Source organism: Zootoca vivipara, chromosome 8, assembly GCF_963506605.1.
Source record: "Zootoca vivipara chromosome 8, rZooViv1.1, whole genome shotgun sequence".
NCBI classification, from domain to species: Eukaryota; Metazoa; Chordata; class Lepidosauria; order Squamata; family Lacertidae; genus Zootoca; species Zootoca vivipara.
In genome coordinates this window covers 8,503,166-8,647,344 of record NC_083283.1, presented here as the reverse complement: position 1 = coordinate 8,647,344, position 144,179 = coordinate 8,503,166, and the positions used below count along the sequence as shown (strand labels likewise).

Genomic DNA, 144,179 nt, shown 5'->3' with positions numbered 1-144,179 from the left:
ATAGACAAATAACGATTAAAACAAAATGAGAGAAAGAATCATCTCTTACTGTCCAGAAAACAAAACAACAGTTCCTCTGTAATAATAATTGGATACCCCAAGATAGGAAGGTGTATTCAGGAAAGATCAGTGGCATGCCTTGTTAACGTCTCACTTGCTGCCTGCATTATATTTGCGGTCCTTTGCTTCCTTGTCACAGGCTGTCCGTCACGGCGATCTGTTTTGCTTCCCAGATGATGGAGGTTTGGGGGATGCAGCAAAAGATTTGAGCGAGGCCACTGTTAGTTGTCCCTTGCTTGGCTCAGGTGCATATCTTGTATCTACCAAGAGCTGTGGGTTCAGTACATTGGCACCCTGGTTGTCGAACTTAATCCGTTCCGGGAGTCCGTTCGGCTCCCAGAACCATTCGAAAACCAAGTCACGGCTTCTGATTGGCTGCAGGAGCTTCCTGCACTCAATCGGAAGCCACGCCAGACGTTTGCCTTCTGAAAAATGTCCGCAAACCAGAACACTCACTTCCGGTTTTGCAGCGTTTGGGAGCCGATTTGTTTGGGAGCCAAGCCGTTCGAGAGTAGTAGTTTGGATTTGATATCCCGCTTTATCACTACCCGAAGGAGTCTCAAAGCGGCTAACAATCTCCTTTCCCCTCCTCCCCCACAACAGACACCCTGTGAGGTGGGTGGGGCTGAGAGACTTCAGAGAAGTGTGACTAGCCCAAGGTCACCTAGCAGCTGCGTGTGGAGGAGCGGAGACGCGAACCCGGTTCCCCAGATTACGAGTCTACCGCTCTTAACCACTACACCACACTGGCTCTCAAGGTACCAATGTATTGTGAATCCAGTTCTGTGGGGATGCCTCCCAACTGAGATCAGGCAGGGCTCCCCTGCCTCTTCAATGTTCAGCGCCCAGTAAAGACCTTTCTATTTCAGCAGAGGTAAAAAAAAAAAATGTTTTATTTTTTATTGCATCTTTTGTAGCTCTATTGCACACTGCTGAGAGTCTCCACTATCAAGCAGTGTATGAATCATTGAGATGAAATAAGCCGACGTATTGCAGGACCGTATCCTTTTTAGGGATAGGTGCTATGTAGATTATGGGAATACGCACAGAAATTGCTCTGCTCACCAGGTGCCCCTGATCTCCTCTGGGTCTGGGTTCGCAGATTAGGATTGCCATATTTTGAAGAGCAAAAGAGAGGACACTATGACAACTCATAGAAGAGGAAAGCAAGTCTTCAACCACCAGCTATGTTTATGTCTCATCCAGAAAGTATAGCCAGAGACACTTTGGCAAATCTAAAAAATCCACCCAGACAGAAATTCTACCCCTGAAAAAGAGGACGTGTCCTGGAAAAAAGAGGACACATGGCAACCCTATATGCATAAGAATTCAGTCTCAATCCTGGGAGACCAGGGTTCAAATCCCCCACTCAACCGTGTGACCTTGGGCCAGTCTCTCTCAGCCTAATCAACCTCAGGGGGTTGTTGTGGCGATCAAATGAAGAGGGGTTGAGGGAGAAAGGTGGGATATAAAAGAGATTTTTTAAATTTAAAAAGAAAACAAGATGGCCCTATGTTCCAGCCTTTGCAGCGGTATCTCACTCAATCTGTCATCCACAACTCCTTGATGTTCAAATTCATTGTTTACCCGGCATGTTGGTGTAATCCTGTGCAAACACCATTCGTGTTTGTCTAATTTTCTGTTTATCTGCCTGCCTTGGACGCCCGCCGAACCCTTCAGATGAACGGCGATGTATGGCACTTAATTCCATTCCCATAAAGTTAACTTTATACCGTATCCTCATCAATTCAACACAAGGGTCTGCGAAAACAAACAAAGGTCTTAATCCTCTTTACAATTCTGCCATGTTCCTCGGGCCCAGGGGTGGGGTGGGAGAAGCAGCAACATTTCCTAGTATTTCCATTCGTTCTTTTGACAATCTAATGGTGTGGCAAATGACCTGGAGCACAGGAGTCTGGCTCAATACTACCTACACTGACTGGAAGTGTCTCTCCAGGGTTTTAGGCAAGAGTTTTTCCCCAGCCTTACCTTCGAAGAAGCAACTCCCTATGGCTGTGCCCACACATTACCACTTACTCTGATTTCAATGGGCTCCCACTGCTGGTGTTTGAATCTCAGACCCTCCAACACAACAAAGGCAACAAAATGGGATGGGCCTTCCCTCGCTGGCAGCCAGAATTAATTTAGCCCAGGGACGTCCAACTCCCAAGAGACTGCAGTCTACTCCCGGAATAAAAAAACTGGCAGTGATCTACCCATTGGGGGGGATCCAAAGTTTTTTAGGGGGGCGGGCCAAATATGTAAAGCTTTGGGGGGGCAGTACTTACTCTGCCGTAAATCGCTAAAAAATAATAATTCAGAACTCCACCACTCTTGCCTCTGACACGGGTCATACGGCGCTTAGGTGGGCATTTGGCCCTGAGAACACTCCCGCTATGTGCTCCTCTTTGCTCGCACCGTCACGAGAAAGCAGAGAACAAGAACCAGGAACGCCACCCGATCGCATGGGTAGACCAGCACAGCTGGGGCTCCACGAAGCCTCCTGCTAGAGTTAACTTGCCACAGCCTGCCGGCAGGGGCTTCCAAATCGCCCGCGTAACAGGGCGCCGGTGGCCGGGCGCCGGCTGACTCTCGCCAGGTCAGGACGGCATGTGTGCATATACTCTTTTTCCCCCACGGAGGAAAATGAGCACGCGATCTACCACTGTCACTCGGGCATTAACCTGTCAATCACGGTTGACTGGTGGACATCCCTGATCTAGCCTATCTGAGACACTGGCACAGGCTAAATGCCTTCGGAGATCATACTTTTACTAAGCTCTGCTGGTTAGAGCAACTTAGGACAGGGGGCCGGGCACAAAAGTGCCAAGTTAAGTTTAGGGCTTATAACCTTCAAATGGAGAACTACTTAGCCCTTAGCCCACGTGACCTTAGAAAATTGGATTTTTGATCAGGGTGCCAACCAAGACAGAGCCTCCCCTTACTCTACTTGGTATCCCCAAAATTTAAGACCAATCACTCAAGGCCCCTTTACCTTCAGACTCTGACCTTCCCACAAATATGTGGGGCCTTTGTAAAACGAAGATTCCAACAGATGCCCTCAGCATATTTGGAAGGGAGATATCGGGGAATTCCCCATATGGATTCCAAATGTATATATGATGCACACTATCTGCTGATTTGCCCCCTGTATACAACACTCAGAGGAAAATTTGTATCGCCAATTCTTAATTGGCTTCCAGGTTGATCTGCACAGGAAGTGCCAGCTGAACTCCAGCAGATAAACATCCAAACATTACACACCAGGTAGCCAAATTTGCACTGGTAGTCAAGAAGCTCCATTCCAGCTATGTGAATGCACTCCAATCTTAAATTTTAACGTTGCGAATTTCTTTTAGGTTGTAAACCGCTACAGGTTACGTTGTATGATCTTAGATAAAAGTTTCCCTTTTATTCTCTGTCGTCCATTGTAAAGGCATTTGGCTGTATACAATAAAAATTGACTGAATGGATTAATGAGACCCATACTAAAAACATATAAAGCATTTTCATAAATAAAAACAAAATAGTTTGCTACTATTTGAGGTACAGTACTTTTTCAGAAAGAGAATTTCTGTGCTGGCTCTTATTTGGGAGACCAGTTGAGGAAATTTGGTTTCTGGTCATGTCTCCCATAATGCAGTGCACTGAGCTATGACACAACAGGCTCTTAATTAAAAAGAAAGTAGCAATGTTCAGCTAGCCATTCAGCTGATTCTCCTTCCCCCAGAAAGCCTGTAATTCTTGTGTTAACTTTTCCCACAGTGCCTTGGCTGGGCCTTGACATTTATCGGGAATAAAGACTATTATTGTGCAACAATATTGCAAAAGTCGACCTTAAGTAAGAAATTGGACGTCTACCTCCTGCCTCTTTCTGGCTGAAACCAGTTTAATTAGGTGATGCTGGTTGTCATTTGTACTGTGGACTTATTGATGTTTAGTTTTAATGCCATATTATTCTCAGAGGTTTATGAATTCCAACTGGGGGGAGGGAGGAGCTGCTGGCAGAAACCTTTTCATATTACAAGCCAGTGTCTAAAGGAACAGAGTTTTCTTTTTCCTCTCTCAGTAAAGTTACTTTAATCTTATATGAGAGTTTTTAAAACCCCAACTTCTCTCTGTTTTTCCTGCATTCTCCCATGAAGTCCTGCCCCAATGAGAGTTAGTGCTCTTATTTCTTTGCACTGCCTCACGAAACTTTCTCCTTCAATTTCTTGGTTTTACCTATTTCTTTTCTCTACTAAAGGTAAAGGGACCCCTGACCATTAGGTCCAGTCGTGACCGACTCTGGGGTTGCGCGCTCATCTTGCATTATTGGCCGAGGGAGACGGCGTATAGCTTCCAGGTCATGTGGCCAGCATGACAAAGCCACTTCTGGCAAACCAGAGCAGCACATGGAAACACCGTTTACCTTCCCGCTGTAGCGGTTCCTATTTATCTACTTGCATTTTGACGTGCTTTCGAACTGCTAGGTTGGCAGGAGCTGGGACCAAGCAACGGGAGCTCACCCCGTCACAGGGATTCGAACCGCCGACCTTCTGATCAGCAAGCCCTAGGCTCAGTGGTTTAACCACAGCACCACCTGGGTCCCTTCTTTTCTCTACTACTTCTTTTTAATTACTTATAGAATCATAGCACTGTAGAGTTGAAAGGAACCCAGGGGTCATTTCGTTCAACCCCCCTACAATGACTTACAGTCTTACACACTTTAAAGACGGCAGACAGGGTTGTATGACTTTTATCTTTCTTTTATTTATTACATTTTTATTCGGCATTCCCTAAGGAGTTGGACGCAATGTGCAGGAACATAAGAAGCTGTCTTATACCCAGTCAGACTAAGGCTGTGTACACATTACCATTTATTCCACCTCCAGGGTACAAGGTTGGCGGTTTGAATCCCTGCGACGGAGTGAGCTCCTGTTGCTCTGTCCCAGCTTCTGCCAACCTAGCAGTTCGAAAGCTTGCCAGTGCAGGTGGATAAGTAGGTGGCGGGAAGGTAAACAGCATTTCCGTGTGCTCTGGTTTCCGTCATGGTGTTCCATTGTCCAGAAGCAGTTTAGTCCTACTGGCCACATGACCCGGAAAGTTGTCTGTGGACAAACGCCAGGTCCCTCGGCCTGAAAGCGAGATGAGCACCACAACCCCATAGTCGCCTTTGATTGGACTTAACCGTCCAGGAGTCTTTTAACTTTTACCCATGGCATTGGTAATGCAGCAACACCTATGGCAGGGTTTGAATAAGCGTTCACAACTTTATTATAGTAACAGACATTCTAGAGAACGATAAAGGAATTTACTTTGATACAAAGCAGGACACAATAAACAAAACCAAATAACTCAGTAAAGGGGGAGTTGAGAGAAGTCCAAAGGAGGAGAGGGAGAACATTTGTATATATTTTGATGAATGAGATTTGCATCTTCATTTGATATAAACCCAATAAATATTTAAAAATAATAATAATAAAGGTAATGCACCAACCCCTGGAAGTCAGTATGTTAGCTACCCCTTGGATAAACAAGGCCAGTGTTCTGACCTGGTATCATGGACTGGTTGGATGCAGAGGAATGCTGGGAAGAACCAGCTGAGGAATCACCAAAGGAAGAAGCCTCAGAGCCCAGCGAGCGGTGATGGGACATTGATGAGTGGTCAGATGAAGAAGACTGAGAAGAGGAGGTGTAATGGGTAACATGCAGTGCTGTTTTTCTAGAAAAAGAGGTGCCGGAACTCACTATGAACACCTCCCTTGTTCTCTTATAATGAGAAATGCCAGAACTGAATTCTGGCAAGTTCCAGCTAGTAACAGGGCTTAGTGACCTGGGAGAATCAGTGGCAGAAAGAAGTCCAGAATCAGAGGCAGAAACTGAAGCAGGCAAGTGGTCGGGAGGCCAAGAGGCAGAGATGAGCAGGCTGGTGAAGAGTCCCCCTCTTGCTGTGACAAGCTCCTCTCCGCTCTTGTCTCCCAGAACCAAAAGAGGGCTAAAACGGGTGGAGCAGCAGCAGGTGGCACTCAGACACAGTCTCCGGTTGCTTGGAGAAAGCCCTGGAGAGGTGGGAACTTTCAGTGTCAGCAACTGATTCATGGGCCAAGACCTATGGGGATGAACTGCTGACACTCATTAGGCCTGGCACTCAGACAATTCTGTGAAGATTGTGTTTTTGCTAATAGTTAATTCCAACTGGGAAGGGTGTGATTTACTGCCGGCTCACTCTTTGACACCTGGTGTGAAGCCTCTCCCGACGCATTTAATAAAATGTTGCAGCACCATCACAGCCATAATGTAAGCAGTCTGTGTGAACAGGAGCCTTGCTCTGCCTCAGACCCAATCTCACCCTAGATATGATGCTTCCTACACTAACCTGTCTGGCTATAATCCTCCAGATGCCACTCACAAGATCCAATAATCCATCTCTGACATTTTTATCCTGACTTTTCTTTTAAGCAGAGAGGCTATTTTTATCTTGTCTGATCCATAGGAACACTCACCTGCCCACATGAGTGATAAGGATTAGCTAGTGTTTGTAAAGTGCTCTGAATGTGCAAAGCACTGTAAAAGTACTTAAATGTTGGGTGTTTTCATTTTTTGTTATTGTTTTTTTAAACAGAATCTAAGCACATTGTTCAACACATTTGGTTTTTTGGCACTCACCTGCTCTAGTCAAATAATGACACGTTTGTTAACATTACAAGTTGTAAAAGTCATTTATTTATAGTACACCCTGATCCCCAAGCCACTGCAGGTAGAGGAAAGTTAATTCTGCATGACTTGTTTCAAAGAATGTCTGCAAAGAATTCTGTTTGCAAGGTGAAATCCTCACTCCAACGAAGGCAAAATCACATTGGGACAGATGTTTTAATGGATCTGGGCTCAATGCTCACTGAAACGTGTTTGGAAGTGCTGGTGTCTGCAGAAGCAGGGGAGGAAAAATTCCAGCGTCTCCAAGACTAGTCCATTAATGTGCTTCAAAAATGGAATGGAACAACAATTAAAAAAAAAATGTCATCTCTACAGAAAAATATCCACATCTACTCTATTGTTGGATGCTACTCAGACAGATAAGAATGCCAATCCCATTAGGAAAGGAGCTGAGTACCAATATTTGGATAAACTTTCTAGCTGTGTATAAATATTGGAATGCTTTCAGCTCCAAAGAGCTACCATATTGTAAGACCTGAGCTTAATTTATATCAGGTTGCAATACTTGTCCCCCACCAAGCCAAACACAGTCCACCAGGGGATCAATAAAGCTCCTATCATGAATTTGTTGCATGCCAGGAAATGCAAAAAAAGGAGCGGCTGTGTGTGTAGTCCCTTTAACAATCCCCAAATAAATTCAGACAAGACTCCAATTTTGGTTTGGTTTTTGGCAGAATTTAGGCCACAACTTTATTGATTACAATCAAGTGAGTGGTTGCATAGGCTCTGGTTCGACTAGCTCCCTGCACCCTTGCAGGCAGCGCTGACCCAGGGCACACCATAGGTCAGCCTTGGTTAAACACCTGGCATAGTGGAAGGCGGGGTCAAACCAGTCCACCAGCCAGATGCCCCCCTGGACTCTGGCTCTGGGCACAACCCCTCTCAGGGTTGACCAACCAAGAGTCCCAGGATTCCTTTAACGAAATACCCATCGCATAGGGATGGCCAGACCACTCTGCCACCCCTATCCACCTGAACCAGAGCATATCCGCAATCTTACAAGTTGTGACGATTTGCTACGCGGCAGGCTAAACTCAAATGGCACCAGCCAATCAGCCAAGTGGGGAAAATTCCTGCCATGCCCCTGTCCCAACGACAGATGACACACGACGGCATAGCAAGGTCATGTGTGCAAGCCCTAAATATAGGGAGAGGTGGGCGGGTGTTCCAATGCACTGGCCCAAAAGAGGAAGTTCAGGGAAACGTGCATGGGATTAAATAGAGGTCCCTAGATACAAATTTGCTGGCATCCCATTGGTCTGATTTCACCCAGCATCGAGGGACCTCCAATAGGGTGTTGTGGCCATCCAAACATTCCCACCCACAACACAGGGTCTGGTTGCCAGGTCGCACCACAAAATGTGTCCTCTTGTTGGGGAGGACCCAATTTATCAAGCAGCTGGTATGGTAGCTATGGGCCAGCTTTGCCCTGGTGGTCATAAGAAGAGCTATGCTGGATGAGGCCGAAGGCTACTCTAGTCCCGCATCTTGTTCCCACAGGGGTTGACCTATGGGAATACTACAAGGAGCAGCTGAGTGCAACAGCACTCAGGATTCCCATGGTGAAGCACACCTTGTGTGCAGGCCAGAGGTATATTTCGTTTACAGAAGAGGCACTATGGAGGTATTATGCTGGTTCGTTCTCACCCCGCGGAGGACCTTAAGGTCCACAAACAACAATATTCTGGAGATCCCGAGCCATAAGGTGGCTAGATTGGCCTCAACTAGGGCCAGGGCCTTTTCAGTATTGGCCCCAACTTTGTGGAGCGCTCTTTCACAGGAGACCAGGGCCCTGCGGGATTTGTCATTTTTCCGCAGCGCCTGCAAGACAGAGCTGTTCCGCCTGGCTTTGGGTTGGATTCAGTCTGACCCCAGTGTTTTCCTCCCTGTGGATTTATGGACTACTTAAAATGAGGCTGCATTTTAAATTTTAATATTGTATTTTAATCTGCATTTTAATTCATTGTTTTCTTTTCTTTTATGTCTTATTGTAATTTTATTGGTGTTAGCCGCCCTGAGCCTGGTTTTGACTGGGGAGGGCGGGGTATAAATAAATTTATTATTATTATTATTATTATTATTATTATTATTATTAGACTTCCTATTCATTTCTGGGCTCATTTTGAAGTCATGGATTTGATCAGTAAAGCACAGCATGGCTTGGGATCTCAGTACCTAACATAACACCTCCTATTGCATCTCCTTACCCATGCCAAAAAGGTCATCTATGGAAGTCCTTCTCTGTGTGCCCCTTCAATCTGATGGGTGGCCATTAAAAAGAGAGCCTTTTCAGTGGTGGTTCATCTAGCCATGAAATGCTTTCCCTAAGAAAGCTTGCCTTGTGTCTACATTGTTGCCCACCTGCACCCTAGCTAAGAATTGACAGAGAGCTCAGTCGTTACGGCATGAGACTTAACCTCAGGGCCATGGGTTTGAGCCCCACATTGGGCAAAAGATTCTTGCATTGCAGGGGGTTGAACTAGATGACCCTCATGGTCCCTTCCAACTCTACAATTTTGTCCTTCCAAGGGTATGTTCTTTTATCTCTGTAGAATGGCTAGTAGCTTTAGTTCCTATATTTTCGGGTTGTTATTTAACTTCTGTGATTTGTATTTTAATTTATTGGATGGGGGTTTTTTGGGGTTTTTTTTGGCTTGGGGTTTTCAGATGGGGTTTTATGCTTGTCTAGATTTTTAAGATTCATTGACTGGTCTTCAGCTAACTTCTACTCAAAGTAGAACTCGCTGAAATAAATGGACCTAACTTTTTAATACCGTGTTTCCCCCTTTTTAAGACACCGTCTTACAACTTTTTTCTTTCAAAAAAACACACGGTGGCTTATTTTCAGGGGGTGTCTTTTTTTTAATTTTAAAGTGCCAGTACAACTGGGTCCCACTGGCTCAGGACGCTTGGCGCTCTCTTCCGCGTGCATTTTCTGCCTCCTCTATTCTCTCCGTTTCCCCTCCTCCCCATCCTGAGTCAAGGGCTCTCCTTCCTTGGAGGCTTCTAAGCAGAGGCTGGATGTCCACCTGCCTAGGAGACAGACGTGCACAGGGGGGGGGGCTTCACTCTGTGAGGTGGATTTAAACCTCATAGGATGCCAGAGCAGGAGGTATACACGAAGCTGCCCATCTCCCTCAGCAGCTTTAGGTGCTTCTCCTCCTGCTTCGGCTTGGCGCTCGCCGCCATGGCTTCAAAGGCAGCGGCGGCCGGGTGTGTGTGCGCGCGGAGGTATAGAGGCTGCTCCCCGGGCTCTCTCATGCTGGCCGGGGAATGGGAGGGAGGCTGGGACCCGTCCCGCTCCAAGACGCTAGTGAGGGAAGCGCGAGGGGGACCAGGTTAGGGCCTGCGCCTCTGGCGCGCGCAACCCCAACTGACGGACCGACCGACGGAAGGAAGGGAAGGGAGGGGGGAAAGGGAAGGAGGGGGAGAGGAGCGGCGTCAGCTCTCGGCGAGGAGGCCGGAGCAGCTGAATGACGAGCCGAAGAGGAACCTGCGCGGCACAAACAGAGACGCGATCACAAACGGAGAGACACAGGGGGAGAGAGAGAGAAAGACGCACGGGGGGGGGGGAGAGAGAGACGCGCGCGCACACAGAGAGAAAGAGACTGACACCCACAGAGAGAGAGAGAGCGGTGCTGCTTCGCGCTTTGTCAGCGCTGCAGCCGCCGCCGCTTCCGACCACCAACCCGACCTGGCAGGCTTCCTCCTCCTGCCATGGCCGGCATTGCAGGAGCTGGGTCCTGCTGGCTTGTGCCCTCCGTGCTCCGTGCGGTACTGCTGCACGCTTCATTGGCGCTGCAGCAGCCGCCGCCGCTTCCGGGCACCGACCCAACCTGGCAGGCTTCCTCCTCCTGCTGCGGCCGCCGTGCTGGGTCCCGCTAGTTGGCTGGGGCGCTCAGTGGTCTTGCTCTGCACGTCGCGGAAGTATGGCTTATTTTCGGGGTATGACTTACATTTCTCAAACGGTTAAAAACCCTGCCATGCCTTACTTTTTGACTACGTATTAAAAAAGGGGAAACACGGTAGTCACGGTCACTGATTTCAGCAGATCAACTACTGTAATTAGAGTAAAACTTAGTTGAATGCCGCCCGTTGCCCATTTTTATTGTATGATTGCTATTTTGAAAACTGATTTTTGCACTATGGCAGAAGCCTGAGGTCACATTCTTCAGAAGGAGTGGGAGAGCCCTCAAACACCAGTGCAAAACCCCTCCCCTGTAAGACCATTAAATCCCCCAGTCTAAAACTACCTAACTGCACCATAAAAGGTAAAGGTAAAGGGACCCCTGACCATTAGGTCCAGTCGTGTCTGACTCTGGGGTTGCGCACTCATCTCGCATTATTGGCCGAGGGAGCCGGCGTATAGCTTCCAGGTCATGTGGCCAGCATGACAAAGCCGCTTCTGGCAAACTAGAGCAGCACATGGAAACGCCTTTACCTTCCCGCTAAAGTGGTTCCTATTTATCTACTTGCATTTTGATGTGCTTTCAAACTGCTAGGTTGGCAGGAGCTGGGACCAAGCAACAGGAGCTCACCCCGTCACAGGGATTCGAACCGCCGAACTTCTGATCAGCAAGCCCTAGGCTCAGTGGTTTAGCCCACAGCGCCACCTGGGCCCCCTAACTGCACCATATTCTCCCCCTGTTCCAGTACATCTGAGGTGTCCACATGCTGCTCAGCTTTCATTTGTAGCTATAAAATTATGTTTGTGCTATTTGCGTAATACAAAACAGCTAAATAAATAGAGCCAAAATGGTATTTTTCAGCATTTGCTGGCAATTGTTTCATAATCCACAGCGGAAATTGTTCCTTCTAATACAGTGCATTAGAAAAGTGAATTGAATGACTATAAAATTATGATTCCCTCTCCATCTCAAAGGGAGGTTTCTCAAGTAATAGGAGCAGAAAACTAACATTAAAATGGCATAATGGGACGTGTCATTTATAGAGTCCTTATTGGCTTTACAGTATTGTCGGCATCGGAGTGCATTAGTGTGACACATTCAAATTGCAGAGGAAGAAAAGCATCGGAGGGGGAGGGGGGAGGAAGAATGTTAAGTGTTGCATTTTATCATGTGAACAGAACATTTATGGTAAAACCCCAGACACCAGCTCTGGTAATGAATGCAAAAAGGGAGATGCAGAAAAACTTGCAGCCAGGGACCCATTTTTTTCCTTGGGATTGTTATGCTAATTTTGCAGACTTGCAGCAACAGCAAAGTTGAGATTTAGGAGGAATGCATCCATTACTAACTACTGGTGCTATAAAGATATCCTTAGCTCCTTCAGCTAATTTAAAAGGCTCATTTATATCCTATTTTTCAAGCGCTGCACTTCTGCCGACATTACGTGAAAGGTAAACTGTTCAAAAGTCAATACAGTGGATGGCTTTTTTTTTTTTTTTTTTTGCTAGGAAGCCTCAAGCCTGAGAGTGATTTCTTTGGAAAGTTTCATTTTCTAATTTGTTACTAATGCTAAGGAAAGGTGACTAATGGTTTATCAATAGGGCTAAGGATTTAAGGTATTAACTTCTTTCCCTTACAGTTGTTGCAGGAAATGTCCACTTGGCCGGCGTTCATGAGGCAGAGGGCTTGGAGAGTCACAGTCAGTTATGTGATTCTTGGTCTGTATGTTTTATATCCATCTAGCTTTCCAGACTACGGTACCTTGTCCCAGAGATCCAGAGAATAGAACAGAATTAAGGCAACTGCCTTAAAATATAACTGTAGGGATGCAATCCTTCCAACACTTTATTTGGACCAAACTCCAGTAAACTCAGTGGGACTTAAAGAGAAAGCCAGTTTGTAATGGTTAGAGCAGCCTTTCTCGACCTTGGGTCCTCAGGTTGGACTACAACTCCCATCATCCCTAGCTCCTCACTCAGCCATGAAGTTCACTGGGTGAAACCTTGGGCTAGTCACTGCCTCTTTGGCCTAACCTACCTCAAGGGGTTCCCGTGGGGATTAAATTACTGGGAGAACCATGTGTAGCACCTTGGGCTCCTTGTAGGAAAATGTAGGACATAAATGTGAACAAACAAACAAATAAATGTACAAGATGGCGCTGTTAAAGTAGTGAAGGGACACATAACTCATGCTTCACATACAGAAAAGGCCCACTGCAATTTTATTTTTGATTTATTTAATACATTTATGGTGTTGTTTAGTCGTTTAGTCGTGTCCGACTCTTCGTGACCCCATGGACCATAACACGCCAGGCACTCCTGTCTTGCACTGCCTCCCGCAGTTTGGTCAAACTCATGTTCGTAGCTTCGAGAACACTGTCCAACCATCTCGTCCTCTGTCGTCCCCTTCTCCTTGTGCCCTCCATCTTTCCCAACATCAGGCTCTTTTCCAGGGAGTCTTCTCTTCTCATGAGGTGGCCAAAGTATTGGAGCCTCAGCTTCACGATCTGTCCTTCCAGTGAGCACTCAGGGCTGATTTCCTTAAGAATGGATAAATACATTTATATACTGCCTTTATCTTCCATGGAGATCAAGGTGGCATACAGGGTTCTCCTCCTCCCCATTTCATCCTCACAACAGTCCTGCAAGGTAGGTTAGGCTAAGAGATGGTGACTGGCCCAGTGAGCTTTGTGGCTGAGTGGCAATTCCAACCCTGGTCTCCCAGGGCATAGTCCCAACACTCTAACCATTACTCCAGTTCATGTTACCATTAGCCTTGTGGATAGCTCATTCGGTAGAGCATGAGACTCTTAATCTCAGGGTCATGGGTTCGAGCCCCACACTAGGCAAAAGATTCCTGCATTGCAGGAGGTTGGACTAGATGACCCTTGTGGTCCTTTCCAACTCTACAATTCTATGGTTCTTATTCTGCGAGTCTCTACTATACTGCTTTACTGAGCCATCGCTCTCTGTGATCCTGCCATCACTACCTGCCAAATTGGTGGCATCTCCAGTTAAAAGGAAGGACCAGCTATGAGGTGCTGAGAAAGACCACGACCTGAGAGCAGCTGCCAGTCAGGGTACAGAATACTCACCAGATGGGCAAATTGTCCGACTGCCTGTAAAACAGCTGTACAGTTTTGTACCTCCAGATATGTTGGACTACAACAACCACCAGCCATTGCACTTCAATAATACTTAATAATATGAATAATAGCAATAACAATAAAGCCCTTCTTCTTGCAATATAGCAAGCACGTTAAATTGAGCTCATTTCCCTTCAAAGGCTCTCATATTAGGGAGAGCACATGGCCAAGGATTTTAAAACAGGAAGGAAGCTCTCCCTAGGCTTGCCTTCGTCATCTCCCTAGGCTTGGCACCATCATTTCCACTAACATTGGAGGACCTCGGGTGGTTTCTGGGTGGAGATAGATGGTCATTAGCCCAACCATTTCGGCAAGTGCAGGGGTGCATAGTTCTCAGGACAGAATCTGTCTCTCCACTTAAGAAAGGTTAAGGTGTAGGAGAGTGTGCAGAAAGACCTATCTTGCCCCCTTGGTCAGGTAACAGCCCTCAGCTCTGCTGTTCCCACCTGGCCCAGATGCTTGGTTTCCTGCTGCTTATATTCCGTGATCTGACAAGGCTTTTACTCAGCCTGATCCCATGGTGAGATTTCACAGGCAAGAAGTGGTTTTATTTTCGACGGTGCAGGTAAGACCTGGGAAATGAATATTGCAAGCCCTGAATCCCACGACTCTAAATTTAAAACTTAAATCAGGTCAGGGCTACACAAAGAAGTATCTTATCTCCGCTGCTTGCTTTTCATATGAGGACCTGGCTTCTCTTTCTTCTGGCTCCCTTCTGAGCATTAAAGTGCACGTCCCCTTGCTTTGACCTTCCTTGCCTTTTCATCTTCACCTTCACTTTTCGAATTCCAGAACTACTTCTAGGCTTCTTCTTTTTGCAGCACTCCAGCTCTGTGCCCCCTCAGTCTATCTCCCCACTTTGCATGTGGCCAGCCAAGCCGTAAGCAGTAGCTGGAGGCTGCAGCGGCAGCAGGAGGTGGCAGAGGAGGCAGGCAAGTGCAGAGGTGACCATAGCAGCAGGTAGGCATGGAGGCAGAGGTGGGCGTGGATGACATTTTCTGTTTTGCCTCCCGTGAAATGCCCCGTTCCAGCCTTGATTAGGAGACTCCTACTCCCTCCCTAAAATTTCCACGGTTCCCTGTGAAAAGGGATCGATTGTTAAATCCCCCTGGAAATTGTAGCTCTGGGAGGGGAATAGCGGGGACTCCTAACAACTCTTCATAAACTACAGCTCCCAGAATTCTCTGGGGGAATCCATAACTCTTTTAAGTGCTACCATAGTGCTTTAAGTCAAGTGTGATCTAGGGACTTGGGTGGTGCTGTGGTCTAAGCCACCAAGCCTCTTGGGCTTGCCAATCATAAGGTTGGCAGTTCAAATCCTGCTGCTCTTCTGTCCCAGCTTCTGCCAACGTAGCAGTTCAAAAGCATACTGGTGCAAGTAGATAAATAGGTACCACTGTGGCAGGAAGTCATCATTTTTATGCACTCTGGCACTCGTCACAGTGTGCCAGAAGTGGTTTTTTCTTCTTTATGCTGGCCACATGATCCGGGAAAGCTGCAGACAAACGTGGGCTCCCTCGGCCTGAAAGCGGCTGCACCCCATAGTTGAATTTGACTGGCCTTAACTGCTCCAGGGGTCCTTTACTTTTACCTTTAAGTGTGTGTGGCCATTGCCAGCCTCTCTCTGCTCATGGTCTTTCGGCCTTCTTGTCCCCGATACCTAATTGCTTTCCAGCTTGCTTGCATTATGGATTCAGACTCCCTTGGATTTCTTGATTTTTGGAAACTCCCCCCCCCTCCCTTGCAACTCTGCTTCCTAAATTCGGATGAGGGTTCTTCCCGTGCTCTTTGGATTCTTCTGAGAATCATACTTGGATGCTAGCAGCCTTCAAAGGATCCCCTCCCCCCACCGAGTCATAAATAATGTAGAGAAGCCTTTGAGGCTGCCTGTACCCAGTAAAATTGATTGGCAATAAGTACAAAACAGGTAAAAGGAAGCACACAGTGAATACTTAATATGTGGGATTTGTTACAAGGTGCTGTGGTGACAAGCACCAATCTTTTTTAAAAATGGGTTAGACAAATTCACGTTCAGGATAGGTTTGTCAGAAACCGCTAACCATGATAGTTAATTGGAACCTCCAGGTTCCAAGGCTATCAGTGGATCCTAGTCATGGTGACCATGTTCTGCCTTCATGGTAATGCTTCTTTGTGCTAGTTGCTGGAAACTGCAGGTGAGATCCTGCTGGCGGGTTTCCCAGAGGTGTTTGGGCAGCCCACTGTGAGACCAGGATGCTGGACTAGGTGGGCCATTGGCCTGATCCAGCACACTCTTAGAATCATAGAACTGTAGAGTTGGAAGGGACCCTGAGGATCATCCAGCCCAACCCCCTGCGATGCAAGAATACGCAGCTGTCCCATATGGGGATCGAACCTACAACTTTGGCAATATCATCAGCACCACACTCCAACCAACTGAGCTATCTTCTTATGTTCCAGTTCACACATTGGTCCAAGACGTGTGGATCAATCCATTTCATGTTGGAATTCACAGATACCCAATTCCTTAAGCATCTCTTGTTATAACTCGAAACCAGCAGTTTTTAAATTATGCCGAGAAAACGCAATGGGAAGCTTGGTGCTGGGGCACTGGTGGGATGTCTTCTCCAGTAGCCATTCCAGCAAAGGGGCAGGTTGAGAGTGTTAGGAAGCCCAAGAGCCGCCTTTGGTAAAGTGCTTGCCCTGGAGTCCAGGGCAGGAATGTGGGGATCTTAGGCATGGACAAATCTTTCAAATCTCTTTCACAGGCCACACCCCTCTTCAGCTGCACCCTCTCTCCCTAGGTCACACCTATTACCATCTCTGCTTTGTCCTCTCCTTAAATGCCCTTGTCCGGCTGGAATGTGTCCTTTGAAACTGATAGTGTTTCTTGCTTGCCTGGATGCAGAATAGAGAGGGATGAGTGAGTGTTTGTAGAAATAAGCCAACTGTGTTGAGGCAAAATCAGCATTTGCTACTCTATTGCCTCTGGCCCGGCCCACCACTGACATGTGCCCCCTCACCCCCCAAAGTTACCCAGAAGGGGATTTAGCCCTTAGGCCAGTGGTGGCCAAACTTGGCCCTCCAGCTGTTTTTTTTTACTACAATTCCCATCACAATTCCCATCTAGCTAACAGGACCAGTGGTCAGGGTTGATGGGAATTGTAGTCCCAAAACAGCTGGAGGGCCAAGTTTGGCCAGCACTGCCTTAGGCTGAGAAAGGCTCCCCAACGTTGCTAGGACCTAGAATTTATGCCTTCATTTACGGCCACCATCAGTTGGTAGGGCAGGAGACTCTTAATCTCAGGGTTGTAGGTTCAAGCCCCACATTGGGCAAAAGATTCCTGCTTTGCGGGGGGTTGGACTAGATGACCCTCAGGGTCCCTTCCAACTGTACAATTCTATGATTCTATGTGCTGGTGGGCACTGAAGGGAGCTGTAGTCCAGAACATATGGAGGGTAGCAGGTTAGGGAAGGCTAGCTGGTCGTCTCCGTGTTCACTATAACCTACGTCAGTGTTTCTCAACCAGTGTGCCTCCAGATGTTTTGGGACTACAACTCCCATCATTCCTGACCACTGGTCTTGCTAGCTAGGGATGATGGGAGTTGTAGTCCCAAAACATCTGGCGACACACTGGTTGAGAAACACTGACCTACGTCTGCACGGCTTTTCACGAGCTACAAAAAGCTACTGCAAAAGGACGAGAACAGCTGATCCTGCAGCTTCAAATACTTTGCAACAGACGGCATTACTATTCCAAAGATTGCTGCATATAACATATCTGTGCCCATGTATTGCTGATAAACCCTCAGATAAATGTTAAAACACATGCTTTTCATAAGCTTTCTTACCGCTTATAGATTACTTTTGGTGTTTATCCTTTGCAGCAGACCACTTAATCTTACCAGAGTACTTTACAATTTAGGCCCTCAGCCTGACCTATTTAAACAACGCTGGATACTGTCAGGAAAGCTGCATGCTTCACGCAGGCAGACAGGTATTTATAACTGCTCAGCAGCAGACAGTGATAGCTATGGCATCATCTGCGCCATAGAAACACCATCAATGTCTTTTATAGCAAGAAATGATGAAGTCTGAAAGTGGATGAGGAACTAAGATGTGATCAGTTAAATGTTCCAGTGTATTGCTAGATTAATCTAACATCATACTCTGAACACAAATGTGAGCTGCAAATGCAGGATAACAATCTACCTAGGGGTTGCAGCAAATGGAAACTCTGAAGGGGGAGGGGAAGCCAGCAAGCAAGCAAGCCCATTTCTTCAGTGTGTAAGTGGAGGGGGGACCCAGGATATAGGTTAGCGTGTGTAGACACCTGGTTACAACTCAGGAGTAAGCCCAATTGAGTTCTCTGGTCCTTATTCCTAGCATTGGACAGCTAAATGTAAATAAAAGGATAGAAGGCTACTTCATATGACCTATTTATTGAACATTTATTCTGATTTGCTTAGTTAAACCTTACACAGAAGTTAGTTTCATCTGGTCATTACTGAGCATTGGTTCTGAGTTGTTTGCAGGGATGTTATACTGTATGAGCATTCATCCTGTAGTCATCCCAGTTTTCTTGTTGAGTGTTCATACATCTTCCTGTTAGTTATTCCTGCCACACTTTTAAATGCATTTCCCTATCACTTTCCAAACTGCAAACAGGCTGTTTCTTTTTTAAAAATCAATTTATTGCTAGGGTGACAGAGGGCTTTGATCCACATTAATTGTGCAAACCTAAATCTCCTGCCTGATATGAATGACCCGTCACCCGTGTGGAATAAATAAGACACAAGGACACGTGGTTTTAGGTTAATGGGTAAATAAAGGCCACAACTTTATTGGTTAAAGCATGTGAGTGGTATTGGCTTAGGCATTGGACGGGAACACAACACGTGACTCCACCCTACCGGTGTGGAGACACTTAAAGGTTAATGAACAGTGGGAGGAGCTTGTTCATGCAAATACAACTGGAAGCTTCCCCTGATGTCACCGGGGGTCGTGCCATGGCCCTAACCCAAGTAGGGCATCGGATGGGATCCACAACCGCCAGATCCTCTTAACGGGATACCCCTAGGAGGTAGGTGATGGCCTTAACCTGACCTCCAACACACAACACAGATACATCACATATTGAATAATTCAATGCCTAACCGCCACTACCAAAAGTTGTGACAAATTGCTATGAGGTAGGCAAAAAAACCAAGAGGCCGGGGCCAATTTGCCAAATGGATTTTTTTTAAAAAAAAAACTCCTACCAGGCCCCTTGGGCAACCAAGGCAACCAACCGAAGTCCACAGCAAGGTCAAAGAAAAGCCAGGCCTAAAGGGAGGGACTGGAGGGAGGGAGGGTGATCCGATGAGGGAAGGAATACAAAGAGAAAAATCTCCTGCCACCGTGGCCATTTAAACGGAGCTGGACTCCGCCCCCCATGAACCCTATTGGCTGGCAGAGGGGTATGACGCGTCGGCGGGGAGGGGCTGGTGCAGGGGGCCGACCACGCCCCCTGCAGACGCGGGAGGCGGGCTCCGCGCGCAATCCCTCCCTTCTGGAAGGGAGGAGAGTCCTTCTTTAAACATGCTGACAGTCTGGAGATGCCCTGATTCCCTTGCTGAAGGTTTGTTCTGTGTGGGGCCAATGTGGACTTCAAAAGGAAGGTGTTTTAAGATTGGAGTGTAAGACTCATCTAAATTCAGAAATTTTGGCACCATGCTTCTTAGCAGTTCCAAACAGACTTGGCACCGTGGGAGTAGAGCTCTGTCAGTCAGTTCTGAATTCTGCTGCCCTCACTCTCTGAAGCACAGAGAGTTGAGGAACATGCCAGGAACAGCATGCAATGCTCGATCCTCCAGTCCCAGCATGTGCATCAGGAAAGGTGGAGTAACTGAACGATCAAGTATTAACTCCCATCCTCCGCTTCTGTACTTAATGCACAGTAAGGACAGGAATAACCTTTGCATGCAAGTTTTATTTTTACTAGAAAGGTGGATGCATGGATTTAAAGGAAAAGTCACCACCTGCCTTTGTGTTGAAGAGGATATGCACATTCTGAGGATTCCTTCCTGTGTTAATAGCAATGTTCTGATTTTAAACACTCAGAACTTTGATTTTCCATTTCTCAGGGTAGATTAATTGAGTTGCATGCACTGTGCACACTTGAGACTACAGCTCAGTTTGTTCAACAAGGACATTACAGATGGCATTGCTGTTATTATACAAGGCGTGTTTGTTCTTGTGCCCTTGGCTGAAGATTATTTCCGTCTCGTACTACTATTTTTGATTTTTTTATGGTGTGCTGTGGCATCCCAAAAGATGGCTAACTTGCAGAAAGCTGAGTGTGTTAAAGTATATGTGTTAATTATTTTTGTTAGGTATGATTCAAGGATTAAAAATATATGTATTTGCCATCTGTTCCTACCACTGCATGATTTATTTTATTTTAAAATGAATAGATACTCTGTTTTTCTATAGAGAACACTCAAAACAGTTAACTAGTTTGAACAATCAGTCACGTAGCACACAACATTATTTAATTTTTTTTTAAAAAAAATAAATAAACATGGTTCAGTCCTAACACTGAAAACAGATTGTGAGGCTGGGCCTGGCTCATATTGGGTCCAACGGTTTTATAGCAACTTACTTTGGGACAGTCAATGGGAGCGAGAGGAGAAAGGGACCTGTTGCTACCTTTTATAGACCGATATGAAATAAGCAGCACAAAGACGGCACACAAAAAGCTACCACATTTTACAGAGCATACAGGGAAGCCACTTGTGAGCAGGATTTCAGTAGAAGTCTATAGGACATCTCAGCATTTCCACAACCATTTTTGTGCAAAAGCTATGTGCTTCAAGGGTATGTAAATGTGTTTTCACTTTGGTGATGCTGGTTGATTGAACCCAGAGTTCCAGAATTTTGCTTAACACTTGGTTTACACAGTAACCCTTGACCTGATGTTTGCAAAGGTCTTAATGAGAGTTTGTTAGAGTTACCTTTCCAAAACATTTTTCAGTTGTCTATTGATTGTTCTAGTTTTGCTGAAGAGATTATAGGAGGTTGGTTTTTCTATGTGAAAGCATATCGACAGGCCCTTTAAAACTTTTTTTTCTCCTCTAAACAGAAATTCAAATTGGAATGGGGATTTGTAGAAGAATATTTTTTTAAAAATGGTAAAAAACAGAGTTGATGATCTGTTTAAATTAGATAGTCATGAGGAAAATAAAAATTTGGAAAATAATAATAATAAAAAAAATCAAAGACGGATACAACAAAGGAAAGCAACGCAAACTCAAAATGTACTTATAAGGTAAGCGATGTGAAATGACTTGGAAGGTAATTTTCTTTTCTTTTTTCTTATTGGAAATAAGTATATATGGTATAACAAGATCTATACAAAACACTGTGATTTTATGATTTTATATTGTCATGTTTTATGAAATTTAATAAAGGTGATTTAAATTTTTTTTTAAAAAAAATAATAATTAAAGAGGCATGGTAACGATAAAAAAAAACTTTTTTTCTCCTAGAAGCGTACTTACATTTTACCTCATGAACAAGTATTTTCTTTCTGATTATCAAGTACAATAGCTGTGTTTATTTTGCAAACATACTTGAAAGTCAGAATTATCATAAGCGATGCATTTTTTTTTCTTGCTCTGTTGTTAGATCCCCCAGAGCACATATATACAATGCAGTGGCTCCGTTTTTGGTTTATAACCCTTCACCCAAGTATTTTGACATGCATGAGCATGGCAACAATAATTTAGATATATACATGCAGGGATCAATGGAAACATTTGTGAGCAGTGACTTCTGCACACCCAGCACATTGCACTCGTGGAGGTTTCCACTGCCTTTTCCTTGAGTCTTTTTCTCCAGCATTAATGCTGTTCCATAGTGTGTAACATATATGTCACACAAATTGTTAATTTGTGCAAATCAGGTAAAACTTGCAGTGCTTGTATCTGCTCTTACTGACCACTTTATGTAATAATAATAATAATAATAATAATAATAATAATAATAATAATAATAATAATTTATTATTTATACCCCGCCCATCTGGCCGGGTTCCCCCAGCCACTCTGGGCGGCTTCCAACAAAATATTAAAATACAGAAATCCATCAAACATTAAAAGCTTCTCTGAACAGGGCTGCCTTGTCTGGTAATTGTTATTCTCTTTGATCTTTGGTGGGAGGGCATTCCACAGGGTGGGTGCCACTACCAAGAAGGCCCTCTGCCTGGTTCCCTGTAACTTGGCTTCTCGTAGCGAGGGAATTGCCAGAAGGCGCTCGGCGCTGGACCTCAGTGTCCAGGCAGAACGATGGGGGAGGAGACGCTCCTTCAGGTATACTGGACCGAGGCCGTTTAGGGCTTTAAAGGTCAGCACCAACACTTTGAACTGTGCTTGGAAATGTACTGGGAGCCAATGTAGGTCTTTCAGGACCGGTGTTATGTGGTCTCGGCGGCCGCTCCTAGTCACCAGTCTAGCTGCCGCATTCTGGATTAGTTGTAGTTTCCGGGTCACCTTCAAAGGTAGCCCCACGTAGAGCGCATTGCAGTAGTCCAAGCGAGAGAAAACTAGAGCATGCATCACTCTGGTGAGACAGTTTGCGGGCAGGTAGGGTCTCAGCCTGCGTACCAGATGGAGCTGATAAACAGCTGCCCTGGACACAGAATTGACCTGCGCCTCCATGGACAGCTGTGAGTCCAAAATGACTCCCAGGCTGCGCACCTGGTCCTTCAGGGGCACAGTTACCCCATTCAGGACCAGGGAGTCCTCCACACCTGCCCGCTGTTCCAGAAATGTTACTTACAAAGACGTTTGTTTTTAGTTTTCTTTCTCTCTTTGGAGCACAGGAAACAGTGATTCATTGATAGAACTCACAAAGGCCAAGGAGAAAGTTATCCAGGGTCTTAAGTAAAAATAGTGCCAGATGGGTTTGGTGGATGCAATGGGGAGCAGAGTCCATTTTGGCCACCTTAGAGTGTTCAATCTCATTGTAAACTTATGTACTGTACCTGATAATAGCAGCCTCTTGTTTCTTAATTGCAATTGTATCTCTCCTTTCCCCAAATAAACCTGCTTTTGGAGAGTTGATCAAGATGAGAAGTGAGAAACGAGGGAGAGAACAAGAAACCTAGTCTTTTCCTTGGACCCCATTTTCCTAATTCAAGTTGCCTCTGAAGTGGCCACGGACCTGGTTCACACATAACATTAAACCCACTCAGATGGGTGGCATATAAACTATAATTTTTATAGTATTACTATCATCATCATCATCATCATCATCATCATCATCATCATCGGCATCTCTTATGGAGAACGGATGATGCAACTGAGAGACAGAAAAAAATTTGGTGTCTCCGCTTTAGGTTTCCAGGTCAGCTGGCATTTAGAACTAAGTTTCCTTTTTTTCTCTTCCCGTCCCATCCATCTTCCTTTTGTGTCATTTCTTCTTCTTCCAAGCCTGACTGTCTTTTTTGTGTTACTGCTCTAAAGCTTTTTTGAGGCAGGGCAATTATTTGGCTTTACCATGAGGTATAATGCAATTTTAACCCCTTTTCATATGTGTAGCTATTTAAAAACAACAGGTGTCTAGCAAGACTTGGGTTTTGTTACTTAATTTGGCTTGCATTCATTCTTTTGGTTTAGATTTTAATCATTCTTCTCTGGGTTTTACTTTTATATAGCATTGCATGTCACTAACTAGTGTGATTTATACAGTTTCAATTTATTGCACTTATGGCTTCATTATTGTGATATATTTGTGTGTGTGTGTTTGTGTGTGTATGTATGTGTGTGTGTGTATGTATGTTTATGTATGTATATATATATATATATATAATGTATGCATGTGTGTGTGTGTGTGTATTAGGAAGTGTTTATTGTCAGCCTGAGGTGCTTTGAGCTCAGCTTGGATGTTGGAAAAGTGGCATACAAGTATTAAAATAGAATGAAACATATGTCCATATGCATTAATGTAGCAGCATTTTATTATAGTCTTGATGACCTTTGCTTCAGCGATGCTTTTCCATAATAAGGAAGGGAGGCGCTCTGAAAACATTCCTGTTTAGAAAAGCTTAGAAAGCTGAGGTGATTTTAACCTGTTTTCGTGTTTTTTGTTTTAAAACTGGACTGCGGATTTTCCCCTCAGTTTTACTGTTTTATTTTTCTTTAAACTGCTTTGAGGTTGCTTTAAAAAAAGCGGCGTATACATTTTGTGAACTAAACAAATGAGGGAGCGAGCGAGAGAGAAAGGCTCCCTGAGGCTCCACGCACTGTCAATTGGCGCAAGCGCGCCGCTTTTGCCGTTGACTTTGGCGCGCGAGTCTCAAACACCAGCGGGCGGGCGGGCAGGAGGAGACGCCCCGCCGTCCTCAAACCGAACGCAGAGGCTTGGGGGGAGGGGAAAATCAACCAATCGGAGAGCGAGTTACACTTTCTTTCGTAGGCAAGCGCGAATCCTACCCAGTAGGAAACAAAGGTGGGCGGGCTCGAGCAGCTCCTCCTCCTCCTTGTTCCGAGTTGCCTGAGAGGGAGAGCGGGAGGCGTGGCTTCTTGACAGCCGGGGGCGTGGCTTGCGCGGCTATTTAAAGAGGACTGCGCCGGCGTTCCAAGGCTCAGTCGCGGCTCGTAGCCGATGCTGGCGGCTGTGTTTGGGAAAGGAAGCTGCGCTGTTGCGCTGCTGGTTTGGATAAGCAGGATTTTGGTGCGGAAAGCAGAGGCGCGCGTGGCTTTTCCTGGATGCTCCCGGCTTGGAAGGCGTAACAAGTGTCGCTTCCTCCCCGTTTCTCCCCCTTTTTTCGTATTTTTGCTGCTTTCCCCTTACCTTGCTCCTTAATATTTTTTGTTTGCGTTTTTCTCCGTGCCGAGGCTGCATTGCAAGCGAGGATTTATTTGCTGCGCGGCTGCTGCTGCACCGCCGTTCGTGCGCGCGTGTTTTTCCTCTTTTTTTCTCTGCCTCCTTCCTGCTTTTCCTCCCTCTCCTCTTTTTGTTTTCTTCTGCCTGCGTGTTAGGCGAGCCCGGGTCCCCCACCTTCCCTCGGGCAGGCGGGCGGGCCATGGAGGAGAAGTACCTGCCGGAGCTGATGGCTGAGAAGGACTCCCTGGATCCGTCCTTCACCCACGCGCTGAGACTGGTTAACCAAGGTGCGGACATAGAAAGCCTGCAACTTGCATTGAGGAGGGGATGGGCGTTGCAAAACAAAACGGGGTGGGGTGGGGGTGTCTTGATTTTTGGGGTGCGGGAAAAAAAACAAAATACAAGCTTACTTTCTGGACGGAGCAATGTAAATCGGGTGCAACGTCCGCTCGGAAGTAATTACAGTAAATGAGTCGTACGGAAGTAGGATTGCACCACCCTAGACCATTTGTTTTTGTTCTTGTTGTGTTGCATTACTGTGCGTGAATAATGGGAAAGGTAGACAATGGGCACTTGGTAAGAAAAATAGGGGGCGGTGCCAGGGCACTGCTGCCCCCCCCGAAAGGTGCTGGTTTTGTGTTTGGGGTGTCGTTCCTTGCAAGTGCAGGAGATCCTTTTAAACTGGCTGCCCGCAGACTTTGGAAGCAACTCCGAAGCGTGAACTAGGTAGGTAGGGGCTTCTGGGTAAGTCTGCATTAGATGGGTAGTTCATGAGCTGCAAAGGCAATTGCATCTTTCGGAGTGTGTGTGTGTTTGTGTGTGAAAGCTTGCATCTCTCCAGGGTTAATGTGGCATCTCGGGGTGCTCAAAAGTGCTTTTTGTTGGGTGTCCTCTCTGTAATCCTAGTAGCATCTCTGCAAGGTAGCTCTGTGTTGCTACCTTGCTATATTGCAAGGAGAGGGGTGGGAGAGCGAGAGAGAATGGTTGCGACTGTGGCTATGCACCCAATGAGTTCCAACTAGAATTGAGATTTGGAATCAGGGTCTTGCTGCACCTTGGTTGTAGCTTTCAGCTGGGCTCTTGCTGCGTCTAGAGTTAAGCAAAGTAGGATATTGGCTCTTAGTCCTTTGCATCCAGTGGCAGCATGCCTTTAAACACCAGCTGCTGATGGCAACAAGGGGGGTGTAGCCTTCCTTTGTAAGCTTTCTATAGGCACCTGGATCGCCACTGCTGGAGGTGAAAGTGGTGCTGGGCTTCCATCTGAGCCTTCTGGTATGATTTGGCAAGGCTGCCTTTGTTATATTTTGAAATGGACGCAGGAAGCATGCTAGAATGGCTTGGGATTTTGTAAAGAGAAAACCTGCTTTTGAACGACTGGTTCTCCCAGTGTGAAACAAAAGCAGAGATGATGTGTTTGGGTTTGAGTGATAGGCAGCCTCATTCAGGTGCAAGGAGTCCGTATTGTCTGGGATTGGAGGGCTTCTTAAAAAAGTATGGGAAATGAGGTGCCAGTCGTGAGGGTCCTTGCGGGATAGCAGCCCACCCTCCTGTTGACAAGTGCTGCTTAGCAGAAGTAAAGGAGCTGGAGGTTCCTGAATGCGTCTGGGAGTTCTCAGACAAAAGTTCCCTCTGTGGAAACTTCAATTATAGGCTTTGACCAGATGGATCTTAACAGACAACTGCTCATAACAAGCATTTTAGAAATGTGCTGCATGAGGGGTGATCTTTGGGGAAGCAGCCCTTGGTAAATAAATGGATGGTTATTGCTGAAATTTTGTGTTTCTGGCGTCAACATCTATTTACAGGGTGTTGGGAAGGGAATGGATTTTGGAAGTGAGGATGAATGAGCGTTCTATAGGAACAAAAGATTTGTAGGGTCCCTCGGGGGCAAGGCAAGCAAGCTTATGTTCTGGATAGAAAGTCCTTTATGGCGTAGGTAGCAGTGGATAAAAATCTTGTTTCCCCCATCCACACTAGAGGAAATGGGGTTGAGCTCTCTGGGGAGTTGAATGAACATGTGATGCAATAGGATTTTTTGGGGAGCGACATAACCTTTTTCTTCACCCAAAGCTGTTGTGGTTAATTGCTAAAGGAGCGAGTACAGTGCCATGATGTTTGGGAGTGGCCATTAGAGTTGTGTTCTAGAAACTGGTGTGCACGGAAACACAATAAGCATGCAGCAGGTGATGATACCTTGCCCCCCCCCCCAAAAAAAAAAACTTGGGTCTGTGCGAGTTGTTCACTCACTTGAATAGGCTGAGAGATCAGTGATCCACACACCTTCCCTCTTTGCTAGTCTGGGCAGGTGCTTTCATCTTCCCTGCCTTTGATCTCGCATCTGCTTAGGAGAATTTGTCATGGTGGGAATCAAGTAGCATACTCCAGCGCTTGGTCCCCCCCCCCCAAATTGGTACTGGCCAATTCCCTGGGGGGAGGGAAGCCACTGTGTGCCTGTGACCCTCAAGTGTGTCTCACCCTCAGTGGACCTGGTCCCAGAGGGATGTTCCTGCTGCCTCAGGAATTTACCCCTCTGAATTGTCCAATTTCTTTGGAGTGGAACCAAACACCCCAACCCTATTTTTCCATAGCATCTTGGAATATGAGGTGCTTTGGCAAACTATGCAGCTGTGAAGTTGGTATCTTTTTCTACAGTCTGTGTCACCTTTACATTAAAAGGGAATCTGACAACTTGTGGTCAGTAGCTTCCCCCCCCCCCCCATTTTGGTGGAGAGGGCATCTAAATATCACATATTACCGACGTACTTGAACTGCACAACTAAATAGCTCTTTTGACATTTGCTCTTTCGAGGCATCTTGTATATATACCAAGAAAGGGGTGTCTTGAGATTAGAAAGGGTTTTTTTTGGGAGGGGGGTAGACATGGAATTGCTTCTGTTTACGAAGTCTTGGTTCTCTTCCACCCCCACCCCTCTCTTAAAAATTTTCAGTTGGATGATTTCTTCATGACCTTGATGTTTTCATGTTGCTGTTGGGCTGTGTGTGCATGGGAGAAGTATGATGGATGTCTTGATCACCGGCAAAGTGGCCTTCATTAGCTAGGAAGCTGAGAATAGCAGATGGGACTTGCAATAAACAATAGGTTGCCAGCATCTGCCAAAGTTTGAAGTGATGCTTTCCTATTGAAATCGTGCTCATATTAAAACTAATCTAGGAAATCCGGCAAGCGGTGCTTGTTTCTAAGCTTCTAGTTTTAAGACAAGGCTCTAAAAAAATAGGGAAAGGGCTGTAGCCCAGGGGTAGAACATTTGTTGTGCGGGCAGAAGGTCCCAAGTTTCAATTCCATTCATCTATAGATAGACTCTGGTCTGAAATCCTCAAGAGCTGCCGCCAGTGTAGATACTGAGTTAGATGGCCGCATGGATCTGACTTGGTTTAAGGTTTAAGCAGAGGCTTGACAGGCATATGTCAAGAATGCTTTGATGGTGTTTCCTGCTCGGCAGGGGGTTGGACTGCATGGCCCTTGTGGTCTCTTCCAACTCTACTACGATTCTATGATTCTAAGGCAGCTTCTTCCTATGTTCCTAAAAAGGGTGCTTTATAACAGTTGGAAGGGCGGGGTATAAATAGTAAAATTATTATGTAATAAGGCTGAAAAAGGGCTGTTGAGCGTTCCAGACAAACCCCCCATGAGTCCAATGGGGATTGCTTGCTAGCATCTTTAGGATGGTTGCAACCTGTAGGACGGGTTTGCACCTCTGAAAGAAAAATGACGGGACAATGGCAATATGTTCTGATGGCTCACACAACTTGGGATTTGCATATTTTTCTGACGCCTGTCAGTAGGAACTGTCAGAAGAGAGAGGTGCTGCTTCATTGTGTGTGATCTGTCTGGGACATGCTTGTGACAGACAACCAGTTATTTTAAGGTCCATAATGATGTGTGGCTGGACATAGTTTGGAAAAGTGGGAAATAGGTCTAGCAGCTGCTGTGATAGCATCTTCAGAGGTGTCAAACCACCTGAATACTCATTGCTGGGGAGCAACAGTTGCCTATGTCGTTGGCCATTGTGCGCTGCTTGTGGGCTTTCCTGAAGCGTTTAGTTAGCCGGTGTTGTGGAAATGGGATGCTGGATTACATATTCTGGGTTGTATCCTGTGCTTGTCTTACTCCAAGTAGGCCCACTGATGAACTTAATGCCATTAATTTCCAGTGCATCTATTCAAAGTAAAACTTAGTTGGATGCTACGATTCATTTTTAATCGTTTTGACTTTTTTGTGATTGCTACCCTGTGCTCCTTGGGGATGGAGGGAAGGGCTGTAGATCACTGTTAGAGCATCTGCTTCACATGCAGAAGGTCTCGGGTTCAATCCCCAGCGTCTCCAGGTAGGACTGGGATTGGGTAAGACTTCTGGTCTGAGATCCTGGAGTCTGAAGAGACAGTTGTCAGTCAGTGAATATGGAGCTTAGATGGTCCAATGGTCTGACCTGTTATAAGGCAGTTTCCTGTGTCCCTGTGAAGGGCAGGATATACATTTAATAAATAATAAACCTTTTGCATGATCTAGTAGGGCTTGTGTGTTAGACTGATGCCAAAATCTGCTCAGTTATGGGACAGTTCATTCTGATGCAGGCTATTAAAACCGCACAAAGCACAGTGTGTTTGTGTCGCAGAAGATGTCACATCATTCCCTTCTGCACAGTGCTAGAACCCCTACTCTTCATTGATAACATTTGCTATTTAAATTGAACAGTTGGAGAGTTGAATATAGCACCGTAAAAAGGAAGCACCTATGTGTACTCCCCCCCCCCCCCGGACAAACCAATTCAGGTGTAGCTGCTCTGGAAATTAAATCTGCATCTTTTGAAAATTACCTTTGCAAGAGTGAGAACCGTAACTTGCAGCAGGTATCCTGTCACAACAGGTAACTTGAGCTGTAGGTTAGTACTGTACATTTTTACTGCTTTCAGTGTGACTTGGGCACCAATGAATACTGCCGTTTTGGTACTGCTGGAATCTAACCTTATAGCAACATTGGGTGAAAAAAAGGTGTATTTTTAACACTGTTAACCTCTGTCTCTACACCTTAGAATTTGAGCTTACCCAGTAAAGTTCACTGCATGTAGCTTCAGGATGGATAGAAGCAAGGACCCTAGACAACACACACTTTAATTTGTGATACTTAGCAAGTATCACAAATCAAGATAACTTAGCAAATAAAGTTTATCAGGTTGCTTGTGATACTAGGTTAACCTGACTATTTTTGCCAACAGTGAACCAAAATGTAATGAAGAGTGTGGGTTTTTTTGAATGCAGGCTACTGCAACTCAGTTTGCACATTGGCTGTATGACATGACAGTAGAACTTAAAAAGTAGGTTGATTTAGGTGTAGAAGCAATAGGAAATTAAAAATGGAAAAGAAAGATTTAGAGCTGGCAATAACTGGTTGCTTTTATCTTTTGGGGGATTAATACAAATCTGAAAAGGTCTTTAAAAAAAATGTTGGACAGAATTTCCACATCCACGCTGCTGAGCCAGAGCTGCCTGTACTTGCATCTCTATTAATAATATCAGAATGACACTTCTAATGCCCTCATTGAGGCATGCAGAGTGTGGAGAGCTCTGTTTGTGCATCTGTCTAGGATTCTGCAAGAGCAGTTTTGCAGTGATGAATCACTGAAGATTTTCACCTAGTATGTACTGAGCAAAAGCACTGTAGCCACAAATGTACCGTCTCAATTAAAAGGCAGGCTTATGTAACCTTTATAACTGCCTGCCTGCGAGCTGACCCAGAGTACATGTTTCAAATTTAAGAGTGTGAAGCAGCTGCTGGGTGAAAAGAAATGACAACCAAACTCCTTGCGTGGCATGTTTCTCCCCCCCCCTTTTTTTGCACAGAAGAGGATGAGCTCTTCCTAAAGAACAGCATAGCAGTAACATAAAATGCTTGTTTACAGTTACAAGCTGTTGGAATAATTGTTGTATTGTGTTTTGTTGAGGCTTTCACTCCACTGAAGTATCTCAGTCTTGGAGTGGCAATCAGCTTTGCAGCTCCAGGTTTTTGCCAGTATACCCAAGTGGCAGTCACAACTAGCCGTGCATTTTATTTATCCTAGAAATTATATCCAATTTTTACATTCAGTAGAAGTCACTCAAAACTGCTTGCAAAGTAAACAGGCAGGCAGCAACAACAAAAGATAACAATCACATCATTAAAAACAAGTCAACAGGACCAGTGTGGTGTAGTGGTTAAGAGCGGTGGACTCATAATCTGGTGAACCAGGTTCGCTTCCCCGCTCCTCCAAATGCAGCTGCTGGGTGACCTTGGGTTAGTCACAATTCTTTGAAGTCTCTCAGCCTCACTCACCTCGCAGAGTGTTTGTTGTGGGAGAGGAAGGGAAAGGAGAGTGTTAGCTGCTTTGAGACTCCTTAGGGTAGTGATAAAGCAGGATATCAAATCCAAACTCCTCCTCCTCCTCCTCTTCCTCTTCTTCTTCTTTTCAATCCAGGACCAAAAATAGTACCGATAAAACAAAGAGCCAGAACTAACAATAGACTAAATTAGGTCACGCAAACAGGATCAAAGGCTTGTTTAAGACCAAAATGCCTTCAAAACACTGGTGGCACGCGAAGATGGAGATGGCATAGCTTTTTGGTGCAAGGAGTTTCACATTGGGTGCTGCCACAGTTAAAGCCCCAGGATAGATTTAAGGGTGTGGGGAAGTGTAAATCATTGCGCTGGTTACTTAACACTGCATGCGATACATGCCAGAGCCAGGAGCAGGTGCAACTGGCACACCAGCCAAGACTGGGCATAAGTTCTCCTGGCCAGATGTGACACCTGACCATCTGATGACAAGACTGGGCTCAGAATTTCTCTCTAGCTACGACGCTGATCTCTCAAGGGCTGAGCAACCCTTTCTGGAACAGACTGCCATCCTATCCCTGCACCAGTAGGTGAAATGACCCAAGAATACCTTTGCCTTGTTTTGATAGAATTTCAATACGTTAAAAACCCTCATTTAGCCTATCACTGACTCAGCTTCAGAAATTCACTGGAATGAGATGACAAGGAGATGCAGAGCTGTTTTTCCTCAGCATGGGCATAAGATTGAACTGGTTCCTAAGCATCGGTTTCTGAGACACGCCTGCAAGGAAGGACAGCCCAAGCCCCTTCCAATGCGAGGCAGGCTGGAGCAACAGGAACATGCTCTGAAAAAAATAGTCAACTTAGTGCAGCCAAGGCTCCCCACTCCCAAAGCAGGCCTGTAATAACCTGACTGAAGTTTTGTGTAGGAATTCATGGAGATGGGTTGGGCCCAAGTACCCAAGCACACCAGCCAAAAGAAGAAAAGAAAGATGAAAAGAAAGGGAAATCACAAAATCCCCTCTCAAGATTAAGTCTGCACAACTAATTCTACACACAGAAAAGTGAGCCCTCCCAGCTGTCACCTGGAAGCTTACCTGTGTTTCCCCAGCCTCCCACCCTAGGAGATCCTCCCACCTGTTTGTATAGTGAGAGTGCTGCTGTTGTGACCAACCTTAGATCAGGATGCGACCTCGACTCACCAGGGATGTGGATCCTGACTCGCTGGTTGAAGCCGTTTGCTCTACAAAATGGGTGAGCAGAACTCAGGATTATGTTTTTTCTAGAGCTATTGGCCAGAGCTGGGGCAGATATTTGCTCAGGTGCAGTCAGATGCAAAATGGTGGCTGAGAGGGTGAACATTGTATCATGATGGACATAATGAGTAATTGAGTGGAACCTGTGTATTTAAGTACAAATTGCATCTTGAGTTACTACTGATCAAGATCTCCAGGACCTTTATTTGGAGCAGGGGAAAGTAGTTGTCTTGATGCTGGCTTTTAAGTAATCAGGAGTCATCATTTACAGATTCCAGTCTACTTCCTGTCCACCTTTGCACTACATGGGCACCTCTTGAAGTCTGCTGTGGGAAGCTGCTTGACTTTAGCTGCTGTGAGTTGCACACTTGGGCACAACTTTTTAAGGTGCCAAGTCGGAAAACTTAAAATAGCTTGGGCACTGGGTACAGTATTTTAGGAAATGAAATTTCCCTTGCACATTTCCTGTTGTCGTCTAGGGAGGCCTTGTTGTACAGTATTTGCTTTTTCAAGGACTGGCCCCAAGATAAATAGAACCTTAGGTAAAGAATAAATAGAACCCCACAGTGGTCAGTTTTGTAGTGTTGCAAAGTTGTGTGCCTTTTCAAGTTTGCAAAAAACAAAACAGAAAATCCTGTTAAGCTGTTAGGTTTTACAATGTCCATTAAATGTGCCCAGAGCTACTTCTCACCTTCACCATAGCTCACCGCAGACAGTACTCTCAAATACTGAGCTTTACTTTGGTGCCCAGGGCAAGTTGCCAGCCCTGGCCTTCACTCTTGGAGGATAGACAGTAATGACAAAACAGGTTCTTTCTTGGTGTAATGTTTGGAGCAGACTCCATGCAAAGGCCCCCCATAAAAATGACAATTGAAGATATTATTCCAAAGGTCTGGCATAGCAACAACCCTGCTGATCATATTCTAACTTATGCCTCTTCTAGAGTTGGTCTATTTCTGGTTTAAAGTCCATTCCATCTCATTTGTATATTGGCTTGCATTTATTTTATTTTTACAAAAACAGAAACCCACACAAACTTTTCCATTTATTTCTCTCAAGATAAACATTTCTAGATAATTTTGTGAATGGTGGTTTTTTTGTGTGGTAACTTCTGCGAAGTCCAAAAGCCCTTTCCAAAGGGAGGCAAAGGTCACAGACAGGACATGGTAGACTACTGAGAAAGCCAAAGGTGAGAGTGGGGACATGGTGTGCAGACAGTGCGGCTTGCCTGGGGGGGAGGAAGTGTGCCTCACGCCCCCCCCCCCCAAAGATCAGGCTGTGGCCTGCCAGGTGGAAATGTGCCTCACACCTGGTGATCAAACTGCGGCCTATCTGCGGGGTGGAGGTCCGCCTCACGCCCAGTGGTCATCCCTTCAGAAGCTTTTGTAACCCGAGGTACCACAGTATTGCTTGAGTAGTCTCTGGGGCCAGCACAAATGCCTATGCATATGCAGGACTGGCTTTTAAAAGCTTGATCAGCCCAAATAGTATATTAGAAAACCCTGTCTCTTCTGTGGTGCATTTAGAAGGTCACTTCTGATATTCACTGGCTTCTCAACTGCAGTGAGACAAACAGAATTAAAAGATTTAGAGCAGGCATCCCCAAACTGCGGCCCTCCAGATGTTTTGGACTACCATTCCCATCTTCCCCGACCACTGGTCCTGTTAGCTAGGGATCATGGGAGTTGTAGGCCAAAACATCTGGAGGGCCGCAGTTTGGGGATGCCTGATTTAGAGAGTTACATAGTTAAAGTGCATGCACAAGATCTAGGATTCCAGCATCCTGTCTCTTGAGAGAAACTACTTTTTGATGCTTAAAGGATCTGAAACATTCCCTGCTTGGGTATAAAGTGAGCCTATTTCAGCCACAATTGGGCACCTGGGTCCTATTGATCTCTTCTTGAATTAAGCATTTCATTAAACTGCTCCCATTGAAATCAGTGGCACTTAAGAAAACCCAACAACACCTCACTTTGGTGTAGTTGTGTTCCATGTTCACCTCCAGGTCTTTGTCTGGTCCACACATCACATTAGACAATAGTTTGAAACAGTTTTCAGCACTAAGAAAATGCTTGCTTCTCATGGTTTCTTAAGAGCAGGGAATTTGTGCCTTTCCAGGTGGTGTTGGACTGCAGTTTCCATTGGCCCCTGCCAGTATGACTGAAGGTCAAGCATGACAGGAGATCCACAGTTTTTCACCTCTGGTTTTAAGTAAACAAGTCTAGGTTTGGATGATAGAACAAGCCAGATTCTACCTTGTTTCACCTTGTTGGCAGTACGTGGCGAGGAGCAGAGCAGGAACTTTTGAGCCATGTGTACCAGTATGTTATTTGTTCACATAAAGGCGTGATTTGTATTAAACTATAGTTTAACTGGGCCTTTGTTTAAAACCTGGATTGAACAGAAATTCATGCATGCATGCAAAAGATTTTCTGAAGTATTGTTAAACACTTGAAACCTGCTGCTGTTAACTTTTTGTGGAACAGTAGGGGTCCAGCAGGAGATAATGAGAAGAGAATAATACACTTTTAAGTTGGATACCTTGCTTTTCCTTGAAGAGAGGAAAAAAAGAAGCCCTTTCAAAAGAAAAAGAAAAAACACCCTAATTTTATTCAGCTAACTAGCATAGAAATCACAAAAGGTACAAACACTGGAGTCTTCAGATTTGGCATGCAGTTGCTTTTAAGTAGCAGAAATCAGAGGATTAGTTAAAAGCAAGTATTGTCATGGTGCTGAAAAGAATGCCTGCCTAGCATTCTGGAAAGTTAACTGCCAAGAACTTGGAGCAAGTTCAGTTTGAAATGCCTGATTTAATTCAGTTTGAAATACTAAGAATCAGGTTATCACTAAAATTAGTCTCTGCTTCATTGTTCTAATCCTGTGCACCTAATCCTTGATAGTAACTTAGACTTTACATAAATCATGCAACAGCTCTGTGGTACTGGCACACCGTGTCCGGTTACTTTGAATAAGCTGTTTGAACTGCTCTACCTCTATTCCTAATGACAGAAGTCATTCAAGGCAGCTAGAATGGGTTTTTTATGCATGCCTGCTTACTTACAGTTGGTGATTTTGGCAAAGGGGTTTGAAGAATTGCACTGCTTGCTTTCTGCCTACTTGGCTATGGAAGATATGTGAAGAGTGATCGTATCATATGTTCTAAGGAAATTCATGTAGGACATCTGAAGATATTTGCCAAATACTTGGCTGTTTTGTTGGTTTTAGGTCGTGCTTTTGGTTTTTAATTACATGGTTTGTTGTACTCCGCTTTAGAGATCTAAACAAAAATTAAGCAGTTTATAAATTATTTGTGAGTGAAAAGGCTGGGAGAAGAAATGGCATTATCCACTGGGGGTGTGGAAGAAATTCAAGTGGTAGTAAACGTCAGGCAAAGCTGGTTGGGAAACCTGATGAGAAGCAGGCAATGTGTGATTAGAGCTTCTGTCCAGGGAAATAGGGGCAACAAGGACAGAGCGGAAGGAACAAGCATCTTTGAGCACAAATGAAGGTTACTACAGTAGTTTTTCATTGCGTGCAAAAAGTATATGCCTGTGCAAGCAGTCATTTCATGCTATTTGTGTGCTCATTTATGGCTTAAATGCCCTGCTCTTCTGAGGAGCCCAGATATCTCCCATCCATGAGGCTTCTGAGGTTATATAGGAATAGAACTGTGCCTTTTGACCATTACTGTATTCATTAGTGCCCACTGTACCCCTTTTTGTGATGTCCTTATGACATTTTGGGGCTACTTCTGGGTTCAGTGTCATTCGGATGTGCCGAAATTCATCGTTGCCTGTAAATTGAAATATTTTGCAGTCCTGTCCCAAGTTCACTGGGTCTGTTCATTTAAAACATCATTTTGATTTGCTGATAGAAGGTGATTTTTCAAAACACAAGCTTCCTCCTGAGTAAGTCTACTTAGTGTTTTCCTGAGCAAGAGTTGTTGTATCAGTACATATTGACTGGAGCTAAATAAATATTTTATTTCTGAGGAAAAGAATAAAAGGTGTCTGGTCATTCAGCCCATGTACCTTTTATTGTATTAGAGTTACATTTGCTTAGACAAGTGGCTCTTGAAAACTAATCAAAATACAACCACAAATTTGTTATTTAAGTGCCTGAAATTTGTCCAGAACTTTCAAGCAGCAAAGTCAGTGGTTTTTCCTAGAAAGCAAAATGCCCACATTGTCTTGTTGATATGTCAAATATTCATCATGGTCTACAGTAATTGTGTATCATACTTGAATAGTTCAACTTGGTTACTGCCTGTGACTTTTCTTTAAAGGAGCGTAGAATGTAATTCATTGTACTAAATTATTGTGTTGGCAGTCATAAGAAATGAGTATAAAAACTAACTCTTTTGTATTCACTTCATACTTGATTTTAAAACCATTAACACTTACAAGTGGCATCTTCAAAATTATTAACCTTTTAAAAATCCATCATGGCCTTGTCCTTGTTTGTGGAATTGCATAACTGTTTTTTCTGAATTTCTTCCACAATGAACTGGAAGTATATCAGCTGGCATAGGCTGACTCTAGAGCAGCTTGTGCTGAGGAGAAAGTTGCCAGAGAAGTTGTTTTCCTGAAATTCAATCCTCAAATCTGGAATCCACCGGTATGCACATTTCAGAAGGTTAGGAAGGAGGCTTAAGTGGGTAGCCTGTTCATTCAGTAAATAGTTCAGAGTTCAGACTGTGCAACATTTTTGGAAAAGCTGGGGAGGAGGGCAGTTGGAACTGGAGGCTTCACACAGTTGGTTATGATGGGTCATATTTATCTGAAGCAAGCTTTTGGCGCAGAATGTTTCCCAGAGACAACTTGTTTATCCTGCATTGGCTGGAAGGCTTTTCAGATGAGAATTCCACCCCATAAGTACAGTGGAACCCCGGTTTATGAACACCTCGGTTTATGAATTTCCGGTTTACGAACGCTGGACCCATCTGGAACGGATTAATTCACTTTCCATTACTTTCAATGGGAAAGTTCGCTTCAGTTTATGAACGCTTCAGTTTATGAACAGATTTCCGGAACCAATTGTGTTCATAAACCGAGGTACCACTGTACATTTTTTTAAAAAAAGAGTAAAGTCGGAATCTCCACTTCCTGAAGTAATGATCTACTAGCCTGTCAAATCTATCCACTTCAAGATATGAAGACAATTCTGTCTGCTCAGGCAAGCATCTGAGGAAATTAGCCAAGTAAAATCAGTAAGCTTGTTCATTGGAAAAGCACCCTCTCTGGGCAGTGACTTCCAGTGCACCCCTTCAGAAAATGACTGTTTAGGTGGCTTACACATGGCTAGAGAAAAGGGGAGAGGCTGGTGGTGTATTAAATGCTACTTTCTGCTGATGCAATGGAGTCATTGAAGTCTTCTACAGTGCCTAAAGGAGCTTTCACCATCCTAGTGCCCCCGGGTGCTTGGGATTACAATTCCCATGGGCCAAGCCACCACAGTTGTGTTTAGTTCCTCTTTTGTTGTTGTTTAGTCGTTTAGTCGTGTCCGACTCTTCGTGACCCCACGGACCATAGCACGCCAGGCACTTCTGTCTTCCACTGCCTCCCGCAGTTTGGTCAAACTCATGTTCGTAGCTTCGAGAATTAGTTCCTCTAGTTTAAACTAAATCTGAACCCTCAGGCTTGCTATCCTATTTCAAGAGATACTGGTGAAATATTAGGGGAACTCTGTAACTTCAGCATTGGGGCAAGCCACTACAGGAGAACGTAGTACCTGAACAACAATGTTTTTGAACATTGTGGTGTTGGTGGTTGTTAGAATTCATTCAGTGGTGCACTTGGGGGTTGAGTATGGCAGGAATAGAGAGGAAACAGGGCTGCACAGCAACAAGCAACTCTTGAAAAACAGAGCACCAGAAAAAAAAAATCTGCACCTTCTTAGCCCAGCAAGGGAAGGTCTTCGGAAAGGGAATGTGGGCCACTCCACCCTTCGACAGGCTGCTGGATCTTTGATGCCTGGAGCACCCCTCTTGGGGGTTGGGGATAGTCATACCTCGGTTTAAGTACACCTTGGTTTGAGTATTTTCAGTTTAAGTTCGCTTCAGGTTAAGTACAGACTTTCGGAACCAATTGTGTTTGTAAACTGAGGTACCACTGTACACAGCAGCATTTTGTTGGACAACTATATTCACTGGACAACTTCATAGATACATCAGAACCCCTCAACTTTCTATCCATGTACTTCAGAGCATTTCTATAAAGTGGAGTCCTGTCCCTGTCTTATGGATGGAATCATGACTTTGACCAGGTGTCAGGAAACTTTTTCAGCAGGGGGCCGGTCCACTGTCCCTCAGACCTTGTGGGGGACGGACGGATGGACGGACTATATTTTGAAGAAAAGGAAAAAAGAACAAATTCCTGTGCCCCACAAATAACCCAGAGATGCATTTTAAATAAAAACACACATTCTACTCATGTAAAAACACCAGGCAGGCCCCCCAAATAACCCAGAGATGCATTTTAAATAAAAGGGCACATTCGACTCATGTAGAAACATGCTGATTCCCAGACCGTCCGCGGGCCAGATTTAGAAGGCGATTGGGCCGGACGTCCAGCCCCAGGGCCTTAGTTTGCCTACCCATGCCTTTGACCAGGAGTCAGCAAACTTTTTCAGCAGGGGGCCGGTCCACTGTCCCTCAGACCTTGTGGGGGGCCGGACTATATTTTGGAAAAAAAAATTGAACAAATTCCTATGCCCCACAAATAACCCAGAGATGAATTTTAAATAAAAGCACACATTCTACTAATGTGAAAACATGCTGATTCCCGAACCGTCCACGGGTTGGATTGCCGCATCCGGCCCCCGGGCCTTAGTTTGGGGACCCTGCCTTTGACCATGCAGGTATTTTCCAGAAAAGTAACTGGTATGTGCAGATAGCAAACACTTCAGATTCGTTTGGTAAGCTTAACTCTGCGTACTAAAAATCCCAGGTCTTTCTCCCGTGAACAAGCTTTTAATCTTAATCCTGTGAGTCATCTAAGCTTGCCTTCATAGGAGTCCCTGAATACCTGTCCACATTCATTTAATGAATAAATCTAGCTGTCTTGAAATGGAATAACGTTGGCAAGAGACTGTCCCATTAAGAGCTTTATGTAAGGGTAGATTAGTTAGCAGATGTTGCAGGCTAAGGTGTAATGGAGAAGTAATACAAATAGACCTGGTTTCCCGATCTCTCTAGAAGTAAATACAGATACTTGTTTCCTCCCCTGTAGGCTGCAAAAATGTACGACTGGTGATGGCAAGCACCAAAACCACACCTCTAGTAAAGGTGCTCCTTCATGCTGGTGCACCTGTACAACAACAGCTCTGGTTCTCCCCCCCCCCCAATTTCCTTCAGAGAGCTTTTTCTACATGGATTTGTCTGCCTAGATATGCCAGAATGTCTGACATAGCACTGTTTTGCAGTGCTGAAGATTTGGGGTTACTCCCAGACTGGTGACAGTTCCATGCATTCATGTCACATGGGTCTATTGTTCTTTACCTTATTATTTTTATTTTTTACCTATTGTTGCATAGAGAGAGGGTGCCTCCTCAATAGGCCATAGCTAACTAACTGGGACCCAGGCAGGGTGGATTTGATTTAAATCAAACTGATTTAAATCACGATTTAAATCACTAGTCAGTAAGGCTTGATTTAAATCATAGTTTTCAACATAAAGACTAATTCTTGCTGGTATAACTTTAATATGCAAGTAGATTAAGATTTTTAGAATAACAACTTTTCATATTAGTTTTTTATTCCCCCAGTTTAATAGGTTAATCATATTTGGACAACTTTACTGTTGTACTTAGGAAGGAGAAAAATAATCATTACCTTAATAATAACAATTTAAATAGATTTATTCAACTGAAACAATAACATTACAGCATATGTTATTTGCTTAAACAAACATCCATGTTTGTTAACTAATTTGGCTAAACAAAAACAAATATATATATATATATATATATATATATATATATATATATATAAAGAAACTTAGACTGTCAGCCCAGCCTACACATGAAAAACTTAAATACTGTCTATTCCAAACAATCAGAAAAATATTGTTTCTATTCTGTTCAGTGAACTTCTTGAAACTTAGCACTGAAGGGATTGTTTCTGTATTCATAGGTTTGTAGAACAATAGGATTAAGGTCTTTTTCTCAACTCTGTTCATGTTATAACATTTTTGCTGTGAAGAAGAGGCATGTGATCTCTGTTGAGTCAAATTCAGTTTTGAGAACTGCAAAAGTAAACCAAGCACCTGTGATAATATCTTGTAGGCAGAGAAACTGCCCAATAATCTTACAAAAACCTCTGGAAGAGCATGACATTGTGAATGGATTAATGCAGGCATCCCCAGACTTCAGCCCTCCAGATGTTTTGGACTACAATTCCCATCTTCCCCGACCAGTGATCCTGTTAGCTAGGGGTCATAGGAGTTGTAGGCCAAAACATTTGGAGGGCCGCAGTTTGGGGATGCCTGGATTAATGGAATTTATTTACCCCCAAAAATAAACATATACAACCTTATTCTACATAATTTAAAAACTAATCTTTATTTCATGATGGAACAACCTTTGGATGGTAATATATTTTCCTCAAAAAGCATTTTATTTTAAAAAATCCGATTTAAATCAAAAAAATCCGATTTAAATAAAAAAAATCCGATTTTTTTATATTTTTTTTAAAAAAAATCATTGATTTTTATCCACCCTGGACCCAGGTGGCGCTGTGGGTTAAACCACTGAGCCTAGGGCTTGCTGATCAGAAGGTCAGCGGTTCGAATCCCTGTGACAGGGTGAGCTCCCGTTGCTTGGTCCCAGCTCCTGCCAACCTAGCAGTTCGAAAGCACGTCAAAAATGCAAGTAGATAAATAGGAACCGCTACAGCGGGAAGGTAAACGGCGTTTCCGTGTGCTGCTCTGGTTTGCCAGAAGCGGCTTTGTCATGCTGGCCACATGACCTGGAAGCTATACGCCGGCTCCCTCGGCCAATAATGCGAGATGAGCGTGCAACCCCAGAGTCGGTCACGACTGGACCTAATGGTCAGGGGTCCCTTTACCTTTACCTTTAACTAACTGGTGACAAGAGGCTCTATGAGGGGCTACCTTTGAAGGTTACCTGGAAACTGCAGCTAATCCAGAATGTGGCAGCTAGACTGGTTGCTGGGACCATATAACACCAGTCCTAAAACCTACATTGGCGCTCAGTAGGTTTCCGAGCATGGTTCAAAGTGTTGGTTCTGACTGTTAAAAGCCCTAAAGGGCCTTGGCCCTGTATACCTGAAGGAGTCTCCATCTTCATGGTCTAGTACAGAGGACCTTCTGCCGGTTCCCTCTCTGCGAGATGTACGGGAAACCAGGCTGAGGACATTCTCAGCAGTGACACCCTCCCATCATATGTCAAACAGATGAATTACTATATAGCCCAGGCATAGGCAAACTCCAGCCCTCCAGATGTTTGGGACTACAATTCCCATCATCCCTGACCACTGGTCCTGTTAGCAAGGGATGATGGGAATTGTAGTCCCAAGCATCTGGAGGGTTGGAGTTTGCCTATGCCTGATTAGAAGGCATCTGAAGGCAGCCCTGTATGGGGAAGCTTTTTAAGGAGTACTGTTTTATGTTTTTATGTGTGTTGGAAGCCACCCAGAGTAGCTGGGGGCAACCCGGTCAGATGAGCAGGGTAATAAATTATTAGTATTTCACTAAAGATGCAGCAAATAACAGTTTCTGTCCCCAATGTTTAAACCAGTGCTAACTGATTCCGGGAGGTCTTTTAAATATTCAGGTGTCTAATTTATAAAAATGTTTTTGAGATTCTTAATTGTGATAGATTCAAAAATGTTTTAAGTTTATTACATTTTTATTGCTAATGTGTTTGCTGCCTTGTGCTTCTTTGGGTGGAAGGGAAGGCATGAATTTCATAAGCTTAATGCAGAATTATTTATTGAGAGGGAAGGATCACATGGAGCATTTGAACCTATAAGGAGCAGGAGGCTGTTGGCCTGAAGAGAGGGGCTTAATTTCCCTGTTCTGTGTGGTGGTGATGGGGAGGGCAGGAGAAAAGGCTTGCTGGGAAGAGTTGTTGTGTCCAGCCCTATTCCATACCTGTGGCTATTGGTCTTTGCCAGTGACTCAACACTGGAAGCAAAGTCTCCCCTGCAGCTGAGGGGATTACGTCTCAGATTAATGGTGTGTGGCATCGTAGCTTAGATTCTTGTTGCGTTCACATAGACTGTTTGAATGCCTGGAGTACAGAAATGCTGAAGTGTGAAATGCGCTGCTTTAAGGTTTGAGGAGCAGAATGCTGACATAGAAATGTTCGTCGGGATGTTGATGCATATGGCTTAAACTCACAGGATCTACTTCAAGTCTCCTTGCTCTAAAATGCATGAAGCTGCAGCTCATGAACAGCCTAAGCAGGCAGGGTCTCAGTTGAAGCGCATGCCTTCTTGATCATGTAATGAGTGATTCTAAAATTAAAGCATTCCAATACTCTTGATGAAAAGGAAGTGCTTCTAGTCAGTTTTGCAATCAGTGGCGGCGAGGCAAACATCTAAAACCCACACTGGGGCAACAGTGGTCTTGCACTGTTTGCTGCTTCCGTTCAACTCTCATCCCACCTCCCAGTTTGGTTGTTGCTATTGCTGCTAGGAGTAGCCCATCAGTGACCAGTTTGCAGCAGTAGGAATGCATTTTCAGAACATAAAGCACTCCTGCAACCAGACCAGAGCATGGCTGTGACAAAACTGGACTTTAATTCTGTCAGTTTCTCCTGTTACCTGTTTTGAATAGAGGCAGACTGGATCTGTCAGTTTTTGCTTCTTGGCTTTTCATTTTTCCAAACTTCAGTTTGCCTGATTTCTCCACCAATTTGAAAATTTTTATAAAAGTGTACACAACAGTTCACATCTGTATGTGCATTTCACTCAGTGCGTGCACTATTGTGCACAGTTGCGCCTAATTTATTTTTGTACATTTTCAATAATTTTCACAGAGGCTTGAAATACTTTTGAAGTCTTCTAAAAAGCAAGAGCAACCTGCTTAAATTGTAAACCAAATGGAAAGCACAAGATCAGTACAACCCATATTTAACAATTGCCAGATCATTGTTCCTTAAGTAGGTCTGTCCGGCTTGGTCTCCTGCTTAAAAATAATTATTTAATTTTCAATTTTACATCTCAAAACAAACATTTTGCATACTGTTATGTATCCAGTGACTCACCCCCTCCGTTTCTTTACATTTCCAACACATATCTGACTCTGCTTTATACATCTTAGCCAACCTACTCGGAGTTAAATACCATCTATGAATGATTTTCATGTTATTCTCTTTCAAATCATTCTTCCAAAGTTTCTCCCAGAGGGTTAAATCTATATTGTCTCCTATATCTATTGCCCAGTTTGTCATTGAAGCTTTGACTGGCTCATCTTCTGTTTCCCATTCTAATAAGTTATACATTTTAGACAATAGTTTGTCCTTATTCTGTAATAATTCTCTTTCAGATTGTGAGCCTTGGTCCAAAAATCCGTTCTTAAAATCTAATTTACACTTGTCATGTAACTGGTGGTACTTTAACCAATCTGTAACAAGACTCCTTAAGTCTTCCATTGGTTTTAATCTGGATTCACTCCCTGTAAAATCCAACTAGTCCCTATAAGTTTGGTCTCCTGCTTCTGTTCGTCGTCTTCAGTCTCTCCAGTTCAGAATTTCAAGCAAATCCCTCCCCTCTCCCATCTGTTTGGCTCTCTCATTCAGCTAATTAGCTGCATTTTCTGGAGCTAATTCTTGGATTTAAGAATGTAACGCAGCGTTAAAGCAACAGGAGTAATTTGTACAGAAGAACAGTATCCCAGGAAAGCTTTTGTGTATTGCTGTGAAAAAGGCGCTGCAGTGTATCCCAGACAGTCAACTAGTTTTGCCTCAATCTACACTTCTGTTCAAATAAGGAAAATATGTGGGGCAATGCGTTCATGGTGCATGGGAGCTCCTATAGTTGACAAGTTTCCCATATCCAGCTAAAAGTGGGTTTTCATTTAAATCAGGCATAGGCAACCTTGGCTCTCCATATGTTTTGGAACTACAACTCCCACGATCCCTGACCACTGGCCCTGTTAGCTAGGGATCATGGGATTTGTAGTTCCCAAGCATCTGGAGAGCCAAGGTTGCCTATGCCTGATTTAAATAGTTTAAGGCTTTTGTTTCTTGTCTATTGCAGGGGTCCCCAAACTAAGGCCCGGGGGCCTGATGCGGCCCAATCGCCTTCTAAATCTGGCCCGCGGACGGTCCAGGAATCAGCATGTTTTTACATGAGTAGAATGTGTTCTTCTATTTAAAATGCATCTATGGGTTATTTGTGGGGCCTGCCTGGTGTTTTTTACATGAGTAGAAGTGTCCTTTTATTTAAAATGCATCTCTGGGTTATTTGTGGGGCATAGGAATTCATTCATACATTTTTTCAAAATATAGTCTGGCCCCCCACAAGGTCTGGTCTATATTTTTCAAAATATAGTCTGGTCCCCCCACAGTGGACCGGCCCCCTGCTGAAAAGGTTTGCTGGCCCCTGGTCTATAGCTTCACTTTTGATGAGGGGTGAGAGAGAGAAAGAGAGGAACCACTTGTTTTGAACTTATCACTCACATTGTGATAAGTCTTTATGACTGAGTGGGGTCATTGATGACACTAGCAGGGAAGAATGGGATGGTCCCATACTTATCTGGTGTGGCTTGTCAGAACTATATTGTAGTAGTTCTTCAGTGTGAGTATTGCTCCCTCTATTTTCAAGCGCAATGCTGGTAAAATCCTGCTGTTAAATACTAAAGCTATAGCTGACCCAAAGCACGGGATGCTTAACAGCTTTAGTATTTCCAGACTGAATCTTGGGAAAGATGACTTTGGGGATCAATTAGACAATAATGCAAATTCATATGTTCCCTTTTGATATCAGACTAAATGTTGCCTCTACCCCACTTAACCTTAGCCCACAGAAATATGCTAGAGTGGCTTCCAGGCACTGCAGATCTTTACAAATACAAATATCTCAGTGAAATACGTATCTGGACTTACCTCCATCCTTTATCAGTTGAAAGGCTGAAACAAGAAGGTTTCCTTTACAGAGGATGTAACACATTATTTCCCTCTCTTAGACCACTTTTGAAACCGCTGCCTCTTGTGAGCCTGACTTCTAAATGGTTCCTGCCTCTGCTGGCTGGCAGGAGGCCCGAGCTGTTCCTCTGTCAAATTAGTCTGAATTTAAGCCTACACTGAAGCTGCAAGGATGGGCATCAACAGATAATAACACTCAGCAGCCCCTTGTTTTCTTGAATTCTATAGTTGATTTTTGGAATTCTTTCTGGCCTCACTGTGACCTTCCACGAGTGGTAGGCAGAATCATCGAGTTGGAAGGGACTCTGAGGATCATCCAGCCTAGGGGTGGTTGTTGTTTAGTCGTTTAGTCGTGTCCGACTCTTCGTGACCCCATGGACCATAGCACGCCAGGCACTCCTGTCTTCCACTGCCTCCCCCAGTTTGGTCAAACTCATGTTGGTAGCTTCGAGAACACTGTCCAACCATCTCGTCCTAAAATGTCCCCTTCTCCTAGTGCCCTCAATCTTTCCCAACATCAGGGTCTTTTCCAGGGACTCTTCTCTTCTCATGAGGTGCCCAAAGTATTGGAGCCTCAGCTTCATGATCTGTCCTTCCAGTGAGCACTCGGGGCTGATTTCCTTCAGAATGGATAGGTTTGATCTTCTTGCAGTCCATGGGACTCTCAAGAGTTTCCTCCAGCACCATAATTCAAAAGCATCAATTCTTCAGCGATCAGCCTTCTTTATGGTCCAGCTCTCACTTCCATACATCACTGCTGGGAAAACCATAGCTTTAACTATATTTTGCGCCCTCTTTCACCCTCATTAAAAGGTTCTTTAATTCCTCCTCACTTTCTGCCATCAAGGTTGTGTCATCAGCATATCTGAGGTTGTTGATATTTCTTCCAGCAATCTTAATCCCCGGCTTGGGATTCATCTAGTCCAGCCTTTCGCATGATGAATTCTGCATATACCGGTAAGTTAAATAAGCAGGGAGACAATATACAACCTTGTCGACAAGCCAAGCCCAGGGGCAGTCAACCTTTTTATACCTAACGCCCACTAATGCATCTTTTTTGATGGTAAAAATTTCCTTACCGCCCACCAGTGCTCGATGGAAGGAGGATTCAGCTTGTGCCGTAGAACCCCCTACCACCCACCTAGAATCTTGAAAGGGACCAGGTTGACAACCCCTGGTCTAGTCCAACCCCCTGCAGTGCAGGAATATGCAGCTGTCCCATGCGGATATCGAACCTGCAACCTTGGTGTTAGCCCCTGAGCTATCCAGCTAACATTGGTAGTGCCCCTGCCTTCCTCAGTGGGCTGCTTGATACTTGAAGAGCCCATTGGGTTTACATAGGAGTTTCTTCATCTGCCTTCACTAATGCTTGGAAGTAAGAGAGTGGAGATGAAGGCTGACTACATTGAGTTGTACTGGCTGTCGGGCTGCAGAGCATAATAAAGTGTAACTGGGGGATTTTGTTTCAATTTTATTGAAAACTAATTAGCCATTTGAGCTGCGGGAAGGTTTAATGCATCAGGTTTCAGTAATAAAATTTTACCTTGCATCAGTCCGGGCAGCTATCCTATGATGGAATTTTTTAATTTTTTTTAAACGTAATTGAAATATGCCGGGATAGTGAATGTAATCTAGAGTGTGGGGGCATGTGGCGTGTGGGGGAATTAAGAGAGTGGACCAGATGGCCCCTTTAGAAAAATAGACTAGAGAATAGATGCTCCTGGCTGTCAACTAAGTCTGCCAATTGCCTGTGATCATGAGAAATACTAAAAGTATAGCTCACCATTTGAAAATAATGAAGGGGGTTAGAAGTAGAAGAGAATAAATGATAGAAATTTTCTGCCCTTGTACTTTATGACTAAACTCAAGGTGGTTAGGTGTTGTCCTTGAGACTTAAAGTTGTATTAAAATGAAGCAAATAGTCTATAAAATTGCTTTTCCAGAGAGATGGGGAAAAGACACTTCATTTTTGCAAGCAGCAGGCAACAGGAATATGAGAGACCCGAGGATACAGCTTTAAATGTACAGTAATGGAGAATCCTTTTTTTTTTTTTACAGATGCCACTTATGTTAATAGCTTGTATAGCAAACATTCAACATTAGTGCCTTTGGGGAGTCTTTATTTGCTGTAATTATGGAGTGATTTTTAAAAAGACCGTGGCTGCTGGCCAAAATGACTTTCATCAATCTGTAACCTTCCAAAGGAAGTCGGGGGTAAGGTTGCTCTCAAGCAAAGTGCATTGTGTCCGTGTGCTGCTTATGTGCAGCAAAGAAGCATAGGGGAATGGTACAGATCTTTCCTACAGAATCTGTCTGCGTCCTACTCAATTAAGTGTATTAAAATATTTTCATGTAGACGTTGGACCACATGATTTGCAGTGGTGGGGCAGGAACCTCTGGCTGGAGCTTTGCCCATTGAATGGCATGCAAGCACATAGTTATTGCTGTGTATGCTCATGTGGCCACACACCACACTGCTTCACATGGTAGTGCTTGTCAGTATCTCAAGCTGAGTGTAGCTGTCTGCAGGTGCCTTGCTGTCTTTGGGCCCTCCTGTTTTGGGCAAACTGTATGGGATAATCAATACGCGTGCTCTAGGTAAGCCTTTACCAACCTGGTGACCTCCAGATGCTGTTGGACTAAAACATCATTCTTGACAATTGGCCTTTGCAGTTGGGACTTAACTGGAGTTGTAGTTCAAAACATCTAGAGAGGAGCAGCTTGGGGAGGGCTGGCAATAAGGCAACTTGGAGGAACATTGCAAACAGTACAACCTACATGCCTAGCTGACTCTTGCAGTTCAACACATATGTTCACTCTTTAATAGGAAAGGGAGGAAACTCTGCTCTCTCCCTCCCTCCAGCAGACCTTACTTGTATAGTCACCTTAGTGAAGATGCAGAGGTTTGCATCCAAATTACAGGTAGTGTATAGAAACGCTGCTAATTAAATTGACTCTCCACATTATAAACATAAGCTTGATCTTAATCATGCTGCCTTAGAAGCCTGTTTCACCTATTTTAATACACCTGCTTTCCAGTCACCTTAGTTGCAGTGAGCAATTGCCAGTAATGAGACCGTTCGACCATTCCAGTTAATTGAACTAGTTTCAGAGTAATAGGACCTACTCTCAATGCTTAGCGTTAGCTCAAACCTCCAGGTTTGTTTCCATAATTTTTTTAACTCCACACTCTGCCACTTCATTGTTTGGAAGGGCACGTGACTCTGAGCAAGACAATGCATTTTGCCTGGTACCCCGTGCATGAGTCAGCAACAGCCCCCAGGCCCTTAGACCTCATGCGGTTTGCTTGCTGTACCTCCAACTGTGACTCCAACTGCATGTAGAATTTGTGCAGTGCAAGTCATGCCAATTTCTTTCGGTGGGCTTCTGCTACATGCAATGTTTTCATTCCAAAATAACCTCAGCCAGTTTCCTACCATAAAAGGTAAAGGGCCCCCTGACCATTAGGTCCAGTTGTGGACGATTCTGGGGTTGCGGCGCTCATCTCGCTTTATTGGCCGAGGGAACCGATGTACAGCTTCCGGGTCATGCGGCTAGCATGACTAAGCTGTTTCTGGTGAACCAGAGCAGCGCACGGAAACACTGTTTACTTTCCCCGCCTATTTATCTACTTGCACTTCGTGCTTTCGAACTGCTAGGTTGGCAGGAGCTGGGACTGAGCAACGGGAGCTCACCCCATCACGGGGATTCGAACTGCCAACCTTCTGATCGGCAAGCCCTAGACTCTGTGGTTTAATCCACAGCGTCACCCGCATCCTGTGTTTCCTACCATAGAACCCTGCAATGGGTTAGTATGAGGATTTTTTGAAACTTGTTTGCTTGCGTACACACTAAGATGATAACATCTAATCAAGCAAGTTCTGAAGGAAATAAGCAAATATATGCAACAGGGTTTGAGACAGCTCGGGTTTGATTCACACACACATACTGCTTCAGAGACATGCAGTTTGAAGCAAGAAGAATCTGTTTGAGAAGATAAATTATCTCCTCCTTCCCAGATAGGTCAGTTTTGGAATAAATTAACATGAAGTCTTTCCCCTCTCTCTTTCTGAACTAATTATTTGCTGGTTATGGAAATATTATAGTTCAAAATATGACAAGCTGTGGCAATAGAAAAAATGGCATCCATTTCCTTTCCCCTTTTAGAGGGAAAACCATTTGCATGCCTGATGAGAAGATAGATGTGCTAACGCTTCAGGCATACTAACCTGATACAGTCCTATACTGAAATCAGCATTTGCTTCTGTGTAAAACATGGATAGGATTTGGCTTTTGGTCACCTTAACGGCATCAGATCAACCATTCATGTTCCTTACTCTGCCAATGCACTTTTTCTTAGTCCTTTTCAGATAGGATGGCACTAGAGAGTACAGCAGTTAGAAAGAAAGCTGATTCTTTTGGACAAATGAGCACACCACCCACTTTTATTTAATTCTGTTCATCTAAATGACCTTTAGCAATGCATAGCTGCGTAGAAAGCAGAGAGGCATTTTATAAGCAAGGAAACAAAAGAGGATCAACACTTGTAACTTACTATAGACACAAAAGAGACAGCTGCAGGGATTGGTAGGCTCCCACATGTTTTGGCACCATCCTTTTCACTGAAAAACAACCCGTATTACTCCTCCATGAAAATAGCTCAACAATTCAATGTTCATACTGTGTTCAAAGTTATTTCAGTGTGCACAAGGGTCATCTAGTCAACCCATTGCAATGCCGGAATCTTTTGCCCAACAAGGGGCTCAAACCCACGACTTTGAGATTAAGAGTTTCATGCTCTACCGATTGAGCTATCCCAGCACTCCACCTCTGGGGGAATTAGATTGCCCAGAGTGGCTGGGTCAACCCAGTCAGATGGGTGACATATAATAGTAAACAAATAAATAATAATAAATTAACAGAATCTCTACTCCACCACTGGATGGTTTTCCTTTCTGTCCGCCCTGAGACTTCCGGGTATAGGGCAGCATATAAATTCAATAAATAATAATACCCCTTCCTGCAGGCGATTTTTCCAGGTAATACCACTCTGCCTGTTTCCTTTTGCTTCAGGTTCATGTACCTTTTCTGATGGGAGTAAAGAGACTTAGGGAGGGCAATTTTTCGCTAATAGCTTGTGGCAGTGTGTCTGCCCCCCTCCTGCTGTTTCAATCCACTTTGGAACTTATAAAGTCTGTAATAAGGTGTTGTTGTTTTTAAAAGGGGAGGGAGAGACCTACTCCTCCTCGCATCTGGCTTGACCCTCAGAAACAAACTACATTTCGCTGTCTTTTCCAGTGTCTCTTCATGTTAGGGCTTCGCTTCCCTGTCTCGATTACTAGCAAATCAAGGCACCACTTCAAAACATCATGGAGTGTACAATTTCTGTCCAGCCTTTTCTGTCTCAGTTAAAGGATTGGCAAGCAACAAATAGGGACCCATTTCTTTAAGGCTCGTATGCACTTGGAGTCGCTCCTGTCCAAAAATAGTTGATTGCAGATGCGGAACTCCCTGAAGGATCATAGACCAGTGATAGGTCAACGTGTCTCAAGCAATATAACAAGGTGGAAACAAGCTGCCTCTTGCTCTAGGTTTCAGAGCGGAAAACAGATACCTATCTTCTTTGCTCAGAAGACAGCTACTTATATGGCTATAAAAAGAACATACATGATAGGCTGAAATTCTGTGTCACCTGGGACTTAATTCATTGTCAGGGTGTTTGCTCCCAGCCGCAGCTAAACTAGATAATCTTTACTGTATGATATTAAATTGCAGTTGAAGTTCTTTACCGCCTTAAAGTGCAGAAAAGGTTAATTTTATCCATATATCAACATGAGTTTTAACACTTTTTTTGCAATTCATTGAATTGAGTTTGACCTCTTGCTCATGTGTATTCTTAGTTTGCTGATGGTGTTGAGTCCTTCGTATTCTGCTGTTGTTTTATGTTTGTCATTCCTACTGGGGGTGACAGAAGCCTTCCGCATGTGACCTCTTTATTAACACTGAAAACTACAGCATACGAGCACACAAGCTGTGTAAGTTAATGAGGGCAATTGGTTTGTGAAGAGCAAACCACATAAGTTGAGAAGGCCACACTTACCTTTAAAAGGCAGAAGACTTTCTTGACCTTTCCACCATCTTGATTACCCCTGTGTTGTGCAATACTTCTAAAAGAGGGGAAGAACTCTTTACTGGATGTTTTGCTGTTTCTTGCAATCACCAGGTGCACAGAAAGAGATGCTTGGACTGCATTCCTGTACATTTCCCTTTGAGCGCGTTTAAATAAATTCAGTTGTGCTTGCTTTTGAGTAAGCATTTGCAGGATTGTGTTATCAGTCACTCAAGCAGACTCAAGTAGCAACTCTCTTTTGAGAGTATTAGACTGGTGACTGGGAGCGGCCGCCAAGACCACATAACACCGCTCTTGAAAGACCTACATTGGCTCCCAGTACGTTTCCGAGCACAATTCAAAGAGTTGGTGCTGACCTTTGAAGCCCTAAACGGCCTCGGTCCAGTGTACCTGAAGGAGCGTCTCTACCCCCATCATTCTGCCCGGACACTGAGGTCCAGCGCCGAGGGCCTTCTGGCGGTTCCCTCACTGCGAGAAGCAAAGCTACAGGGAACCAGGCAAGAGGGCCTTCTCGGTAGTGGCACCCGCCCTGTGGAACACCCTCCCATCAGAGGTCAGAGAGATAAACAACTACCTGACATTTAGAAAATACCTAAAGGCAGCCTTATTTAGGGAAGTTTTAATCTGTGGTATTTGATGTATTTTAATGTTTGTTGGAAGCCGCCCAGAGTGGCAGGGGAAGCCCAGCCAGATGGGCGGGGTATAAATAATATATTATTTATTTATTTATTTATTTATTTATTTATTTATTTATTTATTATTATTATTATTTTATTTATTTACAGTAATGACACAAGAGCAAAAGTTACTTGGAAATGTTTTCCCTCCCCCTGGTCATCGGCTCCATCCCATAGTAACACAAATATATAATTTTTTTGTTGGCACCCAACCTTGAAATCTGGGTTTAAAAGAGGGATGTTTTCAGGAATGTTAAGTGTGCTGTTGGAGTTTAGCATTTGGTGCCTAGCCTGGGCAAGTCAAGGATTGCTAATGGTGCCAGAAAAAAAATATTTCAAGGCCAGAAGAATCTATGTTCATTTATTTTACCTAACAAGCTAGACTCATCAGTGCATTTAGGTGCTCAAGGTAACATATAAAAGTACTGACAAATTAAATGCTAAGACAGAGAGGAAACGAAAGATACAACAGACCAAACAAGGTTGCTGGTGGTTTGCAGTGAGTGGCCTTGGCATCACCTTGGGGCATAAGTGCCTTTAAGTATCTCTGAGAAGATGAGAGGGGTAGGGGGCTGAGTTCTGGCTCTTGTGGTCTCCTCAGGGGCTGCTGTTTTGAGCTCCCTCATCTGCTCCTCTCAATGTTTTAGATGCCCTGCAGATTAATTCTGACTATATTTGGGAAGCTGTGGCCATCTGACGTGACCCTGAGCCCCTCTCATTCATCACCACGAGAAGAACAATGAGCCATGCCTACAATTCAGAGTCGCCGTCCCCTGCACCGCTGCCAGCCATGCCCACATCCCTGGTTAGAAAGAAATCGTGAAAGTCAAAGGCTTTTCTCTCGCATCCAGCAATATCTGAATGCCCTCCTGTGCCTCCTCTAGATGACATCCACGCAATTGTACTTCTGTCCCATAGTGAGATAACGCCAGGAGGATAAACAAGACATTGGATCTTCACGCAAAGGAAATGGTTTTTATAATGAGTGGAGGCTGAACAGAACTAATCTCTTTTTTGGATCATTACTTCACCTAATCGCGAAGCCTTCTTTTTAATTCCAATCCTTGCAGGGTTCTAATTGGTGACCTCTGGAGTCTGATAATTGTAGAAGATAGCTGGTCTCACACAGTATACCTAAATGGCCTGTGCAATTAAAAGTGAGAAATGTAGCTTAACCCTTATCCTGATCTTGCTAGGAGGAGTTGACTTGGGCCGTAGCATTAATCATCTGTATGCTGTCCTTGGTGATCAGATCATTACGATCGAAAGAGATGGACTTCTTCCCTTCAGTAACAGCTCAGACTTGAAAATGTTGAGAATACTTCGAGCCTTTGAACTACGGTATTGTTGGTACGCCGGGGATCATAACAAGAGCACAATATATTTTCCCACTTTCATGATGCAGTGACAGTCTGATCTCAAGAGAACTGTTATCACACTTGCTTGGGACATGCGTGTGGCCCCGTACACATCTGGAACATTTCCATCTTGAGGAAAGACGCCGTTCCAGAATATGAATGGAAGTGAATGGAATTCTCTAGTGTCAGTGAACTCTGTGATCTGGCTCTGTTCTGCTGTGGGTCTGGTTGAGCTGGCTCATAAACTAGCACATCTACTAAGTGGTTTCCTATAGACATTTGGTTGACCACTATGAAAACAATGTTGGACTAGATAGACCTTTGGTCTGTTCCACCACAGCTATTCTCCACGCCTTTTGTTGGTTTCTCTAGAGAGCCCTGGGCTTCAAAGCTCATTGTCTTGCTTCCTAAGGTGGTTCTTATTAAGAAAGATCCTGAGTACCCATTCTAACGGGGCGCCTTGCCTCTTGTTGTCTCTTAAACATGAACTGCTAAAAATAATACCTTCAGTCCGTCACACAGACTGGCCACCCCAATCTCTGCCGACCGCCTGGCACAATATTCCAAGTCATTTGGCACCCAATCAGGGCCTGTGTTCCTTTGGGGAAAATGAGGCATGGCGGAGTCTGCAGGGTCTTTGAAATATGATTTATTTACACCAAATGTTTTAAGTAGAGAGAAAATTCACAGCATTCATATCTCAGAAGGACCCCCCCCTTCCTTCACAGCAGACTTCTCCATGCCTCTCTTTCACCTTCAGCCAACCTGCCAAGATGGTTCTGGCCTTCACAGCAGCTGATTGAATTCTCTCCTCTCTCTCTCCCCACCCCAACCTCTAAATTCCAAAAGGACACATTTTTCCTGTGTGACAACTTGGCAACCTCCACCCCTCACTGGCAGAGCCCCCTGCCTGGTTGATGGGGTTTCCATTGATGGGTTAATGACTTGCTTCCAGCACCTTTTCTTTCTTACAAAAGTACTTTACCTTCTTACAATATTAATTGTATTTCTTACAAGTTTGAGGCCCTGACCTGGAAAAGAAGCTTAGCCTGTATTTTTTTTATTGGCCTGGCATTTTCCCTTCAATATTCCAAAAATGATCTAGATTCTACCATTTATTAATTTCGAACATTCACTAACTCTAGCTGTTAAGGTGCCCTTGCAACCCCCAAACTCTGTTACTCCAAATCTGTAGCAATATATTTGGTCAACTCTCTACAGGGGAGATTCCCCCCCCCCCACAATTTTATTTAGCTTCTGTTGAAGTAAGCCTGTGGGCATCATCAAAATACACCTTTCTTTTTTTGTGTGTGTGAAAATATTAAGTACAGCATTCACATTTTTGAAATGGTGGCTTTTTTTTTTTAGTTAAAAGGGTTTAGTGTGTCAAGCCTACTCAAACCATGGCACCTGCTGTGTTTGTAAAAGGCAACTAAGTAGAAAGCTGTTCCTTTTATTATCGTTTCTCCAGTAATGGTCCATCTTTTACTATTATAATTACGGAAAGAATCAATTACATTTCTCATAGCTATTTTTCATATCTCGGAAAATGAGTTCTTTGTGTTGAGTGTGGGAGGCAGGAGACTTCAGAATGGATTCTCTCTGGAACTTAGGCCCTGTTTGGGCATTTAAATCCCTCACACAAGTAAGGGAGATCATGGCCAAGGGCAGTAGCTCTGCTCTCTCCATCCCTTAAGAGGTTTGCATTCCCAAGGCTCAGAGGTTTTCCTGCATTCAATGTTGGTTGGCATCTGTCTGGCTCGGGAGACAGTGAAAGAGTGTGCCTTCAGGAGAGAAGTCAAAGCACTGGAGAGTGCCTGGTCAACGCTGTGAATACACAACCTGGCACTGCGGTCATCTGCAAGGGATTGGCACACAACATGGTTGATGTTGCCTGCGTGCATGACATGTTTGGTGCATGAAGTCATGATCTCTTGTTCTGCCAGTATTTTGATCTGAGCAGTTGTTTCGGCTCCTGGCATGTGGTCATTGTCGGTTGAGCAAAGGTTGGGCCTACTTAAAATAATTGAATCATTGAGAATAACCTGGAAATGGAGTGTAAGGGCCATGTTTGGGTGTGTGCTTGCATAGTTCCAGGGGATGTCTAGATTTAGGAAATCCAAAGAGTAATGCACAACACTATCTCAGTTCATATATTACAGGCCCCTGCCCTAGACCAGGCATAGGCAAATTCAGCCCTCCAGATGTTTTGGGAGTGTTGTTGTTGTTGTTTAGTCATTTAGTCGTGTCCGACTCTTCATGACCCCATGGACCAGAGCACGCCAGGCACTCCTGTCTTCCACTGCCTCCCGCAGTTTGGTCAAACTCATGTTCGTATCTTCGAGAACACTGTCCAACCATCTCGTCCTCTGTCGTACCCTTCTTCTAGTGCCCTCACTCTTTCCCAACATCAGGGTCTTTTCCAAGGATTCTTCTCTGCTCATGAGGTGGCCAAAGTATTGGAGCCTCAGCTTCAGGATCTGTCCTTCCAGTGAGCACTCAGGGCTGGTTTCCTTCAGAATGGATAGGTTTGATCTTCTTGCAGTCCATGGGACTCTCAAGAGTCTCCTCCAGCACCATAATTCAAAAGCATCAATTCTTCGGCGATCAGCCTTCTTTATGGCCCAGCTCTCACTTCCATACATCACGACTGGGAAAACCATAGCTTTAACTATACGGACCTTTGTCGGCAAGGTGATGTCTCTGCTTTTTAAGATGCTGTCTAGGTTTGTCATTGCTTTTCTCCCAAGAAGTAGGCGTCTTTTAATTTCGTGACTGCTGTCACCATCTGCAGTGATCAAGGAGCCCAAGAAAGTAAAATCTCTCACTGCCTCCATTTCTTCCCCTTCTATTTGCCAGGAGGTGATGGGACCAGTGGCCCAGTTTTGGGAGTACAGCTCCCATGATCCCTAGCTAACAGGACCAGTGCTCAGGGATGATGGGAATTGTAGTCCCCAAACAGCTGGAGGGGAGGGCCTAGTTTGCCTATGCCTGGTCTGATCATCTCCTGATGCAGAAACACAAGCTCCGTCCATATCACCTTTTCCTTTAAGAAGTACATATTTATCTGCACAGATAAACAACCTTTGAGGTGAAACGTAAGTAATTATTGGACTGCACCAAAATGCTGATTCAAAACATCCACTGCTTGTAGTTGGGTTATGCTGAGTTTGTAGTAGCAGTGCAGGGCAAACTGCGCTGATCTAGCTAATTTACAGGACCTAAACTCTCTCGCTGCCTTGATTTTAGAGGGGGGTGGAGAGCTAATGTCTAGACTTGATTTTTGCATGTCAAAATAACTAACGAAGATGGAACAGAAACAGACGGGAGCAGGGAAAACATAATTATGGGGGAATAGAAGAGTGTCTGCATGAGTATAGCAAGTCGTTCCATTTTTCTGATACAGTACTTTTTATCTTGCTGTGTTCTCGTACTGTTTATTCCTGGTATGTCTGTCTTGGGGGAAATGAAAAAAAACCCTTCTACTAGGAGAAACTTGAGGAATTCACATTCTGTTAAAATAATTGAATTTTGCCTTTATTTCCTAACGAGACTTGTTTAGCCAATATTATGTTCCTCTTATTCGGTTTTGTATATAAATACAGAAAAGTAGAGTATATCAACAGGAGGCAAAAAGACTAGCTGTGGTTTGGTGATCAAAACCTATGCTCAGAAATGAACGAGCCCCTTTTGCCCCCATTGTGTGAGGCCTGATTAAAGCAGGAAATCCTCAGCCATTGTTTCTGACTTCCTCTGAACTGGAAAGCTGACTAGGAGCTTCTGAACAAGTCAGGATGTTGAACCACAGTCTGAAGTTTGTTTACAAAAGTAGCTTATTCCAAAGCAGATAACTAATTTGCTGGTTCAGATGAGTTGGGAAGCTACAATTAATTAGTGACTGACTGCATAAATTGTGGTTCACACAAAGGGAAGATTGAGATTGAATCCTGACAAGACAGAAGTACTGTTTATGGAGGACAGGAAGCGGGCAGGTGTGGACTCCCTGATCCTAAACGGGGTAACTGTGCCCCTGAAGGACCAGGTGTGCAGCCTGGGAGTCATTTTGGACTCACAGCTGTCCATGGAGGAGGCACAGGTTAATTCTGTGTCCATGGCAGCTGTCTATCAGCTCCATCTGGTACGCAGGCTGAGTCCCTACCTGCCTGCGGACTGCCTCGCCAGAGTGGTGCATGCTCTGGTTATCTCCCGCTTGGATTACTGCAATGCGCTCTATGTGGGGCTACCTTTGAAGGTGACCCGGAAACTGCAACTAATCCAGAATGCAGCAGCTAGACTGGTGACTGGGAGCAGCCGCCGAGACCACATAACACCGGTCCTGAAAGACCTACATTGGCTCCCAGTACATTTCCGAGCACAGTTCAAAGTGTTGGTGCTGACCTTTAAAGCCCTAAACGGCCTCGGTCCAGTATACCTGAAGGAGCGTCTCCACCCCCATCGTTCTGCCCGGACACTGAGGTCCAGCGCCGAGGGCCTTCTGGCGGTTCCCTCACTGCGAGAAGCAAAGCTACAGGGGACCAGGCAGAGGGCCTTCTCGGTAGTGGCACCCGCCCTGTGGAACACCCTCCCATCAGAGGTTAGAGAGATAAACAACTACCTGACATTTAGAAAATACCTAAAGACAGTCCTGTTTAGGGAAGTTTTTAATCTGTGATATTTGATGTATTTTAATGTTTGTTGGAAGCCGCCCAGAGTGGCAGGGGAAACCCAGCCAGATGGGCGGGGTATAAATAATAAATTATTATTATTACTACTACTACTGAAGTAGTTTTTGTTGAATACCAAGAGAAATCCTCCTCTCCATGTATTAGTTATTTTTTGGTGTATTATTTTTGGTTGAAATTTTAGTTGCACCTGTTTGTATGGGTATGGGTTTTTTGGGGGTGGGCATGCACACACAATATCCTACATGTATCTTGCACAATGATGGTGAAAAGACAGCAAAAGCTTCAGTGTAATCTGTATTGTACTCAGTGGGACTGTTCCTGAATAAGGAGTGTTCAGCAGTGTAGAAATTTATGAAATCATGAGAATTCATGGAGAAAAACGGATAGATATTTCCCCCTCCTTGCAAATAACACTAGAGCAAGGGTAGGCAACCTAAGGCCCGTGGGCCAGATGCGGCCCAATTGCTTTCTCAAGCAGGCCCATGGACGGTCTGGGAATCAGCGTGTTTTTACATGAGTAGAATGTGTCCTTTTATTTAAAATGCATTTTTATGGGTTATTTGTGGGGGCCTGCCTGGTGTTTTTACATGAGTAGAATGTGTGCTTTTATTTAAAATGCATCTCTGGGTTATTTGTGGGTCATAGGAATTCGTTCATCTCCCCCCCTTCAAAATATAGTCACATGGCCGGAGGGACGGTGGACTGGCCCACGGCTGAAAAAGGTTGCTGACCCCTGCACTAGAGCCTCTTTCAGAAGTGCTGGCTATGCATTATTGCAGGGGTAGTCAACCTTTTTATACCTACCACCCACTAATGCATCTTTCTTGATGGTAAAATTTCCTTACAGCCCACCAGTGCTCAATGGAAGGAGCATTCAGCTTGTGCCATAGAACCCCCTACCGCCCACCTAGAATCCTGAAACACCCACTAGTGGGCCGTAGGGACCAGGTTGACAGGGAGTAAGGATGCCCCCCAAAGCTGGGTCTATCCCCACCCCAATGTTGCACACTCTGGTTTGAGCACCAGCATCTGCAGTAAGGAAGCCTTCTTTCATGTACAGGTGTATGCATGATGAAGGCTTTTCTGATGTAGACATTTGTACTGTATGCATGGAAGGGGGCTTAAGACTTGGTACAGCCCCACGAAATGGAGCAGTAGAGTCAAGCAGTCGAAACGTGCTCCTTCACATGGAGCAGGTTTTGCTTCCACATGTCGTCATGAGGGCTGCTGAGTTAAATATTTTGCAAAGAGGTCTGTAGACAAATGGCTAGAGAAGTCTATTGCTTTGGCTACTATAGCTGATCATCCATGCTTGTGTGCCTCTAGATCAGGCATCCCCAAACTGCGGCCCTCCAGATGTTTTGGCCTACAACTCCCATGATCCCTAGCTAACAGGACCAGTGGTCGGGGATGATGGGAATTGTAGTCCAAAACATCTGGAGGGCCGAAGTTTGGGGATGCCTGCTCTAGATGCCTGTTGCTGGGTATAAAATAAGAGTCCTCTCTTTGCCCTGATTGTGAGCTTTCAGAGGCATATTTCCGGCCACTGTTGGAAATAGAATGGTAGACAAGATGGGTCCTCGTCTGATCCAGCAGAGCTGCAAAAGTATGTTTCTGTGTCTTGATTTAACTGTCAGATAGTATTCATCCTTTGTGGAATTCTATGTCTTGGAACAGCTTGAATAATTTGAAGTATATTGACAGTAGTACTTTTAAAAAGAAATGTGCGTTACAAAACCTGCTTGTAATTGGTAAAATTCACGATTTAAATCAAGTACATCTGATATTAGCAATGCCTGTGATTTAGAAATTGGGCAATAAACTTCAGCTGTCTTACAAAATACTTGCAGATATGGGCATGCAGTATATTCTCCTGAGTCCATGATTACTTCAGGCCTTGCTTACTCCAGTTTCCATCGCAAAGAGTTTTTAGATTTGTTCAGTTTATTAATGGCCTTTAGCAGAATTCTGCAGTGGCTGCCAATGTGCTCCTTAAACCTGTACAGTTTGGAACTTGGATTCCTAAGAGAACAGTTTATCCTGTTTCAGATCTGCTGAGGAGGATTATTTTATTTTGGCTGTGGTGCCTTTAGTTGATATCTCCTGCACAGCACAGTGGGCAAGAGTCTTTTTGGAAGTAGCACATAACTTTGAAAATCTTTCTCCTCTGAGAAAAGCTGACACCTACTCTTATTTGAGTATTTTGCACCAGTTGAATACCTGGTTATTCATCCAGGCCTTGGTTGGAGTTTAGTGGCAAGTTGGAATTGTAAATGCAAAGAAGAAGCAATGGATTCAAACTTCAAGAAAGAAGATTCCACCTAAACATTAGGAAGAACTTCCTGACAGTAAGAGCTGTTCGGCAGTGGAATTTGCTGCCAAGGAGTGTGGTGGAGTCTCCTCCTTTGGAGGTCTTTAAGCAGAGGCTTGACAGGCATATGTCAAGAATGCTTTGATGGTGTTTCCTGTTTGGCAGGGGGTTGGACTGGATGGCCCTTGTGGTCTCTTCCAACTCTATGATTCTATGATTCTAAGAGGGGGGAAGGAATCTTTCTTTGTCTTTCTTTGAAAATGTTCAGTTACCTATTGAAGGACAAGAAATTTGACCTGGTAAAGAAGCAGGCCAGGTGTGCATAGGAGAGACTTGAAGGTTGTGTACCACTTTTTTGGGGAAGGAAGAGTCCCATCAATGACTTGAGCTTTTCTGGAGGAAGAACAGGTTATAAAATAAAAGATTTCTTGAGAAGTTAGTGGAATCCTGTTGAGGGGAAATGATGCTGAATGTGAAAAGAAGCATAACCAAAAGGGTAGGGAAATAAATGTCTCTGAACTGTGGAACAGATGAAAGCGGGACATGCTGATAGCCATAAAACGAAGAGAATATAGCTAGAAGCTGTTATATAAACCAGCAAGGAGGACTTTAGATACCTAAATTTGGTGGGCTCTTCAGCGGTTAGAGAGAAGAAAGAAATGAAAGTGATGGCTTTAGGTGTATATCAGACATCTAAAGAGCAGGCATTATGAAGCAGCAAGGAGAACCAGTAATGCCAAATCTGTTTGCTATTGCATCTACAAAAGGGAGTAGGTATATAACTTGGAACAGGTCCCTTTACCTTTACTTTATAGTGTGAACATAACTTTTTTTATGCACTGGGAAGCAAAAAAAGTGTGATTGGCTTTATTGCGGCAGTCTGGAACGGAACTTACAGTATCTCCAAGGTATGCCTGTAGTTGTATGTAGAACCCAGCCCATTACGATTGCAGTCCGTCATAATAATAATAATAATAATAATAATAATAATAATAATAATAATAATATTTATATCCCGCCCTTCCCAGTCAAGACCGGGCTTAGGGCGGCTAACAGCAAAAATATCAACGCAAGTATAAAAGAAACAATTCAATTAAAATGCAGATTAATACAATGTTAAAATTTAATTTTAATATTAGAAATCTACAAGTAAGATAAAACCATTATAAGATAAAACCTTAGGGGAGGGTAACCCCGGGGTCAGACTGCGTCAGTCCAAAGGCCAAGCGGAACAGCTGTGTCTTGCAGGCCCTACGAAAAGATGACAAATCCCGCAGGGCCCTAGTCTCCTGAGACAGAGCGTTCCACCAGGTTGGGGCCAGTACTAACAAGGCCCTGGTCCTGGTCGAGGCCAGCCTAACTACCTTGTGACTCGGGATCTCCAGTATGTTATTATTTGTGGACCTTAATGTCCTCTGCGGGGCATACTGGGAGAGGCGGTAAGGTAAACTTTAAGATCAAGCTGTAGAGCTTACTGTTGTGATTTAAAGCACCATTATGAACCCTATTGAAGATTTATTTTGTGATAATAACCTTGATAATGTACTAGGCAAAATGAATGTCTTAAGCAAAGCTTAAGCTACTCCTTGGGACAGCTTCATTTTCAAACAGAGAGACACCTCATAACTTCACTTGCATTTGTCATGCTAAAATAAAAATAAAATAAATAAAACCCCACTGGCAGAGTCCTGAGAAGGGTCTTTGTATGCTGGCAGAACGAAAGAGGGATAAATATTTATTTATATTACATTTCTGTCCCAGCTTTCCCCCCAAAAGAACCCAGGGTGACAAACATATAAGTGGTGGAATGAATAATAATAATAAATACTTGAAACGTCTAAAAAGATGTAGAACAACCACATTACCCTCACAGCTAATCATTTCAAGATTGCTGGGAAGAGTATCTTTCAGCCATCAAATGCCAGGGTCAGCAGGAATGTTAGTGATGGAGACTGGCACACCTCACCAGGGAAGGGACTTGCACAAATAGGGGGCTGCCACTGAGAAGGCTCTGTTGTGGGTTGGCGTCACCCAGGAAGACCCAACCACTGGCACCACCAGTTAGAATATTTTGAATGTGGAGCTCATTTTTGCGGAAAATGTATTTGATAAAGCAGAAGGACTCCTGGTTTTGCAGAAGTGTCTATGTATTGTAGATCCAAGTGTTTCCTGTTTGGCCTTGGCTGCTGATGGAAGTCTATAGAGCAGGAAGTATGTGCGGCAGGAAGAAAAAACAGCAGCACATCAATTTAATAAGGCCCTAAATTCTTTTGCACACAACTTTAATAGAAGTAACATAGCTGACAATAATAGTCCTCTCAGAGGAAGATTTAATTCTATCTTTGAGATTAAAGTGAAACAAGTCTACTTTTCCATTATCTAATGCACTCAATTATATTATGGTCTGCCATGTGGGTTCAGCGGGAAGCAATCCTTGCTTAGCCTACTCTGCTCTGAACAAAATCCAGTAATTCCTCCACTGACATGAATTTCTGGACTACTATAAACATTTGGGTCCATGGTTTGGGAACACAGGATTTTAATCCTTAGCATTATCAGAAACCTTAATCACATGTTCATCTATTATATTTGAGCTAGGAGACGCACAAAGCCTACTAGTAGTACAGAATGTAATCTAGGGATTAAGGAAAGGCAAATCCTCCTGCTCATTCGACCTTGAAAATCTGATTGGATTTCCTCATTGCTCTGGCTTGGCTATCCACTATTAATTTATTATGCTATATACTGGAAACATTCCTGCAGTGAGTTTTGGGGCTACTTTGATAGCACCTGGGTTTCATGCTTCCTCAAAACAGAAGTGGAAATAAGGAGAATGGACAAGGTCACATTTGACACTTATTTTGTGGTAGCGAGAAACTGGTCAAAGTGACAGTAGGCAGCTTGCAACTTCTGGTTCCACGTGGAGCTCTTTTTAGACTTCATTGCATCATAGATGACCCTTGGGTCCCTTCCAATTCTAATATTCTATGATTCTATGCTAGTTTGCCCTCAATTAATAATAAATAGAAGTAAATATTAATATTAATATTAGATAATGATTATAAAAGTTTCCATATTTTTCCCTGTATAAGATGCCCCCATGTATAAGACAACCCCCTTTTTTAAACCCCAAATTAAGAAAATGCACTATGCACTATCCATGTATAAGACTGCCCCTTATTTTAAACTTCAAAAATTTAGGAAAAAAATATAATCTTATACACAGAAAAATATGGTAATCTTGATAGCCCTCTATGGCTGCATAGACGAATGCGGCTGTTTAGCGTAAAATGGGAATGGCAAATTTTCTGTGAATTCCCAACCCCATCGTTGCTTCATATAGCAATGGAAAGTTTTCCATTTTTAAAGGTTGACGCCGTAAAACTCTTTAGCCATAATCAATGAATGCTGATGCAATTGGACATTTGTTTATCCAGGTTATCATCCCTGGGAAATATAGGAGAGAATACATTTTACTAATTTGTAAGCAGAGCCCGAAGAGCACAGAACAAAACAACAGATGCGCAGAACAATCCAAATCAAAGTCTTGATTCACTGAAATGGTTGTGCAGCTCACATAAAAACCCAAGCTTAAACTTCTTGTTGTTTAGTCGTTTAGTCGTGTCCGACTCTTCGTGACCCCATGGACCAGAGCACACCAGGCACTCCTGTCTTGCACTGCCTCCCGCAGTTTGGTCAAACTCATGTTTGTAGCTTCAAGAACACTGTCCAACCATCTCATCTTCTGTTGTCCCCTTCTCCGTGTGCCCTCCATCTTTCCCAACATCAGGGTCTTTTCCAAAGATTCTTCTCTTCTCATGAGGTGGCCAAAGTATTGGAGCCTCAGCTTCACGATCTGTCCTTCCAGGGAGCACTCAGGGCTGATTTCCTTCAGAATGGATAGGTTTGATCTTCTTGCAGTCCATGGGACTCTCAAGAGTCTCCTCCAGCACCATAATTCAAAAGCATCAATTCTTCAGTGATCAGCCTTCTTTATGGTCCAGCTCTCACTTCCATACATCACTACTGGGAAAACCATAGCTTTAACTGTACAAACCTTTGTTGGCATGTTGATGTCTCTGCTTTTTAAGATGCTGTCTAGGTTTGTCATTGCTTTTCTCCCAAGAAGCAGGCGTCTTTTAATTTCGTGACTGCTGTCACCATCTGCAGTGATCAACGAGCCCAAGAAAGTAAAATCTCTCACTGCCTCCATTTCTTCCCCTTCTATTTGCCAGGAGGTGATGGGACCAGTGGCCATGATCTTGGTTTTTTTGATGTTGAGCTTCAGACCATATTTTGCGCTCTCCTCTTTAACCCTCATTAAAAGGTTCTTTAATTCCTCCTCGCTTTCTGCCATCAAGGTTGTGTCATCTGCATATCTGAGGTTGTTGATATTTCTTCCAGCAATCTTAATTCCGGCTTGGGATTCATCTAGTCCAGCCTTTCGCATGATGAATTCTGCATATAAGTTAAATAAGCAGGGAGACAATATACAACCTTGTCGTACTCCTTTCCCAATTTGGAACCAATCAGTTGTTCCATATCCAGTTCTAACTGTAGCTTCTTGTCCCACATAGAGATTTCTCAGGAGACAGATGAGGTGATCAGGCACTCCCATTTCTTTAAGAACTTGCTATAGTTTGCTGTGGTCGACACAGTCAAAGGCTTTTGCATAGTCAATGAAGCAGAAGTAGATGTTTTTCTGGCTTAAACTACTTGCTTCATATGAAGCTTGCATGTGGAACCCAAACTTAAACTAAGCATATTCATTTTTGTTCCACTCTAGCAAAATATAAAGAGTTGTGCATCATATCCTTTCTCAAGCTGATAGAAATGGGGATGTTTGCATAAGTTGTGTTGCGTTTTAAGTGTTTTGAGATACTTCGGGGAGTTGCCATAGTGCCTAAGCCTTGGGCAGGAGCGTTGCCTTGTGTGGCATTGTAGTCAAAACAAGTGCAGGCTATTCTGAAGGCATATGTGCCATTTGATTTGGACCAAGTCTACCTAGGCTAGCCTTCCCCACCCTAATGCCTTCCAGATATTTTGGCTCCTATTGACCATGCCGGCTGTGGCTGACCAGAACGGTAGCCCAACATGTCTGGAAAGGGCATTGGGTTGGGAAAAACTGACCTAGGCTAAGCCAATCATAATTTAGGCTGTGTACACATCACACCTTGGAAGCACATCCTTTCCCTCAAAGAATTCTGGGCCCTGTAGGTTACCCTCCTTCACAGAGTTACAGTGTTCAAAACTCCCATGGTTTGTTCTAGGCGCATTTTGCGGCAGGGAATTTCATTAGCCAGAGTAGTTTGTACTGCGCCTAAGATTTCAGATTAAAACTGCAAAGTGGAAGGAAAGGATGACCTTTTTCTGCTTTGCCACTTCCAGCTACTCTCTGAAGACTAAAGAAGAGACCAGGGGTCAGCAAACTTTTTAAGCAGGGGGCCGGTCCCCTGTCCCTCAGACCTTGTGGGGGGCAGGACTATATTTTGGAAAAACAAAACAAAAAACGAATTCCTATGCCCCACAAATAATCCAGAGATGCATTTTAAATAAAAGCACATATTCTACTCATGTAGAAACATGCTGATTCCCAGACCGTCCGCGGGCCGGATTTAGAAGGTGGTTGGGCCGGATCCAGCCCCTGGGCCTTAGTTTGCCTACCCATGGAAGAGACCCTCTTAAGAGTATGAGGTGGGTGAGCAGGGGAAGGACTAGACCATGTGAAAAATGAACATAATATTTTAGCTGCAGATCATTCATTTTCAGCTTTGCATTCTTGTTATCAATAAAGTGTGCCTAGGCATAGCTTTGTTGTGCCCATAACCTAGATTTAAGGTACCATTTCACTCCTAGCTTTCGTATCTCAGTTTCTAACACTGCAGAGTTAAAATCACTTTTACTGCAGTACCCAGAATTCTTTGAAGGGGGGAATGTGCTTTGAATGTGCTTTAAAGGAATGGTTTGTATGCAGCCTTAGTCTAACCTGGCTCTTACACTAATGAACAGGTTCCATAGCAGCTGTTCATAGCAGCTCCCAGTATTGTTTGTTCCTTATAGTATTTTTTTTTTTACTGCAGTTTAACACTGTTCTCTCTTTAGTATCTGTAGGGCTGTCTCAACTTTAGGATTGCTCTTCTTCCAAGGAAATGCCAGCTCCCCCAGTTTTCCATCATGTTCTTGATTTGTAAACATTTTTTCTGCTGCTTTTTTTGGGGGGGGGGGGAATGCTGATCCAATATGATTTAAAAAAAAAAAAAAGTTTAACTGCATACTTGCAGTTTCGTCCTTAACATATTTAGGAACTGGTTTCGGGTTAAGAATTCTTTGTGCCGGGAAGGGGGGGGGTAGCTTCATAATGAAGCAAAACAGCAGATGTTTGCACTTTTGCTTATTGCATGGCCTGTGTGTGTGTGTGTGTGTGTGTGTGTGTGTGTGTTTGTTTGTTTTCGGTCCTGTTTCCAAAATAATGTTTTCTGGCAAAAGCAGTTACACTGGCAGTTGCAGAGGTTGGCAGTCCTAACTTCATTTTAGGAGGGCAGCCCTTGCCTGCAAGTTTGACAGTGGGGTTCCAAACCGAAGTTAAATTCCTAACTAAAATAAAATCGCCCATAAAAGCTTTGTGGCCATTTACTCTGCCTCTTCTGTTTCGAGGGGGAAATGCTGAATATGTGTGCTGCTCTCAGCTGTGTACTTCATTGCCCCGAGGCAGGTTAGCAGTGTCTAACCCCCAGTTTGCAATATGGGGACAATAACACCCATCTGTTTTACAGAGCAGTTTCAGGGATTACTGCATGTGTCACACTTTGATCACGACTATGTGCCTTATAAATGCTAAGTACTGTCACCGGGAATGTGCCTCCATAGGTACAGAATGGGTTTATTTTAAGGCGGCCCTCTTCACATGGGATATTTTACCAACGCCTCAACAAGAGGCCTTTTTGAGTTTAATGAAGAGTTTGGGAGAAAGCGGAACAAATGATGGCTAAATATACTTCTCCGTGATAATGAATATTCATTGTATCGGCATCATTAATGAGGTACTTAGGAATACTGTGTTCAGGTTTAGCCCTTCTTAAATGGCGAAAAAAACTATTTGAGAATAATTGAAGAGTTGTGTAGGATTAATTTCTTCCTTTCTCAAATCCGCCCGCTTCTAATTTGGAACTGCAAAGTTCTGAACGTGCTGACAACGTTCCTTGCCTCTTTCAGGGTGTATGAAGTCCTAAATGTCTTTAGGGAGCAGCTGATTAAGGCCCAGGAATAGAACACTTTCCTCTTAGGAGGAGGAAGAGCGCATGGAAGGAAGTAGTTTTACACAGCGTGCGTTAAACCTAAAAGAGGAACTGTCCCAGAATTTCTTTGTTGGGCTTAATCCAAAGGTTCCCTTCCCATGACAGAAGGCTACTTTCAGATCCGGCCCAGCACTTTGCAAGAAGTAACCACCACATTTATAACCTAAGTGGACAACCCCTTCCAAGAGTCCAGTGAGATCCTGACATTTTTTAGGAGCCATGGGATGTTGAGGGTCATTTGGAAAAGAACAGATATTGGGGGTGGGGAGCTGGAGATTGGAAGGCCCTTTGCATCAGGTGGCGCTGTGGGTTAAACCACAGAGCCTAGGGCTTGCTGATCAGAAGGTCGGCGGTTCGAATCCCTGCAACAGGGTGAGCTCTCATTGCTCGGTCCCAGCTCCTGCCAACCTAGCAGTTCTAAAGCATGTCAAAGTGCAAGTAGATAAATAGGAACCGCTACAGCGGGAAGGTAAACGGCGTTTCCGTGCACTGCTCTGGTTCACCAGAAACGGCTTTGTCATGCTGGCCACATGACCTGGAAGCTGTACGCCGGCTCCCTTGGCCAATAATGCGAGATGAGCCCCACAACCCCAGAGTCGGTCACAACTGGACCTAATGGTCAGGGGTCCCTTTACCTTTACATTACAGCATATAGTATTCTTGAACAGGAACAATGCATTGCAACGCTTCATTGTAGGTTCCACTTGGTAGCTGCTAGATTAGATGACTTCTTAAAAAGGAAAGGTAGAGGATTCATCTCCCTGACTGATAAATTGTATGAGTTTGAGCAGCAGTGAAGAAACCAACCAGATAAAGGCATATTTCTGCCTCCTTTTTCCATATAACCTCAAATCTTTGGCCCATGGTGATTTCCAAGTGTATCTGGAACCATGAAGACAGACAGCCATAAATTGCAGTGAAATCTGGGATTCAACAGCTGTGTTTTGCTCTCCATTGCTTAAATCAGGGCAATGTACGTATGCGGAAGGAGCATAACATGAAGTGCTAGGGTGCATCCATGCAGATTACATCCACGGCACCCCCTGTTAAAGCGACCAAGTATTAATTGATTTCTGAAGGTGCTGCTGTCAGCCACAGAACAGAGTACCTGACTAGATGGACAAATAGACCAGATTCCTGTGTTGCGTACTGTGAGATTTTTCAAAATTGCCCTGAAGAAAAAACTTCTATGTGAATCAGAAGATAAGTTCAAAGCAGTTAGGGGAAATTAACGCTAAAAACAAATTTTGTTCTCTCTGTTGCAGAAATTGAAAAATTCCAAAAAGGGGAAGAAGGCAAAGAAGAAGACAAGTACATTGATGTAGTGATTAACAAAAATATGAAATTGGGGCAGAAAGTATTAATTCCAGTAAAACAGTTTCCCAAGGTAAGTTCAGTGTCATTACCACCACCTGTTTTGCTTTGGATGTTACGGGCAGTTTGCTTTAAAAATATATATATTAAATTTTAAATATAATTTTAAAAAAAATGATTTAAAGCAGCAGCATCCAAGTGGACCCAGAAGAAGAAGAAAAATCCACCGTAGGGCATTTTCTTTATTTGGCCAAAAACTTGTGCAAACGTTCAACTTTTGCAGAACTGTTGTGTGGGGTGTGTGTGTGTGTGTGTGAAAGAAAAAAAAACCGAGCAAAGAAAGAGAAAACATGCTTTGCTGATAGTGAAACCACCTCTGTCTGCATCTTGTTTAATAAGATGGTGTGAGAAAGGAAGCTGTATTAGGTGCAGTTCAAGTGTCAGGTTGCACTGTGAGGCCTCTTGGGATTCACGAAACTACAATGGATGCAGCTGGATTTTGCAAATGCAAAAGCTGGCCATTAGGCAGGTCTGATCTGGTCCAAAACACACAGGTTCATTTCCAGGCCCCTCAGAACTGTGGGAGAAATCCTCAAGTTCTGTAGACACGAGGAAAAGGCGAACCTGATTTTGCTTGCATAAAAACTTGCAACATAAGATCCAACTCACTACATTATTATGGAAGTTCTGTAATCTAAACCCAAGAGTGGGGAACCTCCTTATGTTGAGGCCCACCCCTCTTTCTCTCTCCTGCTCCCTACTGGGAAGGGGCAGGTCTGAACTGATTGCTTGCAAAGAGCTCTTTCACCTCCACCCACTTCCTTTTTGGCTTTTGATGCCACCCCCCAAACAACAACAACAACAACAACAACAACAACAACAACAACAACAACAACAACAACAACAACAACAACAACAACAACATTTCTCTACTCTTAATGACATTAGGCAAAGGGCTGGATGGAATCACTTTGGTAGAGTAAGGCCACATGTATTCTTTTGCTACTACCTAATTAAAAATATTGTTATTATTATTACTGTTTAAATTTCTATACCACCCTTTATCCAAGGATCACAGGGCAGTTTACAATAAAAATAAAATTAATGTGAAATTATAACATGTACATCTTGATACAACAAAATGAGGCTATTTTATCTTGTACAACCTGATAGGTCCCTTTTTTTTTACAGGGCTATTTAGTTGTATCGAGCTGTTTAAAGTGTACTGATTCCTTTGTAACAAATAAATTTTTGCGTGAATATTTTTTAAAAACAACAACAACAACAACAAACCAGCCTTTTGGACCCTTTTTGCGGACAGTGACTCTGCTTCAGAAATTAGTTTTGTTGAAGCTCCAGTGCCAGGCTGTTTGCAAGCTTGCTTCTGCTGATGAGTGAACACTGCAGATGAATTATGCAGTTGGAATTATTATGAGGGCAGTCCAATAGCAAGGTCAGCAAGGACCAGCAGGGTAGGATCCAGCAGACCCAAGAGTTGTTAGACCAGAGAGTGGTTTGTACCTAAACCGGCCTTAGAAATTCTATTTCCCCATCATTAAATGAAACTCATTCATCCTATTTGTAGCCTACGTTTCCTCCCAGGAGCTCTAGGTGGCATACATAATTCTACTCCCCATTTTATCCTCATAAGAACCTTGTGAGGTAGGCTAGGTTGAGAGTGAGTGGCTGGCCCAAGGTCACCCAGTGAGCTTCATGCTTGAATGGGTCTCCCAAGTTCTCGTCCAACACTCTAACCAATGCACCACACTGGTTCTTCTGCATGGCAGTAGAGTTTCCTGATTTGGATGTTCTTGCCTGGTGATTGAGTATATGAGTTGAAGGCCTGTCCCTTGACTCTTCTTGGTTCAGGGAATGGATCTCTCAAGAGAATCTCTCCTAATGATGAAGCAACCTCCCCATTTGCTGTAGAATTATTCAGGAGCAATTCTCCTGCTAACTAAGGGGCTCCCTCAATTTCCTTAAGTGATTCATGTCATTCCTTGTGTCTTGCATTTTTAGTCTCTCTTGAGGATGGTGGAATAAATGGATGGTTTTCACAGTAGAGGAAAGCAAAGAATTGGGGTGTCCCAAGGATCTGTAACACATTTTTATAATAGCAATATGGGACACACATTAAATATTGAGACCGGAGACTATTTACTTATTCATTAACGAACTGAAGTCAGTACTAAGTAGCAAGGCAGCCCAGTAACTGAAACATCTATGCTGAAAAGCTTTATCCTTTTTATCCTGGTTTTAACTGTTTGGGTTTTCTGCAAAGTAACCTAGCATTTACAGTTTGGTGAGGGCCCATAGAATATTCTCTGCTGGGGATACTTAGCCAACATTACAGAACTACAGTTCCCAGAGTTCACATTAAACTAGTTTTAAGTCTTTGGCAGCCTTCTCCAACCTGGTTCTTCCAGATGTTTTGGGCTCCACTTCCTTCAGCCCCAAGCTAGCATTACCAAATGATAAGAGAGTATGGGAGTTGGAAGTTCAAAACATTTGCAGGACATCAGGTGGGTAAGCTTGGTCTATGGTGCAGATACACCCTAAGAGTTGTTAGCTCTTTAGACATGTTGTAATTGAGCCACTCCGGAAGCTTATTTCAGGTTTCCTTTGTGCCAGTTAGGGATGTGGGTGGCGCTGTGGTCTAAAACCACAGAGACTAGGGCTTGCCGATCAGAAGGTCGGCGGTTCGAATCCCCGCGATGGGGTGAGCTCCCATTGCTCGGTCCCAGCTCCTGACAACCTAGCAGTTCGAAAGCACGTTAAAGTGCAAGTGGAGAAATAGGTACCGCTCCAGCGGGAAGGTAAATGGTGTTTCCGTGCACTGCTCTGGTTCGCCAGAAGCGACTTAGTCATGCTGGCCACATGACCCGGAAGCTGTACGCCGGCTCCCTCGGCCAGTAAAGTGAGATGAGCACCACAACCCCAGAGTCATCCGCGACTGGACCTAACGGTCAGGGGTCCCTTTACCTTTGCCTTGTGCCAGTTATTTCTTAGGAATATTGCTGACACCTGAAGAGATGAGTACACAAGAGGACTGTTGTTCTTTTTTTTTAGTGTTATGTGTACTATGGCTCTACATCATTCTTTGAAGAAGAGTTCCAGCTTCTGTAGCATCTGATGCATCCCAGTAATAAGAATCAAGTGAACAACATGAACAGGATATCTCTATTGATATCAAAGGGAATGCAAGTTCAACAACGGCAATTAATTATGCATTGAAATCTATATTTTAGATTGTAAACACTATTCACAGGGCTGTGGTTATGTGGGAAGACTGCAAAGAGCAGCATCGTTATTGCTGCGTATCCTCAAAAATGAAAAAGAAAAAAATCTTGGCTTTCCAAATTGCTTGCATCAGTAACAGAGCTGAAGTTTAATATTTCCTAATTGATATTTTGGGTCTGTATGAATGTTCTGCCTTCAGATTTATATCTTAAAGTAGCTACTTGACATTGTGATATAGATTTCTTGCATGGTTTACTGTAAATGAATAATTCCTCATTTAGGAATGCATTGAAGATTTATTTATATTGCTTTCCCTTAATAGCATACCTGGCTGTGTATTTCAGACGGCTCTATTACTGCAAAAGAAGCCTTGTAATCATTAAATCATGACAGGGTTTGAAATATATTGACCACTGTTCCATTAAACTAAAAAGCAGATCTTTATGTAAGTTAACTATGGAGCACCATTTTAAGCTATGATTGTTTTCTAATAAAATGAGGGAATTGTCGACAAGGCAATATTGATGTCTGGAGGGTTCTCTCTCCCCCCCCCTTCAGTGCTTTTACTAATTGTTTGAGGCTACATCTACTAAAAATAAAAACCAACAACAGCTGCCCTCACCAAATTGTCATTACTTCCTTCAAAGAATCCTGGACATGAAGCTTGCTAATCTTGAAGTTTTGTTGGCTCCCCTGTAATTCCATGGAGAGGTCATGATAGTTAAGAGCCTGTGCAAATCCTGCTTTAGCTATTAACTAGAATTCTGTGATAAGGAGTAGACTGTGGGATTGGGCCATTCCCTCCCCTAACTGCTCCTTGCTCACTTAGTGGGCGTGTTCCCACACCATGGTAGGCCGTGGTTAATGGTCCATCATGATCATTCAGATCGTTCCCTCATCACACCCCCTGAAGGACCAGGTGCACAGCCTGGGAGTCATTTTGGATTCACAGCTTTCCATGGAGGTGCAGGTCAATTCTGTGTCCAGGGCAACTGTCTACCAGCTCCATCTGGTATGCAGGCTGAGAACCTACCTGCCTGCAGACTGTTTTGCCAGAGTGGTGCATACTCTAGTTATCTCCTGCTTGGACTACTGCAATGTGTGGGGCTACCCTTGAAGGTGACTCAGAAACTACAACTAATCCAGAATGCAGCAGCTAGACTGATGACTGGGTCTGGTCACTGGGACCATATAACACCAATTCTAAAAGATCTTCACTGGCTCCCAGTACGTTTCTGAGCACAATTCAAAGTGTTGCTGCTGACCTTTAAAGCCCTAAACGGCGTTGGTCCAGTATACCTGAAGGAACATCTCCACCCCAAACGCTCATCCTGGACACTGAGGTCCTCCTCCAAGGGTCTTCTGCTGGTTCTTTCACTGCAAGAAGCAAAGTTACAGGGAACCAGGCAGAAGGTCTTCTCAGTAGTGGCGCCCACCCCGTGGAACACCCTCCCATCAGATGTCAAGGAGATAAAAGAACTACACAACTTTTAGAAGACATCTGAAGGCGGCCCTGTATCAGGGAGTTTTTAATGCTTCATGTTTTACTATGTTTTTATATATGTGGTAAGCTGCCTAGAGTGACTGGGGAAACCCAGCCAAATTGGTGGGGTATAATAATAATAATTATTTATTAGCTCCTTATGAGAAGCGAACAGGAGCAAGCAAACCACAATCCTTGGCTTGAAGTTGGATTCAAACCAGGGATCATGGTTTGTTTTGCTCCAAAAACACTTGAAGTCAAGGCTAGGTCTTGGCTAAACAAAGGATCTTGTTTGTTCCTGCTTGCTAGCAGGGAAGAGGAATGCGAGAGTGATGCAGGACCAATCTGCGGCCCTAATGCCTTCTCCCCTTTACCCTGTGCCAGTAGGGTATCTGGTGTCAATATCAAAACTTTGTTTAAAAAAAGAAGCTAGCATTGAGTGACCCTGTAGTTTCATTGGCCAAAGATTAAAGTTGGACACATGCAGTACTGATGAAACAGGAAGAGGGGGAACTTGTGAGTGAGCAGGAAGGAAATAGGGGAAGGAGCCCACGATCCTGCAACCTATCCATGATCACTTAATGGCTATGCTAGAATTACAGCTGCATCAGCCTCGCATGAGCTTAAAACTACTTTAGGTTTATATTATAAAAGTGGCTGAAAAGTAAGTTCCGCGGGTCATTTTTGACACAGTAAAAGTCTTGACTTCTTTGCTATCCTGGTGAGCCTTTCTTACAGCTTGTTCCTGCATGGTGACAATCGAATCCCCATTTCATGAAATCTCAAAAGAGGGATTCTTATGCAGCCTGGATAGCTCAGTTGGATGTGCTTCTTTACATAACAGTGGGTGCTAGTTCAATGTGTTGATGGATAATACCCAGTCTGAGGTCCCCAAGAAGCTTGGACACAAGGTGACTTCCTATCGATCTTCCATAATGTTTGCTGATTAGAAGAGCTTAGTAAGAACATAAAGGTCCTTCTGGATTCAACTGAAGAGCCACAAAGTATAGTGTTCCATTTCCTGAATCAGGCATTGCCCCTCTGAATCTGGGTGTTCATTAAGCTGTCTCAACTAATGGCCATCAAATATCCCCCTCTTGTCACCTATGAATTTTCTTCCGTTCTTCTTGAAACATGGCATTATCCTGTGGAAGGGTCAACAATCCATAGGGTGAATAAATACTTTCCTTTTGTCTGTTCTGAAGAGACATCTGATCAACTTAATTCTAATTTCAAGTACAGTGGTATCTCTACTTACGAATTTAATGCGTTCCGAACACACATTTGTAAATCGAAAAAATTTGTAAGCCGAATCCCATAGGAATGCATTGGGAGAAAAAAAAATCGTAAGTAGAAGCAACCCTATCTAAAAATTCGTAAGTAGAAAAAATCCTATCTAAACCGCATCCAAGATGGCGGACGGAGCTCCATTCGTAAGTAGAAACATTCGTAAGTAGAGTTATTCGTAAGTAGAGGTACCACTGTACTATATAAGAAGGGGATTCCCTCGCATCAACTCTCTTCAAGCAATTGTTATATTTATACCTTAATTATGCCACCCCAACAGTCATATCTTCTTCTAACCTAAAAAGCTTCAAACGCTTTATCCTTTATAGGGAAGGTTCTCTAGCCCTTTGTTTTTGTTGCTATTTTCTATATATCTTCTGGTGCTGTCATCCTCCCTTGGATATTTATTCATTTAAAAGATTTCTTACCCAACCTTCACTGTGAGGTCCCAAAGCGGGTGACAGCAATAGAATAGACAATTATGAAAACCAGCTAAAACGATTGCAATAATTAAACCCACCCTGAATGGAACAGGACAGTAAGAGAGCTATATATTGTATTCCAAATGCAGTCACACTGTAGATATGAAATCTGTAGAAATAAGAACCTGTTTCATTACATCTTTCACTGCTGGAACGCTGTTGGAGTTGACACTTTCATTGCTCTCTCTACTCTGCCTCAAAGATCTTCTTAGGTAGTCACAGCCAGTTTAGATAACATCATTACATCTATAAAGTTCAATTCCCCCCACCCCACTATGCATCATTTTACACTTGTTGAACCTCATTTCTCTTCTTGCATCTTCACCCACTTTGAAGAAACACTTCTGGAGTCTTGCAGGTTGCTTTGGATTTCATGATTATTTGCTGGCGTCAGAAAATTTGGCTATTCTACCAATCGCCCCTGACTTCACATTGTTTATGTCATTGGCCCCAGTACAGAATCTTGGGGGGGATTCCTTTGATTACCACTGTGAGAAGTGTTTGTCCTTCCCTCTGCCCCTTAACCAGTTACAAACCTACGAGGCCAGGAACTGGTTGAAGAACAGGAGCAAGAGAATAGGAACAAACAGCTTTTTTCTTCTTTTTCTTTTTTAATAGCCTGCTTAAAATGGAAACTAGGGTGTGGGTGGAGAGGCTGCAGAGAATATCCTAGACCTGCACACAGAAGAGAGTTCTTCCATATACATAGAGTCTTAACAGGGATGCATGTTTCTTAACAGAAATGCACAGATGCATTTCTCGCCATAACGATTACTGATAACCAGACTTATATTGACACAATTTCAAGTAAACTTTTCTGTTAAGAGGTACTGTGTCACTCAGGTGACATCTTGTAAAGTACTCCGCGGACCCATCTGGAACGGATTAATCCACTTTCCATTACATTCAATGGGAAAGATCGCTTCAGGCTAAGTACGCTTCAGGTTAAGTACAGACTTCCGGAACCAATTGTGTACTTAAACCTGAGGTACGATTGTACACAAAAGGATCTGTCTTCTTTCATAATAATAATAACAACAACAATAACAACAACAACAATAATAATATATTATTTATACCCCGCCCATCTGGCCGGGTTCCCCCTGGGCTGCTTCCAACAAAACATTAAAGTACAGAAATCAAACATTAAAAGCTTCCCTAAACAGGGCTGCCTTGAGATGCCGTCTAAAGGTCTGGTAATTGTTCTCTTTGACCTCTGGTGGGAGGGCATTCCACAGGGTGGGTGCCACTACCGAGAAGGCCCTCTGCCTGGTTTTGAGTGACAAGACTTTCTGAGTTACTTCTTTCAAAGTCCAAGTACATAGTGTCTACCAGGTCACCCGTGTCCAAATGTGTTTTGATACTCTGAAAAGCAAAGCACCCCATCCTTCCAAAAACAACTCTTAAAATGTTGGTGAGATGTCATTGACCTTTGCAGAAACTATGCAAATTCTTAGTCAACATGATCTGTTTTTCCTATATGTTGGATATTCCTTTTTCTTCAATACATTTTGAGCCTGTTTCAGACTATTTCCGCCCAGATGGGTATATATTTTCACTGTCTTGTCTTGAAGGATGGTTTAAAATATTCTCAGTTGGGGAGGGGGGGGGAGTCATCCAGTGTGAAGATCATGGACTTGCTGTTACCTTACTTGGATTGAGAGAGGAGTAAGGTGGGCACAAATACCACACCAGCTCAACCACCCTGTGGTTGATACTTGTCTTGACAGAGCTGATCGCCCATTTTAATAACGCTCTTTCCGCGGTAATTTGGTTACCAGTTAATGTTGCTACCAACCATTGCCTGTGTCTGCAGTTAAGGAACGTTTCCCTTTAATTTTGCATGCCTAAATTGGCCTGATGTGTTAAGAGAGCAGAGCTCTGTCTGTGCTAGCCTTTTCGAGCCTGCTTCCTCTAGGAAGCCTCCAGGGATTAAGTATATAGTATCTGCAGAGATCTCTTTACTGACTTCTATTATCCACAGAGGCTTTTCCTCTTCCAATCTACTCAGATATTGAAAGGAGTTGAACTCAATCAGTCACTCTTAAAGGCTTGGGGTACAAAACGGCAGAGTAGCTTCATTGCAAGATATCTCCTAATCTTTTAAACCTGATGGAGCACTTCCTGCAGCTGCTTGGATGTGGGGAACAATTTGGAGAGGCCAGTGCTAATCCTGTATCAGTTGTTAAGAAGTTTCAGGGCTGGATTTCTTGCCAGTGACAAAGGAGTGAGGGACTAACACAAAAGTTACCCTGGTCCCCTTAGTGGTCAAGTTATGTGCTAACCTTTTACAAGCTTAAGGAGAAGATTTAAGTTTTGGAAGCAGGGAGGGCTGTGGTTAAGATTGCTTCCTTATAGTGATGGCACCAACCTCCAAAGTTTCATGCTTTTTGTGTTTTGAGCATGCACACATGTACCCACCCTGAGTTGGGCATTTTTGAATTGTGCTTAGCACTGCTGCAGTTCACAACTGAGCATGTGTGCATCGATTTAGTGGGAAAATGTCATGTGGCAGAATGGGTTGGAACGAGTGCCACAGCTTCCATTCAATTTCAATCGCCTTAAACTTAGAGCACTAGTTTAAGGGCAATCGAAGCTGTTTGGGGCTGCTGTAAACACAGGTACTTCAGCCCCAATGTGAACTCTTAAAAACTTGTCTGCAAGCTTCCCTTGGAATGCGGAAGAGCCTTCTGTGAAAGGTATTTCTTGGTTCACGCTGTGGTGCCCACCGTCCGTTCCTCCCACAGCTCCTTCCGGTCCCTAGAGAAGTTTTACAAACTTGCTTAATTTTGTGTGTGTGTGTGTGTGTGTGTGTGTGTGTGTGTGTGTGTGTGTGTGTTGTTTTCATTTCTTAATTGAAAAACATAAGAACAGAAACGCACACGTTGCTTTTGCCAAACAAATGCAGACGCGCTTGATAGCCGCATGGTGCTTTCACATTAAAGAATGAGCGTAGGAGCAAGGCTGACTGCTGAGCCAGTTCTAAGTTCACTGGTTCGTACATTTGCCAAGCAAAGTTCAAAGCTGGAAGGAAGCCAGGTTCACACAGTTGGAGAAGAACATAATGGTTTAGAACCTTAACCACAAGTAGAAGGGAGCTCATGGATCTTTCCCACATCAGCTGGAGGCACCTTGCGAAAGTAAAGCCCACCTGTTCTCATGATCCCAAGACTACGTCTGTCCATAGAAATCCACGAAGCAAAGGGGTGTGAATTGACTAATGCCGTCTGGAGCTGTGGTCTTGTGTGGATGCTGCTGCTTTCACGTTCCTGCATTTTTCATCTTCTTACCTCTGTCAACTGTATTCTTATGCAGCCTTCTCCTCTCCCAAAACTTTTTAACACAGTTACTGCTCAGTGTGGAATAACCACAGAAATGTCGGTAGCTTTGTTTTCTGTGTCTTGTCCCCCCCCCCTTTCCCCTTCCTTTTTCTCTTTTTCCAGTGGCTCTAAAATTTACAACCCAATACCCTTCTTTATTTTGCAGAAACAGCCAAATGCTGTTTTCAGCAACATTTTTCATACCTGGCATGAATCTTAAGTCACTCTTACAGCTCCTCGGCACTGTGGGTAGTTTTTTTATTGCCTTATTTTGTTGTTGCTTATTTTTGTCTTTCAGTTCAACTTTGTGGGGAAACTTTTGGGCCCACGTGGCAATTCTCTGAAGCGCTTGCAAGAAGAGACATTGACAAAAATGTCAATATTGGGAAAAGGATCCATGAGGGACAAGGCAAAGGTAAAATTGCTAGCTGAAGATCATTAGTGTGCACTGTACTGCTGTGTGTGCCTTTCTTCACTGTCTCTAGTATAGTCTGGGGAGATTCAAAGCAAACACAAATCAAGGTGTATATTATAACCCCTTCTCTTGAGTCCTGCCTACCTGCTGGTCCTCCGTCTATGGTATATATTCCTCACTTCAGAGGAAATCCCCCGTGGCAATACCTTCTTTATGGATGCAGGCAGCTGTATCACTGGAGTATAATGGCAGGCTCGTGGTGGGTCTCTGAAACCAGCCGCCGCCCTCTTTACCTGATCGCACCTAGCAATGAAGTGGGTGGTGTGATGTCACTGTGCTGCATGCTTTCCTGTCTACTCCCCTTCGAGGTCTGCCACTTGCGAAGGGGTGGAGACACCCAAGGGGGTGAATGGGGATGGGAGAGAGGAAATGTAGGGCTGTTCTTTTCAGAGCGAGGCACATTACTCCTTACTGTATCCAGGAGTGAGGAGGCCAGTAAGTTTATTCCGTGGAGTATTGGGGATAAGAGTTGGAGGGTCCGAGGAGGCTATTCTGGTCCAGCCCCCCTGCACAGTTCAAGAATATCCAGAGCTAGAGCTTGTAGCAAAATACAGATGTCCAGCAGATGTGAAAACACCACTACTATTCCGTAGAAGAAAGTGTTAGTAGGAGAAGGGCTATAGCGTAATAGTAGAGCAACATTTCCATATGCATGTGGTCCCAGGTTCAATCCCCAGCATCTCCAAAGTAGACGTGGGACTGTCCTCTGTCTAAAACCTTGGGGAGCTGCTAGCTGGATGGATCAGTGGTCTGACTCTGTATAAGGCAGATTCCTATGTTCCTACATCATCCACTCTGTTCATTAGGAACCTCTCAATCTCACCCACCCACTACCATTTTGTACCATAAAATGGGCGTTCTTGATTGCTTGTGATTGTCCTAAGACACTCTCAGGTGTGTTGAAAGCATTTACACCCCACCCTTCAGCCAAAAGGGATCTTAAGAGTGGCTTATCAGGCTTACAGTCTACAACCAGGAGCGAAATTATGCACCATCTATACAAGTTTGCTTAATTTGAATAATTGTTCAATGACTTCTGAGATCTGCTTAGTTAGTGCCCATACTATGTGCTTGGATTCTGCACTTCACAAATTGTTGGATATCTCCGATTCAAATTGTAGAGACTCTGTGCTCGCAGAAGTGTATATCAGAAGTATAGTGAATTATCATTATGAATATTTAGAGTGTGAGAGTGTCTTAAGCTCTCGATCGTGTTAAGTCCTACTACTCATTTGTTTCTCATGGAAGAGCTCCCCCTTGGATTAGTTGAAAATCCCGAGTAGAGCAATGCTTGGAAAGTTCTCTCTTGTATTTATTACTGGTTTGCCACAATTATAGAACTGGATGTCTAAATCCCACTTCATCGGCTGGACATTTCAAATACAATGCTTTTCAGCAATTGTTATGCTTATCCTTCATATGAATAAGCCAAGTGTCTTTGCAAAAAACAAACAAACAAAACCACTCTTTTCAATTTACTTGGCCTATGCATATTACCAAGACGTTATTATCTTTTTAATGTGCAGTTTTGTTTTGAATTCTGAATGCTGCTTTCAGATAATATTGGGACATGCAGGATCGTTCACTAGACTTATCTTTTTCCAGTGCTTTGTTTAGTCTTAAATTATTCAGGAGCTTGGAGCTTGTACAGCTTCCCAAGGGAGATTATTAGAGTCTAACAGATCTCACCGTTAAGAAGGATTTTGTGATAGCTGGCTTAGATTTCTCAATTTTAAATTTCTTCTTGCTGGCCTTACCCCTTCTGCCTCTGGACGTCCCTAAATTACTCATAAGCAAAGAATTATCTTCATCTTTCAAAAGCTTACGTCATTATATGCAAACAAGACAACCTGCTGCTAAAACTGTTGAATACAGTGGTACCTCGGATTAAGAACTTAATTTGTTCTGGAGGTCCGTTCTTAACCTGAAACTGTTCTTAACCTGAGGTACCACTTTAGCTAATGGGGCCTTCCGCTGCCGCCATGCCACCACCGCACGACTTTTGTTCTCATCCTGAAGCAAAGTTCTTAACCCGAGTTACTATTTCTGGGTTAGCAGAGCCTGTAACCTGCAGCGTCTGTAACCTGCAGCGTCTGTAACCCGAGGTACCACTGTACAAATATTGAGCCTGAAGAATTTCCAACTTTATGCTATGAACAGGAGTGGGGAGCAGCCCAAAAAAAGGGTAATATTGAGGGAGGCTTTCATTTATATATGTTTTGCTGTTACTTTTATTACCAGCTTTGACAAGTTTCAGACAGCTAATTATGGCGTGTTAATTCCCCCTGCTCTGAATTTGCTAATCAACTAATCAGATTGCTTTGCTTTTCCATCCAATTTAGGCAGCCTGAATGCTCTAAATTTTACAACAAAAAGATTAGTGGCAATAAGCTGGTGCTGATTGTCATTTCTAAGTAACTCATAATTACGACACACCGAGAGCAAACACAAGAGCTTTTTAAAAGTCAGTCAGTCAAAACTTCTATTTGTGGACCTATTCAAAGTGAGAGATACCAGCTCAAGAGTATTTTTAACACTTCCTAAATAGAACAAGGGATACTGTTATGATACCTTAACATGGCACAGACAAACATGCCATTTCTTTGTAAATTGGAGAGCGCATAGTGATATACAGTATGCTCTGCTTAGTATGTCTGGACTTGTACATGGTTTTATGCACGGGGCTTCCAGCCTTGACCCCACTCTGGAACAGTGTTCGAGACCCCTTCCCAGTTCTCTCAGTTTTATTTCTTAAAATTGATATCCATTTTTGTTAGTGTTGAAAAGAAAAATCTGCAGGCAGTATGTTACAGTAAATAAATAAATGCTATTGTTGCCTTACATTGTTCTGACCCAGTGTTTCCCAAACTTTGGTCTCCAGCTGCTTTTGGGCTACAATTCCCATCATCCCTAACCACGAGTCTTGCTAGCTAGGGTTGATGGGAGTTGTAGTCCAAAAACAGCTGGAGACCCAAGTTTGGGAAACACTGTTCTGACCAATGGGTGCAGCAAGATAAGACACTTGATTGTAAAAAGATGGACCAGACCATCTAACTGCAGTTACCTGATAGTGATCTCTAGGACCATGGGAGCATTTCCCTCACCCCCCCCCCTGGTTCTGAGGATACTTACTTTGCCTCTCTTCCCTTCTTGACATAGGACCCTAACATAAGGCTATCAGATTTTTTCAATGAATACGGGGACTTTTCAACTTCAATGGATTTTATATGGAGACTGATTTGTAAATCTGGGGGACTGTCCCCGGGAAATGGGGACGCCTGGTAACCTTACCCTAACAGACTTAATCTTGTCGCCGCCACCCTTTCAGTTCTCCATGGTTCACCTTTGCTTCTTCTCTTCTTCTTTGGCGATCACTCATAGCTAAGTAAGATTGTCTTCCATAAACACGGTTTTAATAATGGGTCCGTAAGTGACTGTGGAGGCCAATTCTGGATCCACACGTCCTTCCATAGTGGGGACATTGGTTCCAGGCGGCAGTTGATCACGGTGTGGATTTGCCAAGCGTGTCTTCCTCTTAGCACGTTTCTTTCCTGTGTCCTCAGATCCAGGGTGGATAAAAATCAATGATTTTTTTAAAAAATCAAAAAAATCGGATTTTTTTGATTTAAATCGGATTTTTTTGATTTAAATCAATTTTTTTGATTTAAATTGGATTTTTTTAAATAAAATGCTTTTTGAGGAAAACATATTACCATCCAAAGGTTATTCCATCATGAAATAAAGATTAGTTTTTTTAATTATGTAGTATAAGGTTGTATATGTTTAATTTTTGGGGTAAATAAATTCCATTAATCCATTCACCTCTTCCAGAGGTTTTTGTAAGATTATTGGGCAGTTTCTCTGCCCACAAGATATTATCACAGGTGCTTGGTTTACTTTTGCAGTTCTCAAAACTGAATTTGACTCAACAGAGATCACATGCCTCTTCTTCACAGCAAAAATGTTATAACATGAACAGAGTTGAGAAAAAGACCTTAATCCTATTGTTCTACAAACCTATGAATACAGAAACAACCCCTTCAGTGCTAAGTTTCAAGAAGTTCAGTGAATAGAATAGAAACAATATTTTTCTGATTGTTTGGACAGTATTTAAGTTTTTCATGTGTAGGCTGGGCTGAGAGTCCAAGTTTCTAAAAATATATATATTTTGTTTTTGTTTAGCCAAATTAGTTAACAAACATGGATGTTTGTTTAAGCAAATAACATTTGCTGAAATGTTATTGTTTCAGTTGAATAAATCTATTTAAATTGTTATTATTAAGGTAATGATTATTTTTCTCCTTCCTAAGTACAACAGTAAAGTTGTCCAAATATGAATGATTAACCTATTAAACTGGGGATAAAAAAACTAATATGAAAAGTTGTTATTCTAAAAATCTTCATCTACTTGCATAATAAAGTTATACCAGCAAGAATTAGTCTTTATGATTTAAATCAACTATGATTTAAATCAAGCCTTACTGACTAGTGATTTAAATCGTGATTTAAATCGTGATTTAAATCAGTTTGATTTAAATCAAATCCACCCTGCTCAGATCGAGTTTCTTCAAAGCCCATGACACCTTTGGTAAAGGCTGTTCTCCAATTGGAGCGCTCGCAGGCCAGTGTTTCCCAGTTGTCAGTGTTTATACTACATTTTTTTAAGATTTGCCTTGAGAGAGTCTTAAACCTCTTTTGTTGACCACCAGCATTACGCTTTCCATTTTAAAGTTCGGAATAGAGTAGTTGCTTTGGAAGACAATCATCAGGCATACACACAACATGACCAGTCCAACGAAGTTGATGTCGAAGAATCATTGCTTCAACACTGGTGAGCACCTTTGCTTAACCAGTATGGATTCTGAGGCTCAGGAGCATCTACAAAGCATCTGTGCATCTCCGTTGCCAAGCAACAGAGGCAAGAAAGATGAAGCAGAGCGGAAGTAAGGTACTTGGCAAAATGGAAAGTGGAAGAAAAAAGTTGGAGCAGAATGAAAGCTGCTGGGTGGGGAGTCGTCGGCAGCCCAGGAGAAAATAGGAAAAATACTTCCCCAGTGCTGCTAGCTTCTGGTTTTAAAAGCTCCATTCCTAGTGGATGAAGCAGAGAGCAGAACCTGGTGGATCAGCAGGTGGAGTCTGGCAGGTTAGCAGCAGAGCCAAGATACAACCTGGCAGGTCATGGGTGAAATGTGTTGCAATCTTGTCTCAGGTGGTAAAGCCAGTATTTCATTCTAGTTGAACTGCCAGAAGAGTAAGACGCTTGGCTGGTTGGCAGCTTTATTGGGCAGCAGCAGGGCAGAAGAAAAATAACATTTAACTTCCATTACTGATTTCAAGAAAAACAGAATTACTGGTGTTAAAAGTAGAGTGTTTATATATATATAAAGTATAGAATGGGTTGGGTTATTTAAAAATTTTTCCCTTACAGTGCTTAAATACTGTACTTCTTTTCTAGGAAGCTTCCATCAAAACAGAATCTAGTATTAATTTTTTTGGTCCAACATGTGGTTGGCTACCATCTAACAGACTTCTAGAGGAGTGTGACGAAGGGTTAATGGCTGACCGAGCACATTGACAGGCGTGGATTTCTTTTCCGGGATACAATTTTCCCCTTAATTCTACACAGTGAGAGAGAGTCCATGTCTGATCACTTATTGGGGTTGGATAACGTTAATCTACTATTGTTTTTCAGTGCCTTAGGGGTTTTGCACATATGACATGGAAGTGATGACCATACCTTGTGTTTTGTTCCCAAATTCTAGTATTCAGAGGCATACATTGAATTTCCATTTAACTGTCATGTTTCATAACCATTGACAAATATGTCCTCTGTGAATTCGTCTAATCCTGCTTTAAAGTCATCACCCTTGACTATTTGCTATGCTCGCTGGGGCCAATTCAATAAATTGATTCTGCCCCAAATCTTTCTCTCAATGCTTAGGATCGTTCACTCTGGAATATAGCTATAATGGAGATATGGACCAGGACTAGAACCTCTGGACACTTTTTATATAGTTCTCTTTGTTTTATATATGTTATAAAATGAAATGATAATATATTTTAACACACACCCCCGCAAAAGAAACCTGATTCTGAGCTCAGAAATTTTCAAGGTTGAACATTTTCCTTTTATCCATGCAGTCCCATGTAGTTCTGTTCCTTCCGTTTTCCTTTTCGATTCTCACTGGTGGAGGGTTCCAAGCATTTTAGGGAACTTTCTTGCTGTTTTCCTGTGTGCATCTGGGAAGTAGCGAGCCATTTCCTTTTAGTTTAGGCCAGCTCACTGGGAAGGCCAAGTCCTGCTAAGGGAAGGCTTTTCGGAAAGATAAGCTCCTTTCCCTTGGGATATCCCTTCAGTGAGCTTGAAAAAAAATATGCACGTCTACCGATATCATCTGCTCTAGTCTCAATTAGTCATGTGGACTGAAGTGGTGTTTTTTTCTTATTGAGCTGGATTGTAAGCAGTTAATATAGTTCCCAAACGAGGGAATCCTCATGCTGACCCACTGTCCTTGTATTTAATCAAAGCCTTCCACCTTGTCAAATAGTTATTTTCTAAGAAAACTGCTTGGAGGTAGGGAAACCCACAGTTGATGTAAGAAATACTCATTAATGATTTTAATTCGCCAGCTTGAGCAAATAAATGCAGGATTCCGCTTGTTCGGGGCCTGTTGTTTTGCTTTAGAGATCAAGGAGGTTGCTCGATATTTATTTTCTAATGTCTGCTGCATGTTTGTTGAAAGTCATTGTAGACTCACCACATTGGACTTGATCTGAGAGATTAGCTGAAGATTCCTTGCTTCACATATTGTGGATTAGAGTGTCTTAGCTGTGGTTCCCACTAGATGTACATACAGTGGTACCTTGGTTTACGAACTTAATCCATTCCGGAAGTCGGTTCTTAAACCAAAGCTCAATTTACAAATGGAACACACTCAACAGGAAGCGTGCCTGGTGTGCTCTGGTCCATGGGGTCACAAAGAGTCGGACACGACTAAACAACAACAGGAGGAAGCGGAACATGTTCCGCTTCCAAGGTAAAGTTCACAAACCAAAACACCCACTTCCGGGTTTGCAGCATTCTTAATCCAAGTTGTTCATTAACTAATTAAACCAAGTTGTTCATTAAATCAAGGAGGTACCACTGTACTTAGGGTAAGAGAGGTATGTTTGGTTGCATCAGTCATGCAGATGCATGCACTGTAATGTATAATGTGTGACCGTGTATGGTGATAGATAGATTTCAAACTGTCAATGCAGAAATGAATTAGAAGATTAATATACAATTAATATGGTAGGTAAACTGTAGTGCTGAAATGCCTCTTCTGATAGTTGTTGTGTTAGGATCAAATGGAATTTCCACACTGCCTTATACTAAGTCAGACCACTGGACCATATAGCTCACTATAGTCTGTACTGACAAGAGGTCTCAAATGTTTTAGAAAATAGTTTTTCAAATGTGCCCTTCCCTTTGTCTTGAATAAAACAGATCATTAACAGGACCAGGAACAATCCTTTGATTAAACCATAAGGTGCCAATCCATACTGTAAATTTATTTCTAGCCTTGTTTTGGTTGTATGTTTACAATAAATAAAAAATGAACTGTCTTGAAAATGGAAACCATTAATGAAAGGTTTGCTCTCTTTTTTTCTTTTTCTTTTTTGCTTTCTTTCCCTCATATGATGAGTTTATATGTAATTTTTCTGTCTTCCCAGGAAGAAGAGTTGAGAAAAAGCGGAGAAGCAAAATACTTCCACCTAAACGATGACCTGCATGTGTTAATTGAAGTGTTTGCCCCACCCGCAGAAGCATATGCCAGAATGGGGCATGCGCTGGAAGAAATCAAGAAGTTCCTCATCCCCGTTAGTACATATTGGAACCTCTTTTATGTCAATATTTACTGCACATGAAGAATCCCCTTAGCTTTCATGAATTTTTCTTCCCCTACCCACCCCGTAAGATTTTCTGGTTGGAATGTAAATTTCAATTTGAAGGCCAATTCCGTTGGCCAAAACTTTGGTGAACATCTTGAGCGTTGTATTTCCGCAAGACACTACTGGTAGAGACTTGATTTCCTTCCATTGCAATAAGATAACAGTGTTTCCCCCACCAAACCCACAAAGCCCTAAGAAGAATTCAGGCCTGTGTGTTGTTCATCATCTGCTCATGGCTAGAAACAGAGCTGTTCCGCCATCATGGAAGACAAAGAGCAGAAGATACTGCCCTGTGCGAAATCAAAAGCATCTCTTGAAATTTCTGCACATGCTATTTTCTTTTTCAGTAGACAATGTGCCTCATCCCATTGCAGTTTTGGGGGACTTAGCATCCACATGTCACAGCGCTCCATCTATGTCCCTGTCTGTTCAGTGATGGAACATACTAGTGGGGGTTCCGTGGATTTTGGTTAATAATGTCTACCCACATTGGGTGAAATTTCCTGCTCATAAAAAGATTGCACCAGGACTTTAGCATCAATGCGTCAGCTTCCAGATAAGAAATTTATTTGCTATTTAGTAGTGTTTCCTTTCAGACTTACAGTCTTGTTGGAGCTATCCACTTTGTTGGAATAGGATTTGTGTTTTACTAGACTTTGTCTTTCTGGTTTTGAAATGATTGATAGGTTAACCAGTTTTTCATTAAGAAATTCCTGTAAGCTGCCTTGATAATAATAATTAATAATACATTTTATTATTTATACCCCGCCCATCAGGCTGGGTTCCCCCAGCCACTCTGTGCTGTTCTCAACAAAATATTAAAAACACATTAAAATGATGGCTTGGGAAAGCAGGCTATAACTTTTTTTAATGAACCTGAGCAAACCTGCTACCAAACGTGGACCAGGTGTAGCCTCTACTTAAAGAAAATTCACATAAATTTTGCTCATTGGGTACTTGTTATGTGGCATCCTTAAGAACTTTGTTCCCCTTTAAAATTCATACTCCTAGGTACTATTGGGCAACACTTATTTATAGCCAACTTGTGTGCATCAGTATTTTTTGGCAAGCAATAGCTGTGCTCCTATACTTGGTGTTTTATTAATGCAATTAGTGTGTTGTTGTGGTTTGTGTTTGTGATATATGAGTGTCTACTTCGAGCCATTTTAACACCTGGTGAACATAGCTAAGAGCTTATGATGGGGTTGGCACAGTTATAGTCCCTCCCCCAATGCATTCAATGAATACAGTATTGAAGGTGTGAAAATGTTTTTGTTCTGTTTTTTAAATTACTATTAGTCTAGGATGTGCTGATGAAGTTGTTCATACCGTAGGATATTTGTGTTAGGCCGTGAACCCATCACCAGAATTTCTAGTAATTATCTGTGTAGAGCCTTCAGCTGCAGTTCAGATATTCCATTTGGTAGCAAGTAAAGAGGAGGTTCGCACAGACCTGCGTTTGCTCATTTTTTAATGTAAAAATGCACAGTAAACAATGTGTATGCTGCCACACGTAGGAAACTAGGGAGAATATTTTAGATCTCTGCATTGCCTTCTCTCTCTCAGCTTCACCCAGTAGTCTTTGAAGACATTTGTTTTAAGAAGAAGGGGGAAAAAAATCCAGTCTGTTCCAGTTGTTTGGTTAATGAACTGTTTAAAACCCTAAATTCTGCCAGGATTACTAGCATTTTCAATAAATCTCTTCGGTGGGAAAGGAAACCCACACAGAGCAAGGTTTGGAGTAAGATGAAAGGAGCTATATTGGACTCTGTCATCCCTGTTACTCCTTCACACAGCGCTATCTAACTCAATTATAGAATCCCCTGGAACAGAAATTGAACTCTGAAGTGCTAACATTAGCTCGCTTATCTTTTTTGTGTGTCCTGGGCAAGGAGGAGTGTGTCCTCTTTGAACATGGAGGAGTGCTCATTGCTTTGAAGTGCTCCATACGGTTGAGAGGAATCCTGTGAACTATGAAATAACTTTGTTTTGAATTTTGTAATACTCTTTGAAAAGGGAGCTCTGTGGAGAGTAGGAAAGTTTACTGCTAGAATCTTATTTATGACTTAGAGCTCCTAGCTGGGAATCTTTTGAGCATTGGGTATTTTTAAGTCAAACCACTCTCAAACTGATTCAGAGGCTGAATATAAGTAAGGAATTCAGGCAGCTTATCCATCTAGAAATAATAATAGTAGTAGTAGCAGTAATAATAATAATAATAATAATAATAATAATAATAATAATAATAAACTTCTACCTCATCCATCTGACTGGGTTCCCCCAGCCACTCTGGGCGGCTTCCAAGGGAATATTTAACCTTATGCTAAACATGACTACTACCATATTATATCTTCTTTGGGGTAGATTTGTGCTACAGTTTGGGACTTCTTTTAACTTGGTCTGCATAGGTGCATGTTTAATTTGCAAATCCACTGATGCATAGACATTATGTCAAACCCATAGATTCATGATGGTTCCAGATTCTGTTGACATCACTGTGCTTTTCCTCATACAAGAGTATTTTTTTTCTTAGGGTGTGTGTGTGTAGGGGTTTTGAAATTAACGATTCCATCAATGGCAATCGGCGATGACAAGTAATTGGAGAATCGATCAGTAGAAGCAGTAGACTTCTGCAAAAAAGGAGAACCCCATCTCTGTCACGCCTTGCCTGTGAATTCTCAGAGGCATATGGAAAATACAGTGTTGTGCTGGATAGACTTTGATTTGATTCATCAATACATTTCTTATGTTCTTGACACTTGCCTCAGCTCCCTGACCAAGATACAAGAGAAGAGAGTGTGTCTCAATCTTGGCATCAGTTTAATGAGTTTAATCAGTTTAATTGCCCTACGAGGAATGTATTTCAAACTTTCCCATTAAATCAGCTCAGTAAAAGTAAGTCTGTGCCAGTCCTGTGCCCCTGTCTTCAAGAAGGATACTGACAAGCTGGAACGTGTCCAGAAGAGGGCAACCAAAATGGTCAAAGGCCTGGAAATGATGCCTTATGAGGAACAGCTTAGGGAGCTGGGTATGTTTAGCCTGGAGAAGAGAAGGTTAAGGGGTGATATGATAGCCATGTTCAAATATATAAAAGGATGTCATATAGAGGAGGGAGAAAGGTTGTTTTCTGCTGCTCCAGAGAAGCAGACACGGAGCAATGGATTCAAACTACAAGAAAGAAGATTCCACCTAAACATTAGGAAGAACTTACTGACAGTAAGAGCTGTTCGGCAGTGGAATTTGCTGCCAAGGAGTGTGGTGGAGTCTCCTTCTTTGGAGGTCTTTAAGCAGAGGCTTGACAGGCATATGTCAATAATGCTTTGATGGTGTTTCCTGCTTGGCAGGGAGTTGGACTGGATGGCCCTTGTGGTCTCTTCCAACTCTATGATTCTATGACTGTGTATGGAAAATTTGTAATAGGAACAATGTCTTAAGTATGTGGTATAAGTATCTGCATACATGACTGAATATCATATATTTTTTCTTTCCTGTCTAGGACTACAATGATGAAATCAGACAGGCACAATTACAGGAATTAACTTATTTGAATGGTGGCTCAGAAAATGCAGACGTTCCAGTAGTTCGTGGAAAGCCTCCTTTACGAGCACGGGGAGTTCCAGCTCCTGCATTGGCAAGGTAGCGGGTGTTTAATTTCTGCACCTTTTTTGCTTCTGCGGAAATGCTTAAGCAGCTCCATTTTTCAAGTCTCCTCATGCCACTCACTCAAGCCACACTTCCAGGCATATTTATATTCTTACAGATGGGGAGCTGTGGCTGTGTGACCTTGTCTTTAATGCATTGCCACTTGGTGAGTTTGGGGTAGGTGCAGGCTTGAACCCAGGTAAACCCACAAACCATCAGTTTTTGTATTTGTATTTGTTTAAAGAAACAATTAAAATTGTCTTTAAAAAGAAAGTCGGTGGTAACCAACATGGGGATCTTCCAAAATTCGCATAATCCAAAACCTCCAGGAAGACCTGAGGTTGTCTTCCTCTGTCCTACACGTTTAGCCATACATGTGAAACTGTTACCTGTGGGACTCTACAGCCTCTCTGTAAGGCTTTTCATTCCATGCTAGAAAAACAACAACAATCTTTATTACGGTCCATAGACCCATCAATTCGTTACCAAGCGATACACAGCTGGGACACCCCGCCCTCAAACCACTCAGACATCTTACTCAAATTCGGAATAGGAAACATTAGTTCTTGTGACCACCGATAAAAACTTTGCCACTGCTAGTGTTCTGGCATTTGACCGGTCTTCCAATAGGAACCTGATATAGAAATCCTCTGATTTTCCTGGGAGCAAGGCTAGCAGGGGTGAAATCACTTCAGCCCTAGCTTGCTCAAACTTACCACAGTGCAGCACAATGTGTTTTATAGAATCTACATCATGGGTGCACGAGCACAGTCTTTCCTGGTAGGGTACTCCTCTCATCCTGCCCTCCAGCACTGCAGAGGGGAAAACATTCAGTCTTGCTTTTGTGAACAGCCTTCGGTAGTTTGGCACTGTCAAGGTTTGAATATAGGCTGCTGGCTTAAAGACATGCCCATATTGTACTCCTACTGCCAATGGACTGCAGATCGCAAGTGATTGATGTCGTAGATCACTGTGTGAATTATCCCAAAGTCTTTGCTTTAAGGTCTTTAGGGCACCTTCATATCCCAGGCAATAGAGTTGGGTGGGTGACAGACCTAAAGCAGTGGCTTTTCTCGCCATGGTTTTCTGCCATTGGCTGATGTATTCCTCATTGTTCAGGTATTTATACAGTCCCTCCCCAAGTTCAAATACTGCAATCTTGAGCCAATGTTTTAGTGCAGCCCACCATGCCTTTGTTGAAATTGGGCATTCACCCGTTTGCTAGGGGGAAAAAAAGCATGAAATGAATGGGGTCATACCTTCCCTACAAAGTGTTTTCCTCTTCACCAGCACTTTGAGTTTGTTAATTTCGGGAGGAAGTGCCAGCTGTGGGGGGTGGAGGGGGGAAATGGACAGTTCTCACAATGGAGGAATGGAGGAAGTAGAGCAGGCATCCCCAAACTGCGGCCCTCCAGATGTTTTGGCCTACAACTCCCATGATCCCTAGCTAACAGGACCAGTGGTCGGGGAAGATGGGAGTTGTAGTCCAAAACATCTGGAGGGCCAAAGTTTGGGGATGTCTGAAGTAGAGTCTTCCAAAGATCTGTTTGGGGACCTGTGCTCTTCCTGTTCATAAATTATTTAGAGCAGGGTTTCCCAAACCTTGGGTCTCCAGCTGTTTTTGGACTACAATTCCTGTTATCCCTGGCCCACTGGTCCAGCAAGTGAGAGATGATGGGAGTTGCAGTCCAAAAACAGCTGGAGAGAGACCTTAGTATGGTAAACTCTGATCTAGAGAGTTAGAGATGAGCGCTGAGATGCCCATGCTTGCAGATAACCCCAAATTATTCAGGGTGGTGAATACAAAAAGGGAGCGGAAGAGTTCTGAAAGGATTTCTCCAAAGTGGTGAATGAGGATTAAAATTGCAAATGCCATTGGTTTGTGAGTGGTGCAGGGAGGGAAGGAATGACTGATTTCACATATGCATGGAAGGGGTCTGGGCTGGTGGTGACTGACTCTCTGAAGGAGATTTGGGATTTGTGGTGGAAATATCAAGCCAGGTTGCAACAGCTGTGAGAAATGCAAAGTCCGTCCTAGGAATCATTAGGAAAGGGATTGTAAAAGAAACTACCTGTGTCACAATGCCTGTATACAAATCTGCGGGGCAACTATACTAGGAATTTTGTGTTTCTCCAGTTCTTGTTGCTGCATTCCAAAAAGGATACTGCAGAGCAGGTAAAATGTGCAGAAAAGGGCAGCCGGACTAACCGAAGCAACATCTTTTACAACAAAGGGTTGCAACAATGTTTGGGGCTCTTCAGTTTAGGGGGAAAGGACACAATACGGGTGTACAGTATTATGCAGGGTGTGCAGAAAATAAGAGGTAGAGAAGACCCCAGTAATACTTGGAACAACTTCAGATGGCGCACAGATAAATGGTGAAATTTGCTCTCATAAAATATAGCTATGGTTGCCAACTTAGATCCCTTTCAAACAGGATTAGACAAATTCATTGGGGATCAGGGGATTAGTGGCTACTGGTCCTGATTCTTTATTCTGCCTTCAGGATCAGAGGCATCGTGCTCCTGAATATTGTTTGCTGGAGCAGCAGCGAGAACATGCTCTTGTTCTGCTTCTGTCCTTTTTGACCCCATAGGAAAGGGACATTGGTTTGAATGACCATGTAGGAAAGAGAATGCTGGACTTAGGCCTTTCATCTGACCCATTTTTATGTTCATCCATGGACCGTAATCCCGCGTGAATTAGAGATGCCTAGACCCACTGATTTCCGTGAATTTAAGCATGCTTACTTGAAAGTGGCCCATTGGCACAGCACATGATGCCAAAAAAGGCTGCCCAAAGTAACATTCTGTATAGGCGGTTTCAGATTCTTTAAAAAAGACATATCTGCAGTACTTTGAGTAGCAGTAGATAAATAGTGCAGACAACTCCCCATTTACACGTGTTAGTGCACACTAGGGTGATGACTTTTTTACAACCTCATTTCCCTGTATCATAATTTGATGAGCTTTCATTAAAGATTAGATAAAATCTTACTTTCAAAGCGCTTTGATTAAAAAACCTCAAGCACAAAATGATTTTTAAAAATTTTATTTATCAGTTTTTTGACCATTTTTGAAGTCACTAAGCAGATATAAAATTGAACCCAAGCTTTAGAGTCACATATATACAACACTATATAGGGTCATCAAACACACAAGGAAGCTTTTTTTAGCTGCAGTAACAGTATAGACGCCGCTAGAGGACGATGTTTTGCTACCTCTCCTGTAGGTTCTTTTCCCAGCATGCCCGGCAGGATCTGCTGGCTGAGTTTTGAGGTCTCAAAAAGGGGCTTTTACCTTGCGCAGGTGTGACATTTGTATACCCTATGTTGCTAAGAACACTCCCCATTGTGGAAAGTGGTGTTCTGTCCAAATTTGATAGAAAATATATATAGAATGGTTAATACAATTTTATGAAATGATAAAACGGCATACAAAAAAATGTAAAACGGTTTGTGCGTAACCTTTTAAAATATTTCAATGGAATATACCTCATTTTAGTCATTAATAGGCAAAAGTTCATCCATTTGTGCTACAGGAAATAATTTTTGAGAAAAGAAATGAAAAAGTCACCACCCTAGTGCACACTCATCGCCGTGAGCCTGGAAGTGGCATGGAAAGGGGGCAGGGATGGGGCTGGCTTATGCACATCCTCAATGCCTCGAAACGCAACCCCCGTGTAAATTGTGGGTACGCACATTCCCTGCTTTTTAAAGGATATATGACCTAAAATATCTTCCCGACTTACCACAGACCTTAAAATTGTCAACTCCTTCACAAGCTGAAAAAGCAGGCTGACTTTTCCATTCTGACTTCTCCTGGTGTACTGTCAGCATCTTGTCATGGTCTGTGACTGCCCCAGTTTACCATTCAGTATGGCCCATCTGGTGTGGATGTCACTCGTTGGAACATTAGGTTTTAGCTGAAATAACCCCAGTTCCAATCTTAGCTTTGCCACAAACTTTTAAAATGTCCTTAGGAAACTCAGTGTCTCTTTCCATCTATGACATGGGGATAATGCTAACCTACCGTGGAGAGACCTGCTTTGGACAGAGACGTTGGATTCTTATCTCATTATACATGACAAAGCGATCCTTAGCCACCTCACCCCTTGCTTTTTCATGCAAGTCCATTTGCAGTCGTTTGCAGTCGTCAACAGCTATCAGTCAGTCTATCACCCATTTCCACCACCCCTCCCCACCCTTTCTCTACATATAAGCGTCTGGGGACTTCTAATTCAGTGTATCTGAAGAAGTGTGCATGCACACGAAAGCTCATACCAAAATAAAAAACTTAGTTGGTCTTTAAGGTGCTGCTGGAAGGGATTTTTTTATTTTGTTTCGCTAACCTACTGATGTAGGTTGTTGCCCAACTCCCATGGGACTGTGAGTCAGCTAAGTCCATGATCGGTCAGAGAAAAATGGATGGAGACTGGAAAGCAAGTAAGATGTTTATTTTTTCTGTTGGAACAGAGTTCCCTCCCCTTCTTCCAAAGAGGGAGAGACCCTGAACTTATGTGTGCAGGAACTTGTAAAGACTTGACATTGCCCAACCCCTTTAGCCAAAGACCACCCCAAAGTCATTATACAAACATCATAGGAGGTGGTCCACAGCAGAAATCCTGTCTGCCAGGATACCCTGATAATAGTCATTGATTGCATTACTTGGGCAGCCTGGCCATTCTTTTTGATGGTTAATACTTTAGTTCCTGCATCCAGGTCACAGGATCACCCTATTCATACACAAATACACCTTTAAGACAGGATTTATTACAGTGGTACCTCGGGTTGCAGGTGCTTCAGGTTACAGACACTTCAGGTTACAGATTCCCCTAACCCAGAAATAGTACCCCAAGTTAAGAACTTTGCTTCAGGATGAGAACAGAAATCGTGTAACGGCAGCAGCAGCAGCAGCGGGAGGCCCCATTAGCTAAAGTGGTACCTCGGGTTAAGAACAGTTTCAGGTTAAGAACGGACCTCCAGAACGAATTAAGTTCTTAACCCGATGCACCACTGTAATGGAAAAGACAATGGGAAGGTTTTCTCCATTTGCCTCCCATTCTGCAGAGGAATATTTGAGGTCATTGAGTGAGTCAAAATGGCTTCAGGATGCTCTCCTATACTATTTCAGACACATGGTTTATATATTTAGATATGTGTGCATTTATGAATATTTATTCTATATTTGACAACTTACAATTCTATAACACCTACCATATAAGGTTGCTCTAAAGATATATATAAAATTAAAGGTAAAGGGGCCCCTGACCATCAGGTCCAGTCGTGTCCGACTCTGGGGTTGCGGCGCTCATCTTGCTCTATAGGCCGAGGGAGCCGGCGTTTGTCCGCAGACAGCTTCCGGGTCATGTGGCCAGCATGACAAAGCTGCTTCTGGCGAACCAGAGCAGCGCACGGAAACGCCGTTTACCTTCCCGCCAGAGCGGTCCCTATTTATCTACTTGCACTTTGATGTGCTTTCGAACTGCTAGGTGGGCAGGAGCTGGGACCAAGCAATGGGAGCTCACCCCGTCGCAGGAATTCGAACCGCCGACCTTCTGATCAGCAAGCCCTAGGCTCTGTGGTTTAACCCACAGCGCCACCTGGGTCCCATATAGCGCATATGCACTATTTCTTGCATGGAAGTTATTAGGCTAAGGCTATCTTCATTAAATGAATGTCAGGGTTGTCAAAATAGTTGTTGCTGGACTAGACCAGATGATTCTTTGCCTGATGTAGCAGGGTTGTGTTTTTTTTTTTTTTTTTGCACATGTGCTTCTGCAAGAGGAAGAAATTTTGAAATTCAATATGTGCAGATGTGTGTGTTGTGTGTGTGTGTTCAAAATGCCTTACTGGAGAAGGAAAACCAATTTTATTTTAACACCTTCTCTGTTTAAATTGCTAATCAGAAATGTCCCTTTGAAACAAAAGATTGCAGCTTTCCCCGTTGCATTTCATCATGCAAAACACACGTCAGTCAGCATGCATGCAGCTCCTGGCTTTGCCTTTATTGGAACTTATGCTGAACTCTCTGCCTTTTCTTACCCCCCACCCCCAGCTTCCCAGCAAGAACCCAGAAACAGACTATAGCCTCACTGTTTATGCAGAGGTTTGCATGATGAAATAAAGTGGGAAGGGCTGCAATTGGGCATTTGAGATTAGAAGCATTGTCAACACCTGTTGAGAACGCAGGGCTCTCTCTGCACTGTGTGTCTGATTATATCTACTCCTAGTCTCCAAGATACTCCTCTGCTAACTTGTTTAGAAGTCCTGGCAGATGTAATGCTTTTCTCCTAATGATGGCTACGTAATCGGGAGCACTATGAAGTTCCTCCCCTCCCCCTCCTCACAGCTTCACACTTATTGTTGATTAGCATTGCATCACACAAGCAGCTTTGCTAACCGTAGTCGGTGTCAAGTCACGATTTGCAACCATATTCATAACCTTGTTATGCATTAGCTGTAGGTGCAAGAAGACAGGAAGCGCTCTGCTGGGTTTGATCAAATGCCCATCTATTCTAGCATCCTTGTCCATCAGATGCCTATGAAAAAACCACAAGCAGCCCTCATTCAGTGGTAGAGCATCTGCTTTGCAAAAGGAAAGTCTCTGGTCCTATCTCCAGTTAGATAAGGTTGGGAACGTCTCCAGTCTGCTGCCAGTCAGTGCAGACTGTACTGAGCCTCATGGACCAATGGTTTGACTCAGTACATTCCTCTGAGCACAATAGGGATCCTTGCTTGTGATCGCTAGAAACTGGCAGTGAAAGGTATCCTGAATCTCTGGTGACATAAGTGTGTCCATTATGGTGCATGATTTTTGTTTGATTTTGTGGTGTGTGTACATAACATTCTCACCTTGAAAAGTGTATTGCCTGTTTGCAAAGGCTTAGCAGCTGTTTACAAGGTGAGAGGTATAAGGAGTGTTTTGCAGCGCAATTAATACCGTTGCCAAAATGATAGAGAAAACTTGACATGCTCATAATATATTCTTATTCCTTATCTATTCATACTGCATTTTAGGGCCAGGGACAGAGCGAAGGGGGCGGGTATCTTAAAACATGGCCATCGAAAGTGTTAAAACATACTTCCTTCCCCAACAAACACACAGCACCTTCCCTTAGATAAAATAAATGTTCTCCTCTTAATACTTCAGCTGCCCTTGCAACCTCGGGGGGAGGGGTATGTGGATATGTGAGGAAACTTAATTATTTTTCTGGTGCTTTAACAAATTAAAATTTGTATAATCTTTTAAATTTAGTGTAAGAAATGTGTGGCAGATAATCTCTCTTCACAAGTTTCCGTTATTGGTTTTAATTGCTCTTCAACTTTTGGTACATTTTAAAATTTGGGTTATATGTCCAGGCTTCATTGTTCACGGCTACATCTATATCTGCTTTCCCAGATAGCGTAGTTATATTGAGGAGAGCTTTGCCGCATTCTAGCAGTAGGGATGTGAATGGAGGTGGACACAATTCTTTAATACCGTAGGTCTAAGTTTTATTAGCACAGGAGCTGCGTTGCGTGGGCGGGGCACCATAAATTCCTAGAGGAGTATGTCATATTTGAGGAACCCTTAATTCCAACATCTAGGGTGATAGATCTAAAACCGGGATTTTTCCAGTACTTGCAAGCATTTTGAGTTTGGCAGAACCCTTCGTTGGGTATGATGAATAGATATACTTGCTACTTGGATTTCCATGAGGCAATCTGAGCTTCCCATTTTGGAACCATTCAAATATTCCCCACTTTTATTACTCCCCACTAAATGCCCTTAGGGCATAGTTTGAGGATTTGATTGATAGAGAGTGTGGTGTTGGGCCACTTGACAGCTGCTTCATAAAAATCAACATGCCCCCTTGCATTCTTACAAAGCAGCGGCTCACAAATCCTGGTCCCCTCGATCCCATTTTAGAGCCCTAGAAACCAGGAACCACCACAGAAGGGAATTTGGGCATTTATTTATTTTTAATCCAAATGGACATCACTTTATGCTTGCTTGCACTGAATCACGTTACCATTCCGTTCACCCAGTTTGGAGAGACCATTTTGGAGTTCCCTACAATCCCTTTTTGTTCACTCCAGCCTGAACAACAGGCATATAGCAAGCTGCTCGAGTGTCAGACCGTTGTTCCATCTAGTTCAGTATTGTTTACAGTGACTGATAGCAGCTCTCTGGGGTTTCACGCAGGAGGCCTTCCCACCCCTGCGTGGAAATGCTAGAGATTGAATCTGGGACCTGAATGCGAAGCAGATAGATTTGCATGTCTTCAGGGGTCCATAGACACTTTTGTTGTTGTTGCTGCTGCTGCTGCTACAGAGCAGCCAGGCTCTGTGACCTCATCCTGTTGTTCAGCTTGGTTCTTGAAAACACAGTCTTCAGAACAAAGGACCGCCCTGAACAGATGGGGCACAGCTTGCCTGGCAACCCTGACAGCAAACTTGGACGCAGACAAAAGTTCCAAGAGCACCTAGGAAAAACAATACAAGAGCCTTGGGGGACGTCAAATGAGTCACAAACTCAAGAGAGCGCCGAGAGCTCTCTCATTGACCCAAGCCACTTTTGCAAGGTGCCAACATTCACTTAAGGTTTGTGGGGCCAGAAGTACCCTGCATGCGTACTTCCAGCCTTTGCCAGCCCGGTGACCCTGATCTGGTACCCTGGACCACAACTCACATCAGCTCCAGCCACCTGTGTTGGCTGGAATTGGTGTTATTTGCACTCCCAAAAAACCCTGGAGGGATGATTAGGCCTCTAGTGCAAGTTGAGCACTCTAGCTGCGTCACTGCATGATAAAGGTCACTCAGAAGCATTACAAATGCCTTTTTAACGGTACATTGATGTCAAAATACGTTGGTCAAGTGGTTTGTCTGTGGTTGGATGTCCCTTAAGCCTAAATGAGGGAGAGCAGGGTTAGGTCAGGGTCTATAACAGTGAAGAAGACCCTTTACCCTTGCAGGAAAATAATGGTGGTAGAGAACAACAGCCCACTTTCTTCCTCAAAGTGGAGCAGGGCCCCATGTGTATGGCCAACTGCTCTCAGCCAGTCAGTTCTGGGCGTTTGGGCAGGCGAACATAAACAAGTAACCTGCCGCTTGCCTCCTCCATATTGCTGGGCACAAAGCCCCGTGATCACATCCGAAACTACATAAAGAATGAGTGAGCTTTCTCCTTTCCACTTCAGTCCTGAAGCTGTTGACAAGGAAGTGGAGCTCCCTGGGTCACTGCCCTTCCAAAAGATCCTCAGGGCAGCAACTGGGCCCCTCTCATTTCACCGTTTCAGAGATGTTGGGGAGGTTGTCTGATTTTTCCTCTGTGTCCAAACAATACACACACACACACACACACACACACACACACACACACGTGAATTGTCAAGAGTACCTGCTTGTTTGTCTCTGTTTTGATAGTTATGCAAGCAGCTATCGGTAGTAATAAGCAGAACATAAAATGAATGGTAGGATGCTGTTGTGTTTTTTTTTTTGTAATCCTGATGCATTCACAGGAATGAAAGGATAATATCACAGATGTTAACGTCACAGGATTTTAGTATGTGCAGCTGGAGGCCAATGCTGTTGTTAAAGGAAAGCTTAAATGTTCAAGACAGTGGAACACCAGACTGCACAGGATGAATAGCTCATGCTAAATCTATATAGATATTCCCCCCACCCTCAAAATTGTACGGCTGTGAAAACTTACAGTGTGGAGGAGGGGGTTATGCCACAGATGTTCTACATGTCTCACAAAATCCTGACCATGTCACTTCAGGCACCCGAACCTTCGCCAGGTACACTTCATATTTCTTTTGGTCACTGCAAGATCTAGGAACTTGTTTTGTTTGGGAAGAGAGAGGCGAATTTTGCAGAATATAATACAATGATAACAAGACTCCATACTGGCCTTGTGAATCTTTCTGGAATGCATCTAAAACAAAGGAGATGTTGAACAGCTGTATCATAACTTGCATAAGCTTGCATCAGAAACCTTGAACAGAATATAAGATTACAGGTAACTGGAAGTTGGATTTGAACATCAAAGAAAACAATATAAAAATAGAACAGATAGTGCTGATGTGTGATATTAATTAGGGCAAATTGTTTAGGTTCAGTTCACTTTGGGGTGTTTTTTCTTTTTCTTTCTGTGCTGCATTTATTTACAACCAAAATCAAAAGGGGCAGATTTCCTTTCTGGTTAAAGGATAAGGAGTGAGAAAATAGGAGGGGTGTGTGTGTGTGTGAAAGAGGCATCAGCAATTGATCCAATCAGCTGAAGTGGTTGAAACAAATTGGATTGGTTCCCAAAGTTGTCTGCACCTATTAGAGTTAGAGCCGTCTCAGAAACTGAGCAAAGGAATAGAGTGTGCTATAGACCAGCAAACCAGGGCATTTTCACACACAAGGCTCAAATCCTCATGCATGCTATTTTTTAAATATCTGGTTGTTGCTCATGGAGAAGTGGCATTTGTGATACAGTGATACTTCAGGTTACATATGCTTCGGGTTACAGACTCCGCTAAGTGGTACCTCAGGTTAAGAACTTTACTTCAGGATGAGAACAGAAATCGCGCGGCGGTGGTGCAGCGGCAGCGGGAGGCCCCATTAGCTAAAGTGGTACCTCAGGTTAAGAACAGTTTCAGGTTAAGAACAGACCTCCAGAATGAATTAAGTTTTTAACCAGAGGTACCACTATATAGGGACCCAGGTGGCGCTGTGGGTTAAACCACAGAGTCTAGGGCTTGCCAATCAGAAGGTCAGCGGTTCGAATCCCTGCAATGGGGTGAGCTCCTGTTGCTCGGTCACAGCTCCTGCCCACATAGCAGTTCGAAAGCACATCAAAGTGCAAGTAGATAAATAGGGACCACTCCGGCAGGAAGGTAAACAGCGTTTCTGTGCGCTGCTCTGGTTCGCCAGAAGCAGCTTTGTCATGCTGTCCACATGACCCGGAAGCTGTCTGCAGACAAACGCCGGCTCCCTCGGCCAGAGAGCGAGATGAGCACCGCAACCCCAGAGTCGGACACGACTGAACCTGATGGTCAGGGGCCCCTTTACCTTACCACTATATAGTAAAGTAGTCCACTGGCCAATGCCATTGTTTACATTGATGCAAGGATAGGGAACTGGATCTCCCTCAGCCCCTCCATAGGCCAATCCATCTACCTGCAGTTCACCTGATGTCATAATGATGTTCAGGGGGTTTGAACCTGTTAAAAGAAGGTAACCGCAACTTCTGCGCTGATCAACTGTTCCAACATTCTCCTACAGAAACACTCTCGATAAGGTGGAAATGCTTAAATCTCAGACTAGAATTAAAATTAACTCTTGGTCATCTGTACCATTGCGCTCAAGAGAGGGGACCATATGGTTGCAAGTGGCACACACATAAAACATTATTTGAAATCTGCGAAACATCTTGTATTCATATTGGCTTTCAACTCCCTAAAAGGGTTTTGATGATGATTGCTTATTGAGATTAGGGGGACATTTCACGAGCCCATCACTAGCATATTTGCATACTAATTCCAAGCAGCATCTCATTATAAAGTGGCTGATTTATCTGCTGGACACTTGGGTCTGTTTTACAAATTAGGTTAGCTGTCAAAACCGGGGAAATGGTCATACGGATGAGTGCCTCTTGCTGACTTACATACCTACCGGTAATAGCTGTTGTTGTTTATTTATTAAATTTGTATACCGACCTTCATCTGAAGATTGCAGGGAGGTTCACAACATAAAAACACAAAATGAGAACACAAAATACATCATAACACCCCCCTCCCCCCCAAAAAACCCCCAATAACTCCCCCTCCCACAAACACAATTAATATTATGCGGGTTTGAATTAGAACACATAACAGCTACTTGGGAGTGACTGAATATACTCTGTAATGGGAGGAGGGAGAATAAGCTCTCTGAAGACAAGGAAAGAACATGAGAGTTGGCTCCCTGCCATTAAATCTATCCGTGTCTTGCTTGTTGAGCAGTTCCACAGGTCACCACTTGTGTGGCTTCCCTGTTGGAGGAATGTGTGTTCTGTATCTGAATATATGTACTACCCTTTGTTTGCATTTTGAATTCCTAAGTGGGAAGAACCTTTGTGCAGAAAACAATAACATAGTTGCCCTGTGGGCATGCACATCACACCTAAGTGTGTTTTTGTGGGTGGGTGGGTAGGTGTACACATTGTAAAAAGCAAAAACAATGACTTTGTGGCTTCTGTTCCATGCATGGCATGGAAAGGGGGAACTCTGCTGCTAAAGTAAGCCCATAACTTGCGTGCATTCAGCTCTTGTGCATTCAACTTGCCTCCAGATTTGTGCACATGGCAAAAAATTAAAAAGGAGGCAGGGTTCTGGGGAATATGACTTTGGCAGTCCCACCCGCCATTGAACCCAATGAGTCTTGACTACACGGTTTGGGTTTGAGGCACAGTCCCCGGAACATAACCTCCATATAACTTGTGGGTTTGCTTTACTTCATTACTGGCTAGTAGGATTTCACAGGGGGAGGAAGCTACAGAATGTGCCCATCCTAGCTACGGGATTCTACCCAAGTCTCTGGAAACAACCTAAGGAGAACTTCATGATGATGAGCAATTCTCAAACGGAGGCATTGGCTACCTAAAAGCAAGACCTACTTACCGTATCTCTTGTGGCACCTTCACTTGATTGCAACATGGGCACAAGCTTGCCCACTTAACACCGTTCATTTACTTCTCCTTTCAAATAAGTGCTGGATTTACTCTTGTTTCCTGCTTCAAATTTCATCGCCAGAAAAGCTCTTTAAGCTGGCTCCCAGTTTAGGTCTGGTTATGATAGTCACGTAATGTTTTTTGTGTTTTATAATAGGGAAGAGTTGGAATGTGCCATTTTAATATAAGTTGCTTTCTTGTTGTTAGAACTCGCGGAGGTGTGCCACCCCCACCTGCAGGCATCCCAAGAGGGGCACCCGCACCCAGAGGAATACCCCCTGGTAGAGGTCCCATCACCCGTGGCCGGGGTCTTCTAACTCCCAGAGCAAGAGGGGTCCCGCCATCTGCTGGCTACCGACCCCTTCCTCCTCCTCCAGCACAAGATACCTATGGAGAATACGTAAGTAGAACCCACTTTAAACTGCAGGAAGCTGTCCTATATTGAAACAGACCGTTGGTCTATCGAACTGGTCTCCGGTTCGTTTCCTGGCCCAGTTCAAGGTGCTCACATTGATGTTTAAAGTCCTAAATGGCTTGGGCCCCAAATATCTGAAAGACAACCCCTTTCCCTCCAGAGACCCCCTTGGATGTTACAATCAGCGGAAGGGGTCATCTTAGTAGTTCCATTTCCCTGAGAAGTTTGTTAGGGGCAACTTTTCTATGGGATTATATCGTAGTGACCCCCTTACGTACTCTGCTAGAAGACTCCTGGGAAGCATGATGCTTCAGGAAAGCCCATGGCTGTTCTCCCCAGGGAAATGGTTTTCAGGATATATCCCCGTACCATAAATCTAACCTGCCTTAACATACTGTGTCAAGGTGATGGGTGAATAAATTTGGATGTTTATTAATTATTCTCAAACCAACTGTTTCTCATTAGTTCCATTTTTTTTACAAAGTGCTCCCATGGCACACTCTGCCTCACTGTTAGCAACATCTGTTGGAAAACAAACCTGTTAGGACTGAACATTAAGACTGAGCATATACCTCACTGTGTTATTAGCCAAATTAAGACTTTCTTAGAAGCATAAAGGAAATAACCTGACACAAGAGAGCCTTTGCAAAACAATGACACACACAGATCCTGTTACTACCCTCCTTGCCGGGCCCCAGCACAGCTGTTTGGTTTTTTTTGGGGGGGGGAGGTTGTCTCCCCCCCCCCCCCGGCAGTGTCTGGCATCATTTTTGAATGGGAAACCAGCATAGGCATTGCATTTTTGGGCAAATTAAAATGGCAGGCAGTTCCCGGAATGGCTCCCATTAGAAAATGGCACAGCCACCTGCAGTTTACAGAAGTAAATTGACTAATAAAAGAGCATGATTAACTATTATAATAAACATGATTGTTTTACAGTAGCCAATGAGGACCCAACGTAGCAAAGCTATATATGAGAAAGGACACAATTGAAAAAAAAATGCAGCAATGGTATTCTGGTCCTCAAATAGATCTGCTCAGGCCAGTTCAGCTCTCCGGTAGTTGGTGGGTACCTCATCAGATGACTCATAGAAACCTGAGCATTTATGCAACAGGAACATGGGTTGTTCTAGGTGTAGTTAATAAGAAAGGAGCTGACCACCTCATATTCTGATTGGAGGGCTGGTTTCTTCTGTTTATAGCTGTCCATCAGCTGAGAAACGTTGGGGGGGGGTTGCTATTTATATTTATCACATACAAAGTAGCTAGCATTTCCTGAGTGCTGCACAGAGGCCAAACGCACACAATCAAATAGACATGCTGCAAAAGCAACAGGGTAAGGAAGCAGAAAGCAAGCATAGGAATAGTGTTCTTTCTAGCAGGGAAGAGGAAAGCCTGCTTGCCTTAGGTCCCCTAACCCGGTGGCAGAAGCCCAAGTATGCTTCCCTTCACTTCTGCAAGCCCAGGGGTTGTTAATGTGCAATTCCCAGTGCTGTTGTCACACATTGTGCTGCATTGTACCTGGGTTTCCTGTATACAGTGGCGTGATGAATTTCTGAGCACCTGCTTATCACCATTACACTTTACATTAAGTGTATGTTTAAAAACAGAATGTGTGAGGTGGCTGGCCCATAGGAGGCTTTCTAAGGAACCTGAAAACCTGTTTTCCCCATAGCTCTACTAACTCAGCTACAAACAGAAAGAGATTTCCTATTGAGAGTAGCAGCAGGATAGGAGGGAACCAACGTGGCACTCCATAAACAAAGAATTCTAGCTTCGTTGCTGTTAGGTGACCTTTCGTAACACAGCCAAACATTTTCACTTCAGTTTCTCTGCCGCATCACAGCAACAGAGTTATATGGCGGGCTTTGCTCTCCCTTCTTCCAACACATACACCTAACCAGACATAATTCTCTAGGACTGCAGGTGGTTTTGCATTTCAGAAACCCAACGCAGAACTGGCCAAATAGGAATAAACGTGCTGCACTTGAAACCTCAAAACACAGAAAACATGAACAGGAAGATGTCAAATCTAATTACGGACAACCTTTAAAGCATCCTTGAGCTCTACTTGATTGCTATTTAAAGAGAGTCTGTGAGTTGCAAGATAACGTGAGAGTTAAGTTTCTTACATTCTGTTTTGGTGCTGTGTTCAAGAATACCATTAAGTTAAATCACCCTCTTATAGAGATGGTTACTTACTGTTCTTGCAGTAAATCCTCTTATAATCCCCAACCCCAAAGTTTAGTGTAACCACCTCAGTTTGGCCCTTTCCTCTAAAGGATTAAGCAGAACACTTCACTACTATTGACTGAGATCAACTACAGTGACTTCAATGTCCTCGTTAAATGGTGTTTTCAGGGAGAGCAGTAAGAACATGTCTTGAGCATCACACCGGTCAAATAAGAATGCCAGTGGGATAGAGAAAAGTCCTTGCACTCTTCTCATTTGCTGGGGCAGAATATGCACCCCAACACCACTAGGGGTGCCAGCTCTTGTTCTTCCCTGTTGCTGGCTTTTGCTAGGACAGGAATCAGAGGTCCGGTCACATGTTCCTGCCACACGTGTGGCATAGCTGCCAAGTTTTCCCTTTTCTCGCGAGGAAGCCTATTCAGCATAAGGGAAAATCCTTTTAAAAAAGGGATAACTTGGCAGCTATGATGTGTGGACCTCTTCAGGGTTACAGGGTTGGGAGAGAACATGTATAGGATCTTGAAGGGGAGCAGGTGCAATGGCCAAGGATTATTTCTCTCATGGTTTCTAGGGTGGGAGGAAGAGGAAGAGGTGGACAGTGTGTGGCAACTCCCTGTTTTCTGCTGGACTGAAAGAGATTACTGTACTCACCAAATTAAACAGGACGGTTGCCCATGGTGAGAAAGTCTGTGGTCCACTATCTGTTCAAGAGCCTTCCATTGTTGAGCCAAAGAACTATTTGGCTTGCCTGGACAAGTTCATGTTGTCTTTTACTTGGAATGGAAATTCATGCCACCAACTTAACTGTTTACCATGTTGCATGAGGGATTGCTGTTGAAGAAATCCAGAGACTCCTTTGGGACACAGAACCTGTTGTGGACCTCCTTTTGCTCAGGGCCTATTTAACTAAGGTTCAGAACACCTTCAGTAAATTTATATTCCTGGAGATGTCATTTTGACTGGGAAAAAATAGGTGGTGTTTTGAGTTCCGTAGTAGCTCCTTGAATTGTAATGTGGCCTTTGTATTGCAATTTGTTTTCCCAGGACTATGACGATGGCTATGGCACTTCATATGATGAACAGAGCTATGATTCCTATGATAACAGCTATAGTGCTTCAGCACAAAGGTAAGGAAGATGGCTTAATTCATTTAGAATGGTTACATGAGTCACCACATATTACTGGGGTAAGTGGTTTTGATTTGGGATTAGTCTTGAAATACCCAGCTTTGATAATGGGCAGAAGATTCATCCCTGGTGTAGGAGTGGAACAGCTGTTTAAGCCACTGAAGGCTTTCCATTCAGTACTCTATCATAGCCAAATATAGCCTGTTGCCACTGGCAGTGGCTGTTCAGGGTTTCAGGTCTTCCCCTTCGTCAGCTACGGAAGGAGGAGAATTTTATTCAGTCCACATTTTAAAGCAAACAGATCCAATTTGCAGTCCCCGCACTTAAACACTGACTGGAATGCAGTTGTTAGCTGGACTACACAGTTCTCATAATTTTATGGCGCAGTTCAAGCTCAAAAAATGTTTACCTTTTAATTGGGGGGATGCATATGAAAGCATTAAAAAAAAAACCTTGTTTTTTAGAGAGATGCACACAATGTGAATATTTGTGGGTTCCCCCTTTCCATGCCAATGCATGCAAAACTGAAAAGGAGTGAAAATCAGCTGATCTGTCCCTCCCTGTCACCTGCTCCCTGGCCCTTTCAGCAGGAGAGGTGAAGAACTGAATCTAGATCCTTTTCCATGCAAGAGATGCTGTGATACCTCCATGAGATGAAGTGCTTCCTCTCTAGGTCACATTCTGCCCACCTCTGCATGGTCTTGATTGCCATTTGTTTTTGACAGGGTTAGGTGTAACACGCAACAGAAGCAAATATTCCACTTCCAACATACCTCTCCCACTGGTTGATATGAGCAAGACCATATTGAGGAGCAGATGGCCGCGCGGGGCATGAGGGTGCGTGGCACTCACTTGACCTCTGTTCGCCCACAGCACTGATGCACACTGGGAGGGGCAAGGCGGCAGTGAGGTCAGCAAGATGAAAATGCACCAGTGGAGCCAATTCAGAGCTCTCACCAGTGCATTTGCCCCATGTCAGGCTTGCTCCTGCTTCGCCTCTCTCTGTTGCGGCATGCAGCAGTGGTGCAGGTAACTGGATGTCAGGTGGGAGCCCCCATCCCCGCAGCCACTAGTGACTATACCTTTGAACAGAAGTGTGATAGTACACACCCCATTACGCAACTAAACCAGCCCACATGCGGTTTATTTTCAGCAAAAGCAAAAGTTTTATACTATTTTAAAGTGGACTAAATAAATAGATGCGATACCTTATTATACGCGAATCTTCAACCTTGCATGGTTTTTGTGCTAGCGGATAGCTGTTGAATTTGGGGTAGTCTCTGGATTTTCACCGAGAAGTTAATCGCAAGCTTCCTTGTACAACTCAGTTGAAAGACTCTTTTGTTATCCATTCGCGTATTTTTAGCTACAAAGATCCCACGTCGGTTGGATTGGGTTGGCTTGCAAAGTAAGCATCATTTTGGGTTCCTGCAGTCTAGCTTTCAGTATGCCTTATCACTGGCCCCAAGGAAGTCGATTCCCAGCAACATAACTCATGGCGATGTAGTGGACTTCTAAAGGAATTACTTTTGGCAGCTGATTAGAATGCAAATTGGGCCTGCTGTGATTTGAGCTGGCTGTAGTCACTCAGCTCCATTGACTAAAGTGAGAAAGATGACGTAACTCTTTAATGTTGAGGGATAACGTTCAGTGGAAATTAGGCGCAACAATTTACACATGTTTAATGAGACAAGCCGGTGCTAAGCCAGTCCAGTGTGCCACAATGAAAGAGGAGAGAACAACAATATTGGTGTAGATTTCGAAGGCTGTACAATACCAGGCACTTGTTTATATTGCTCTCTGGTGATTTGGGACAAGCTGTTTGATTTTCAGACTGTCGAAAGCTAGGTTTTCAATACCAGGTTAAGAAAAGCAAAACCTCCAGATGGCTGTATGAGAGACTGGCAGTTACGTTTTGTGTGATGGGTTGAGCAAGTCTCATCTTAAACTGTTGCATATAGATGGCTGTCTTGGTTTTCTGCAAAAATTAGTTGCCCATTGAACTGGAGAAGTTTAAATGCCCTGTAAACCGTAGCCTCCTCCCCGTGTTGATGCACGCAGCCCAAATGCCTTTACGCTGGCTTTGATCACTTCCCTGTGCTCAGTATATTTATTGGGACACCGTAATACTCCTTGATCCCAGTAATGTTACTCAGATTTAGAGTTACAAGAATTCTGTTCTTCAATTGGCCTAATAACCGTACTGGAGCAATTTAATCACCAAATCCCTCCTATAACCAAATGGAAAGTCTGGGTCTCTTTGGTGTGTGTGTGTGTGTGTGTGTGTGTGTGTGTGTGTGTGTGTGTGTGTGTACCCCCTGCAAACTGCAATTTAGCACTTTGCAAAGACAAATTGTGCTGAAACGTGGAATCTGTTTAGAAACATTACATTACACAAAATGAGGCCAGCGGTCTATGTGCCTTGAGGGCTTCCCACGTTTTCCGCGCAAGTGTTTGGTAACGGGGCAAACGCAGACTGCTGCTAATAAATCAATTGCCTATGCCTGCTCACTATTTAATGTTCTCCAGAATACATAAGATTTATCACAGAGGAATTGTGGGATAATGGTAGAGTATGGAAACAAAGTCCACCGGGGAGATGTACTACATCATTTGGATTTAGCGCTGCCATCTGCTTAATAGCACTGAGATGACTACCGAGGTACTTATGATCAACCATTCATAGCAGTGACAGATGCTGCAGAGAGTTAACATGGCAGAGAATGAGCTTTGTTACTAAAATTTGGATTATGTGACAAGGTTACAGAAAAAGGGAGGGGAAGGAGTGGTTACGTACCTGCCCTTTGCCACTAAAACGCTTCCTTTTTCCCTGCATTATCACCTGACGGTTGGCTGCCCTCCAGGTTCTCAGTCTGATCCAATATGAGAAAAGGCTTAACAGGTTTTCCAAAACTGATTGATATTATCGAGTTAGTCATTTTGCACAAATGCTTACCGATCTAAAGGAATGTACAGACATTGTTGACTTTGAGGTAGATTTGTATTCACACTAGGTGTTCTGATGTAAACTCAACATGGTAGGATTGTGTTAACACTGTTGCTTCAGGCCAGGTCAGTTACTGGTGGAGCAACAGCTAGCTGGCTTTGTAGAGTCTGGAATCTCAACTCGTGGTTGCAGGATACTAAGGCAGTTTTGGAACCATTTTAAGGCCTGGTCCAAATGACTGGGTGGCGCTGCCTCCAAAGAACAATTTTGGACCTCATGGTATTGCTAGAGTTTATATTTGCATGTGATTAGTGTAGCTTTAGGGACAGTTGCTGTTCCTTAACTGTAAATGGAAACCTGGCATTTAGCTGGAATGCATATAGAGTTGCCAGACTCAATAGAGGGCAGGGCAATTAAAGGCACACAGAAGTCCTGTCCTCTATTGAGTCTGGCAACCCTAAATGCATATCACCCAAGTGGCGAGGGCGACAGGGTGCCTACAAGAGGCCAGCACTGTTTTCTCAAGCACACTCTCCCAAGGCAGTTTGCCCAAAGGAGACCAACAGACCACACTCCCAGCCAGGGCACAAAATGCCCCCCCCCTCCTTTCCTCTCCCTGGTCCAGAGTTTGTCCTGCTCTGGAGTTCAGACAGGCATTGAGGATTCCTTCAAGGGAGTCCAGGTGACTCTGATGCAGAGGCAAGGTTGAGCCGGGAGAAAGAGAATGACTGGGGCAAACTCACAGCATGGTGCTAAACATCACAAGGCTTCTGCACCTTCCTGTTGTGTGGGAAGGGAACTTCCGGTAAGAGACATATTTACAGTAGGGAAAACTGGGGTCCTCATCACCGCCTCCTCAAATTTGCTGCCCTGAGCAAGCGCCCCATTTATCCTCCTGTAAATTTGCCTGTAGATGTAACTCTCATACACACACACATATCACAAAATTTGGTCTCAACAGCTTGCTTGGTGCCATACGACCAATGCTCTGGGGTATAAAGCCCTTCCCTTAATTATCACACACTCTTTGCAAATGGCGAGTAGGGCTGTGGATTTTATTCATTTGTTTGTGGTAGGAGGAATGTGTACAGGATCGTCTTTTTTCTGCAAATGCACCTATAAGCAAATGATGTGATTCTGGAGAAGTTTCGAAGCCACGGTGGCTCATACAGTTGAAGGCTAAATTAAGCACCTGAGACCAATAAAGAATGACGGTAGTCTAAAGCAAAACAAGTGTGTTGCGGAGAAATGATTTCACACATGAAAGCCATAGTACCTTTCTGAGAGGCTGAGAGCACCAAAGCTGTGGTCTACCATCCTGCAGTTATCAATCACAGGCTGAATGGCCTCGTGCTGCTGCAGAGGCAACCTGCAACATTCTTCTTGTTTTTGTTTTGTTTTGTTTTACTCTGTGTTTAATTAGAAAATTCAAGTTTGGAGATGCACATTGGAGGCAGATGTTTAGAAGTGGTAGCATTGAGATTTAAAAGTTGTACTAAAATTTAATTGCTAGCATTGTGCTTCCAGTGCGCTGAATTATATTTAAGTCGACTGTGCACCTTCAGGGCATACCCAAATACTTACTGCACTAAAGCTGCAATCTTGCATGCAGTTACAAGTCCCAGAGCCATAGATGTTGAGACTCAATCCTCTCAGAAGAAACTAAGTTCTCTGACCCGAAGGATCTAATCTCCAATCCCAGATCTGTGTGATGATGGAAGAGCCCATTGGACATGCCTAGATATATTGCTTTCATTCTAGGGCTGAATCCTAGTTATAACTTCAATGAGACTCGGGCACATCTTAACTGTGCATAGAACTGTAGCCTTACATGACCCAGTTGTGGTGTTGAGCTGACAAAGAAGGCATGCCATTATACCATGATCTGTAGAATAGCACTGATGAAGTGCTATGGCTCTTTGTACCATGCAGATAAGCAGGGGCAATAATGCCATGCAAGCAGCAACACCCCACACCAATTCCTTAAGCCATTAGCCATTTCAGCAGTGACTTTTGAGGGTGTGGCAATGCAACTGACACTTCTCTTTTCTGTGCCTTGCCATTAATGTGCAAGATAGGATTGGGACAAAATAGAGTACAGCAAGGAATGGGACTCATAAGCCGGTTGCAATTCCCGCTCCTCTTGCTTGCTATCACACCCAAAATTATAGTTGATGGCCTCCAACTGAGCAGAATGTACTGTAGAATTGGTTGTAAAGCAAAAAGTACTGGGACTGAAACTTGACACAACACACAAGCATTTTGTAGGTATTCTGGTCATCACAAATCTGTATGCATCACTCCTGATACGCCTGGTACTTGGAAATAATAACCTTCTAAGATTTTCCTGAGACACAGTTGTTGTTGTTTAGTCGTTTAGTCGTGTCCGACTCTTCGTGACCCCATGGACCATAGCACGCCAGGCACTCCTGTCTTGCACTGCCTCCCGCAATTTGGTCAAACTCATGTTCGTAGCTTCAAGAACACTGTCCAACCATCTTGTCCTCTGTCGTCCCCTTCTCCTAGTGCCCTCAATCTTTCCCAACATCAGGGTCTTTTCCAAGGATTCTTCTCTTCTCATGAGGTGGCCAAAGTATTGGAGCCTGAGCTTCACGATCTGTCCTTCCAGGGAGCACTCAGGGCTGATTTCCTTCAGAATGGATAGGTTTGATCTTCTTGCAGTCCATGGGACTCTCAAGAGTCTCCTCCAGCACCATAATTCAAAAGCATCAATTCTTCGGCGATCAGCCTTCTTTATGGTCCAGCTCTCACTTCCATACATCACTACTGGGAAAACCATAGCTTTAACTATACGGACCTTTGTCGGCAAGGTGATGTCTCTGCTTTTTAAGATGCTGTCTAGGTTTGTCATTGCTTTTCTCCCAAGAAGCAGGCGTCTTTTAATTTCGTGACTGCTGTCACCATCTGCAGTGATCAAGGAGCCCAAGAAAGTAAAATCTCTCACTGCCTCCATTTCTTCCCCTTCTATTTGCCAGGAGGTGATGGGACCAGTGGCCATGATCTTGGTTTTTTTGATGTTGAGCTTCAGACCATATTTTGCGCTCTCCTCTTTCACCCTCATTAAAAGGTTCTTTAATTCCTCCTCGCTTTCTGCCATCAAGGTTGTGTCATCTGCATATCTGAGGTTGTTGATATTTCTTCCGGCAATCTTAATTCCGGCTTGGGATTCATCTAGTCCAGCCTTTCGCATGATGAATTCTGCATATAAGTTAAATAAGCAGGGAGACAATATACAACCTTGTCGTACTCCTTTCCCAATTTTGAACCACTCAGTTGTTCCATATCCAGTTCTAACTGTAGCTTCTTGTCCCACATAGAGATTTCTCAGGAGACAGATGAGGTGATCAGGCACTCCCATTTCTTTAAGAACTTGCCATAGTTTGCTGTGGTCGACACAGTCAAAGGCTTTTGCATAGTCAATGAAGCAGAAGTAGACGTTTTTCTGGAACTCTCTAGCTTTCTCCATAATCCAGCGCATGTTTGCTATTTGGTCTCTGGTTCCTCTGCCCTTTCGAAATCCAGCTTGCACTTCTGGGAGTTCTTGGTCCACATACTGCCTAAGCCTGCCTTGTAGAATTTTAAGCATAACCTTGCTAGCGTGTGAAATGAGCGCAATTGTGCGGTAGTTGGAGCATTCTTTGGCACTGCCCTTCTTTGGAATTGGGATGTAGACTGATCTTCTCCAATCCTCTGGCCATTGCTGAGTTTTCCAAACTTGCTGGCATATTGGGTGTAGCACCTTAACAGCATCATCTTTTAAAATTTTAAATAGTTCAGCTGGAATATCATCACTTCCACTGGCCTTGTTATTAGCAGTGCTTTCTAAGGCCCATTTGACTTCACTCTCCAAGATGTCTGGCTCAAGGTCAGCAACCACACTACCTGGGGTGTACGAGACCTCCATATCTTTCTGGTATAATTCCTCTGTGTATTCTTGCCACCTCTTCTTGATGTCTTCTGCTTCTGTTAGGTCCTTACCACTTTTGTCCTTGATTATGGTAATCTTTGTACGAAATGTTCCTTTCATATCTCCAATTTTCTTGAACAGATCTCTGGTTTTCCCCATTCTATTGTTTTCCTCTATTTCTTTGCATTGCTCATTTAAGAAGACCCTCTTGTCTCTTCTTGCTGTTTTTTGGAAATCTGCATTCAGTTTCCTGTATCTTTCCCTATCTCCCTTGCATTTTGCTTGCCTCCTCTCCTCCGCTATTTGTAAGGCCTCGTTGGACAGCCATTTTGCTTTCTTGCATTTCCTTTTCCTTGGGATGGTTTCCGTTGCTGCCTCCTGTATAATGTTACGAGCCTCCATCCATAGTTCTTCAGGCACTCTGTCCACCAAATCTAAATCCTTAAACCTGTTCCTCACTTCCACTGTGTATTCATAAGGGATTTGATTCAGATTGTATCTTACTGGCCCAGTGGTTTTTCCTACTTTCTTCAGTTTAAGCTGGAATTTTGCTATAAGAAGCTGATGATCTGAGTTACAGTCAGCTCCAGGTCTTGTTTTTGCTGACTGTATAGAGCTTCTCCATCTTTGGCTGCAGAGAATATAATCAATCTGATTTCGATGCTGCCCATTTGGTGATATCCATGTGTAGAGTCGTCTCTTGTGTTGTTGGAAGAGAGTGTTTGTGATGACCAGCTTGTTCTCTTGACAGAACTCTATTAGCCTTTGCCCTGCTTCATTTTGAACTCCCAGGCCAAACTTGCCAGTTGTTCCTTTTATCTCTTGATTCCCTACTTTAGCATTCCAATCCCCTGTAATGAGAAGAACATCCTTCTTTGGTGTCATTTCTAGAAGGTGTTGTAGGTCTTCATAGAATTGGTCAATTTCACTTTCTTCAGCACCGGTAGTTGGTGCATAAACTTGGATTACTGTGATGTTAAAAGGTCTGCCTTGGATTCGTATCGAGATCATTCTGTCATTTTTGAGATTGCATCCCATTACAGCTTTTGCCACTCTTTTGTTGACTATGAGGGCCACTCCATTTCTACTACGGGATTCTTGCCCACAGTAGTAGATATGATAGTCATCCGAACTGAATTCGCCCATTCCCTTCCATTTTAGTTCACTGATGCCCAGGATGTCGATATTTATTCTTGTCATCTCATTTTTGACCACATCCAGCTTACCTCCATTCATGGTTCTTACATTCCAGGTTCCTATGCAATATTTTTCTTTACAGCATCGGACTTTCCTTTCGCTTCCAGGCATATCCGCAACTGAGCGTCCTTTCGGCTTTGGCCCAGCCGCTTCATCAGCTCTGAATCTACTTGTACTTGTCCTCCGCTCTTCCTCAGTAGCATGTTGGATGCCTTCCGACCTGAGGGGCTCATCTTCCAGCGTCATAACTTTTATATGCCTGTTGTCTTTGTCCATGGAGTTTTCTTGGCAGGGTTACTGGAGTGGCTTGCCAGTTCCTTCTCCAGGTGGATCACGTTTAGTCAAAACTCTCCACTATGACCTGTCCATCTTGGGTGGCCCTGCATGGCATAGCTCATAGCTTCTCTGAGTTATTCAAGCCCCTTCGCCACGACAAGGCATTGATCCATGAAGGGATCCATGATCCATGAGACACAGTATAAATGGTCAAAGGCCTGGAAACGATGCCTTATGCCTTATGAGGAATGGCCTAGGGAGCTGGGTATGTTTAGCCTGGAGAAGAGAAGGTTAAGGGGTGATATGATAGCCATGTTCAAATATATGAAAGGATGTCATATGGAGGAGGGAGAAAGGTTGTTTTCTGCTGCTCCAGAGAAGCGGACACGGAGCAATGGATTCAAACTACAAGAAAGAAGATTCCACCTAAACATTAGGAAGAACTTCCTGACAGTAAGAGCTGTTCGGCAGTGGAATTTGCTACCAAGGAGTGTGGTGGAGTCTCCGTCTTTGGAGGTCTTTAAGCGGAGGCTTGACAGACATATGTCAAGAATGCTTTGGTGGTATTTCCTGCTTGGCAGGGGGTTGGACTGGATGGCCCTTGCGGTCTCTTCCAACTCTATGATTCTATGATGTGATGACCAAGCACCTGATTCAGAAAGAGAGCTTTCTGGATGTAGGCTAGGTATTTGATTTGGATGTTGCCAGCCAGACGAGTCTGCTGCTGAAAGAGCCATTTCCCTGTGGGCAGTCAGCATAGCAAACAGTTAAGACTACCAAGGGCTGCCATAGTTGCGGTAGTTGTTGGCATGTATAGAAGACTAGGGAATTGATGGTGTTTCTTCTCTGGCTTCGTACTGAGTTTTGGAGCAGGAAACAGCAAAAGGTTTGGTTGCTCCAAGTACCCCTGAAACCAGTATGAGACCTTCAGCCATCTCTGATCTATTCCACACACTTCTTTCTCACACACTCAACATGAAATGGAAGACTTACCTACCACCTCTTATTTCCCTCTGTCGGGATAGCTGGTGGCTTAGGTCCTAGCTGTCTGTTCAATAAATCAGGACACAGTGTCATATGTCATGCGTTGTTCACCCGAGGTTGCATTTTCCTAATTTTAAGACCTGCTAAGGAACAGGTTATTGTTATTTTGCCCTGGTATGTAAAACCACAACATTAAAAGAGGATGTACTTTCTTTTTCCCATGTATGAATTTAGGTGTTTGTGAGATGGGGCCGTAAAGATTTAGTTGACATGTGTACGCAAACAGATGTAGATGTGCCTTTAAAAACCTAGGTTTTGGGTCTAGGTTATTGGTTGCCTTTTTCTTTTTTACCAGAAAAGTAAGTAATGGAGGTAAGAGCTGGCCTCATTGAGCCATCTGCCTTCCCTATCCTTTGAAAACGTTCTGTTCCCAATAAAGCAGTGCTATATTAAAACCGAAATATGCATTTTGACTTCCTCAGCTCCACACGGCAGATGCTGTCCTGTGGATATAAACTGAATCTGGAAGGCTTGAGTCACAAGAAGTACGCTTGGGCTTCTTCTTTCATGATCATAGGAGGCTCAGGGGAGCAATGCAGGTCTTCACATGTCCTTGCTAGCGAGGCATGCGAGGAAGAAAGACTTGAGATCTAATCCCCTCCTGACGCCCGAATGGCAGATGCTTACAAGACTTAACTTTCCTAGAAACATTGTGCATGAGATGCAACAACATTCACACAAAACGGAAGCTTTCCTTTCAATGGTCAAATAAGATTCCAGGCTCTGCGGTAATGAGGGAGAAGTTTGGGAATTGCAGACTCACTTTCTCTCACCAGAAGCTTAGTCTGATGTAGTGGTCTAAGTAAGAGCATCTCCTCTGCTGCCGTATCCATAGGGGTCTCTTAGCAAGCCACTGTTCACTCTTTTAGCCTTATTCTCTCTCGCCCTCAATGCAATATAGGGATAACAAAACTGATACAACATCACACAGCAGGGGCGTACCCAGGATCAAAACGGGGGGGGGGGGGCAGGAGAGGGGAAGAGAGAAGGAAGGAAGGAAGGAAGGAAGGAAGGAAGGAAGGAAGGAAGGAAGGAAGGGGTGTGTGTGTGTGAGAGAGAGAGAGAGAGAGAAGGAAGGAAGGAAAGAAAAAAGGAAGGGAGGAAGGAAAGAAGGAGAGAGAGAGAGAGAGAGAGAGAGGAGGGAGGGAGAAAAAGGAAGAAAGAAAGAGGGGGGAAGGAAGGATGGAGCTCCTGTCCGCCCCGCTCCCCCGGCTCAGGCTGCTCCTCCCCCCTCCCACGTTCCTGTCGCTGGCTGCGGCCACGGAGGGGGCAAAAACAGCCCGATTTCAGGCTGCTTCTTGCCCTCCCCACGTTCCTGTCACTGGCTGCAGCCGTGGAGGGGGCGGAAACAGCCCGATTTCCATAACCTGCAGCGACTTTTCCTCTTCAGTTTTTGGAGGGGAAAAGTGTGGGTTATGGTCCGTAAAATACGGTATATATTTTTTTGCTTTGGGGGGGGCTGCCCCCACCTGCCCCTTGCTGGGTACGCCCATGTCACACAGTCTTTGTAGAGACCATTGCAGTAATGTTTGTGAAGCATTTTGATCATTTAAAAAGCAATATGTAAATACTGTTCCATGTCATATAAGGAAGTATTTCATTAGTAGAATCGTAGAGTTGAAGGAGACTATGAGGGTCATCTAGTCCAACCACCTGTAATGAGTGAATCTTTTTGTCTGACATGGTGTTTGAATCCACAGCGCTGAGATTAAGAGTATTGTGGTCTACTGACTGAGGCTGGGAAGCCTGTGGTTCCCCCCCCCCAAAAAAAAAATACAGCAGAGATTGGTACATTAGGGCAACTGAGGAACTGCCCTACCATTCTCAGGCAGTCCCCTTGTAGAATTCAGCAGGGAAGAGGACAAGTGTCATAACTAGAATTAGGTGCCACTGACTCCATCTGCTGTTGTCCTCTTTGCCTCCCACCCTACCAGTCCCAATGAGTACCTCCAGGTTTTAGTGGTCTCCAACTCCCATCAAACAAAGCTAGCATGGCCAGTTGTTGGGGATGGTGGGAGTTGGGAGTCTGACAACATCTCCAGGACCGCACGTTCAATAGGGAAACCAGCCCTTCTCAAGACAGTAGAACTCGAACCAATGGCTTCAAGTTACAAGGAAGGAGATTCCAATTGAACATCAGGAAGACCTTTCTCACAGTAAGAGCTGTTCGATAGTGGAATGGACTCCCTCGGGAAAGGGGTGGACTTCTTCCTTGGGGTTTTTAAAGCAGAGGTTGGACCTGCTACGGATGCTTCAGTTGAGATTCCTGCATTGCAAGGGGTTGGACTGGATGACCCTTGGAGCTCCTTCCAACTCAACGATCCTATGATTCTCGCACATTCTAGATTGAAGAAGTGTGTGAGATTCTGCTTTTCAGGGGAGAATAACTTTCCAGTTGCCGGTGTGGTGGAGCGGTTGAAGTGTCTGATTAAGAGATAGGAGACAAGGGTTTGAATCCTGACTCAGCCATGAGGCTCATTGGTTGATCTAAGGTTGTCACTGTCTCTCAGCTTAACCTACCTCCAAGGGTCATTGTGGGGATAAAATGGGGAGAGGAAATAATCATGTACACTGCCTCTAGTTCCTTGGAAGAAAGGTGGAATAGAAACATAATAAAAATAAACAAAAATTCACTCCCCATCGAGTCCTATGGCCTCTCACTCTTGCTGTACCTTGGCACCAATCCACAGTAATTAATTCAGAATAAAGCAGGCAATTGGAGCAGAATTTTGTCATTTCATTGTGTCGTATTCAAGCCTGACAGGTGTGCTGGACAGTGTATTCAAGCCCACTTCCTCACACTTGATATAGACAGAGCATTTTTGGTGTTTAGCTAAAATAAGATTTAGAACGAGCAATCCAAAGAATTATCCACGTTGATGAAACAGTATCACGGAGGGGGCTGAGGCTTGCAGTTCTCAGAGGGGAAAGTGTGTGTGGGGGAGAGTAGAATACTCAGTTGGCGGCTGTCCTAATCGCATTCATGTTCATAGCTTGTGGAAGAACCTTGGGGAATTGGGGTTTGGTAGAACTGCCAACACAGAGAAGAATCGAAGATCAAGGTTGATGTTATCTCTGGTGCCAGACAAGAGCATCATTAATACTACACAAGCATAAAAGGCAGCAAGCTAAATTAATGGGAAGATCTCTGTGACTGTGAGGTGGAAGTTGCCATGTTTAAGGGCAAGGGGAGACTGAAATATCTCTTCATTTGAACAACTTAGGCTGCCTCGTGCATCACTTTTATTAGGTCTATACCTAAAATATTGTAAGTGTGTACTTGAAAAAAAATGCAAAGTTCTGGTGAAGACAGACTTGTCTTTGCAGAAGTGCAGTGGATTGTTGAATATTACTTTTATCTGATATGAAGTTGCTTCTTTAAAAGTCATATTTTTATTATGACTTAATTTGTACTGGATCAGATTGTCACAAGAACTTTGCTGCATATTTTTGTTGGTTCTTCAGCTTGTTGTAGACCGCCTTGTGTATAGAGATATAGAAAGGCGGTATACAGATTAAAAGTAGAATGAGATTAAACGGAAAAGCCCTTGGGTTGTGTTAGAAAAAATGTGTGTTTTCAAGTTTAGCAGAATTCCATTGGGCAGCCAAGCTTCTCCAGTACTTTTCCTGGTTTACATCTCAGTGGCTCTTGATGTAACGTGAACAGGCAGTTCTCTTTCTATGTGACTGGATGCCTTGGACTTGAGGCTCTATTCAGCCAGAACTCTGAATATTTTTTACCTTGAACATCCCAGTAGTTCCACACAAGCACTCATGTTAAGCACTGCATGGAGGCCTTTGCAAAGGTCAAGCAGATCCACAGTAGCTAAACGGCTAGAGCAGTTGACCCAAGGAGCTGAACTTGGTATAATAGCAAGGCGGTGCTGGGCACTCTTACCAACAACTGGATTAGCAGCTGTACAGAAGATGCAAGCCGTTTCTTTCTGGTAATACGTAAGCAGTGTTACATTGTCCTCACTTAGCATATTCTAAAGTCACTGCAGCACAGCTTGCTTGCCACCCACCCCAGGAAAATGGTTTTCGTTCCTTTCTAGAGGAAGAGTGCTTTAAGTGTTGAACTGCAACTGCTGTGCTGCCCAGCTGGCGCAACCAGTAGTCAGGGATAAGAATTTTATTATTTATACCCTGCCATCTGTCTGGGTTGCCCTAGCCACTCTTTGTGGCTTCCAACATATACAAAAACATTACACATTAAATACAGGGTTGCTTTCTGATGTCTTCTAAAGGTTATGTAGTTACTTGTCTTCTTGACACCTGATAGGAGGGCGTTCCATAGGGAGGGCACCACTACTGAGAAGGGGCTCTGCCTGGTTCCCTGTAGCTTCACTACTTGCAGTGAGGGGACTGCCAGAAGGCCCTCGGAGCTGGACCTCAGTGTCTGGGATGAACAATGAGGGTGGAGATGCTCCTTCAGGTATACAGGGCCAATGCCCTTTAGGCTTTAAAGGTCAGCACCAACACTTTGAATTGTGCTCAAAAAAGTATTGGGAGCCAATGCAGATCCTTTAGAACCAGTGTTAATATGGTCCTGGCAGCCGCTCCCAGTCACCAGTGTAGCTGCTGCATTCTGGATTAGTTGTAGTTTCCGGGTCACCTTCGAAGGTAGCCCCAGGTAGAGCGCATTGCAGTAGTCCAAGTGGAAGATAACCACTCTGGCAAGACAGTGCTCAGGCAGGCAAGGTCTCAGCCGGCATACCAGATGGAGGTGGCAGAGAGCCACCCTGGACACAGAATTAACCTGTGCCTCCATGGACAGCTGTGAATCCAAAATACGGCCATACTACCCTGAACACACCCGATCTCGTCCAAAATAACTCCCAGGCTGCACACCTTGTCCCAGACATTGTGGGATGATGGACGTTGTAGTGTGAAACATCAGGGGAGTGCCACACTAGGAGCAGGGGTAGGCAACCTCAGGCCCGTGGGCCGGATGCGGCCCAATCGCCTTCTCAATCCGGCCCACAGACTGTCCGGGGATCAGCGTGTTTTTACATGAGTAGAATGTGTCCTTTTCTTTAAAATGCATCTCTGGGTTATTTGTATTGCCTGCCTAGTGTTTTTACATGAGCAGAATGTGTGCTTTTCTTTAAAATGCGTCTCTGGGTTATTTGTGGGGCATAGGAATTCGTTCATTCTCCCCCCCCCCCCAAAAAAAAATATAGTCCGGTCCACCACATGGTCTGAGGGACAGTGGACCGGCCCACAGCTGAAAAAGGTTGCTGACCCCTGCCTTAGAGCATGCCTCTCTTGATGAGTGCAATCTCTAGTTGGCATGTATTTGCCTTATACTGGGTTGGATAGCCAACACAGCCCTTCCGGCAACCAATCTGTGCTCCCAGCGTTCACCTTCTCTTAAGTATTGTTCATTCAACTGTTCCTGTGGATTGATTGAGGGGAGAACGTTGACTGATCCATGGAGAAAACCGGCCCATTTCAGCCCTGTAGCATTGCACTCTCCTCTAAAGCTTGTCTTCCACTTCGAGGTGGCTTTGCTTTTTGCGGCAGTGTTTTTATTTTGATTTGTCTGCCACCCTGGGCAATGTGTTGGAAAGGCAGAACACGAGGAGCACAAACAAATAAAATCTTATCGATTCTGACAGCTTGTTTCCAAAGTGGTTTTTAGCATATTTATTATTTTTATACAGAGGCTTCTGATTAGGATGGACGCATTCTGAATTCCCGTACTTCACCGCTATTTCTGCTCGGGCACTTTCTCTGAGGCTGAAACCCTATATGTTGTTTAAATAAACAAATGAGCCCTGGAGTGCAAAATTCAACACCAAGCAAGTACACAGCTAGTGGAATATGTTCAGCTTGGCAGGTTGCAAGTTGTTTAGGCCTGTGCAGTTTTTTTTAACAAGCAATCGTTCTCCCTCTTTGGCTCATGAATGATTGCGGAACTTGGTTTTTCTTCCCTGCCTAATAGCTTTTCCTCACTGTAGAAAACTTGCTGTTATTTCTTGAGGTCCAAGGACCAGGAACTTGTCGTGGGGTAGAAGGGAGCCTGTGAAGGTCCCTTGTTCTCTTAAGCAAGTCTCTGAGCGCTTTTAGGCCTTGTGACCCAAAGGATTATTGGCGCCCAGAAAGAGTGGCTGCAGGTCACACTCCACACTCTTTCCAGTGAATGTTTCCTGGCAGGTTAGCTTGGGATAGATGATATTCAGTGCCTGATGTCTAGAATGCATGGTGCCTGCATGCTTTCAGTAAAACTTGGAGCTTCTCCTCAGTCCAGCACAGTTCCTGTTGTGCAAGTGCAACACATTGTGTGTTGCACAAGATTGGCAGCCTACACAACAAGTTTTCCTGAAGCTGCCCACTTCTGTTTTCTGTGGCCATGCCTCTTAGCATGTGCAGAGTGCCAGCAATGTTAGAAATCAGCCAGGCGCATTTTGGAACTGGCACGGGTCCAATTGTGGAGATCTCTGGATGCCAGGCTGGTAACTGGGGGAAACAGAATATCCCTTAGAGAAGGATCTGTAATATTTTCTTTGAAGCTTGAATTCGTTTTATTCTGGATCTTTTTATTTGATGTGCCGGCATTTGAGATTTGTTCTTTAAAATATAAAGCGGAATAGAAATGAAATGAACTACAACAACCATATAAACCTCAATGGAAAAAGGAAAAAAGGCACCTAGGCATTCCATTGTGGCAACCATAACCTAAGTTTAAGGTGCCATTAGTGATTAGATTATATATCTGACTTTCTAACACTGGGTGCCCCATGTTTTAAGGCAGTGCTCCCCAACCTTTTTATCGCCACGGACCAGTCAACGTTTGATCATTTTACTGCGGCCCGCTGAGGGGGGGACGTTGATTGTTTCATGGCCCCCTGAGGGGGGGGGACGTTAATTGTTTATATTTTCTTTAGATTGTTTTGATTTAATAATTTTAATTTAATTGTATTTAATGTTCCTTGGGCGGCCCGGTACCAATTTATCCACGGACCGGTACCGGTCCGTGGCCCGGGGGTTGAGGACCACTGTTTTAAGGGACCTAATGTCAGCTTGTGCGGAGTGTTTTTTCTCCTTCTGACAGAAGGCTTAAAAAAAAAACCCTTTCAGAGCACCTACATATTTGCTGTTAAGAATGTATTTTAAAGTGCAATGCAGAATGCCTTTCCTTGTGATAAACACCATCTTTGAAAACATACCTCAGGAGAATATTATTGAACATCCATTTCCCTCCCTTGGCCTGGTAGGTGAACTCCTGGCCAAGGGTGCACCCCTTGAAATTTTCCCTATGGCCAGCTAGGTATATTTTGGTTGTGCCTCACTTTCTCTTGCCACCTTCCGTAAAGTTTCCATATTTAAGAAGTTATCCAGGTTCATTTCAATCTGCCTGCAAAATGAAGGCTCGCAGGAGCACAATTCAATTACATGTTGGGTGGGCAGAAATGCAGGCCGCACTCGAGCAAACAGCTCCATCCACCTTGCGTTATAACTTTCTGATGTGGTTATTGGTGCTGAAGGGTCTGCCTGCTTATAAAGTTTTGAGGATTCCCCCACCCCCTTCTCCAGATACCTTCAATGTAAATAAGTGAATTTTCCCTCCCCACCAAGGATTATTGGTTTTGCTGTTTACATGCCATGAAAGGCAAGTCGCTTTCGGTTTAACAGGCACTTAGATTTGTAAAATGAAGCCCAGCCAAAGTAATTCTGACAGGATTGACAGGTAAGGGGATGGGGGGGGGGGCTCAGCTGTTTTCAGGCCTGCAGACTTGATGAGTCGTACAATGAGTAATCGGATACTGTATGGAATGATAGCAAATGTCAGTATATAAAATTCGCTCATCAAAATACGAGTGTGCATTGGGCGGGGGAATTGCTTTCGTGGAATTTAAAAGTGGCGCTGCTACGTGCCCTCCTATAAAGATTTTTGGTGGTCCTTTCGATCTGGCTTTCTTCCTGGAAACCTTCTTTGGGTTTCCTCAGTGACCAGATGGCTTGGAGGAAAGATTGTCCACAATTATCAATCAATCCTCCATTTAATGTGCGTCCTCTAGAGCAGCCATGTCCAACTTGAGATCTACTCCCACTATAAATAAACTGGCAGTGATCTACCAAAGCTGTTGAGCTTTTCTTTGGGTGGGGAAGGGTCCCACAATCTACCAGTAGATTGTAATCTACCTGTTGGACGGCTCTGCTCTAGAACTAAGAGCAGGCCCATTGAAATTAAGGAATGTGGCTGAGTTAGGTCCATTAATTTCAGTGGGTCTGCTCTGAGCAAAACCTAGACGAATACCACCCAAGGTCTGGAGCTTGATGGTAGGAATATGAGATTTTCATTTCTGCACCTCTGCTTAAGTCAGGCACGGCCAGACTTGGCCCTCCAGCTGTCTTGGGACTACAATTCCCATCATCCCTGACCACTGGTCCTGTTAGCTAGGGATCATGGAAGTTGATCATGGAAGGTGATGGGAGTTGTAGTCCCAAAACAGCTGGAGGGCCAAGTTTGGCCATGCCTGGCTTAAGTGGTCTCTTACCTCAATTAGCTGGGTGAAGAGACAGAAAATGTTGGCAGTCAAGGCCAAGTCATAATGGACTAGTTAGCCATTGACCCAACAGCATGCAAGAGCCCCTCTGTTTCTTTCTAATGTGCTTGAAACAACTTGCCTTTGTGAACCAATTTGTCCACTAATTGCAGAATAATTCAGATCAGCAAAGCAGGTATAAAAAGGCCGTTCTCTTTCCCTCGTTAGAGGCCAGAGATGGAGGACTTTTGCGCTGTGACATCCCATCAATGGCACCCCCCCTCCCATGGTGGTTTGTCTGGCACAAATGCTGCTTCCCATTATGCGCCAGATGAAAGCCTTTTCATTGTCCCAGGCTTTTAGAGTATTGGCAAACTTCTGTTTCATCTGCGGGTGGTTTTTATCGCGTGTTTTTTGTTACTATTGTGTGTTGATGGATTAAATTTGTGAACTGCTTTGGACCCATTTCTGGCAGGGGGGGGGAACACCACACAAACATATTTCAGCTGACCTGGCTTCGTGTAAAACATATTGAACCCCTTATGAACATAATAGAGCTATTTTACACTGAGCCACATGATCGCTCCACCCAGCCCAGAACTGTCTGTTCAGCTGGGAAATGGATCTCAAAGGGTAAAATATTCCCAAGCCCTATTCAATGAGACCCGCACTTTGGGCTGGAGATGTAGGGGACGGAACCTGCATACAAGGCAATGGCCCTTATCCCTGAGCGGTGGCCCACGTTTGGGCCAAGGAACATCCCAAACAATTTTTTAAAAATAATTGTGTGGCTAGTAATATATTTCAATAGACCCAGGGCAATGTATATTTTAGCTGCATAAATAATTTCTATACCAGTTTACAATTCTGCAGGGGAAGTGGAGGTTGGGGGCAGGGAGAAGGATCTAAGCAATTATTAAAAAATTGCTGATAGGCAGGGAAGGGAAGATGTCCCAGGGTGGGAGAGGAAAGGAAAGCTCCCAGGTGAGATAAGACTTAAGAGTGTTCTGTTTTTATTTAGATCAGTTCATTTTTAATTGTATTACAAAAAGCGTTAATATAATTTTATGGATTTTTTTAAATCATTCGCCTCTGTGCAGGGATAGCCAACATTGGTCAGTGGTGATGGGAGTTGTAGTCCACCCACATATGGAGGGCACCACATAGGTGACCCCTGCCCGGGTAGCAGGTTCGACATTGGTTTTTGAGTGGGCAGGGGGAACCCAGCTGCAAAAGCACATTCTCACATGCTGTGTTGTGAGCTGTGTTCCTGCTGTATCACAATTCTTTTATTAACAGCTGGATTGTTTTTGTCTTTCCAAACAGTGGTGGCGATTACTATGATTACGCCCATGGTCTGAGTGACGACACATATGATTCTTACAGTGAGTAACTTTAATGTTCTGGGAGACGTTATTTTATGTAAAAAGAGAAGTGGTTCTCAGGCATTTTGAATTTGCCGCCTTGCATGAAAAAACAAAACAAAATCTCCTCTCACATCTGCACACTACAAGACACCGTTTCCACTGAAGCGGCAGATTTCATTATGAATGCCATGGAGGAAGTGGGTAGAGAAACGTTTTTTCTCTGTCTTTCATAATACTAGAACCCATCCCAGGATAGGCCAAAGAAGCCGAACGTTCAGAATCTCAGGCAGCACACCAGTTGCTGGGGAGTGTGAGCGAAAGAGGTCTTTTGCCTTCTTGTCCTGTTACTGCGCTTCTCGTCAACATCTGGCCAGTCAGTGTGAGAACAGAATGCAGGACCAGATAGGCCTTGGTCTGATCCAGCAGGGCATTTTCATGTTCTTGCTGTCTGGAGTTCTCCTGTCTTGCAAATGCTTCTTTCACTTCCCCTTGTTGCCATTTGCCGACAGCCCCCACCCACCCGCCCACCATGGTAGTTTCCCACTGTGGCAAACAGTCTGTCCTGTGCACAACATCGGCTGGAGAAACTTTAGCATAGCCAACAGGTGCCTCCCAATTTACGGTGCTGTGTTTCGTTTCACAAGTAGCGCTGAGCCAAGTCAGGTATCCCCGAAAGTCCCCAACGAAGAGTTTAATGGAGCTCAGCTCATTGGTTTCTCCTTTCATGTAGCTGCTACTATTCACCTCCTTTTGATCTCCCCGGGAGACTGCAAACATGTGCTAATACAAATAATGTTATTAATACCCACACATATATCCATACGCTGTATATAATAATGTTTTTAAAGTAGTACAAGCTTTAAATAAGTGTGGAGGGGAGAGAAGCCCCAAGGACTTTTTTTATCATCAGGGTTTCCCAAACTTGGGTCTCCAGCTCTTTTTTGGACTACAGCTCCCATGATTCTTAGGTAGCAGGACCAGTGGTCAGGGATGATGGGAGTTGTAGTTCGAAAACAGCTGGAGACCCAAGTTTTTGGAAGCACTGTTCTAAATCCTGATAGAGGGCAAAGCGTAAGGAGAGATGAAATTGTGCAAATTCAGTTTCACATATTTACGCTTCATTTTAGTTCATAGAGGAGGACCAAGGGGTTAAGCTAAAGGGTTTATGTAAGAGGAGCCATCTGAGGTGGGGATTAACAAGCAGAGGTAGTAGCCGAATTATCCCCAGTTGTGGAATGAGTTGGCCATGCCCATAGAACAGGTGTGCCATGATGTCTGAGAACCTGCCTTCTAGCTTCTGGGTATACCAGGCTGCTATCTGCGTCTCCTTGGCTCAAGCTGGTGTGTCTGGATGTATGAAAGCGCCTTTGACCTCATTCTTAACTCAGGTTCCTTGCTGAATATTTTTAACGCTTCTCACTTGGCCTGAAGGGTTTCTCTCCCCCCCCCCAATGCTTTAGATCTGCTTTTCTGCGCCACTTGAACGAATTCGAGGAGGTAGGTCATTAAACAGAGGTTATTTTTTATAAAAAAAACCAAGGTGCTTTAGGTAGGCAGAAGGAAAAAAGAGGAGCTGGGGTGCTTGTTGATAAAGAATAGTTTCCAGAGCAGAATCCACATGCTACTCGGCGGAGATTAATTAAAAACACACACGCGCCGAAGTGCAGAAGGTGACAGGTTTAATTAAAGAAAGCTGTGTCGGATTAGACACACAAAGCATGTTAAGAGACACCTTTGCTTTGGGGATAAAGTTAAAACCTTTGGCTGGAGATCAGAGGGGCTCAGGATCCGACCTGTCATGAGGCTGAGCACCCCCCCCTCCCGTCTTGCCACAAATACATCCTCGTGACTTGCCTGCTGTCAGAGCAGGTGACTCACAATTTGCCCGCTAATGGATGTTTGCAACACTTTTTCAGGGACAAGTCTGGAAACCGTTCCTGGGGACACCTTTGATGTATGCTTGATGCTTAAAATAAATAAATAAATAACAATATCCCCACCTGAAGCAACCGGGGGCCCCCCGCTTGGGTTTGTTTGTCATAATAAATAGTTCTACCACACAGGCTGCCTGCGTGTCACAGGCTTAAATGTCCGCAAGTCACCTTGAGGGGGAGCAGCCGATTACACGATAGTATCAAAAGGGAAAGACTGCTTTAAGCCTCCTTTTTACCCCCCTTGCAACATGCTAAATTGGTCTCCACGGACTTGCATAGCTTTGATCGTTTTCATGCTTCGGCATTAAAATGAGCTGCCTGGCAGCAGGAGGCCTGGCTTCCGCTCGCCTCGTGATGGCGAAGCGTTTCAGCAAAGGGGCCTGCAATGGGCTTAATGCAAACACACAAAGCAAGAGTTTCTGTCTCTCCTTGCTTCCAAAGTGATACCTAAATACAGTGGAACCTCGGTTTATGAACACCTCGGTTTACGAATGTTCGGTTTGCGAACGCCGCGGACCCATCTGGAACGGATTAATTCACTTTCTATTACTTTCAATGAGAACGTTCGCTTCAGTTTATGAACGCTTCAGTTTATGAACAGATTTCCGGAACCAATTGCACCCATGCTTCGGGTTAAGTACGCTTCAGGTTCAGTACTCCGCGAACCCGTCCGGAACGGATTAATCCACTTTCCATTACTTTCAATGGGAAAGTTCGCTTCAGTTTATGAACGCTTCAGGTTAAGTACTCTGCGGACCGTCTGGAACAGATTAATCCACTTTCCATTACTTTCAATGGGAAAGTTTGCTTCAGTTTATGAACGCTTCAGTTTAAGTACTCTGCGGACCGTCTGGAACAGATTAATCCACTTTCCATTACTTTCAATGGGAAAGTTTGCTTCAGTTTAAGTACTCTGTGGACCGTCTGGAACGGATTAATCCACTTTCCATTACTTTCAATGGGAAAGTTTGCTTCAGTTTAAGTACTCTGCGGACCATCTGGAACAGATTAATCCACTTTCCATTACTTTCAATGGGAAAGTTTGCTTCAGTTTAAGTACTCTGCGGACCGTCTGGAACGGATTAATCCACTTTCCATTACTTTCAATGGGAAAGTTTGCTTCAGTTTATGAACGCTTCCGTTTATGAACAGACTTCCGGAACCAATTGTGTTCATAAGCCGAGGTACCACTGTAAACCAAACGAAACAGGGTGGTCTGGAAGCTCCCATTGGTTCAGAATGGCTGCATTCAGATATTATTATTATTATTATTATTATTATTATTATTATTATTATTATTATTATTTAGACTCTGCCCATCTAGCTGGGTTGCCCCAGCAACTCTTCCAACACGTATAAAAACATAATAAACATAAAAAGCCTCCCGACGCAGGGCTGCCTTCAGATGTCTTCTAAAAGTTGTATAGCTATTTATCTCCTTGACATCTGATGGGATGGCTTTCCACAGCGTGGGTGCCACTGCCGAGAAGGCCCTCTGCCTGGTTCCCTGTAGCTTCACGTCTCACAGTGAGGGAACCACCAGAAGGGCTATGGGGCTGGATGGTGGGAGTGGAGATGCTCCTTCAGAAACACAGGGCCAAGGCCGTTTAGGGCTTTAAAGGTCAGCACCAACACTTTGAATTGTACTTGGAAACGTACTGGGACCAAACTGCAGAGTATGTCTGAACCCAGAGCTTGTGGTTTGCCTGGAGAGGAACTTTGCATGCATCTTAATGCATAAGGCTAAGCCCAGCCATGCTGCGATTCATTTCCCTTTTTCAATAAGGGGGGAGTGAAGAGAGAAAGCTCAGGCTATGTGCATAGGATGTTTTTGTTTAATTGTAGTGACTGCCTCTTTGTTAATGCAGTCATCGTAGCTGCCAGCTTTGATCTGAGGCTGATAGAATGGATCTTGGTACACTCATTAATCCTCCACCAGTTTTGTTAGTTGCCAGTTCGTCTCCGGGCTCAATTCAAAGTGATGGTTTTGACCTTTAAATAGTCTGGGACCAGAGAATCTCAAGAAACACACACACACACACCAAAAACAACCCGCCTGAAAGCTGCACGCTATCTCTGAGGTTTTTATGTAGCTCCCCAAAAGGTCAAGACAGGAGAAACACTGGAGGTGTGAAGCAGGGTTAGAATCATAGAGTTGGAAGGGTTCCCAAGGGTCATTTAGTCCAACCCCCTGCAGTGGTGAGGGGCGTGTCCTGAAGAGGGTTTGAAGGCCTGGAAGGCTATATTTCAACCGCTAGACCTGAGATCCCATAGCCCTCACCTACTCCTTCACACTGAATGGAACAAGGAATTGCCTTACAAATACAGGTAGGTAGCCGTGTTGGTCTGAGTCGAAGCAAAATAAGAAAATTCCTTCAGTAGCACCTTAAAGACCAACTAAGTTTATATTTTGGTATGAGCTTTCGTGTGCATGCACACTTCTTCAGATACACTAGACTTCTGTTTCTAGTGTATCTGAAGAAGTGTGCATGCACACGAAAGCTCATACCAAAATATAAACTTAGTTGGTCTTTAAGGTGCTACTGAAGGAATTTTTTTTATTTTGCCTTAAAAAAATAGTCTCCCCAGCTGTGCTTTCTGGAAACTGGTATTCAGAAGCCAACTGGCCTCATTCATGGACACAGAGTATAGCCAGGCTAGTAGCCATTGATAGCCTTTTCTTCCATGAGTTTGTCTAATCCTCTTTTAAATCCCTTCCAAGTTGGCGGCCATCACTGCCTCTTGGGGGGGGGGGGTCATCTGTCCCTGAATCTCCCAACCTTTGACTTCATTGGATGCCTAGAAGTTCTAGTGTTATGAGAGAGGAAGGAAAACTTTTCTCTGCCTGCTTCCTCCATGCCATGCATAATTTCGTAAAATTCCATTATTCAGCTTTTCTCAAAACTGCAAAGTCCCCAACACTGCAAACTCTCTCTTTTTGGGGGAGGGGGAGGTACTCCACCCCCTCGGATCATTTGGGTTGCGCTTTTCCAAACCCTTCTCCCACTCTGCAATACCCTTTCTGAGGTGAAGCGACCAGAACTGTACAAAAAGGTCAGGGATGATGGGAATCGTAGTGCAAAAACAGCTGGAGACTCCCAAGTTTGGGAAACCCTAGTCTAGAAGGTTTATGAACAACTTAAAAAGCACAGGTCCCAATACTGATTTTTGGGGGGGTGGGGCTCTACTTTCTGCACCCCTGTTTCAGGAGATCTGTCTGTTTATTCCTCCTCTCTGCCTGCTCCCCTATCTAGAGTTGTGCAACTGAGCGATGCCCCTTTTCCTCCCCCGCCCCCCAAAAGCCACAGATCTATGTAGCAGAAGCCTGAACCATATTTACGCTTGCTTATTTCAGGACAGGAAGAATGGACCAGTTCAAGACACAAGGCACCTCCAGCAAGGACAACAAAAGGAAGCTACAGAGAGCAGCCATATGCCAGATACTGATTACACTATCTGATGTTGTGAAATACCCAATCTCCACCAGTCCTGTATACTGTTCAAAGTAATTTTTTTCTATGAACAATCCCTTTTTATTAAAATCAAAGTGCTTAATCTGAATGGACGGACTGAGCTTAATCTATTTTTTGCTGAATGAAAAGCCTGGACAGGAAGACACGTTGAAACGCGGAACTTTGTTATTTCCAGATTGTATTTGGGCGGGTGGGAAAGGGGGGGGGGGAAGAGAACCGATAGGTGGTCAAAACAAACAAAAAAAGAGAGAGAGAGAGAAAAAAAAATATAACCTTTGATTAACTAGTGTTAAAAACAGCTAGGTTTATTAAATATGTTAATCCATTATTTTAACCTAAGCGTAACCTTTTATTTTAAAGGTTTTCAACAATTTAGTTCTTCTAGTTTTTATCTTTCAACCATTTTGCTAGTCTTTCTCTTTGCAAACATACGTAAAAAGGGAGGCAGATCACAGATGCAAATAATGTGGTATTTTGTAACTTGAGTCTTGAAATGTTCTGTAGTGTTAAGCAAAGATTACTCTTGCTTGATACTAAATAAACTTTTGAAAGAAAAATCAGTGTGTGTGAGAGTATGCATTATTTATTTAAAAACCTTCATAAATAGTAGTAAACAGGGAGGGAGTGATTTTTAACAACGATCAATATTAAATTGCTCCTACTAAAGCACTGTACAACTATTTGCTTTTTTAATAAAATGGTATAAATCTAAAGGTGCATTTCATTATATTATAGATATACACACGCATATATATATATATTTACACATATATTTATTCACCTATACACAATATAGACTTAAAGGCTTTTAAAGGAGTTATCCAAATGGTATCGATCTACTGGATTGCCACATTTTTTTAAAAAAACAAATTATTGGTTTAAAATAGTTAATGCTTTTTCTGAAACAAAAAATTAAAAACAAAACACCTGTGACTTAGTTTTCATCTTGTTGAGCATTTCTTCACTTAGTGCAACTTCGGAATTTTTGTTTGTTTTCTGAGAATTTTGGTACCTTAATGACCACCTCACTCCGTGCTGGAAGCAATAAACACAAAGCTTTTAAAGACTTTCTGACTTGACTAATTGAGGTCGCTTTCGTCAGAGGCAGAGGATGTGTAACCCTTAAAACGGTCTTCATTTGCAAAGGTAAATAAATCAAATAAGATTTTAATCTCACTTAATTTATCTTAATATAACCAATAAAAGCAGGGAAGGGTACAAATTAGCAAGTTCTATTTTAGATTATAGAAAAGGGAGGCTTTAAGATCACCACCTAAAATTTCATATTAAAAAGCTTAATTTGTTCTAGTCATCTAAAAAGCCTTAGTTCGGTCAGTTTAATTGGAGGAAATTATTCCCTATTAAACAAATGTAAAACCTCATAACTAGTAACTTGTAATCCTAGAATTTATGGACAACTAATGTAACTAAGAACTTAAAACATTACAAATGTGTGTTTTCCCCCCTAAAGCTTTTTCATAATTGTTGGTTTGATGTCTTTTAATATTGATAACTATGAACTGCTACCTATTTTAGATTTTAGAATTCTGGGGTGTTTTAGTTAGTAAAAAGAAATCTTTTCTCTTGTCAGGAAACACTGAATGCCAGGGGAAGCCAAGAAGATGAAAAACATGTTTCTGTTGATGCATTGGTAGGTACCTGTGCTTATTTTTAAACTTGATTAATGGTATGTTGGGGAAAATATCTAAACTAGTAAACAGCATTTCAATCCCTTTTGCATCTTTTTACCCACCCCTTACAATGGAAATTGAATAAGCCTACATACCGAATTCTGTTCCTCGGGGCTCGGGTGAGATACTGGAATTGGTATCCTGTTTTCGGATAACCTGCCAAACTCTCGTTCTTCACCTGAGTCTATGTTTGGGAGGGGACGCCAAACGAAAATACCACATGACATTTTAGAGTTGGTATGCAAATCGTAGTTACAGTGATTGCTCTGCCTCCAAAATTTGTGCAAGTGGGAACTGAATTTGTGAAGTTGTCTGTACAGATGGAGCTGGTTTTTTATTTGTGTTTATACTTGTTTCATGGTTTGTAACTGTTTTTTCTCTTTGATTGTTCCAATCCACCCTGCGGCCTTTGGGGGAAGGGGGGGGGGTAAGAAAGCTAACGGAGTGTGCTTCGTTTGATGCCTGGCGTTGGGCAAGTAATGACCTGGGTGAGCCAAAATGGGGTTTCCAAGCACCGCTGGTCCACTGCTCAGCAGTGCCTGCATAGCCCTGTGCAAGGCAGAACCATGAGCTGGTTGTTGGGTCTTGTCCAGGCTCCTGCAAGGCACCCCACAAAATAGCACTCTGCAAAAAAGGTACCTTCCAGCGTGGCCTTCAACAGGTAGGGGAGATAACAGTCTGGATTACTGGCCAGACAAATTTGCCGACCCCTGTTTTCGGCAATCATCTAGCCAAGCACACTTGGTAGAAATGCACTCATCTCATTCCATAAAAATAGGTTGCTGTTAACCAGCTAGCCAGGCCATCTAACTACCTGTTTTCAAATCCTATCTCTGTGTTTGTGCTGTGCTTTAAAAATTTATGCACCAAGGAAAGCTCAGTTCTGTGACATCTATCAATTCTCCTACCTCTCCATTAACGTATGCCGCTTCTTCCTTGGGTATCCAGAGAAGGAACTATTTATTTACAGTGGTACCTCTACTTACGAATTTAATGCGTTCCGAACGCACATTCGTAAGTAAAAAAAAAATGTAAGTCGAATCCCATAGGAATGCATTGGGAGAAAAAAATTGTAAGTTGAAGCAACCCTATCTAAAAATTCCTGAGTAGAAAAAATCCTATCTAAACCGCATCCAAGATGGCGGACGGAGCTCCATTCGTAAGTAGAAACATTCGTAAGTCGAGTCATTCGTAAGTAGAGGTACCACTGTATTTATTTCCCGCCCTCCATCCTAGAGTTGGGTTACAACCTTAAAGCGTGCTGTTAAAAGAACAGTTCAAAACAAAAAGAATAATAAAATGGGTCCCGACTTCAGGTGTCGAAAGCCAGGGTAAATATGTCTTCCTGACAGTAAGAGCTGTTCGGCAGTGGAATTTGCTACCAAGGAGTGTGGTGGAGTCTCCTTCTTTGGAGGTCTTTAAGCAGAGGCTTGACAGGCATATGTCAAGAATGCTTTGATGGTGTTTCCTGCTTGGCAGGGGGTTGGACTGGATGGCCCTTGTGGTCTCTTCCAACTCTATGATTCTATGTGCATCATCAGAATTTCGCTGGAAGCTGTAGGTGAAAGGTAGCGTTACCATCGACACTTTGGGAGAGACACCTGCAGTGCTAACCATTGGCTAGTGCATTTTGAACTGGCAGCAGTTGGCACAGCCAATATATGTGCCAAATATATTTGCCAAACACCCTGGATTGGTGTTAGTCTAATAGTCAAAGCAGACTAATCCCCAGGGAGCATGGCTGCGTGGAAACATCCTAAGAAGCTGAGTCGGAAGAGCACAAGACTCTTGATCTCAGAGTTCTGGGATCGAGCCCCACGTTGGGCAAAATATTCCGTCATTGCAGGGGTTTGGGCTGGATGATCTTTGTGGTCCCTTCCAAATCTACAGTTCTCTTATTCTAAGCCAAGGTTCAGATCTCACTTGGGAGAATCTTGTGGGTCTTTTGAATAAGAATGGATTCAGCCATGCATGCCTACTTTGCTCACTGCATTGCAGTAGAACATGTGAACGGTCTGTTCGAGAATCATAGAATTGTAGAATGTAGTCCAGCCCCTGCAATGCAAGAATCTCAGCTAGATCATACATGACAGGTGGCTATCCATCCTCTGCTTAAAAACCTCTAGGAAGGGAGAGTCCTCCTCTTTGGGGCGTCTGTTCCACTGTCGAACAGCTCTTACTGTCAGAAAGTTCTTCCTGATGTTTAGTCAGAATCTCCTTTCTTGTAACTTGAAGCCATTGGTCTCCGGAGCCTCTGGAACAGGGGACAAGAAGTTTGCTCCATCCTCCTTGTGACAGCCCTATATAGATATTTAAAGAAGAAGCAAAAGGATAAGAAAACTTGGCATTTGGTGTTTTATCTGGGATGGCTGTTTGCACATGAAAGCCATCACTTGAGGTTGAATGCATAAAATAATGCAAGCATGTGATAAGTGCTGGCAATCACTTGAACCAGACATTGCTCCCCAACCTAAGAAAAGTTTTTTTAGTCTTGCAGGGTTTGATCTGTTTCTGAATTCTTAAGTGTGTGGAAGAGTTACATATAAGCAGACTTTAAATATAAGCAAACTCTCTTGTGGGAAAATGTCTAGCATTAAAGAAAGAATGTTTCTTTTCCTTCTTCCTTGAAAAAAGATTTTTTGTGTGTATTTGTACACCCCAAACAAGATCTTACAGCATCACTTGTCATGGAAACAGTCAGAAGATCAGACTCGATGTTCAGCAAATCTCCATTTCCTCAAAACAGGAATATAGCAACTCTTCTAGACTTAAGAGTTTGAAAGGAGCATGTGAAAACAATTATTCTGTTTTGGCACAACAGAAAGCCAATCCAGGTCTAAGTTTAATGCTCCAGGACTTTGTCCAGTCAACACATAATTGCAAGAACACAATAATTGCCTTGCCCACCCAGATTCAAGTCCAGCATCCTATTTTCTAGTACTGATAAACCTCTAGAAGAGCTATGGGCTTTTCTGTGGCGCTCCAGATGTTGCTAATCTCCCATCATCCATTGGGACTTGGGGCTGATGGGAGCTGGAGTTTAGCAACACCTGGAGATGCTCAGGCTTTTATCCATCCAGTTACAGGTTCCCAATCAGGGCCTGATCATTGCAGTCTTTCCCCCAAAGCCTGGCTTGGATGGGATTGGTAAACCTGTACCGGGGCTGCACCGCTTCCCACAACCTCAGTAAGAACTGGGTCTTTAATTCCCTGGTGTCTGTGTCTCAAAGACATTAACACTGCTTCTGGAACATTAAGATTTGCATTTCCCAAAAGCACTCTGACACTTTCTGTACACAGAGCAGAACGATGTCTCGCTGCAAGTAGAAAACTTGTACATCTCAAACCCTGCTGAGCTTTCTTCCTGAGCTGCTAGGCCTTTGTTTTTCTTATGTGTCCAGGGAATTAGTTTACACGAGGTGGCAAGGAGAAATGTCTCCTCTGCTGCTTCATCCTGTTGCATATCCAGGTCAGGCCTGAGCTGATGGCTGTCAAAACACCCCTCATAGCATTTGTAGGTTTTGCATTTGCTGATTTATGGCACAGCTGAATGTGCGACAGCTGGAGCAAAGATAGGCCTGTCTGTGGGATATCGCTGCTAGTCTTCATCTCCCAAGCGGGGTGTGAAAAGGGTGTGTTGTTCTTCTCGGAATTTATCTTTAGCCTGCCCTTTTGCGGTTGGTCATCTCTGCTTAAAAGGACACCCACTCAGTTGTTTTGTTCTCGGATATAAAAGGTTTCCCCGCATAAATCAGTAACATTTCTAATTGGTGCTTTCCGCCACCTGCAACGTGATCGTCCCCAGAGCGTCACCAATAATTATTGGTTCCAAGAATATATACATATGTGTGTCTTTTGTTCTGCTGTTTTCCAGGGACTTTGCACGCTCTTACGGACAGATTTGAAACACCCCCCTCACCGACGTGCCTCGGAAACAATAGCCAGCAGCTCTTTGAAACTCCACTTTGACTTCCTTTTTATGCTACCTGCTGTACCCTAGACTTGACAAGATGTATAGTTTTTCAGACCTCAGTTTTAACTCTATAATAATGTTTATTCATTTACCGCTGTAACTTTGTGAAGACATTAATAAAAGATTTTTCCGTTTCATTGTCCTGCGCAAAGAAATATTGATTCTTTATCAGACTCTTGTAAGTTCTTGCACAGTGAGAGTTAAGCTTGAGGGAGTCTCTTTCAAACTAGCCCATTGCTAAAAAGGGCTTATCACCTGTGTGTGTGTGTTCACGCAGCAGCTGCTGCTAAGACAAGTAAACCAAAGAGTGTTACAGAAACACTTATCTAAATGTAAACATACATGCCCAGAGCACAAGGGAGAAGGATTTTTGGAATGGGAGGGGGAGCAGTCAGGTGACCTAAAATTCTTCTGATTTCCGCATTATGCATGCAAAATGTGCTTGACATATAAGTGCATGCTGTCCCCCGCAAAACGTACACATGACAGTTCCTAACTCAAGTGGAGGAGTTTGCGAGAAGTCTCTGCCACGCTACTTGTACCTACGGGACCACCTCTCCTGGTATGCCCCGCGGAGGACCTTAAGGTCCACAAACAACAATACTCTGGAGATCCCGAGCCATAAGGTGGCTAGATTGGCCTCTACTAGGGCCAGGGCCTTTTCAGTATTGGCCCCAACTTGGTGGAACGCTCTTTCAGGGCCCTGCGGGATTTGTCATCTTTCCGCAGGGCCTGCAAGACAGAGCTGTTCCGCCTGGCCTTTGCGTTGGATTCAGTCTGACCCCTGTGTTTTCCTCCCTCATGGCTTGGATTTGTGGACTACTTAAAATGAGGCTGCATTTTAAATTTTAATACTGTATTTTAATCTGTATTTTAATTAATTGCTTTTTATGTTTTATTGTAATTTTATTGGTGTGAGCCGCCCTGAGCCCGGTTTTGACTGGGGAGGGCGGGATATAAATAAAATTATTATTATTATTATTATTATTATTATTATTATTATTATTATTATTATTTACAGGTAGGTAGCCGTGTTGGTCTGACGTAGTCAAAAAAAATAAAAATCCTTCCAGTAGCACCTTAGAGACCAACTAAGTTTGTCATAGGTATGAGCTTTCGTGTGCATGCACACTTCTTCAGATACACTGAAACAGAAGTCACCAGACCCTTATGTATGGTCAGAGGGTGGGGAGGGGTATTACTCAGAAGAGTGGTGGGAATGGGTGATTGGCTGATAGGAGTGGTAAACCTGTTGATGACTGTTAACGACTGTTAATGACTGCAATTGGTCTTGCAGGAAAAAGCAAGGAGTGCCACACTAAGCCTGCATTACTGCAATTCACGCGCATAGGCTTTCTTCCTGCTCTCCCATTGAGCAGCAGACCTCACTCACGCCGTATCGTGCATTACTCTTCCTGCAAGCTCTGTCATCTCCCTTAGCCAAACTCCTCCGCCAACCATCTTCCTTCTCGTTCCAAGCTCACTCCACATCAGCAAAGTTGCCTAGTTTCACTGTGGCTCCTCCACTGCCCATTCCGCTTTTAATTCTCTGAATCCAGTTCCGATATTTCTCTTTCCCATGATGCAGACCTTCTCGGCATGCCCTTTGCTATCTTTGGCACGGCAGACAACAGATCAGCGTTAGTTTCTTAAATCTAAAAAGCTGAAGCGTGTATTGCAACTGCTACACAACATACTACTCATAGTTGGGCTCCAGGGGTACAGAGTAGTCTGCAACACTCCACCTTCCTGCATCAGATTCTTGAGCGATCTACCCTTTTTACTTTTGGGTCAGCCACACCGCCACCCTTCTGCCCTCCATGTTGTAAAGGGGGGGGGTGGACACACGCAATCCACTTGGTTGTGCTAAGCTACTTCAGGGCAGCCGGAACGAAAGCACAGTGGCATAGCAGAGAGTGATAACACCGTTAGTCCAGTGGGTGCAAGCAATCTTGAGGATTTTCAAGCCCTCAGGAACAGGTTTCTGGAGAAGATGCTGCAGCAGGAAGAAGAAAGTATGGGAACTGGCTGTGCCTCTTGCTGATTTTAGCATCTCATTCATCGTAGGGGTGATATTTCCAGAGTGTCAGAATCGTGTCTCCAGGTGTAGCTTTACATTGGTGTAAGCTAGGCCTAAGTGTGCTTAACTTGAATTGGCTGCACATTATTTGCCCTTAGCTCAACCTTCACTTTTTTGAATGACCTCTCCAGCATTTGAATTTTAAATTGTAAGCTCTTTGGGGCAGATACATTTTCCCCCTGTTGCTCTAAATAGCATGCACCTTGATGGTACAATTTAAATAATAATTACTAGGCCTGTAACATTTAATTGATTTCTTTTAAAGGGGCGGGGATGACCTAACAGGTTCCTCGATTACTCAGGGTGCAAAGTGCATGTTTTTTTTATTCCAACCAGTTATTAAAAGAGTCCTTTACTCTTTTCTCACATAGAAGGGGGAACACACCTCCTAATGTGTCGGCTGCAACACACACATGCATCACCCAGACGCGAAAAATAATTAGAATGATTATTTTAATCATGCAAATGTATGCAATTGGGTGACGGCCCTAATGATTGCGACCTCCTAGCGGCTCACAAATCTCAAGTTTTAAGAACCACTTTAGATGTTAGTCTGTGGTTAGTGCTGAAAAGTCTTTCTTCATACAGGGAATCCATGTAACAGGGCATGTTTTAGCAGCGCAGTCAATGGGACTCAAAAGTAAGTCCCATTGACATACACAGGATTGGAGCCCCGCATCTCCTGTGTGAACCATTCTAAGGTCATAGACCGGGCAGGCGGAAGCTGTGGTTTTCCAGGTCTTGTTGGGAAGCCAATTTCCATCAGTCCAAACTGCATGTCCTATGATCAAGGGTGATAAAAGTTGGAGACAGCAGCAACAGCCACAGGTTCCCTGGCCTCATCATACAACCTTAGTACACCTGTACCAATAGAGCTTTGACCCTTGGAGCATTGGTGGTTGAGCGTTCAACATGTTTAGACCACAACTCAACCTACGTCAGTAGCTTTTATTAAACGACGTGGGAAGCAACGCATAAGCCAGCCCTAATCCTCTGAAGGATATAAATTGCTTCAATATACGCAAAGCAGTTCCAGGCTGTACAAAAATAATTGTATTCATGGCAGCCATGCACACGTGTGAAGTGTGGACAGACAAACATCCTTAGCACATCCAAGTGGGAGCCAATAAACATGAGTGTTTAAGCCTGAATGCCTTCATTTACAGTTTGCTGTTGGTCCCCTGCAGTTTCCCAAAAGCAATCACAATTGCTGTGTGCACCACCTTTGAATGCAACAAGCAATTAGGTGGGCAAGAATGGCTGGGATGCGTTTTCTCTGACACCCGTAAAAAATGCACATGCTCTTTTTTTCATTTGTGCAATGTTTGGGGAAAAGGTTACAGCAGGCCTGCAACTTATTGGAAGGCTATTAACCAGGGTAGTTTTTTTTAAAAAAAGCCTACGTGTTCAGTGACTGTGTACCAGACCACAAAATATGTACACCTTTGGTTTTTCTAGAATGGCAATTGGGAGAAGGCAAGGCTCAGGAGTAAACTCTACTAAGACAGTTGGATGGCACCTTGCACATTTTCTTCCAGCAACTCTTGCAGCCAGGCTGGTGCAAAATGTACTGCTCTGCTTCCCTTTGGACATCAGCAAGGCAAAGAGGGGGGTCTTGTCATCTGGGCACCCCAGGACCTCCACATGCATTGCCCCGGCTTGTGCCCCAGAGAAGGTCTCTTCGGTGCTGCAAATGCAGCCTTTTATATTTTTATTGGTGGGCAAGCTGGAAAGATTTGTGCTGCTCCTTCTCCACAGTTCAGCAAGGCATGCCTAGCAGTTTGTTCTCTGCTATCCACCCCAAAGTAGAAAATGCAAAGTAAGAAAAGACCCCTGGGGAGAACAGATCGGAAATAGGTTTTTCCTTTAAAGCACTGTTAAGGAATTTGTTACCGTAAGTTGAAATAACTTGTGTCTGCAAGCACGGCCCTATAGAGATCTATGGAGGCACTGTGTTCAGAAATAAGTCCGGCTGTCTCTTATTATCATCACTGGATTCGTAATACTCTGGAATAAAGAAGTTCTTAAAAGGCAGCTTGTCAAGCCTGAGGATCCTGTCCTCAGCTGTGCCTCCCAAGTGCCTGCAGTAAGGCTAGTTAAGGAACTCAAACCATTTTTTCCTTCAGGCAAATGCTTCTAATCTGGATTGTAGAACCCTTGCTTCCTAAAGCCATTACTGTAGTCCCTGATGGTGCAGTCTGATGTAAAAAAAGACGGGGAGTTTTCTTTGGGTCCAGTGTAGATTGACCTGAAAAAGTTGCTCTGGTTGTAACTAGAGATGGATGGATCTTTTTATTTCAGTTTCTCACGCTTCCTTATTTTTCAAGTCATAGAATGGTAGAGTTCGTTTGTCACACTTCGGCATCAATTTGCAATTCATATTTTTTTTAAAGAAAGTCATCATGAAACCCCATCAGCATTTTAGTGCATGTTTCTCAACATACTCATTTTTAATGCAGTTTTGCCTATTATATACGTATTTTTGAAAGCCATTTTCCCTAATATAACGCATGTTTACTGTTGTTTTCACTAGTGCATGCATTTTAATCCTCTGTTAATGCTCCATTTTTATTTTTTAATGCACTTTTTATTTTTTAAAAAATTACATTGAAAAAAGTGTTACTTTTGAAGTATCACTGTGTATATTTTCAGAAAGAATGAATTAGGCAGGATCACATTAAAATGCATACTGAACCAAATTTCTAATCCATCCCATAGTAACTGCATTCAGCAGCAACATTTTTCTCAATGTATCTATACAAATGAAGCTATACAAATGAAGGCAGAGGGCCTTCTTGGTAGTGGCACCCACCCTGTGGAACACCCTCCCACCAGATGTCAAAGAGAACAACAACTACCAGACTTTTAGAAGACATCTCAAGGCAGCCCTGTTTAGGGAAGCTTTTGATGTTTGATGGATTACTGTATTTTAATATTTTGTTGGAAGCCGCCCAGAGTGGCTGGGGAAGCCCAGCTAGATGGGCGGGGTATATATTATTATTATTATTATTATTATTATTATTATTATTATTATTAGCCAAGTTTCAGCAATCTGCCCAAGTCTGTAGGAGCTCCCATCCTATGGAATTTGAATGTGAGGCTTTTCATAAATTTGACACATGGTTAATGTCTGGTAAAGCATACAATGAGTTGAGAGGAAGGGTACTATGTGTTGGAAAACCATAGTATAGGGACACAACACTGGGACAGCTCAGTTGGTAGAGCATCAGACTCTGAATCTCTGGGCCGTGGGTTTGAGTCCCATGTTGCAGAAAAGATTCCTGAATTTCAAGGGGTTGAACTAGAGGTAAAAGTAAAGGACCCCTGGACAGTTAAATCCAGTCAAAGGCGACTATGCAGTTGCGGCACTCATCTCGCTTTCAGGTCAAGTGAGCCGGCGTTTGTCCACAGACAGCTTTCCGGGTCATGTGGCCAGCATGACTAAACATCTTCTGGTGCATCAGAACACTGTGGCGGAAACCAGAGCACACGGAAACGGCGTTTACCTTCCCTCCTCAGCGGTACCTATTTATCTACTTGCACTGTGGTGCTTTCAAACTGCTAGGTTGGCAGAAGCTGGGACAGAGCAACGGGAGCTCACCACTGTAGAGTGGATTCGAACCTTCTGATCAGCAAGCCCAAGAGGCCCAGTAGTTTAGACCACAGCGCCACCCGCATCCCTAGAACTAGATGACCCTTATGGTCGCTTTCAACTCTACGATTCGATGACTCTGTGACTCACAGACAAGAAGGAGGGAAGATGCTACAGAGCAGGTTACAAAGCAACCTCCATTCTTATCCCTCTCCCACTTTAGCCTTGGAGCCGTTTGCAGATTGCCCAGATGTATTTCTATTGCCTTAAGGGATAGACTCCCTTGGAGAAGGGCTGTAGCTCAGACTTGCACGCAGGTGGTCTTGGGTTCAATCCCTGGTGTCTCCAATTAGGACTAGGAAAAAACGTCTGGTCTGAGATCCTGGAGAGCCACTGTCAATCAGTGTAGACAATATTGAGCTGGATGGACCAATGGCCCTACCTGGTATAAGGCAACTTATTACGGACTTCCCTAGGTTTCTTCTATTCAACTTTCAACGTGGATTGTTCTGCGTAGCCTGGCCTCTCCCACTGCCTAGAATCCCAGTCATATCTACTCAGAAGAGCCCATAGCTCAGTGGCACACCATCTGCTCTGCATGCCAAAGGTCCCCGGTTCAAGCCCTGCCATCTCCCAAGGATCGCTGGGAATGTCCCCTTTCTGAAACCCTGGAAAGCTCCTTCCGATCAATGTGGACAATCATAGAATCATAGAGTTGGAAGAGACCACAAGGGTCATCCAGTCCAACCCCCTGCCAAGCAGGAAACACCATCAAAGCAT

At 43.7% G+C, this 144,179-nt stretch overlaps 1 protein-coding gene across 2 annotated transcripts; it reads left to right on the top strand.

The window, feature by feature from the left end:
- Positions 1-24,428: 24,428 nt before the first annotated feature.
- KHDRBS3 (KH RNA binding domain containing, signal transduction associated 3) lies at positions 24,429-139,024 on the top strand. 2 transcript variants are annotated; one of them, XR_004693199.2, is made up of 11 exons: positions 24,429-24,945; positions 69,074-69,195; positions 79,233-79,349; positions 87,126-87,272; positions 90,841-90,980; positions 103,878-104,070; positions 107,323-107,405; positions 126,616-126,674; positions 131,946-132,095; positions 133,655-133,714; positions 137,629-139,024. XR_004693199.2 is itself a non-coding variant. In XM_035125026.2 (9 exons), exons 1-9 carry the CDS (start codon positions 24,858-24,860, stop codon positions 132,035-132,037), a joined length of 1,041 nt encoding a protein of 346 aa, XP_034980917.1. In that variant the 5' UTR covers positions 24,429-24,857; the 3' UTR covers positions 132,038-132,247. The 2 variants fall into 2 exon arrangements, 1 of the variants encoding a protein (XP_034980917.1); XM_035125026.2 differs by lacking the exons at positions 133,655-133,714; positions 137,629-139,024 and having other exon boundaries at positions 131,946-132,247.
- The last annotated feature ends 5,155 nt before the right edge of the window (positions 139,025-144,179 follow it).

Coding starts and splice junctions, on each gene's coding strand:
- KHDRBS3 (XM_035125026.2), top strand. CDS start 24,858: ATGGAGGAGAAGTACCTGCCGGAGCTGATGGCTGAGAAGGACTCCCTG. Junction 90,981..103,877: donor CCAGCTCCTGCATTGGCAAG/GTAGCGGGTGTT, acceptor TCTTGTTGTTAG/AACTCGCGGAGGTGTGCCAC. Junction 104,071..107,322: donor AAGATACCTATGGAGAATAC/GTAAGTAGAACC, acceptor TTGTTTTCCCAG/GACTATGACGATGGCTATGG.